Source organism: Urocitellus parryii, chromosome 10 (assembly GCF_045843805.1).
Source record: "Urocitellus parryii isolate mUroPar1 chromosome 10, mUroPar1.hap1, whole genome shotgun sequence".
NCBI classification, from domain to species: domain Eukaryota; kingdom Metazoa; phylum Chordata; class Mammalia; order Rodentia; family Sciuridae; genus Urocitellus; species Urocitellus parryii.
Genome location: NC_135540.1, coordinates 108,141,674 through 108,253,544, shown reverse-complemented (window position 1 = coordinate 108,253,544; position 111,871 = coordinate 108,141,674). Strand labels below are relative to the sequence as shown.

The window sequence follows — 111,871 nt, the reverse complement described above, 5'->3', positions numbered from 1 at the left end:
CAGATGACTCATCAACAAAGAGAGCTACAGGGACCCTGTTAAAACATAGATCAGATTCTAACAGTCCTCTACTTCAAACATACACAGGCACTTCCAATTTACTCAGGGTAACATCCAAAGTCCTCACATAGAGGCTCTAGGCCTCCCAATATTTTATGTTTCTTTCTTTCTTTCTTTCTTTCTTTTTTCTTTTGTGGTGCTGAGGATTGAACCCATGGCCTTGTACATGTGAGGCAACACTCTACCAAGGGCTATATCCCCAGCCCAATACTGTATGTGTCTGATGTCACCTTCTGCTACTTTCCACTACTACCACATCATTGCTCTACTAGCAGATCACTGGACACACCGGTGCTTTGCTGTCCCTCCAACATAGGAGGCTTTAGGAACTTTGCACTAACATTACCCTTTGCCTGAAATACTCCACCCCAAATACTCTTATTACTTATTCTCTCACCTGCTTCAGATCATTGCTCATATGTCACTTTCTTGGTAAAACCTTCCAAAAGTCAAAGCCACCCCTTTCCCCTAATCTGACAGTCTCCCACTTTCTTCCCTGCTGTTTTATCCATGGCACATAGTACCAACTACTCTCTTCCATATTTTATATTCATTCAATGAGTGCAAATACGTTTGTTTTGTTTACTCCTTTATTCCATGAACCTGGAATGGTGCCTGCCACGTATTTGGTGCTCATATTTTCGAATGGATAAGTGATGAGTGGCGACACAGGCAGTTCTGCATGTAGAACTTCATTCACCTTGCTCTAACTTTTTCTAGTGCTTGATAACCCAAGAGCCTCAAATTCTTCTGGCTTTCCCAGGTTACTTGATCCCTTAAAATTGGAAAAAAAATTAAGAACACCTTCTTGTTTGAAAGATTAAGAAAAAGAGGGTTGAACCCTCATCCCCTGAATTTGTGCTTCCTAATTTATAATCCCCGCTGGTCACAGTGCCTCTGAGTTAGCCATTTTTTTTCTATCCACTTCCCTACCTACTTCCCCAAATCCTGTTAATAGATGCCAGGGGGCACAGCAGATTTACCACATCCTGGGAGATAACACAGCACAGAAATTTTCAGGAGTTTTCATTGGTTGGTGCTCAGAAAATGCAATATTTGTACAGTCCATTGAGGTAAACTAATTGATCTATATGTGACTTGGTATAAAATTTCATTGCATTTTCTTTATATAACAGAATAATAATATTTTTTAAAATTCAAAGTATTGGGGAAAATATTAAATTTTGAATTTATATAAAACTTCCCTTTTAAAACACTTTAAAATTTTTATTGAAAATGAAAAAATCATTGAGAATCTTTTGCTCTCTTTAGTGAATATTTTTCTCATATAATTTTTTATTGAGCTATAAATCATGTACCATAAAATTCACCTCCTTGAAGTTCATACCCCTTGTAAGTGGTTTAACAGTGTTAACTTTTATTCTCAGATCCTTGTAAATTTTTCATTTTTGTATGTCATAACTGATTGAATATTGGTATTCACATATGCTTCAACCTATTTTACTGAGTGATGCAACACTGAAATTCCTCATAATAATGTGAATGGATTTTGAATTCCATTCAATTTTTCATGTCAAGCTCTAACTTGTAGAACTTATGTGCTAAGGAGGAGTCCCTACCAGTGGCTCAGGCCCGGATGAAAATACACATCAGCTATAAATGGAGATAAGTATCTAAGATATGTGAAAATAAAGAATTGGTACCATGCCTGGAGCTGTCCTGGCCCAGCCACCTCACTTGCCCCACCAAATATTCCCTACTATGCGTAATGTTTCCTACAAGCTACTACTTGCTTTATGCTTTGGGAACATGGAACATGGATTTCTTCTTTAGCACCATGACTTCATTTCCTATTGACGGAATAGGAAAAGGTCCCACACAGCTGTCCTGGAAGCTAAAGGATTATGATCTAGCAGTGTACCTATGGCCTATTGTTTAAGAAGTTCTGATTTGTGAGAAATATAGTACCAAAGAAAAAGAATCAGCTTAGAAGTGAACATTAGACATCATTTCCTTGAAGACTCTCCCGTACTGTTTAAGGAATTTTCATTAGTCTTATTCTACCTCTGGCTCAAGATTGTATGCCATTCTCTAGGTGTGCAACCTAGGGAATGGCATGCAAAATAAAAAATATAATAAAAATCTAAACACACACACACAAACACACACACACACACACACACACACTATGGATGTGACTCAGTGGTTAAGCACCCCTGGGTTGAATCCTTGATACCAAAACAAAACAAAACAAAACCTCATGTAAAATGCTCAAAGAAAGAAGTTAGACACAGAACTACAGAACTACTCATATTGTTTGATTCCTTTTCTATGAAATGCTCCCATTTTCTCTCTCCAATCTTCTTGCCTTTCCAAATTCTCCAAACTCCAGCCTTCTCTGGCCAATAAGAGTCATAGGTATCACCCAGAGACATGTGTACTTCATTGTATCAACTATCTTTTATAGACCAAAGGGCCATTGCTCATTTTAAGGAATTCTGCTGTTTTTCTATTGAAGGTATTTTTTTTTTTCATATTACAAACTGGATCAAGATGAGTTAATGGAGAGGAGATAGAGAGCAAGCTCAAATCTGATTCCCTAATCTCTAGTAGCAAAGGAATATAAGGGACCCCAGGGTAAGGGAAGGCAGATTGGTTGGAACTAGTGGTCTCTGTGGTGGTCTCCACACTCTTGGCATGGGTCCAGGTGGGGGCATATGGACAATTCTGGTTTGTTCTGCAAATGTTGACATCACTCCTTGGTTCCAATCAAGTTCCATGAGGCCCTATTGTTTTTCCTCAGGTGATGCTCAGTGGGAGACTTTCTGCCAGGCTTTGAAGGTCATTTGGGGTCAGGTCCTATGGTAGTGCACCTTGTGTCCTAAAGAACAACTTGAACAGTTTTTAAGATCATGGAAGTTGTCATTTTATGACTTGGTTTTACTATCCTGTCATCTTTGGCAAGTTGCTCTCTTTGTACCTTGGAGATTCTCTCTCTCTCTCTCTCTCTCTCTCTCTCTCTCTCTCTCTCTCTCTCTTTCTCTCTCTTTTATTTTTTGTGGTATTGGAGATTGAGCCCAGATGTACTCAACCACTGAGCTCATTCCTCAGCTCTTTTTATTTTTTATTTTGAGATAGAGTCTGGCTAAGTTTGCTGAGGGTCTTACTGAACTGCTGAGACTGGCCTCAACCTTATCATTCTCCTGCCTTAGCCTCTCAGATTGTTGGGATTATAGGCATGTGTCCCCATGCCCAGCTGGATTTCTCATTCCCAGATGACAAATGACCTCATCAGATTCAGAAGAGGATTAAATGAAGCAATAGATATAAACTACTTACATCCGGGCCTAATATAGAAATAGTTCATCAGCACTCAGCAAATATTAAAGTAAAAAAAAAAAAGGGAGACAATCCTATGATCATATTATTAAAATCAGGGCTCATCTAGAAAGTATAAATTTAACCGCCAGGGGCATATCTCCCCCAACTCCTCCTCTTTCTTTCTTTCCCAAAGTTAGTCAGAAAACTGATAGTGGGAAATGTCCTAACCTGTGCTTGAATCATCCCTTGTTAATGAGTACAGAGAGAAAGTGGTTGATTACAAATCATGAAAAGTCAGCTACTAGAAAACGTGACACTTTAGATAATACGGTTATATGTGAAATATTTTGAAGTAAATAAAAACCAAAACCCATATCATCTTTCATATTAGTATTTTAAAATGATGGGCTGAAAGAATGAAAATATTTCTTTTTCATGTATAACAGGATAAGAAGAATCATTGATCATTAGAAGAATCATATTTATGGCTTTATAAAAATATTTTCTGATAATTCTTACTCTGCTGTTGCCATCCTAATCCTTGAGTATATTTAAGAAAAGCATAAAGGAGTCCGTGAATTGATGATTATCACTTATTAAGTACCTGTTATGTGTTTTACACAGTGTTAAGCACATCAGCTACCTGATTTCATAAGAGATTAATTGTGTTCAGGTTGATATTATTGGATCCATCTTCCCTAAAGAGTTCAGTGATCATATATCTAAAAATTTGCAAAACAAAGATTTAAAAACAGGTCTAATCAAAGCACTTGAGTACTGACAATTAATTATGAAGCTATTCGATAGTATTGAGATGTTTCAGTCAGTCTTTCATAATCACTGTGACCAAAACATGTGACAAGAACAACTTAAAGGAGGAAGTTTATTTGGAGCTCACGGTTTCAGAGGTTTCAATTCACAAATGGCCAACTTCATTGCTCTTGGCTGAATGTGAGGCCCACAGAGGAAAACTGCTCAGCTCATGGAGGAGTCAGGAAGCAGAGAGAGGGTGAAGAGAAAGGGCCACAGGGAAGACATATCCTTCAAGGTCAGATCCCTAGTAAGCCACCTCTCTCCAGCCAAGCTCTACCTGACTAGAGTCACCACCCACTCCACTCAAACTAGGAGCTCAGTTTACAGTTCTCATAACCTAGTTATTTCACCACCAACATTTCTGCATTAACAGGAGTTTTGTGGGGGACACCTCATATCCTAACTATAGCAAGAAACTAAGTAATTTCCCAGCTGAAGAAGAGTTTCCCTATCATATACTTTTTTTTTTTAAAGAGAGAGTGAGAGAGGAGAGAGAGAGAGAGAGAGAGAGAGAGAGAGAGAGAGAGAGAGAATTTTTAATATTTATTTTTTAGTTCTCGGGGACACAACATCTTTGTTGGTATGCGGTGCAGAGGATGGAACCCAGGCCGCACACATGCCAGGCGAGCGCGCTACCGCTTGAGCCACATCCCCAACCCAATCTATCATATACTTTTGAATATTAGTTTTTAAAATTTCATAAGGAATACATAAAAGTTGAATATATTTCTGAAATTACAAGAAAGTAAATATATTTTAACTTAGAAATGACTATGAATTAACATATTTAAATAGTGTCTCAAATTCAGGATTTTATGAATTTTCTTTTTTTACAAAGTGGAATTAACTCAGGAGAAAAGCTATATACTTGAGGAGCATTTGCAAATAAAACACAAAACAACAACAAAACACAAAAAGCCCAGCCAACTGAAAACCCACTTTAACAGTGTTTATTTCCAATGAACTTTATGACATTTATAAGTATTAATTTAAATTTTTTTATTAGATATATTAGATATTTAAATTACAGAAAGGATATAGACTGCTTTTGTTCATTTGAATGAAACAGACACACCCATGAAGCTAGTAACCTCCCCTTACTCATCTACTCTTGCTCTCTTAGTGAACAATTTTTTCTTTTTTTTTTTTGTACCAGGGATTGAACCCAGGGATGCTTAACTACTAAGCCACTTCCAAAGCCCTTTTTATTTTTTATCAGTGCCTTGCTAAGTTGCTGAGACTGTCTTTGAACTTGGAATCATCCTGCCTCAGCCTCCTGAGCTGCTGGGATTACAGGTGGTCACCACTGCACCCAGCTCAGGGACACAATTTTGATGTCTATCTCGATACATATTTTCTATATTCATATTGAAAATGAAAATATATAAATAATATATAAGGATAATTTTTATTATAAAATGTTTAATATTATTCAGCCACTGCATTTTTAAACTTAATTGTCATGTGGAGTTTCCTTTAAGACACTAATTTATATCTTATTCTCCAGTGATTCTCAACTCTTGCCATACATTAGAGTCAAGCAGAGAGCTTAAAAAAAAAAAAAAGAAAAGAAAAGAAAGAAAGAAAGAAAGAAAGAAAGAAAGAAAGAAAGAAAGTTGCCAGAACCCTATCCCTGGAGATTCCAGTTTAATTGGTTTGGGTGGGGCTTTGGCATCAGACTCCAAAGTTGACTCTGATGTGTAGCTACTTAGAACCACTGATTGAAGCAATCCAAACAGGATGCAAATAGCTACAAGCCTGAATTGTTCTGGTATGCACTTTCCCAAAAAGGCCTTCCAAGAGGTTACATCCCTGCTGATTGGGGAGCTTAAGGAGGCCCATTAGAAGTTTTAAGTTGCTCGGGAAGATTGCCTAGCAGAAAGGAAATTTGTTTCATCTCAATTCATGTTGAAGATAGTCACATGACTGCTACTAGGACCAGGACTTTCCTAGGCCATATAAGTAACAGTGGGTTGTACCAAGGCTGGAATTATTCCAGAGTTGACTAAACTCTAGCAATTTGCCCTTCCTTGCAGAAGGAGGTTACCCTAATCAAGCATCACAGGATACCACACCCAGACCTTGTTTTGGCACAACTACCTTCTAGGTGGGTGCAAAAACTTGTTTGGCCTCTCCTGTTCTGAGAGTTTTCAAACCTCCCAACCAAGCTCCTGTATCTGTCCTGGTGATAGCTTCACTAATGGCCAAACATTTGCATGATTGTTTAGTTTTCTTCACTCTGCTACACATTTGAGAAATATTTGAGAGAACGTTAGATAGAGGCAAAAGATAGGCGAGCTGTGGAGGTGTTTGGTCTACTTTTAATATTTGTTTTGGTGAGGAAAAACAATTGGCAGGCAGTGATTATTCTGAATTCTTCTGATAGCTCTGCCTTCTCTAAATGGTCTCTCCTCTCCCCAAAGCATTTAGTTCATCAGAAGTTTTGAAACAACAGAGAGACCATTGAAATTTTTTTAGGAGTTTATTTATTTTTTTTAAGTTTTTTAAAGTTTTACGTCCACAGACCCTGTCAGGTGTATGATTAATATAGCTGCCGTATCCTGAGTAAAGAAACAGAAAGGTAGGCAGTAAGAAAAAAACCGCAGTTATCAGAACTGTGGTCTCTTTCTTTTCTAGCTATAAAACTGCAATATTTATTTTTTAGATTAAATATTTTCCCACCCAGAAAATAATTGTCGAGTGTTTCGAGTCCTGGTAAATGACTCAATTGTTCAACCAAATTGTAAAACAAGAAAAACGAAACCCTCCACCACGGGCAATCTGTAATGCAAGGTGAAAGTCAGAGGTGGGACTGACTGTACCAGCTCTGGGTCACTGGGGCATCTGCCTAGGGGGACCGGCAGCTCTGTCCAACAGCTGGAGCTGGGAGGCTCCTCCCGCACGACGTCACGGGAGGCGGGACAGCAGGCATTTGGCGTTGCACGGAAGCTTAAGCTGCTCCAGAGTCGGGGCCCAGGAGGGGAGGAGGGGGAGAGGGAGAAATTGGTCGTGGATTTTGCTCCGGCTCCAGCGGCTGCTCTAGCGCTGAGAGATTGCCCCTAACCCCATACCCCAAGGCAAATGGCTGGCTCGGAGGCATAACTCGCCTCCACTCTTCGGATCTGTACTTGGTTCTTTTCTTGCACCTTGAAATTCATTGATCATCATGCTGTGATGTGTGCCCGGGGAGAAATTGGTAAGAGTGAAAGAGCAAACCTTTCTATTTCGCAGCTTTCTGCCTCACTGCTCTCTTTCTTTAAGTCTCTCTCTCTCTCTCTCTCTCTCTCTCTCTCTCTCTCTCTCTCTCTCTCTCTCTCCCCCTCTTCCCCCCCTCTCTCCCTCTCCCTCTCTCCCTCTTCCATACTCTCTCTCTCTCTTTCCCCCTTCCTCCCTCTCTTTCTCTCTCTCTCTCCCCCTCTTCCCTCTCCCTTTCTCCCTCCCTCCCTCTCTCCCTCCCTCTCTCCCTCTCTCCCTCTCCCTCTCCCCATCCAATCATGTTTAGGTTTGATGACATGGCTCAAAACTAGAGTTCTGGACTTAAAAATGGAGAAGCGATTGCACCATTTTCAGTTACTGGATTTCTCTAGGGAAATTATTTGACTTATACTGAAAACTGGTTTTTGTAAGAAGGTAAATCATGCAGACACACCCGTTCACACACATTCTTTTCGAAATCGAGCCCTTTAAAGCCATTTTGGCTTCTTGCCCCAAAAGGTGATGAAGAGGAAAAGTGTTTAGCAATTTAGAACAATACATAAACCATGGACTGATTGTTACTTGGGAAGAAAAATATGTTTGCGTTACAACTTGCTCAGAAATAGTTTTGAAACCATATTCTTTCCTGCTAACACTAACTTTAAGAACTCAGTTGTTATCTGGGGCGCCCTTCATTTTACATTATAGAACATATTCTTATATTTTTACTATAAACAGCAGAGAGATGGGTTGGGCAGTGAATTCCTGAGGTAGTATTGACTTGGGGCCATGTGCCTTTGGAAAGAATATATTTAAACTACACATATTCATTAAGGCATGCTGACTCAGGTATTTAGAATGTGATCTAAATAAAACCAAAGTTTCTTCTTGCTTCTTTTTCATAAGAAGATAGTTCTTTTCAGTTTTACAGGGTCTGGGCAGTTCTCTAACTCTAATCAACCTTGAAAAATGTACCAACAAAGGTAGGGATTCCACCAGTATTATTGTATCAGTCTAAATTAGATGAGGCCAAATTTAAATTTTACCAACATAAAAAAAGTCTTTGTTGATTTGTGAAGAGTGAGAATTGTAACACATGATCATATTAACAGAATAACTAATTCAGTTACTCAGGCGAGCCCACACTTCAGTCTACTTCCAAAGGTAATAACAGCTTTTTCCAGACTGTTTTATTTTCTTATTATAAATATATCTTACAAATATACATTAAGATAGTTTATTTTTATCAAGGTGAGATTATACTATATGTGTTGAAAAACAAGGTAACAGCATTTGAACAATTTATTTAGGAAAAAAACCCATTGTAACGGTTGCCACTTGTTACATTTTATGAAAAAAATGAAGAATTTAAACAGTTTGAAACAGGATGTGGGAAATGTTTGACCTTGGCTAACCAAAAATGAGTACTTTTCATACTTACTGACTAAACAATTGAATAGCATATTATTTTGATATTGTCAGTAAAATGAAGGGAAATGCTCAGAATTGGATTATGATTTATAATTGAACAGAATGATTCATTTGTTAAACAACTGTACTTTTTAGAATCAATTTTTAAAATTAATACTTACAAAATGTCCACATATGTGTTTTATTTATTGCCTACTTTAGTTGGAAATTGTTGTTGTTTTTTTTTTTTTTTTAATGAAGGCAAAGAAAAATACTATAAGCAAGATCATTTGGGGACTCTCAAACAAAACACATTGATGAAGATAAATTTAAGAGATTATCATGCTTAAGAAAAGGAGAATCTATTAACTTCAGGAACAATAATATGTATGCTGGATGATATCACCATACCCGGTTAATTATTACAGCAGCTGAACAGCTTTCCTTATCATTTAGCAGAGGATTGTTGTATTTTCTTGAAAACATTATTGGCTCCTTATTCTCTTTATTTCATTTCAGAAAAAAAAAAGTCTTTAGCTATAGAAACAATACTTTTCATTGATCTATGAAGTAAGAAGTAGTAGTGATACTAATTTTGTAAAGTTGTGGCCTTAATGGAATCATATTTAAGATGTTTAATGAAGGGTATATTAATACAATTATATGAGGAAATAATATGGTAATAGGTATTAAAACCTGTGAATATTCATAGGCTTTGACTCAATGACCCTGGGTCTAGGAATATACATTAGAAAATTATGTGAATTCCATTTGAAGATTTATAATTAGATCATTACAGTGTTACTTACCTATAGCATGAAAAAAATCAGAAACGGCCTATAGCAAAATATTTAAATAAATTAAGTTTTATCTCTTTATACACATAAAATGCAGATACTAAAATAATTTTGAAAAAAAAGTTATGACTTGGAAACATGTTACAGTACATTGAGTGGCAAGATCAAATACCATATATCTTGAATGTATAAAGTATGCCTTTGAAAGAATTATATATATGATTCATTTAGTCAATAAATATTTATTAAGCTCTTAAATATCATGGTTATAAATTAAAACGTTGAATAAGTTCCTGTTTGAATATAGTTCCTCTTGCATTAATAGGTATATTCATTAATATGTCATGTACTAAAATACACACATACACATTTCTAGGGGGTAGAGTTATAGCTTTCATTTTCTTTTTTTTATATTTTTCCTGATATTCCCAAGTCTTCTATAGCAACTATTACTTTTATAATCACAAAAATACCATTTTCAAAATTATCTCCAGAAATACTGTAAGCAAAATCAAAAGACAAAGGCTAGGCTCCATACTTAACCGTCAGCATGCCCTTTTTAAAAGACATTAAGCAGTGCTTTATAATATTGCTGTGGTTTGGAAAGTGTGTGTACTCCCACCCAAGTTCATTTATTGATTCCTAATCACTAATTTGATAGTCTTGAGCGGGGGTCTTTGGAAGATGTTTAGATAATAGGGCAGAAGGCCTGATGAATGGGATTAGTGCCCTTCTGAAAGAGGCATAGAAAGCTGCCTTGGCCATTCCCTCATGGGAGGAAATAGCAAGAAGGTGCCATCTAAGTACCAGACAGTGAGCCCTCACCAGACACCAGATATATTCACACTTTGATCTTGGGCTTTCCAGCCTTTTTTTAACTATAAGAAACAACTCTCTCTCTTTTTTTTTTTATAAGCCACCTAGTTTATAGTAATTTGTTATAGCAACCCCAAATGGACTAAGACAGACAGGTGAACCCTCCTGTAGAATTGACCCCCAATGAAAAATAGACATAATTTGGCAATTCACAAAGGAAAATAAATTGAAAATTTTCAAGGTTGAGAAAGGGGCAATGTTAACCTCTCACTCATCAAAGAATTTCAGAATAGCAATAATTGTGTCCCCACATTTGCACACATCATGTTAGCAAACATCGAAAGCAAATCGAATTGTGTGAGGTTATTAGGAAGACTATTCAATGATATAGAAAACTATTCTGATAGGGAATATGAGAAATGAAAAAAAAAGAAAAGAAAAAACAAATTGCAAATTGATATTGTAGTTTTAGAAAAACAAAATCAACCTATGCACAGAAGCTACTTTAATGGAGAGGAGCAAATGAAATATTAACAGTACTTTCATTTGGGTGGTGAGATTTTAGGAAATTTATATTTTTCTCATGGTATTAATCTATAGTTTCTAAGATTTTTACAGTGAATATATTTAGTTAACAGAGGGGAGAAAAACCCAATCTCCTAATAAAACAATCTGTCCTGATATGAAGAGCACATAAATAAATATCCAGCCCCTTTTATACAGTTCCCACAATCTCCCTCATTACATTGTAATTTTATGTCAAGTATTATTATTTCTGAACTATATTTGCTGGTGAGAATATTTGGACTAGAGGGAAAGCTACAGGCAAAGCTTGATTCTCCTTGCATTTGTTCTTCTGCTCCCAGCTATTTTCTGAAATAATAAACAGGGTTAGATTAACTAGAGCTTAACTTCCCCTTCATTTCATGTTGATCACATCTGCTGGGATCTGATGCTGATAGGCCTTAATTAAATTCCTTATTAATGATTATTTCTAATTAAATGATCTTCCTGAAGTTTATTTATTCAGTTTAAGGCCTTTCTGGATGGAAGATGGTAAATACAACTACATTTCTGTTAATAAAACAAACTTAGAAGTTTTCAACTCCTTAACATGTAAGATGGATTGTGAAAATCTTAATCTCTTTGGTTATAAGAAGGAAAGTGAAAATCAAGTTTCAACCATCCTCAAGGTTGTGAGATCCTTTCTTTAGTTTATAGTATTCATAATTACTTAGCATGATTTCACAACATTCTAATTTACTTTAATTAGGCTATAAAATATTATAGAAGGTTATAGTTAAACATCATAATTATAATACCCTCCCCCCCCCTTTTTTTTGGTACTGGGGAATGAACTTAGGGACACTATATCACTGAGCTACACTCCCAGCCCTTTTATTTACTTATTTTTTTTTTGAGACAGGATCTCACCAAGTTGCCCAGGCTGACCTCAAAATTGAGATCCTCCTGCCTCAGCCTTCCTAGTCACTGGGGTTTCAATTATCTGCCACTGTGCCCTGCTATCCTTCTTTTCTTGACTAAAAACTGTGCTTAAAAGATGCTCTCAGATGTTTTTGTCAGAAGTTCAACTTTCCTGTGATATCCTTTAGTTGAGAAATCAACATTTCTACCTTTCCCAGGTAGAAATATTCCTAAATCTAAAGCATTATTGCACTCTTAAGATCCCTAAAAGGACTAAAAGGAAAGGGAAATGCTCCCAATGGGATAAGGGAACTTTGAAAAAGCAATCATCCCAACTAGCTTTCTTCTCCCAAATTGTCACATTTCATTTGAGCAGTGCCAGGAGGGACCATGATGATCCCAAATGTCCAGTCAGTCACATATTATTTTGTATGCTTCATATTTGGGTCATGGTCAGGATAGGTATGTTGATGATGGGAATATATGGATAAGGTATATAGGCTTAATGATGTAGGGTGATAACAGGCAGAGATCAGAAATGGCACCAACACAGGAGGCACCCGGCCACGTGAGGAACATGAGAAGGTGGCTCATGCTGAGGCAGAAGGATTATGAGTTCAAATCCAGCCTCAGCAACTTGGTGAGGCCCTAAGCAGCTTAGTGAGACCCTGTCTCAAATAATGGGCCAGGGATGTGACTCAGTGGTTAACCTCTGGGTTCAATCCTTGGTACTAAAAAAAAAAAAAAAAAAAAAAAAAGAAAAGAAAAAAAAATCCACATTATATTCTTGAAATATCTCCAATGATTCCCTGTTTCTTCTAAGTATAAATTCTAAGTATAAATTAACTAAGTATACATTCTTCATCTTAACAATTGAAGACTTCAAGACGGTTCTAACATAGATTCCCACTTTAATCTCCAGTTAGTCCTTAATTTATATTTGAAATTCCAGCAATATGAAACTACTTAGAGTTGCTTACATAAACAGTTTCCAGCCACCTTCCTTTTCATAATATTAATTTTTCAAAAATCTACAAATGTCTTCTATGGGGAATTTGGGTTTTTGCCAAGGCTCATTTAGATGCTCTCTCTCTCTCATAAGAAGCAGTCCTCTTTTCCCTTTCCAGCCTCGGACTCCATACCATGCCTTCTGGTAGGATTTTCTATTTCCCTAAATTCATGCACTGCCTGATTATCCAATTTTATCTTTTTAAATTGAATTGAGAATTTTAATCTCTTTCTGGGTGTTTTTTATTCATCCCCTAAGGACCCAGCATTGAATGTAGGGCAAGGTAAAATAAACGAATGCTAAAAAGTAAACTTCTAAAACATAGAAGTTTTCATCTGCATTGTTCTCTGGTTTATTTCCTGTATCTATGACAATTCCCCGCACACCGCGGGAGCACGGTAAACTCCATTTAAAGGAAGGCACTGAGCATCTTCCATGTGTCAGGTACTACATATTCTTAATAAACCTTCATACAAAACTCTGTGACATAGGTGATATTTCCATTTTACAATTTGGAAACAGGCTTAGAGAGGCTAAGGGTTCACGGTGAGTGCTCAATTATTATGAATCTGTTTGCTGTTTTGAAAACAGCTAAATATAGTATCAGTACTCATTCAAAATAAATATATTTGGGGAGTTGAGTAGCATTGAATAAGTTGACTATTATTTACCATAAATTCATTTTATAATTCCAGTAAAAATGATCAACTTCTTTTAATTACCATTAATAGTTTGACCTGTCCATTACTGATATTTATATACTAGTCATACTTAATGTTCTCCGATCTCAGGGACAATTTAAATATGTATGTTGTGATAATTTAGTGATTGGTATATGTAGTTTATATTCCATTACATTAAATCATGAGATGAAGTAATTTTTAGCCATTGAGGAATAATACTTACCTATGTAATATTTATAACATATTTAAAGTTACTCTGTAATTTCCAAAAGCAAATTATTAGGTTTTAGAGGTTAAACTCTTCATCCATTATCTTGAAATAACTTTTCTACAGTTCAAACAAAATAAATGAAGTAATGCCTGTCTTTTTCACTTATCCAGCAATGACATATACCTTAAAGAGAAGACATACTTCAAAACTTTAGTCTTGTCCTATTTATATGATTCATATTTATAGCTCTGGGTAATATGTGAGAGACATTTAGAAAACATTTGATTTAGTCTCTTGATATAAATTTTTAGTTTTAAAAGTCCATTTGGTCTTTCAATGACTGAGTTCTTTTCATTTTAGCTACAAGTAAGTCCACTTTCCTATTTCTTTTCACTTATCATTTCTTAACCATGTTATTATTTTTTAAAAATTTTAGAAGTTTCTGTGGTTATTTATACAGAAAATAATTGTCCTATTTCTTCAGTACCAGAAAAGCAGTTTCACTGATTACTTAAATAGTAATACATACACATGCATGGTGGAAATGATTAACTGCATAAAAATAATGTTGAGTGATTATGAATTCATGAAGCAATATATTTATAAATTAAAAGTAAGACGTTCCAGGGTAGCTTTGAGTTGCTTAGGTCGATGGTTTTCAAAGTGTGGTTCCCAGACTAGAAGCATCAGTTTCACTTGAGCTTGTTAGAAATGCAAACCCTCAGGTCCACTGCAGGCCTACTGAGTCAGAAAGTGGGCAGGTCCTGTGCTTGGCAGAAAAGAGGTAGAAACTGTGCTCTTACAAGCTTTCCTTGTGATTCTGATCTGTGGTAAGTTTGAGAACATAGACTTCAGGCAGGATCCTCAGGTGAGAAAGCCAGCATATTCACTGGACCCTGACAGGTAGTGCCTGGCCCACTTTTAAAGGACTGGTTTCTCATACTTCTGTATTATCCCTGGGCTGGCTGAAAAAGATGTTGTTTTAAAAAGTGAAACTTGTGAAGAAGCCCAAAGTGCAATGTTCAATATTTAAAGATTTGTGTTGCCTAGCTTTATGTTATTTACTTGGTGGCAAAAGATCTCCTTTAAAAGCAAAATTAAACTGAATACATTTTGTGTTTCATAGGAGAAAAGAGGGCGCTGTGTGTGTGCCCCTGTCCTTTGATCTTGGGTATATTTTTGGACAATGATTAAAAGAAGCAAATGTGACTCTTAAGACTCTCAGATTGTCCATAGGGAATCAAGTGTTCTTAGAGATACTGTGCATGTTTATAGAGGTAGGGAATGATCCAGATTCCCTATGGGAATGACTAATTACTCTATATAAAATTAGAACAGGGGTTAGGTGGTGCACACCTGTAAACCCAGGGACTGAGCATGCTGAGACATGAGAATAACAAATTCAAGGCCAGCCTCAGCAATTTAGGGAGGCCCTGTCTCAAAATAAAAAATAAAAAGGACTGGAAATGTACTGTAAAGTGTCCCTGTTTTAAAACCCTAGTACCCCCCAAAATAATAAATAAGCAAATAAAATTAGAATCCAATCATAAAAGTATTTTCATAGTGCATCTATCTGTACATAGCATAGGCTATATTCTTTGAATACACTTTGGAGTTAATCAAATTGGATTAAATTCTTTATGTATTACTGGAAATTTTGGTTGTCTGTTTTCTTTACCTTACCAGTGCATGTGATGCCGAATGTGGTAATTTCAGAATATTATATATTGGTCATATTATGAAGATACTAGGAATCAGCAGAAGGAGTCTTGAAGTCGGTTTTTAATTACAATTTGAAAATATGACCAATAAATTCTGATCCCTACTGACTTTAATGTTCTAAAGTAAAGAGCAATCAAGGTAATATTAAAATGTAAAATGGTCTTATTTATGAGACTTTGCGATTTTTTGATATCTAGTATTGTATATGTTTTCTATAAGTATGAACATGTTTTACTGAAATAATTATCTGAGCTTTCTTTTATGCAATATCCTTTAAATTCTACTTTTATAATTAATTTTCATGAATAAGACTGTGTCCCAGAAGTATCTAGGCATTTAAATACACTGTCTTTTAAAGTTTAATGAGCTGTATCTATGAGATATCTTTTAGTGATTATCTTTTTAGCTAAAAGAATACTTTAATTGGCTTACACCGTTTATAATTACATTCAATACTTCTTGGAAAGAGCACACATATTTGCCTTTATGAAGGCCAAATTATCACTAATTTAGTATACATCAGTCTTCAATATTAATCTGATATAATATTAGAACCTATATATGCTACTTGAGGGCTTTAGCATGAACATTTTGGGTGTTGCAGCAGGCTTGTCTTGCATAATGTAAAGTTGTTCTTGACAAACAAAAAAATCAAAGAATTGCCTCTTCTCACATCTTAAATGTAAAAGCAATACATTAGCCTCTGTGTATCCTTTTCTTCACCATAAATATAGGTTTCATGATTATATACAGTAATAAGCTTTTGATTAACTTTAGTATTCTTGATTAAAATGAAGAACTGTTTTCGGATCCAAAGTAAGTTTATAAGCAGATGGTAAAAATATAGATAAAATATGGATAGTCATTAAAAATATACTTAACATAGAAATCAGCTATTGATATACTATCTCAAAAAAACAGTGTTGGGCTGGGTTGTAGCTCAGTGGTAGAGTGCTTGCCTAGCATGTATGAGACATTGAATTCAATCCTCAGCACCACATAAAAATAAATAAATAAATATGAAGATATTGTGTTCATCTACATCTAAAAAAGAAAATTTTAAAAAGTGTTAATGTTTTAAAAGTTATTTTATTCTGGATTTTCCATGTTAGCATGTTATACATTCATAGTTGAGATCAGACATTTATACAGGTTTGAATCATTCTTTAAATCTTTATAAACTTCATGCATTTTTGCACTCATTAAACATTCTCTTAAACATCACTTTTTAACAGCTATCTTATATTTCCATTATTTAGATGTATCACAGTTGAATAGTTTCACTATTTTTAAACATTTGGGTCTTGTGCCTTTTGTAACTCTGAGTTGAGCATCTTTCTCTTCAGGGCAAACAAAAATGAACATTTTAAAGGCATATTGTCTTATGGCTTTAGAAAAGTAAGAAAGGTTAGATTTCCCCCAGAACTATATGAATGCTAGCTTTCAGTAGATTTATGAAGTTTAAAGAAGTTTTTTTGCTACAATCAGAAACAAAAAATTCTAACTCTGCCTAAATTACTTTTCTTAGGTTACTACTGAAGATAAATATTATTTTTGCCTATTTATTTGTACTGTGTCAAATTCTGGATGTTTGTTCAGGCTCTTTTACAAAGTATATTTTTATTTAAATATTTAAGCCAGAAGTGAATAATTTCTAATATTGATTTTTATAAAATATTAACTTAAAATGCTGACCATCATCATGGTAATAGGACTTGTTACAATGATACTGAAACAATAGGGCAGTTCCACAAATGAGCTTGAACAGACTGAGAATTTTAAAATAGATGCGTATCTGAATAATTTTTATTTTATAGGCTAATTATACTATCACATGATTTTAGGAAGCATAAAACCTTGTATTCAAGTTGAATAAATAATTTATGACATATTTGTAAATAATGACATTGTGTTTAGGAATAATAAAAGCCTACCTATATATGCATAAGGAATAAAATGGTAGTAGAGAAGGTAGGGAGCTATTTTATGTAAGCTGACATTATTTTGCTATTTAATCTTGAACAAGCCAATCTCTCTGAACCTCATTTTTCTTATATAAAAAGTTACATATTTAAGGTTTTCAACAGGTTTAAATTTTTAAATTTTCTTTGTTTTTTATTGTTTGAATTGTCAGTTTTGCTTTTTTAGTCATTGCTTTAACCCCAGGGCCTTATGCATGCTAGGAAAGAGATCAGCCACTGAGTTTATATTCTTAGTCCTAAAATTCTGATTTTCCTGAGCTTTATCATTTTGAAAATGGTTTTCCTACTTAGCAGATTTTTTTTATATTTTATGAGTTATTTTTATTTATATGTGATAGTATGTATTTTGCCATATTATACATACATGAAGTATAACTTCCCATTCTTGTGGTTGTTCATGATGTGGAGTTACACTAGTCATGTATTCAAATATGAACATAGGAAAGTAATGTCCAATTCATTCTACTCTCTTTCCTATTCCCCTACCACTTACTGTGTGTTAGCATCTGCATATTAGAGAGAACATTTGGCCTTTGTTTTTTTTTTGTGATTGGTTTATTTCACTTAGCATGATGTTCTCTAGTTCCCTCCATTTACTGGCAAATGCTATAATTTTTTTCTTCTTTATGGATGAGTAATATTCCATTGTGTATATATACCATATTTTCTTTATCTGTTCATCTGTTGAAGGGCATCTAGGTTGGTTCCATGGTTTAGCTAATGTGAATTGAGGGGCTATGAACATTGATGTGGCTACATCAGTATAGTATGATGATTTTAAGTCCTTTGAGATATCCCAAGGAGTGGGATGACTGGGTCAAACTGTGGTTCCATTCCAAGTTTTCTGAGGACTCTCCATACTGCTTTCCAGAGTGGTTGTACCAATTTGCAGTCCCATCAGCCATTTATGAGTATACATTTTTCTCTAAGTCATCGCCAACGTTTATTGTTACTTATATTCTTGATAATTGCTCTTCTGTCTGGAGTGAAATAAAATCTCAGTGTAGTTTTAATTTGCATTTCTCTAATAGCTAGAGATGTTGAACATTTTTTTTTAATGTATTTGTTGACCATTGTATTTCTTCTGTGCCTGTTCAGTTCCTTTGCCCATTTATTGATTGGGTTTTTTTTTGTTGTTGTTGTTGTTGTTGTTGTTTATTTGTTTTTGGTATTAAATTTTTTGAGTTCTTTATTTATCCTGGAGATTAATGTTCTATCTCTGGTGCAGGGGGCAAAGATTTTCTCCCATTCTGTAGGCTCTCTCTTCATGTTCTTGATTGTTTCCTTTGCTGTGAAGAAGCTTTTTAGTTTGATATCATCCCATTTATTGATTCTTGATTTTACTTCTTGTGTTTACAAGTCTTGTTAAGGAATTGGGTTCCTAAGCCAACATGATGGAGACTTGGGCCTATTTTTTCTTCTAGTAAGCACAGGGTCTCTGGTCTAATGCCTAAGTTCTTGATCCACTTTGAGTTTTGTGCAAGAGTGAGAGATAGGGGTTTAATTTCATTTTGCTACATATAGATTTCTGGTTTTCCCAGCACTATTTATTGAAGAGGCTATCTTTTCTCCAATGTATGTTTATGCGCCTATGTCTAGTGTGAGATAACTGTATTTATGTGGGCTTGTCCCTGTGTCTTCTGTACTGTTGACCTTCATGTCTGTTTTGGTGCTAACACCATGCGGTTTCTGTTACTACAGCTCTGTAGTATAATTTAAGGTCTAGTATTGTGATGCCTCCTGCTTCACTTTTCTCACTGAGGATTTGCAGAAATCTTATACTCAAACAATTAATAAGTGCACTTGTAATAGTAGACTAGCTAGATTTGGGGGTCTATTATATGTCTGATACCTTACATAAATTATCATGAACTCCTCACAACAACCCTACAATGTGGATACTATTATTGTATTTTCCTGATGGGGGAAACTGAAGGTTATAAGTCTCATTGGAACTCAAGACCCACCTGTCTCTTAAAAAAATGGAATGACTTGCTCTAACCCAGGGTATCTCAACAGCAGCATTTTTGACATTTGGGGCTAGATAATTCTTTATTGTGAGGGATTTTTTTTTGCAGAGTCTAAAATTTAGCAGCATATCTCATCTGTTGCACCCATAATCAAAAGTATCTCCAGATATTGCCCAAACTAGTTTCACTTGAGGACCATTGGTTTAGTATAACCTTAGTCATCAACAGTCTAAGGGCAAATATAATTGTCATCTCTGGCAAAGGTGAGGTGGCTTTAGGTCATTGAAAGGATCAAGATGAAGTTGACCAAATAGACCTTAGCAGAGGACCCTACTCATTCATTCAACAATACTGGTTGTAAATTGATTATCCTTTATTCTCAATATTTGTGATATTTGAAGAGGATTCATTCCCAAGGTGCATGGTATACCACCAAGAACCTGATTGACATTAATTAATTCATTTAACAATATTCCTGGTATGCCTGCTATGTGCCAAACATTGTTCAGTTACTGGTTGAAATAGTGAGCAAGATGGTCTTGTAGGCGATGCTGATATTAAAAAATTTCAACTCATTTTCCTCTGTCTTCCTAATAATCTTTCAAAAACTGTCTTTATAACTACAATCCAGTGTGTTTACCATGTTTTACACACACACACACACACACACACACACACACAGTGCTTACCACACTGAGCTATAGTAAACATACATAGCACACCAAGAAATTTGTGTTCTACTATTTAAAAATATATTTGACTCTAGTTTTGGAAATTAGCACTTATCCGTGTGCTGGCTTGGTTTCGGATGTTACCTGTTTCTTCATTGGGTAGTATCTTAAGCTCTTTCTGTGTTCTGCCTAAAACCTGGCTACACACACAGCAATGTTTATGCCATGGCAATTAATCTCTGAAGTATTTCAGGTAATGAGGGAACCCCATGAGTCAGCTCAGGGCGGATCCCTTTACCATGTGCTCATGTAGGGCAAGAATCATGGAGTCAATACAGGAACTTTGTATCACTTTGGTTTCAGTGCCTGGAAAAGGGCCTGACTGGCACATGGTAGCCTTTCAATGCTTATTTATTAAACAGATCGAAGGATAAGAGGTCTCTGAACAGTGAAAATGATTTCACTAAGTCAATCTTGCTGAATTTTTATCTTCTACACCCGGAAGACCATTGAGGTCATGTAAGTCATTTTATTTACATTTATTAACCTCTCTGTGGGAGTTGGAAGTAAGAGTTAAATATTTTTGAAAGCAGATATTTGAACAGATATTTGGAGGAAAAAGCCTGTCAAACCATATATGTGCATTCAAAACAAGGAGGTTTTCAACTACTGAGGAGAAGCCTCTGGCCATTCTTTGGAAGATCCTGAAGTCATCACTGGTGGAACTGCTCTGGTGCTCAGAGGACTCATGCTAAATTCTCAAAATTTAAATTTATTTAAAGTGCTACAGCAAGAACAGGAAAATTGAGACATGTTGTATAACGATTTCCATTCCAGATAAAATTGTTTTGGTACTTAAAGGGATAAGCATCTTTAAGCTGTAGAAAAACTATGTTACTGAGAAGAACTACCTCCCCGAGAGTTTTAGAACAACTAAATTTACTTACCTCAGCTATTTTTAAAAAGAGGTTCTACTTGTTTTATTTCCTCTTTTATGTCTTCATGTGGTGGAGGCTGATTAGTGTCCCTTTTAGGGTTGCATGCTCTAGACCTTCGTGTGAACTAAAATAACATTAGCATACTTAATGAAAGCTGTGGTGAGATACCAGGAAATGCCTAAGTGAGTTGTGTCATATCTAGAGCCAGTGTGTCCAAGATTGTTAAAAGTAACAGTCTCTATTGCATTTATGAGGGATGTTATTTTACTCTTTCATTCATATGCTCATCCGGCAAATATTCATCAAAAGTCTACTGCATGCCTGATACTGCTCTAGCCAGAGGCAGTATCAGTGGGAGAAAAAAACAACACAGAAATTCCTATTCAGTTGAAGGAGGGAGACAGACAAAAGCTAAAACACAAAAGTTAATCATCTATTGTTAAGAAATGATAGGAAAGCTGTATGAGAAATAAAGCAGGGAAGGAGAATCATGGGAGGAAGGTCATAAACAACTGGAGGCTGTTACTACAATTAATGTGGAAACCCTGAGAGAGTTTGATTGGGAAAATGTCAGGGTCTAACTTTTGGTTTTAACAGGACAAGGCCAACAGCAGCCAACTAGGGTGATGCTGAGGAAGCGGTTAGCTTCTTAGTGTATATTTGAGGGAGAGCCAAGAGAATTGCTGATTGGATGGGGGTCATGAGAGGAAGAAGGACCCAAGGAGGGCTCAAAGGCTTTGGGGCTGAGCATCTAGAAGGGTGGAGCTGCCATCAACTGACAGGACTAACCTGAAGGGAGCAGGTTTGGGGAGAGAATGGGGAGCTCAGTTTGATGTGTAGCTCTCTAGACATGGGCTGCCTCCTTGGCAGTTTCTGAGAAGAGATCTACACTGGGGAAGGCTGGGTGAGGGCACTTGTTCAAGCTTTCTTTTGATGACTTGGCTTCTTCGATAAAGTAAAAACAAAGTCATCTGTAGGAAGAAAGTTAGGTGCATTTCTCAAGCACTGTGGGCCTCGGTTTTCTCATCAGTAAGTGAGCAAACAGAACATCCTTTTCGACAAAGACTAAAGTTAATATATATTTATTCCCAGCAAGAACTTGGCATATCTCTGTAAGTGGTAGATATTGTTATGATCTTAGTTGTGTTGAATTAATAGTATCTTGTTAATATTGAATAACCAAATATAAAAAACAATTCTATCATTTTCATAATATATTATTTTAGGACTGTCTAGTATTACAAGGTCAAAACATAGTGGTAAAGATTGCTATCATCAATATTTTAATAAATGTTTATTTTCAATTAAGAATAGATTAAGGTAACTAGGAACTCAGTCATAAGTATAGCTGAGTTTTTTTTGTTGTTGTTGTTGTTTCTTGTTTGTTTTTAATTTACCAGTTACACAGAGACACATTTATTTGCCTTTTTACTGCCTTAAGTCAATTTGGAGCATAGACATCCACAAAAGGTGATTCATTTAGAGATGTGGTTCCCTCAAAATATGAGATACATTGAAAGAGACACATTAATATTCTCAGTATTGGAATAAGCCATCCAAAGACTGTATATATAAATATGTATATAATTCATAAGTGTAAATACACAGACAGTTCCTAACTTCAAAGAGTTCAACTTCATGATTTTTTTTTTTTTTACCTTTTGATGGTGCAAAAAGCATTAATCATTCAGTAGAAACTGTACTGTTCTTCAAATTTTGAACTTTAAATCTTTCCCTGGGCTATAGATATGTGATATAATCCTCCCTTGTGATGCTGGGTCATCAGTAAACAGTAGTAGTGAGCAGCGGCTCCCAGTCAGCCACATGAAAGTCATGAAAGTTAACAACCAATACTGCACAGTGTTCTGGATGGCCAGCCTTTCTTGGATGCAGGTATTCAATAAATTACACAAGGTTATCTGTTAAGGTTTGGATATGAGGTGTCTCCCCCAAGTGCCTGAATTAATGAGAGGACTGTTCAGAGGTGAAATGACTGGATTATGAGAGGTGTGACTTAATGAGTCCATCCAAGTTTGAATGAGCTGACTGGGTGGTAACGTAATAAGGCAGGGATGGCTGGACAAGGTGGGTCACTAAGGGCTTGTCCTGTAAGAGTTCACCTTCCCTTCAGCATCTCCCTGCCTCTCTCTCTCTGCTTTCTGATTGCCAGACATGGATCAGTGTTTCTCTGCCATGCCCTTTCACCATGATGTTCTGCCTCACCTTAGGCTCAGAGCAGTGGACTGGATGACCAAACTAAACCTCTGTCACTGTGAGCCAAAACCAATTTTTCCCTCCCCCTACATTGTTCTTGTTGGGTATTTTGGTCAGTGTTGCAAAGCTAACTAACCTGATATCCAACACTTTATTATAAAATAGGTTCTGAATTAGATGAACCTGTCCAACTATAGGCTAGTATAAACCTATTGAGCACAGTTAAGGTAGGCTAAACCAAGCTATGATTTTCAGTACGTTAGGTGTATTAAATTCATTTTCAACCTCAGTGTTTTAAACTTGTGATGGGTTTATGCAGACATAACCCCACTGTAAGTTGAGGAATATTTATATCATATATATTTATATATAATATTATTATATAATTTATGATATCTATCATGAAATATATGGTGTATTTAGCTATATTATATATGCATTTTTTATAAAAGCTTTATTCTCACATAAGGGGGAATTGAATGAGCTATTTATGTATGGAAATAGTAAGAGAAAACTTTCCTAGTATAAAACAATGCATCTAGATGCCACAGTCATATTTGATTCCTCTGCTCTCTCTCAAAATAAACATGTTGTAAGTGAAAATACTAATTTGATTCTTCTTCAGAAATTATATAAAGCATCTCATTTATGGCTGTGGAGGGTTCCTTCCTTCAGTCTGAGGCTGTTTCTGTGATATTGAAAAGTATCTTTTCTTTTTATCTAGCGAACATCAACTATAGGATCTGGCAAATGGTTAAGTTTTTCAGGTCATGTTTGTGGAATGAATTAGGAATGAAATGAACTTGGTCTAAGCATTCTTTCTTTTTTGGCACGGTATTGAACCCAGGGCCCCTTAACTACTGAGCCACATCTCCAGCCCTTTTTAATATTTTACTTAGAGACAAGGTCTCACTGAGTTGCTTGGGGCTTTGCTAGGTTGCTGAGGCTGGCTTTGAACTCATGATCTCCTGCCTCAGCCTCTGGAGCTGCTGGGATTACAATTGTGTGCCAACACACCCAACTCTAAGCATTCTTTTCTAAAGATGCATTGAATTGAGTTGACCTTTTTCCAGTTAGGACCCTTAAAAATGACAAAACTATAACAAATATTTCATCAGTGGTAAAAGTATGACTTAGCTTTTTACAACCTTACATAACACTTCCTCTCATGATAATAATCACCAGTTAAAGTAGTTATCAAAGTAACTACCTTAATTCACGTTTTGGGTAATATATTACCCTTTCCTAGCCTCTTGTATATATCAAAAATATAAAATATACAAACCTATTGGTGTTTAATCCAAGAAGTTCAATTAACTGAAAATATTAAATAGCACTCAGAACTCCAGGGTGACTTTATTTGCAAATTTGATTCATCCCATCCAATGGAGAATACTGAGGAATATATAACTTGATTATTTAAGACCCATGGTTTCCCATAAAATAAACTGGCCCTTGTCATCACCAAAACCCATAGTAAGTATATCACATATACTGTTTAGACATCTTATTTTCCAAAGCTTATGTGAGGTGAAGAAAAAAATCTTTTGTAGCTAACAGGATATTCCTTATTAGAGGAGTCATCCAAATAAGCTACGTTGGCACCTGACATAGAAAAGAAACTAATGAAGCTATCAAACCATCAGTGAGACATTGTCCTTGCTGGTCAGATAAAGAATCAGTCTCTCTGAAGTAATAAAGTCTCTTAAAAAGAATGTTGGTCAGGTGAGTCACTGATGACACGATCAGAGAAAATCCAAGTTTTATCAAGGCTCATCTCTGATGGTCAGTCAAGGAGACTTTCACAAATTTGCTATGAAAGAGTTTCTATCCTGTACTCAGAAATGAGTTGCTATGAATTTCTCTATACTTCTTATTGACCTTGATAAGTAACTTCCCTGTCTCCCAAGGTTTTGAGCATATAAGAAATGAAATTTTGTCAGTGTTCTTTCATGTTGGTTGAGAAGGTAATAAGTTTGTCTAGGTCAGGATTTTGTTTTTCTTTGCTGAGATTTTGTGAATGTTGGTTGAGACTTGTACCTGTATTAAATCTACAAAAAGATTTCAAACTGGACTTTCCCTTGTAGTTTATTCCAACCTTGGACATGATGGTCTGCTTGTATCAGCTGTTAAGCTGTTGGTCATAGCCTTCATTTATATATTCAAAAGAGTTAGGCTTCCCAACAATACGAGTGATATCTAATAAACTGTTCACTTTAAATACAACTTTATATTTTGAAATAAAGCTACTTATCTTAGAGACATGTTTATCAAAATGTGCTCCCAGGACCAAAAGCATCAGCACTGCCTGAAAACATGTTAAATAGGTGGGTTCTTGAGCTTCGTCCCACACCTGCTAAATCAGAAACTGAAGGAGTAAGGTTCCAGAGATTCTGATGCACGTTAAGTCTGAAAGACACAAAATAGAAAATCTTGAAATGACTGTACATATGAATGTTTTTTACTTAGATAAGTAAGCTCATGTGTATTTTTTAAGTTGTTTGTTGGCTGGTGATGACCTCAGAAATTTTTAAATACTAACTGGGCCTCAGAGAATTCATTATGCTGTATTTACCTTTGGTAATCTGCCCTGCTTCGAAGTTCTCATTAAGCATTCATTAAGGGAAACAGTGTTTGAGAAATAAGTCTTCTTTGAAGCGATTTATGTACTGTAAGGAACTTATATTGTACTATAATTTGGGTACATTTTACTAGTGAGTGGTTTTATTCTTAATATCTTCTAGAAAATATGTACTATAATTGAAAATAATCTAGACTTGAATGATATTTGGTTCTATTAAATTTTATATTTAGTTAGCATTGTATAATTAGAAAGATATGATTTGGAATCAATTGTATGCTTTGAGAAAGTTATAAAACCTTTTGGACCTTTTATTTCTTCCTTTGAAAAATGGGAATCAAATGTTACACCAAGTTGTAAAGATGAAATCAGATGGCACGTAGAAAGTTTTGTAAACACTGATCATCGTAGAAGCATTGGTACTTGTTTACTAAGCAATGCTTAACTGATTTTATGCCTAAAATTGGTAGTTTATAGATTGTAGAATTTTAATTATAGCTTTCTCAGCTTTTATAAATGAGTGAATAGAATATTGGATGAAAAATTAATATCCAGCATCAGGCAGACCTACTTTAGGAGAGCTGTTGATTATTTCATAGCTATCAATTATAACTTCTTCCTTCAAAAAAAAAAAAACAACTTTAACTTAGGTTTTTTTTTTTTTTTTTTTTTTTTTTTTTTGCGATGCTGGGGATTGAACTCAGGGCTTTGTGCATGTGAGGCATGCACTCTACCAACTGATGTATAGCCCCTGCCCCTTAACTTAGTTATTAAGAATTACAAATTAACACATGTACATTGTGCCAAAGGAAAGAAAAGCTAACGATCTGCTTTTATTACTTTTTTATTCTCACCATGAGGTAACAGATATTCATAGCCTGGTGTGACCTGTTACATACCCGTGCTCTTACAGCTGCCTGCTCCCTGCTCTCCCAAGGGTATGGAAATGTACACACACCTAGGCAGTTTGTGTTATTGAGTGAAGCAAGCTAAAATCAGGCCAGCTCTAGACCCAACAAGGCAATAAGAAATAAAAATAAAGCATATGAAAGTGCAGTGCAATGAGAAATTCCTTGACTGGCAACCAGTTGGCCTTTGGGTGCCGATGTGTCCCCTTTTCCAGACAAAGAAGAGGCCCGTGTCCCAGGGCTATTCTGACCTGGCAGGAATGAGGACATTTCCCACAACTGACAAAATTACTAAATGTTTTTATCTCCATCAGGATGGAGATGTTGAGATCAACATTCACTCATGAGAATCATAGGTCTTGTTTCTATCTTGGCAAATTTTGTTCCCTGGTTAGGTGGTAACTTAAACTGTGACCTGTCCAAGTTGTCATTCTCACAGTCTTTGAACCAGATCAGTCATTTTGGTCATTTTATCATTCAGTGTCATGAAAATTAACTCATTCTATTTAAAACTCTCTGTCATTTACTTTTTACCTTATGATTTCTAATAGTTATCAGTTTAGGTCAGTGGATGGCAATATGCCCTCTTTAATAGATGTATAATATTTCCCTAATGTGGATATATGCAACATGGTCAACTATTCTCCAATTAAAGGACTTTAATATTTTCATGGTTTCATTGTTGATACTACAAAAAAGAAAAGCTACAACATATATTGTACATATGTCCACGCTTATAGAAAATAAAGTTAAATTATTATGCTAATAGTTATATGTACTTTCAATTCATTACATATTGTCAAATTTCTTTGGGAAAACATAGCAATTCACATTTCTATTGATAGAGGGTTTGTTTCTCTCTATACCAGCCCTGGCTATAATTGTTCATTTTAATTTTTGTCAGTCAAATTAATAAAAGCAGCACCTTCATGATAATTTTAATTTGCAAGCTTCTAGTTAACTAATGAGATTCAATGTCTTTAAATTCATTTGCTCTGTGGATATCCTCTTTTGAAAATTACTTATTCATATTCTCTGCTCCAGTTTATTGGGTTCTTTATTTTTCGATTATCTTTGAATACTTTATATATAAGGAATATTAAAATTTTGCTATTTATTATGTGCTGCCATTGTCTCTTGATTATTATGACTTTTGCTGTGATAGAAAGATAGATACATGATTGATAGCTAAATTATATGTCCTTTATAAAATTCCTCTTAAAATAAGTTTGGCCCAGCTAACAATAATAAAAATATTATTCTAAATTTTCTTCTAGTAATTTTACTATAATTTTTACATTTAAGTCGCTAATTTCTCTGGAGTTTATTAAATGTGCCATAAAATAGAAATTTAGCTTTCTTACTTCCAAGGTAAATGACTATATCAATTGTTAATTAAACAAATTACCATTTTCCCTTTTGATTGAAATCTCACTTTTGCCATATATTGTATTTCCATTTATATGTAGATCTACCTCTGAACCTTCTGTATCAGTTTCTATTGTTGCATAACAAATTACCACAAATTCAGTAGCTTGAAACTACTAATTGGTGCAAGTTCTGTGGTCAGAAGTCTGGTCACAGTGTGACTGAGTTCTTTTGCTCAGCTTCTCAAAGACTTAAATTTTCTCATCAAGAGGCTGTAGGAAGAATCCACTTTCAGTCTCTTTCAGGTTGTTGGCTTAATTCAGTACCCTTTAGCAGTAGGAATGAGGTCTCCATTGGAACCCCCCCCCCCGCCCTCCCCCCCGTCCCAATTCATAAATATCCCAGCATCTGTTTTTTGAGTTGTATTCAATTTGCTAAATTTTGTTTTTGAGTCAATATTCATAAGTGAAATTGATCTAAAATTTTTGTGACAATTATAAACAAGTTTGCAAATTTATATTTTAGTAGTACACATAGGTATTTGTATGTTGGTGATAAATTATTGCTTTCAATGAAATATTTTTTTTCTACCTTATTGTTGCCTTGCCGTGAAACTGTATTGTAAATTGGATGTACATAACATTTGATTTTTATTAATCACATACCTTCTCTCTCTCTCTCTCTCTCTCTCTCTCTCTCTCTCTCTCTCTCTCTCGCATTTCTTGAGTATCTTGGTCTTTAGCAACTATGAGATATTAGTAGTTATTTAAATTCTATATAATATCATGGTAATAAAATGCTAACATCAACAAACTAAAGCAAGATATCCAATAAAAGGCATTCTGATTCTGCATTTCTGGGTTATGTTGAACTTCAAGTTACCAAACTCAGCCCAGGAACACGTGGGTCTTTTTGAACAGTTAATCTTTAATGGTGTTTTTCCATCATTAATCAGCAGCAAGTTTATTGGTAATCCAAATTTGCATATAGTTTGTTTTCAACCTAAAAATGAAATTGGGTAATAAATAAAAGGTAGCTTTTTTTTCAGTAAAATATTATGTCTTCTCACTCCCTCTTTTTGTTTTCTCCCTTACTACCTTTAATGACAGCAGTTTACTTGGGATAAGAGCACCTGGTTCTACAGCACTCTTTGGGTTTTAAGTAGTCATCACTGCATTTTAGTCATTGGTTCTCTGTATGACTTTGAAACCTGCTTCTATTAATTCTCAAGGCAAAACTCTTTATCAGTGGCAGAGTTTTATTGACCTGATGGTCAATAAAGCATGGGATCATTTGGTTTATTAGCAGAAAATGGTAACAAGTCAGCTTTTTAGGACTTTGTCTAAATTTTAGAATTATGAATTATGTTCTTGAAAAATAAATCTTAAAAGTGCTTCACGTTAAGTTGTTCTTTAGAGCTTTTTTATTCCAGGTTGCTAGATGTGCTCCTGGGAACAGCTGACAGAGAAGAGAAGGGCATTCTGTGCTTAGCTAGTTGGGTCCCTGGAAGCCTCTCCAGTTCACTGAAGAGCAGTTACTACAACATGAGTTTGCCCAGGTGGTTGAATGGGAGAGTCTAAGAAATTAAACATAGTTTAGTATTTGAGTATAGTTGTATCAAGTATGCACAAATTCTCAGTTAATACTTATAAATAAATATTGCAGCTGAGAGAACATTTTTCAGATGATTTCGATAGTACTTAACTTTTACTTAGCACTCATTATGGATTGCACATTGTTCTCAGGGATTTAGGTATATTAATTCACTTGGTCTTTACAACAAGCCTTTGAGCAAGGTTAGCTAGTAAATGGAGGTGCCAGGAATTGACATTGGCATCTAGCCCCAGTGTCCTGGCTCTTAATCTCTACTACACAGCTTACTGATCTTATAAATCCACTAGCAGAGAAAACAGTGCTGTTCTTAAATAATCTTTCAGGTCAGGAGAAGAAAGTTCCTTTTTTTTTTTAATAATTGCAGAATGATGCAATCCTAAGTCCAAAGTGATTATTACTTCTCAGATTTAGATCCTGTATTCCTACTTCTAAGAGAGTGAAAGCCAGGCATGAAAGAAAAACTGGGGTGTTTTTATTTCCTTTTCCCACATTACCCCTTTTCTATAAAAATTCAATGATTAACAGACATTTGTTGATCATCTAACTTTGACCAATTAATAGACACATGAAGAAGAATTGCCTGTTTCCTGACTTTGAAGAACAAAACTACCTGCGACAGTGTGCCTAGGGCAGTGGCTGAGCCATGCTCAGGGTTGTAATGAGGCAGAGCAGAGAATACACCATGGTGTCTCCTGTGTGGACCCTTCCCAGTTTCCCTTACTTCAAGGTTAAACTAAAAATAGTCTAGAAGATGAACTGAGGCTAATGTGGCAAGTGGATATGGTTGACCAGCCTTCTGGAAAGAGAGAGTAGCATTTGAAGAATTACAGGCTGTGCTTGCAACATCCCTGATAAGACATTGGGGTACTAATTAAATTACATGTTCATGGGTCCTGCTCTAGATCCTGTGAATCAGAATCCCTAGAGAAAAGGCCTGAGATACTATGATTCACAGGGGCCCCAAGGGAATTTGTAATGAAGGGAACTTGGGAAACAGAATGAATGGAATGGATACATTTGTTCATGAACATAGTTGGAATGAGTTTTGGAGAGAATGGTGGAGGATGAGACTGGGTACAAAGGTCATGTCATGTCTTTGCTGTCTTTTGTGATTATTTTTCTACCTAATGGTAGTTACTTCTCAGGTATTAATAGGTACATTAAACTGAGTGTTTACTTAGACTTGAACAACTGCATTTAAATTGAAAGCAAAATTTTTAAAGTTTGTACCTCAGTCCAAGGTACAGGGCTCCACTCTTTATTTATCTATGGCTTGAGAAATGCTGAAGAGGAGAGCAAAGAATAGAAGGAAAATTGTTCACCTCCAGCGTATTCTGTCTCCAAGTATGGTCTCATTTTATTCCTCAGCAGATGAAGTTCAGAGGCTAATTATATCAGTCATAGCTAGTTGGTAATTATAACTAACAAGTGGTACAGCTAATATTTGAGCCTGGATCTATAGAACAGGAGGAATTTGATGTGTCCAAATGGGGTGAGCCTGATCTTATGCATGTGTGGAATATAAAGAAGCTGATTTCATAGAAGAGAGTAGAAGAGCAGTTACCCCAGTCTGGCTAAAGTGGGAGAGAGTGGTTAAGTAGATACAAAGTTACAGGTAGAGAGGGTGGAATGAGTTCTGATGTGCTTTTGCTCTGAAGAGTGACTATGCTTAACAATTTTGTATTGAATATTTCAGAATAGCCAAAAGAAGGGATTTTGAATGTTCTCACCACAAAGAAATCATAAATGTATGAAGTGAAAGATATGCTATTTAGCCCGACTTGATTAATATACCTGTATCAAAACATCATACTGTATCCTTTAAGTATGTATAATAATTTATATGTCAATCAAAATCAATTTTTTTTGTTTTGGTACCAGGGATGCTTGGGGCCATATCCCTAGCCCTGTTTTGTATTTTATTTAGAGACAGGGCCTTGCTAAGTTGCTGAGGCTGGCTTTAAACTTGTGATCCTCCTGCCTCAGCCTCCTGAACTGCTAGGATTATAGGTATGTGCCACTGCACTTGGCCAAAATAAAAAAAAAAAATTAAAAATGAGTAAAATAGGGGCTGGAGTTGTGACTCAACAGTACAGCCTTATCATCATCCAAAGAACATGTATGAAGACACGAATTGGTGTCAACATACTTTATATACAACCAGAGATATGAAAAAATTGTGCTGTATACATGTAATAAGAATTGTAATGCATTCCACTGTCATTTATTTTTTTAAATCAATTAAAATATATATAAAAAAGATGAATGAAAAGCAAAAATAAATAAATAAATAAATAAATGAATAAACAAAATAAAGGTTTTGTGTCCATCTACAACCTAAAAAAAAGTAAAGTACTCATTCCCTCAATTAAAATGCATAACTATGAAATTTAGAATTACAATCAGAGGCCATAGGAAAGAGTCTCTGTCATTTGTTACCATGTCAAAATTGTGCCCAGTATTCTGTTGATTTTTCTTTTAAGAGAAGCTAATTGCCAGTATTTTTTGTGAATTTATGTCCATTTTAACATGTTGGTTCTCTCTACACTTAAAAAAATTAAAACAACATTTTTACCAACACCCTGACCAAATACATCATTGTATAGAATTACATATTTGTGCACTCTAGATTACATAATTTCCCAAGTCTAAACTTTAAAATAACAGGAGTCTTAATGATTCTTAAGGAGGTATATCTTACTCTGGTTTGCTTTTCTTTTTCTTAAAGAAACTTTCCTGAATATTTACATGAAACAATATTAATAAGAGATCCTTTTCTCAGTACTCGAATACTTTTAACTTTGCTGGTTAGATGGAGAAAGAAGAAAAGACCAAGTGCTCCAGGCTCTGGTGGGAAAGGTACAGGCCTTGCTTGTACCTGGGAAGCTTGCTGGTGTCTTTTGGTGCCTTTTGACCATAAGTGTCTGTTTTCTGCACCTGTTGGGGCTGGAAACATGGATCTGTCCACTTCCTAGTACACTTTCACTTCAATGGGGTACCAGATGCAATTAGTGGCATACAAAGTATATAGAGAAAAATGTTAGTGGACCTTGAAACCAATCCCATGTATCTTATGAATACGGGGCAGAAAGAACAGAAAATATTTGTATGCATGGCAAATGGTAAGGGTCAGAACTGTTTTGCAGAATCTTTGTTTTAGTTACAAGTGTGTATATAGTGTAGGTTGAAAGCCACTGATTTAGGGTAGCTACGTAGACCCTTGTATTTCTGCCCAATATAAAAGGATTTAATTAAACTGGAAATTTGGGAAGACTCTCATTATTTGTTAATTACCTTCAAACCAGATTTTTTCTTCCCAGTCCCATGAAAGCACAAATTCTCTGTTTTGCTTCAATTCATCCTCTGATCCAATTATCACTTTTCAAGAATGAGCAGCAGTGCTGATGAGAAAGAGTTCTTACAAGAGGCTGAGCTGTTGGGCCAGCCGTGGAGGGTAGGAAAAGGACTATTGGCAGCTGAAGGAGATGCTGAGATGCTGGGGGTGGGAGAGTGAGCCAGCCCCAATTCTGTTTCCTCTAAAATTCCTTGAGAATGAAAAGGAGGAAGGAAAGGTCACCTAATTTTAAGGACATTGAAAAGGCTCAGAGGAAAGCAGACCTAGAAATAGTTCAGCAATTAAATGTTTTTCAGGCATCATGAAATTATTTCTTGGAAATCAAATGACTTAAGGAAAAATGTGGTCCTTGTCTGGGTCTGTGGAATGAGAAGCTAATTGTCTCTGTGAGTCAGTATTTTTGTAAGTGTGAGGTTATTAGTCATACACACCAGAAATTACCAGAAGTTAACTCTTCCTATATTTAATTAATCTTATGTTTGCAATCTCAAAAAATCATGTTCTGAAATCTACAGAGCCAAGTAGAATTTAGATTGTTGTATGAGACCGTGGACACTAGAGGGATACATATCCTTATGTCTTAATAAGAATTTACTTTCAAATGAAAACTGTCCTCTAAAGTTTCCAGAAATAATAGCAAATTATGCTAACCTCAATCTTGTAAAAATCATAACTTTTGTCATAATGATCACCTAGTGAGTATGGTGTGAAATGCATGAAAAGCACTTAATGTTTATATCAACTACTTTCCTCTGCTACATGTTGATTAATTTAATGACATTATCTTATATCTCTATGCCAGGGGGGATTTTTTGATATGTTCTGAACTACTGTAATAACTCAAGTTGTCATTACAAGTTATAGCCAAAGGACTACACTATTTTTATATACTGAAGTGAAAAACAGGTTTTTCAAATATATTTCAGAGGTCAGTCAGCATTTTACAAATTATATTGAAAAGATAATGAGCATTAATTTGGCCAGTCAGTGGTCAATGATTTAGTTCTCTATGTAAAAGAATTTTTGAGGATAAACTCCAAAGGACAGAGATATGATGGGGATAGAACTTTTTCTTCTCGGTCCTATCATTTGTTTAAGATTGATAAGACTGATTTGATGATACAGCTGTCTAAGACTAACTTTCTAGCAGGGGCACATATTGTGGGTTAAATATTCAGATACAATTACAAGCACTCAGAGACTGTTGTCTTTTGCCATTAAAAATGACTTTCTATACTTCTTTATTTTTATTATTTTGCTTCCAATTCATGCAGTTTTTAAAGATCTGGTGGATGTTTGAAAGGTTATGATTCAGTTTTTTTTTCTGTAAATGCAAGGATAAAGATAACTCTAATCTCTTGGATTGCTTCAGGCCCAATGTATAATAAAAAGGTATACTAACAAGAATGGATTTAAAAAATATTGATTCACTAGAATCACTGAAATACTTGGATTAAATCTCCCGTAGCTGCTAGGTAATGATTTAGTGTATCAGATCCATGAAAGCTGGATGTAATTTTAATGCCCTATGGGGGAAACTATTAATTCCTGGTTGGTATAAAACTTTAGGGAAAAGAATACTTAGTTATAAACTAAGAATGAAGCTTATGAAGGAAGCAAGTTTAAATAATTTTTCCAAACTACTTCAGTGCCTTCAGTTCTGTTTTGCACCTGGGATTGCATTTTGGCATTTCCAGGCCATCACCTCACCTAGATCCTGGGCTGCTGGAGAATGGGAGCTAAGTCTGTATTCCTAATGTAGTGTGGCGTGGAGCACATAACCTAGATTTTCTCTAGGTGAAGTCTGTGGACACCTAAATCAGATTCACCTGTAAAGTTTTGTTAATTCAAATGCTCAGGACATATCCACAGATTTACTAAATAAGAATCTCCAGGGCTGGGAATGTGGCTCAAGCGGTAGCGCGCTCGCCTGGCATGCGTGCGGCCCGGGTTCGATCCTCAGCACCACATACCAACAAAGATGTTGTGTCTGCCGAGAACTAAAAAATAAATATTAAAAAAAAATCTCCAGAGATGAATTTCAATCCAAGATAAGTAAATGCAATGGCATTGGTAAAGCAAAGATGGAAACCAAAGCCCTGGACCTTGCCCTGCACATACTTTTATGATGTGCTCATTATCTGCTAGATGAACTTTTAGGGACATGTGCTAAGTGCCAGACACTCTATAGATACACAGATGAATGAAACATATTAATGGTCAAAACTTTTGAATCAGAAAGATGTGGTTGAATCAACCTTAGCTACCTGTGGCACAGGATTGGCCCAAATATTAGGTAAGATAATATATGTAAAGGACTTTGCAAAGTGCTTGGAATATAGTGTCCTATGTTCATAAATGTTAGCTTCCCTTCACTTTTTTTTTTTTTTTTCTGGCTAAAGAGCTTCTAGATGGAGCTAAATTTCCTGGAAAATAAGGAAAACTTGAAAATAAGGAAGGGACTATGGATCAGTTAGATTTTGTTTTATAATACACCATCCCAAATTTTGGTGATATAGCATTTAGTGACTCAAGATTTGGTGGATTGGCAGTTTAGGTTGAGCTCAGCTGGAACAGCTCATCTGTGTTCCCGGTGTGTCAGCTGGGCACATTCATGTGCTGGTGGTCTGCTGGAAGCCAGTGGCTCACCCACATATTGGCAGGAGTAATGGTGGTAAATGAGCTGTGTATTCTTCTCCAGCAGGCTAGTCCAGGCAGGCCAGGCTCATGGAAGTGGCAAAAGGGTTCCCAAGGGCAGTGAGAAAGATCAAGTCCTGTTGAGCAAGCACTTTTCAAGCCCCTGCTTGTGGCCTGTGTGTTAGTCTTTCTTTAGACAAAGCAAAGATCGTGGCCAGGGGATAGAAACAATTTTCAACAGGTAGGGAAAGAATTCATCTCCTGATGGACAAAAGGATGTGCATAGGAAAACTTCGTCACCATTGTGGTAATCTACACAGAATGGATTTTATTGACTGCTCACTCACCATCAGGCTTTAGGCTGGGCGATTTACATATTGTTCTTTTAATCCTTGTGGCATTTTCTTGAAATACATGGCATTATTCTCATTTTATAGATGAAAAAACTGACAAGAAGTGTCAAGACTTACCATGAGCACACGTTAAGGCCAAAGTGTTTGCTTCAAGTTATAAAGAATGGTCTTTTAGATGCTATCTTTTGTTGCTTAGGTGATCAGATGATTGGTCTATAAGGCAGACGGTGTGTGCTTTTTTAAAATAAAGACTTGTTTAAAATAAAGCTCCAAAGATGTGGTCTATTTTCTCAAATTATATGTTGAAATATTGGACATGTATTTATTTGGGATAGAAAAAGTTTAAAAGTTTGCTCTCCTTTAAGACTTCCAACCAGGCATGGTGGCACATGCCTGTAATCCTAGGTGTTCAGGAAGCTGAGACAGGAGGATGAGAATTCAAAGCCAGCCTCAGCAAAAGCGAGGTGCTAAGCAACTCAGTGAGACCCTGACTCTAAATAAAATACAAAATAGGGCTGGGGATGTGGCTCAGTGGTCAAGTCCCCCTGAGTTCAAGCCCCGGTTACCACCCCACCAAAAAAAGACTTCCCATAAGCTTATTGGATGTGTGTTTTGTTTGTTTGTTGCCAGATCACCTACCCAACCTGGATCTCACTGCATCCTGGACATGACTGAGGTTTTCCAATGGGCCAGATACCACTGGCAGCAGCTGATGGGTCGCCGAAACAGAGATGATGACGAAAGGTCGTACAACTATTCCTCGCTACTTGTTTGTGGGGCCAAGTCCTCCCAGACCCCCAAACTGGCAGGAAAGCACCGGGTCGTTATTCCCCATCTCTGGCCCTTCAAGGATGAGTATGAAAAGTTCTCTGGAACCTACGTGAATAACCGAATACGAACGACAAAGTACACACTTCTGAATTTTGTGCCAAGAAATTTATTTGAACAGTTTCACAGGTACTGTTTTCTTTTTGAGAAAAAAAGAACAAAAAGCTTAGAATGCTGTTCATTTTAGTTGACACATTTTTTATTTTCATTTTCACCACACTGTGTGTTATTTAAGCCTAAGGCTTGTGACATCCTCCTTGGAAATTTGGGTTCAAGTCTGCTGTTGGCATGATGGCTCCTCACATTCACATAGCACTTTACAGTTTGTAAGATGCCTCTCTTTACCGGAGAAGGTGCTGTTATTCTAAAATTATTATAGAATTAGGCAACTCTTTGTGGGGTAGCCAGTGTCCTGCTAGTGATAAATAGCTGACCAACGGCTACAGCCTTGTCATCTTCTCTCTCTTGCTTTAGTGTTCTTTCCATTAAACCATACTCCATTTTCATTTCACATTTTTCTTACTTCGTAACATGGGGAAATAGAGTCCTGAAGCAAATGCGGTGTACGATGTTGCTCTCTGAAGCAGTGACATAATTTAGTTTAATATACATTTAAGGAAGAGCTTCTGAATTTAGGCACCAAAGGAAGTGCAGGTAAAAGCATTGCTCCTTTCCTTGTGGAGTTTTCAGATTAGCCAGGGACACAAGAATTATATACAAATGAAGAAAAGATATGGGGGATGTGATGAGTGTTATCCAGTGCCATCATGTAGAATGGGAACCTCACAGAGAATCATAATACCAGCTGGAGCAATGAAAGGCAAAGTGGCATTTGACCTACTTCTGAGGGTCCCTGAGACATTCTAGCCTTGGAAGTGGTCTTCTCTGATAACACATAGGATCTATTCTGGGGAGCATTAAGAAATAGTGTTGGAAATATAAGTCTAATCCACCAGAAGGGCCTTGATGTCAGGATAAAGAGGTGAGTCCAAAAACTGCAGGCACATTTCTGAGCAGAGTAACATTCTCATGCCTATATTTCAGTTTGATGTATAGATGGAGGGACTTAGGCAGAGAGTTCATTTAGGAAGCTGATGTATATAGCCTGGTGAGTTATCATGGCAACCTGAACTTAGAACAACGTGGGACTTTTACTCTAACCTATTATAGTTATGGTGGATTAGATGTGAGAAATTCAATGAAAGGAAGAAAAAGTTGATGGGAACATATTGAGCTATGATGACAGAAAGATTAACAATAAAAGGAAAAACAGTTGTAAAAAGAAGCTTGGCTGGAATTTTTTTTTTTTGTAAATGTATTTGAAGTGCTATTGTGAGTGTAGAGGTTCTTAACATTTATGATTCATTCAACATACTTTATTCCCATATTTCATTCTATATATACTTCATATGCATTTATTCAACAGTGGTTGTGTTTGAAGTGCAGATGTGAATTTGTTGAATTACTGGCTTTAAGTATTATGGGTGTTTGTAATCTCGTGTGTTTAATTGAAAACAAATCAGAAATTTGAAAAGTTCCCTGTAGAGCTGGATATGGTCCACTTAGAAATAATCAAAGTCACAGAAGAAAAAGAAAAAATATGGGTAGAGTTCTTTTGAGTCATTTCATGGTCAACGAGAAAATATGTGGTAAAAATTCAAGGGGCTATGCAAGAGTGAGATTTTGGCTTTCTTTTAAACTTAAAATGAGGAACTAGCAGAGTAATATTTAAATATAAAACAGAGAAAGTGAAGAAGTTTCTGAATAATTAGGTTTTGAATAGCTTACAAATAAATAGAAGGGTTACCCTCAAAGAGAAGACAAAAACCCTCAGGTTTTCCCACTTATTTTGGCCCTTGTTTGAATCTATTTGTTTATACAAAAGGCTAAAGAGTTAAAAGCATGCTGACTCTGAATTTCTTCTATTTTTTTTTTTTTTAACTTTTAAAATAGAGAAAATAGTACTTCCTTGACACTTTCCTCCGCGTATTTGGGTTGCAGGGCTGCCAATTTGTACTTCCTGTTCTTAGTCGTCCTGAACTGGGTGCCTTTGGTAGAAGCCTTCCAAAAGGAAATTACCATGCTGCCTCTGGTGGTGGTCCTTACAATTATCGCAATTAAGGATGGATTGGAAGATTACCGAAAATACAAAATCGACAAACAGATCAACAATTTAATCACTAAAGTTTACAGTAGGTAAGTGTAACTGGAGCTTCACTGAAGAATATATGTACATCTTTATATCATTTAGAAATGTGTTGATTTTTTTCCCTCCTAGGCATGACCAGTACCTTTTTTTTTTTTCTGTGTGGTTGTTATTGTTTTCTATGAATATTTCTTAAAATCCTACAGTGAACTTTAAGTCAGGTGTTGGAAAGAAAACAATAGCCTTTGTAGATCCAGGACTTCTATAACTTGTGCACAGTGAAATTGAAAGAGACCTCAATCCATAAGAAGGAGAACAAGCAAATTGTTTTTTAACATTAGATGTCATAATTTAGGATTAGAAATAAGATGAATTATGAAAAACAAGAGTAAACTTGAGTGGATATGAAAAATAGGTTGGGATGTGAAGAGAAGACAGGAGCTACCTATGGAGGAAAGGAATTTTGGAGAAATAAGAAAAGTGTTCCTTTTTATGCAGAGAGTGGAGGCAGCCCATCGCAGTAGCAGCAGTATCCATAGGAGGAAGTCCATTCAGGAGCATGGATATTATTAGAGACTTGCATTTTCAATATTTGTAAAATAAGTAGAAACTCTGTAACTAAACTCAGCTGAGGTGAGTTTGGTACCATGAGGTATCTTCTATGCAGCTCCTGAGTTTTTATTTTTAGATTATAAGTTAGTATTTAGGGAACAATATAGACATGCATGTCTTGTCTGCAACCTTATATGAGCCAGAGAGGAGCAGGCGAGGGAAGGCTTGCTGAAACCTGCAGAATTCTCAATATTGTTTATTATTAGACTTCAGTGGTTTTCACAACATTTGTTTTAAAGATCTATCAAGAAAACAAGAAAAGGAACATTTCTTTAAAAGATGATATGAGATTATGGGAATAATGAAAATTTAGTTCAACTTTTTTCTTATACTTGTGTTTAATTAAAAGAGAACCAGGCCAGGAGCAACAGCGCATGCCTGTAATCTCAGCAGCTTGGGAGGCTGAGACAGGAGGATGGCGAGTTCAAAGCTAGCCTCAGCAACTGCGAGGCATTAAGCAACTCAGTGAGACCTTGTCTCTAAATGAAATACAAACAAAAAAAAGAAAGAAAGAAAAAAAAGAAGAAAAGAAAAAATAGGGCTGGGATGTGGCTAAGTGATTGTGTGCCTCTGAGTTCAATCCCTTTTCCCTGCCCCCCACCAAAAAAAGAAAAATAAAAACCTGATGTATTCTGTTAAACAATGGAATAGTAGTATAATATAAGTTTGTAATTTGCATTTTAAAATCATAGAACATTTACAATAGTTCTATGAATCATTCATTAATATTTGATTACTTATAAAAATTCCAGGGATAAAGAGATGAAATGATTTTATAGGGAACAAAGTCCACATTTTGACAAATTATAAGATTATCCAGTTAAAACCAAATTTGTCAAATGAAAAGAATACTTATTATCTATTTTTATATATATTCTTATATATAAATAATTGCTGATTTTTTAAAATTTAATTCTTTTTTTAGTTGTCAATGAATCTTTGTTTTATTCATTTATATGTGGTGCTGAGAATTGAAGCCAGTGCCTCACACATGGTAGGCAAGCACTCTACCACTGAGCCACAACCCCAGCCCCAGTTGCTGATTTTTAATATGAGTTTAGAGTTGATAATATGTGTTTAATTAACTTTCTAAGTTCTAAAAAGTTCTTTCTAATCTTGGTAACTGTGCAGCTTTGGTGAAATTATATAAGCTTGCCAAATACCCACCTTCTTTGATTTTGAATGTAATCATAAAACAGTAAGCATAGTACCTAGTACTTTGTAATGGCAAGAAAAGGTTAGCCATCAGGACTACCATTACAGATCATTCACAATTAGCTAGAGCTTTTGCATGCCACATCATCAAGTCATTAAGCCACACTTGAGAACTTCTAATAACATCTTACTATTTTTTAGATATTCATATTGCCTAGTGGGAGACCTGGCATAACTATTTTTTTTTGTCCTTTTAGACATAGTCTAGATCTGTTGTAGATGATTTGCGCATAAACTGAATAATGAAATGCAATATTCTAGTCAATTATTTAAGGTCCATTCTAAGATATTTCTTCATGATTGTATTTCATAAGAGACTTGGGTGATTTTCTTTTCATCTATACTCTATGGACTTTACTTTTGTTTAGTGATATAGAAGAATATAGAGTGCTTATGTATTCTTCTCAAATTGTTCTTTGAATAATTATTATAAGGCTATAAAGAAATAAAGGTAGGCTATAAAACCAGGCATTGTTGATTTAAATATGCTTATATTCCTATGAAATGTAAAGAGTTCGTTTAGGAGAGTAAGTTATTTCTCAGAAAATTGAGTGTGAAAGTATAGAGCTATTAAACTTAGCAAGCTTTTGGAAGAAGCATATTAATATTTCTAGGCAGATAATTTGGTTCTTATTTGTAATATGCAGTCTTTCACAAATGCTTAATTTTTATGGGTAAGGATCATTTGAAACAACCAACACCGCGGCAGAAATTAAACATTTAAACCTTATTACACTCTAGAAAATGAGGAAACCTCATTTTCTTAAGACTGCCTTTAAATTGGGAGTCTTTATAAGGGTCTAGGTCTGTTTCAAGATAATAGAAATGTCTTGAAAATAACATTATTACTCATTTAACAAATTTGGGTGTCTTTTATATGGCAGGCAATGAGAAATTTAATTTGTGCTAGTCAGGTTTATGTTATCTAACACAATGTCTGAGCTAATCAAAACATTTTTTTAAAAAGTGTTTATGTAGGGACATAATTTTGAAAGTTTCAGTCCATTGCTTTTGGTCAGCCCCATTGCTTTTGGGCCTGAAGTGAGGCAGCACAGCATGGCAGGAACAAATGACAGAAGATACTGCTCACTTTCTGGCAGCCAGGAAGCAAAGAGAAAAAGAGAGAGACAGGGTCGAGGGTACAAGAAGTTGCTTCAAGGTGCACTCCAAATGATGTATCTTCCTCCCACTAGGAAGATACAAAGGTTCTACCACTTCCCAATAGTGCCATGGGCTGAGGACCAATCCTTCAACACATAGACCTTTGGGGACACTTAATCCAAACAATAGTAAGATTTAAATAAAAAAAAATATATATAAGGCCTACGCTCAAGGGACAGACACTATTTTCTGACCTTTAAAAATTACCATATTGTTCATCATTAGTGATTAGGGAAATGCAAATCAAGCCTACACTGAGATTTTATCTCATGCTAGTCGGAATGACAATCATCAAGAGTACAAACAGTAAAGCCAGGTGCAGTGCTGCATACCTGTAATCCCAGTGACTCAGGAGGCTGATGTAGGAGGATTGCAAGTCTGAGATCAGCCTCAGCAATTTATCAAGGTTTTAAGCAACTTAGTGAGATCCTGTCTCAAAAATAAAAATTAAGGGCTGGGTTTATGGCTCAGTGGTAGAGCACGCGCCTCACAAGTCTGAGGCCCTAGGTTTGATCCTCAGCACCACATAAAAATGAATAAGTAAAATAAAGATTTTTAAAAAAATAAATAAAATAAAATATAAATAAAAATTAAAAGGACTGGTGATATAGTTAAACGGTAAAGTGCTTCTGGGTTAAATTCCCAGTACCTACATAAATAAATGTATTAATAAATACTGCAGAAGATGTGGAGGGAAAAATAACACTTTTACATTGTTTGTGGGACTGCAAATTAGTACAATAACTATGGAAATCAGTATGGAGCTTCCTCAAAAAATTAGGCCCGGAACCACCATACAACCGAGTGATACTATTCCTCTATATTTATCCAAAAGAATTAAAGTCATCATACTACAGTAATAATATATACCACGGTTATAGCAGCATAGTTCACAACAGCCAAACTATGGAACCAGCCTTGGAGTCCATCAACAAACGGATCTATAGATAAAGAAAATGTATATATATATATATACACACACACACACAAACGAAAGTTGTTTTACTCAGCCATTAAAAAAGAACTAAAACTATGTTATTTCCAAGAAAATAACAACTATAATGTTATGTACAACTATAATTGTATATGTACAACTATAATGTACCAATAAAAATGTGGAAAAATTTTTAAAAAATATATAAACCAGTATGCAAAATTTAAATTACTAATAATAAATTTGTTGTTGATAGTACCTACTGTTAGCATTTTAGGATTATCTCATAAATCCATGGAATTCCATGATTCTTGAAATGAATGAAAACACCAGTGGCCTTCTATGTTAATTAACTTTATATGTGGCATTTTATAAAGTAGTGGTTCTTCACATTCACTTTATAGAATTTAAACCACATTCTATTTGGTGTTCATCAGAAGTAATGGGAGCTGGCAATAAACCTTAGTACTTGACAGAGTGGACTATGGAGCCCCATGCCTTGTTTCAAATACCAGGGTCACTAGGAGCTGTGTAACTTGTGTCACTTCACACATCAGGGTCAATATTTTGTAAAAAGGGGGGGGACCATAGTACATTCATAATACCTACCACAAACCACAGATAACAATTAAATGAGTGAAGGTATATAAAGCATCTCATAAAACCTAGCTGTTGTTGTGTCCAATGGTCCAATACTATTACTATTTGAGCCCGACATGGGTTTATACCTGTAATCCCAGCAACTCAGCAGACTGAGGCAGGAGGATTGCAGTTCAAGGCCAACCTCAGCAATTTGTCAAAGCTCTAAGTAATTTAGCAAGACCCTGCCTCAAAATAAAAAGAACTGGGAATTTGGCTCAGTGGTAAAGTAATCTTGGATTCAAACCCAAGTACCAAGAAAAAAAAAAAAAAAGGAATTTGAGATACATAGTTCATGCTCAATAGCTTCTACTTTCCCATATGAAAAAAGTTAAGTGGAAATTGGTTATATATCTTATATATTATAAATTATTTTTAGTGTTTACTAGAAAAATACCTTAAAAATCAAAATGAGCTATTTGTTCAAAATCCCATCCTGTTCTATTTTTGTTTTAGAAAGTAAGAAGTAGAAGCCCACATTTTCCTGTCTTTATCTTCCTCCCTCACTCCCCCTTACCAATTTCCCACCCCAGTGGAATCACTGTTAAATGTCAATGGCATCGCCTTCTCAGCTTCTTCCAATGCTGATGTAGCAGAACTGTTTAATATTTAACTCTTAAAGAGGAAAATAGGGCTGGGGATGTGGCTCAAGCGGTAGCGCGCTCGCCTGCCATGCGTGCGGCCCGGGTTCGATCCTCAGCACCACATACAAAGAAAGATGTTGTGTCTGCCGATAACTAAAACATAAAAAATATTAAAATTCTCTCTCTTCTCTCTCTCTCTCTCTCTCTCTCTCTCTCTCTCTCTCTCTCTCTCTCCTCTCTTAAAAAAAAAAAAAAAAAAAAAAGAGGAAAATAGACCTGGAAACTTTCCTGAAGAAGGGATTATGAGTACCATGTTTTGACCAGTGAGAGTTACCCACAGCACAAAAAACTAAGCAGACATAAGAACCTCTAATTGCGTATTTAGGCCCCAAGAAAAGACAATCCTCTTCCTAGTTTAAATTCTATATCCAGGAAAGAAACTTAGTCTGATTTCGCATGGACCAACATTTGTGAATGTTCAAAGTTAGGCAAACTTGCAGGAATCGTGGTTACTTAGTGTATAGTTGCCTTCATACTCTACACTCTCTCATGCCTCCTGTCATCGTTCCTCTGCCCAAGGATGGGCACCCTGACTGATGTGCTGTCCCTCCTCTCTTCACCTGATCATCCTTCAAAAAGATGCAGGACCACTCCTCCAGGAGTAAATGCCTCCCTCATCTGCTTCCATAGTAGCTCTGTTTACCTCTCTTGTATGAAATTATTGTTTGTGTTTTCAATTTTTTGACTATACATTTTTTACAGTGGGACCATATCTTCATCATTTTCATATCCTTAGCACCTCATATAACTAATGTCAGTATATGATATACTAATGTCAGTATATGTTTATTGATCTAGCTATTAGGAAAATCAGCTATTTTTTAAAATCCCCAAATGAATACCAAATAGGGAAAAATGACATGAATTCATTTGTAAAATTGACTTCATTTGAATTTTGTTCTAGTGTAGAATAAATAAAATTATTGATTACAACAATTTTACTTTTATATTTAAAGAAAAATAAAATTTCTTACCTTAATGTTCAAGTCTTGTCTTCCTTCCTTACATTCACAAATTCTCAACCAATTTCCACTTAGCTTTTTTACATATGGGAAAGTAGAAACTATTGAACATGATCTATGTATCTCAAATTCCTTTTTTTTTTTTTTTTTGGTACTTGGGTTTGAATCCAAAGTCACTTTACCACTTTTATTTTGAGACAGGGTCTGCTAAATTACTTAGGGCTTTGACAAATTGCTGAGTCTGGCCTTGAACTGCAATGCTTCTGCCTCAGCCTGCTGAGTTGCTGGGATTACAGGCATGAGCCACCATGCCTGGCTCAAATTCCTTCATATTATAATATCCAAATCTTGACCTATTTTTTTCCAACCTTAGATTAAGAGGGAAGTCACTTCCTTGTAATAGTAACCTGTCCATCTGTATTGTTAGTGTCATTCCTTATTGTTTCTCTATAGTCTCGACCAACTTCCTCTATTCTGTCTTCAAATTTGTTTTAGTACTTTAATTTTTAAAAATTTTTAAAAATATTTTTATTTTTTAGTTGTAGGTGAACACAATACCTTTTATTTTATTTTTATGTGGTGCTGAGGATCAAACCCAGTGCCTCACACATGGTAGGTAAGTGCTCTACTACTGAGCCACAACCCCATTTTCACTCTTTATTCCTCTACAGCTAAACTCTAGCAGTGTTCTACTCTCCCACTTCAGATTGTTCCCTGATTTGCTGGAGGCCACACTTTCTCCTTCACTGCTCCCTATCAATAATTACATGTTATCAGCAGACCTTGTAACCAGATCTGTAGGCACTTTGATTCTTTTTTTTTAATATTGTTTAGTTGTCAATGAATCTTTATTTTATTTATATATATGTGGTGCTGAGAATCGAACCCAGTGCCTCACATATGTTAGGCAAGTGCTCTACCACTGAGTTACAACCCCAGCCCATGATTCTTATGCTACAAGATACCTCTGTTCATAGCAGCTCAATTCATATATAGCTAAACTGTGGAAGCAACCTAAATGCCCTTCAATAGATGAATGGATAAAGAAACTGTGGTATATATACACAATGGGATATTATTCAGCATTAGAAGAGAATAAAATCATGGCATTTGCACATAAATGGATGGAGTTGGAGAATATCATGCTAAGTGAAGTAAACCAATGCCCAAAATCCAAAGACCAAATGTTCTCTCTGATAAGTTGATGCTAATCCAAAACAGGGACGGGGGGCTGGGGGACATGGAAAAATGGAGGAACTTTGGCAAAGGGGAGGGAGGGTAGGGAGGGTGCATGGGGGCAGGAAAGATGGTGGAATTATATGGACATCATTACCCTAGATATAAGTAAGACTGCATATAGGGTATGATGCTACATCGTGTACAGCCAGAGAAGTAAAAATTTGTGCTGCAGTTGTGTACAATGAATCAAAATGCATTTTGCTGTCATATATACCAAATTAAAATTTAAGAAAGATACCTCTGTGACCCTTAACTATGATTCCTTCCTAAAATTTTCTTCTCCCTTGATTTCTCTAGGATCACTTTCTCTTGGATCTTCTTCCACTTTTCTATCATCTTGAAATCTCTTTCCCTAAAGAACCTTTTATCCTTGTGTTCAACCCCAGGGCTGCAAAGACCCCATGCGTATTGTGTACTAATCCCAAAGAGAGAACTTGGAGGACTCAATGGAGTGGTTTTGGACATTTTATTATTCACTTGTTCCTCTGCAGTGGCAGGCCAGGATGCAATGGAGGGCTGTACCCTGCCTACAAGCTGGGGAAATATATAAGATAGGTTGCATGTCCACTGCAAGGTGGCTTTCTTAGATGTTTGTGAGTACATTTCTTTTCTTTACAACCTAGGTTACTTTGTTCAGATAATCTACCAAGGACTGGAGATAAGGGAAGTGGCAGCTCCCCATTTTCACCACATTGTTTTAGAGACCTTATCTCACTGCAAGTTTTCCTAGGCACTGATTTGTGGTTAACCCAACACCTTCCCTGGTACCAGTTGTTCTCTGTATACTTCCAATTCTGAATCTATATTCATGGGCATTAAATCAGAATGTTCAAACTGGTAGACATCTTTAACTGCATATCCCACTTCAAATAAAAACTTCTCAGAATGAATTTATTCCCTCTGTGATGCAGTTTCTTCCAAAATCTGAAACATGTTGGAAGGCAACATCAACCCGTCATACAAGTTAGAAACCATAGTGTCATTCTTGGTAACTCCTTTTCATGTACTAAGAAAACTTGGCTGTCTCTGGTACCTAAATATGTTCTGATTTTGTCTCTTGTTCATTTCTGTTGCTACTGCTTTCATTCTGATTGTCTTCATCCTTCTCTTGAATTATTTCCATAACTTTCCATTGGTCTCTTGGCCATTTCTACTGCTAATTCAGCTGACACCAATAAAATGTGCAGTGCTCCATTGCAGGAGTGAGCAAACAGAAGTAGCATCATACCCTTCTTGTTAAACTTTGTTGACTCTTCATTTTTCTATGGAACAGAATGCCTACACACAGGTATGGCATATATGACTGAACCTTCAAATATGATCACTGCCTATCTTTTGATATTCTATTACTTTTTTCCATGGAAGAATGAACTGGTATACATAGACTTTTAGGTAAAGTTTGATTTACCTAAGTCATTTATTTGCTTTTCTCCATAAACTAGCAAATTCTAGAGTCAAGGATTTCCTTTATTTGGATCAACCTGGTGGATTAGGTATTTAGGGAGACTATGTCCTGAAAACATACTTCTTCATATTTATTTTGCCCATTGAGGTGATATTCTTTAAATATCTAGTATAATTTGTAGAGCAGAAACCATGAAAATATTTCTCTAAGGTGGCATTTTCATTTAACCTCACAAATCAGTAATTGGTAACATATAGGTTATATAGCTTAAAATATAACTATCTACCAGGATTTTTTACATTGAATATGAATATTTAACCTCATAAATGTAATAGAAAACAAATAACTTTGCTTTTAAAATAAGTATAATTTTATGTCAAATACCAGTTCTTCATATATATCTAAGAGACAGTGAGGGAATGAGACAGACCTTTGAAACTATTGTTACTGGCATTTTATGTGAAATGCCAGTAACAATAGTTTCATTAGCTGATTTGACATTCTACCTTATGATGTCCTCATTTTATACTAAGGAAAATGCTTTATGGAGCATAAAAAAATGTCATTGGCCAGAAAGGTGTAAGAAGTTTGGATAAAGCTTTAACATAAATAGAGTATTTAAGGCAAGTAAACTTCAAAAGATGTGTCTTTCATCAAAAAAAAAAAAAAAAAGTACAGCATGAGAAAACTATACTTTGGCAAAGGATCAAATTTGCCATCTTCCTTTCTCAGAATCAGCTGTAGAATCAGGACTGGATCACTTTAAGCTGTACAGCCATCCCTCAGTGTCTGTGAAGGGAGGGAGGGGATGCTCAAATCCCTTATTTAAAATGGTATTATATTTGCATGTAGCCTAGGTAATCCTCCTGCATACTTTAAGTCATCTCTAGATTACTTATAATACCTAATACAATCTAAATGCTGTATAAATTGTTGTCATGCTACATTTATTATAGAATAATGACAAGAAAAAAGTTGTATATGTTCAGCACAACTTTTCATTTCTAGCAGTTTTGATGTGTGTTTGGTTGAATCCACTGAAATGGAAGGCTGATTTTGGGTCTATTCAGCGATAATTAGAGATGTTAATATGGTGGCATAATTATTTTTTTAAAAAATATTATATTTTATTTAATTATGCACCCTATCTGCCAGATGGGCAGCTCTCTGAGAGCAGATAATATGCCTTATGCCTTGTTAGGTTCCTGACCAGAGCAGCATGCAGGAATTGTTCTGCATGTAAATAAATGCATCTACTGTTAACTGTGATTTTATTAGAATTGCACTCAAAGGGTGTAAAGTTTCAAAATCTCACATGAATAAAGCACTGAAAACTATGTTTTAGTGGCTTAAGTAAATTTTCAGGTGAATCATTTGGGGAATTTAGGTTTTACCAATTGTGTAACTCCCCTTTTAGCATTTATTACGCTAAAATTCATCTTGATACTTTGAATATAATTTAAATATAAAGTAAAATTTTAAGAAACAATTATATATATTTTTGGTTTAATATTATTATTAAACTTTTTTTTTTCAATTTTAGGAAAGAGAAAATGTATGTTGACCATTGCTGGAAAGATGTCACTGTTGGGGACTTTATTCGTCTCTCTTGTAACGAGATCATTCCTGCTGATATGGTATTGCTGTTTTCCACTGATCCTGATGGAATATGTCACATTGAGACTTCTAGTCTTGATGGAGAAAGCAATTTAAAACAGAGGCAGGTGGTTCGGGGATATGCAGAGCAGGTAAATAATGTTTCTCAGCTGGCAATTTTAACTTTTTTTTTTCCCCAGAAAATAACTGAGCTCATTTCCACAGTACAGCAAAGAGATTTTTAAATTCATTCTTACCTAGAGAAAATAGAATCCCTAATGGTTTAATCCAGTTCCAGATATCAATGGACATTTACTATATTTTGTAGATAATAAGATAAAATGACTTTGAAGTTCAAACACTTCAGTATGGCAATCATGTTTTTCTTTTTCTTTTTTTGTTTTTTGGAACTTAATTAAAGGAACTTGAAAGACTTAATTTGCAACTTGGAAAATTACTTTGCAATAGGAATATGCACCTGCTAATTTGTTTTTCTTAATCTTAGATAAAGAAATCTTAGATTAATATCATATGCTTTGTTGATCATTGTTCCTAAGATCTATAATTATTTATATAACAAAGCCTTTCAAAATTTTTGGAGTTTCTCATAACATATAACTTCCAGACTATTCACTGCACTATGTTAAGGGTAGCAAGAACTTAAATAAGTTATATAGACATTATATAGAACTTATATTAATTTTCTAATTGACACAGTAGTTATATTAACATGAATTTGAATGAATCTCAGCTCTCCCATTAATAATTTGACGTTGAGAAAATCACTTAAAGACTTTATCCATCAGTTTGTTATCTTCAAATGGAAATAATACTTCATAGTATTATAAAAACTTGCACCACAGATCAGTTTCCCATCTCTTTTTCTGGAAGCAATTGAGATGAAGGATTTTAAAATTTTATGTTTTTTTTTTTTAATCTGAAATACTGTTATTGAGATTCCTTCATCTTATACCCATAAATTTGAAATGGTTTTAGTTTCCTAATACCCTTTTCTTTGGTAATTTTCTTCTTATCACATTGGGCCCATCTTTCCACCTATGAATTCCATTTAAATCATCTATTATTGATATGCCTCTGAGATTAGTGTTACTGTCATTTTTGTAAGCAGTCCTGCAACTTAGGCATTGGTAAAAGTTGTGCACAACTCAGAATTTTATTAGACTCCCAAATAGCTATTTTGAGGTCAATATCAGTTGATTAATCAGCACAATTTGGGTTCAATTAAGGATGAGTGCTCTGGAATCCAGTGATCTCAATTGTAATTTTGGTCTAAACATTTCTTTTGAGTACTTTCATAAATCAATGATCCTCATTGTGTTTCTTTCCTCATCTGATAATTAGGCTTAATTATAGTGCCTTCCTCTTGCAGTTAGAAAAAAGAAATTAGTTCAAATATTTAAAGTGCCTGATATAGATTCTAGTATATCAAAAGAACTCAAAAGATATTATTAGCATGTTAAATCATATAATCATTATTCAGTTTCTATGTTGGCTATAATATAGACATTAGTATTTTGAGCTACATCAATATCTATAGTATTCCTCTTATTAGCCAAACATCCATATAAAATAAAAGAAGTAAAATAAGGTTGATGTGGCTTGTCCTTAATGAATTATGCCTCGTAACTGCTGTGTTTTATAAAGGCATTTTGCTTGTGTATCCATTTTGCTTGTTTATCCATTTATAAGGCATTTTAAAACTATCTGTTTGATCCATTAAAAATTTTGTGAGATGTTGATGTCCTGCTTATTTTTAATTTATAAAACTTGGCTGAGATTGAATGCATATTTGCTCAAAGTGTCCCCATTCACATTTACTCTCAGAAACTACCTATATAGTTAAAGACCACACCGGAAGTATTTCCAGTGCCTTGTTAATTAGAGTATTTATAATTTCTAGTAGGGTACTGAATGGATTTCAATATATGATTTCATAATCTGCAGATGCTTTTTAGTAGTCTGGAATCACTAATTATGGATCCCATAATTATGTCTATACTGTCCTTTATTTGGGATTTTTTTTTTTTTTTTTTTTGGTACTGGGAATTGAACTCAACTACTGAGCCACATCTCCAGGCCTATTTTGTATTTTATTTAGAGACAGGGTCTCACTAGTTGCTTAGTGCCTCACTTTTGCTGAGGCTGACTTTGAACTCATGATCCTCCTGCCTCAGCCTCCCAAGTCGCTGGGATTACAGGCATGCACCACTGCACCCAGCCATCCAAGAAAAGCCTTAGTCCTATTTTAAGAATTGGTGAAAGTGATAAAATACTTACCTGTTATGGGTTTCATCTTCAATTCTTGTTTTGTGATTTCTAAAAAATATTTTTAGGATTCTGAAGTCGATCCTGAGAAGTTCTCCAGTAGGATAGAATGTGAAAGTCCAAACAATGACCTCAACAGATTCCGAGGCTTCCTGTGAGTGACACATGACTTACCTTTGTGAATGTGAATGGAATTGTACTTGGTTCAATAAAACTGTTGTGTGTTTACATCCTAGTTGAATCATTAAAGGCTGTAAATTTAACTACCTATAAAATTGGCTTATCTTAATAATTTGAGAAATATGTACTTCTATTCATATATATTTAAAACAGCAGAAACAACAAAACCTTGTTGTTAAAATCATCCTAGAATTGCTTGCATTGGTGTAAGAATATATCACATGAGCTCCTATGATATGCTAAAGTTTGGAAAGAAATATTAGGACAGAAGTGGTAGTTAAATGAAGTGCTAGGATGGTGTCCTTCTTCAGATTTAGAATAATAGGTAGACTTTTCTTGTTGGTAAAATGATACAGAACATGACTAACAAAGAATATGGGAATCCATGGGGACTTCCTGTGACAGTCACATCCCTTTGACAAAGGCAGCTAGAATTGGGGTTTAGAGAAATTTCAAGGTTGGCTTCTGCCACTTAAATTCTTCCGACTCCAAGCTAAATTATTTACTCTCTTTGATCCAGGTTTCCTAATTTTTCAAGGAGACAATGAGAACTACATCATAGTCATAAATTACAGGAAGAGAAACATTTCATACTCTGTTTTGAGACCAGAATTATACTCATCTCATTACCCTGACACCAAAAGCATGTAAAGACACTGAAGGGCAAACCAATAACCCTCATAAATATAGATGCAAACATTCTACACATAATTATACCAAATCCAATCAAATAATATATGAAGAGGATAATACGTCATGACCTGGTGGGACTTGTTCCAAAAATGCAAGATTGACTTAACATTAAACAATCAGAATAATTCTTCATATTATTGCAATTCACATTACATTATTGGTCCATATTAAGTAGCTTAAAAAACAGATAATAATTTTATAGATAAAGAAAAAGCATTTGACAAAATCTGACTTCTGTTTCTGCAAACAGGAAGTACAAGGGAACTTTTCTAACTGGCTTCATTCTTCATGGTGAAAGACTAATGTTTGTTCCTCAAGGTGAAGAACAAAACATGCATATTTTCTCTCACACTGCTTTTTTTTTTTCTTCTGGTTTTGTTTTCGTACTGGGGATGAACCCAAGGGCGCTCAACCATTGAGCCACATCCCCAGCACCTCCCTCACTTTTTTATATATAGAAAATGAGTGGATTGTATTGTGTACAAATCATACTCCAATAAAGTTAATTATTTTTAAATAATAAAAGACCTCATATAATACATCAGTTTTAGAAATTCACCATCACTACAACAGAGAATGGAATTAAAGTGGATTTTTAAGTGTGTTTTTCTTATTTTATGTTTTAAATTTGTTCTAATTAGTTATACATGACAGTGGAATGCATTTTGACACGTTGTACACAGATGGAGCACAACTTCTTCCTCTGGCTGAACATGGTGTAGAGTCACACCAGTAGTGTAATCATACATGTATATAGGGAAATAATGTCCATTTCATTCCACCATCCTTCCTATCTCTACTCCCTCTCCCCTTCCTTCACTCCCCTCTGCACAATCCAGTTCCTTTGTTCTCCCCACCTGCTCAGCCCTTTTTAATATTTTTATTTAGAGACAGAGTCTCACTGAGTTGCTTAGGCTGGGCTTTGGATTCCTATCCTCCCACCTCAGCCCCCGCAGGCTGCTGGGATTACAGGTGTGCATCACCTCACCCTGCCCTCTCACCGGTTTTATTTGAGATTACACTGGAGATTCTTTTTTTTTTTTTTTTTTTTATTGGTCGTTCATAACATTACATAGTTCTTAATACATCATATTACACGGTTTGATTCAAGTGGATTATGAACTCCCGCTTTTACCCCGTATACAAATTGCTGTATCACATCAGTTACCCTTCCATTGATTGACATATTGCCTTTCTAGTGTCTGATGTATTCTGCTGTCTGTCCTATTCTCTACTATCCCCCCTCCCCTCCCCTCCCCTCCCCTTTTCTCTCTATACCCCTTCTACTGTAAATCATTTCTTCCATTTGTATTCTCTTGACTTACCCCTCCTTACCTCTTATATGACATTTTGTATAACCCTGAGGATCGCCTTCCATTTCCATGCAATTTCCCTTCTCACTCCCTTTCCCTCCCACCTCTCATCCCTGTTTAATGTACATCTTCTTCTCAAGCTCTTCGTCCCTACCCTGTCCTTGTTTACTCCCCTTATATCAAAGGAGTCATTTGGTATTTGTTTTTTAAAGATTGACTAGCTTCACTTAGCATACACTGGAGATTCTAACTAGAAAATAAAAAAGGCCTCAACTAAGAAAGAAAGAAGTAGAACTGTCTTTTCTTCATAGATGAAGTAATGTTTGGATAAATTTGACAAAATACAAAAGAGCTGTACACTAGAAAACACTAAACACTGCTGAGGAAGATAAGATCTAAGTGAATAGAGAGATACATATTGTTCACGGGTCAGGACTCAACATTGTTATGAGTTTTTCCCCAAAATTGATCAATAGATTTAGTGTAATCTCAATCAAAATCTCAGCAAACTTTTTTTTAGAAATTAACAAGGTTATTTTAAAACTTATGCAGAGATTCAAAGAACTTATAATTAATAAAGCAATATTGAAAGAGGCGAAAAAGTTAAAGCTACCACTGCCTGATTTCAAGACTTATTATAAGATACTGTAATCTAACCAGTGTCTCTTGGCATAAAAATAAAATAACAGATCAATGGAAAAGATAATGGAGTTTAAAAATAGACCCACATGTTTACAAACAACTTGTTTTTCACAATAGTGCAAAGACAATTTAATGGAGAAAAATTATCTTTTTGCACAATTGTATAACTCTATATTTTAAAAATGAACCTCAATCTATACCTTTCACCAGTTACAAAAATTAATGAAACATGTATCCCCAGACTTAAATGTAAACTAAAATCATAAATGTGTGATTTGACATATAAATTTCTAGAAAACAAAAACGAGCCTACATTGTCAGAAAGCACAGTAGTGGGTTCTTTGGATGGGAAAGTTGTAAGGAGAGATTACAAACAGGCATGAGAAAATTTTGGAAAGTGATAGACATGTTTACCATCTTGGCTCTGGTGATGCTTTTACTCTTTAAATATGTATAGTTGACTCTTATGAATTATTCTCCAGTGAAATTGTTTAAAAATTTTAGAAAAAGAGTTACCATACAAGGAAGTATAGAATATAATAGTAGCCTCTGCACACGATAGTGGCATCTACACACACACACACACACACACACACACACACACACACAAAACGCACATTGATGTTATTGTGGTTAGTGTTACTGGAATTCTTCTGTGGTTGTATTTTAGATGGTCTTGTGAATTGAATTTGGACAGCTTCACTTCTTTAATCAGAAACATACTCATGAACCATCTCTCAGGATGAGACTTTTTCTAGGATCATTTCCTCAGGCTCAACCTGAGGTGAGCTAAGTCTTTGGGTATGCTCAGACAAGCTCAGACTTGCCCATGGCAAGGATACCCAGTTTAGCAATCTGGTCTGGAGCCTAGCACCCTGCACAGAGTCTGATCCAGAGCATGTATTTAGTTTTTTTTTTCTTTTTAATTTATAGGGCACTGTTGCCACACTGATTCTGATCCTGTGTCTCAAGTCTGACAGCTATCACTCTAGTCTGAACTCAACAAGTCACTCCAGCTTTCCAGGATTGGAGGCTGGCCTCCCTTTGTCAACCTCCCTTTTTCTTCCTTTGAATGCGGTGCTTCCTTAACAGAAACACTTGAGCTTCCTCTGCTGCACTGGACCCTGTCTTGCCCCAGAGCCCTTACCTAGTTCCAAGACCCTAGTTCAGCGTGCCATGTCATACACCTGAAAATTGTCACTTGCCTCTATATTCCTGGGCACTACATTTACCCACACTTTGGTGTTTGCCTTTGTGACAGGCTCCTCTGATGTCAGTTTGCTTCAATGTTGGCCACCTTGCTTTCTGATTACCTGACTTTTGAAATGGGCTTCCTCTTAGAACAGATTCTGTCTTCCCCAGTGATTGAAATGAACTTGATTTGCTCTGTTGATGTCTATCCTGGTGACTGACCCAACAATTTCTAGGGAAACATATAATAAGAGAATCAAGCCTAGTTGAATGCAGTGATTTTTCTGAGATTCACTGAGCTAGCTATTTATTGTAATCTTGCTTTGTGGCCTGTTTTCAGAATCAACTAAAATTGAGAAGGTCAAGCTTATTGCCTATGTGACACCTTCTTTAACCTTCTATGAGGCAAAACTGGTATCTTTCTTCCTATTTGTACCCACAGAAATCTCTGAGCTGAATATCAGATTACCACCATTATAGCTATCACATTTTCATTACTTTTAAATATTTATGTACCATACAACTCCTCTTAGATCATAGAAGCCAAAACTATGTTTATTTGCTGGGTACTTAGTCCATAATGTCACCGGTTCTTTGAATGGATAAGCATTGTTTTAGCTTTTTCATTACTGTGACTAAAAGACCTGACAAGAACAATTTTAAAGGAGGAAAAAGTTATTGGGGGACTTATGGTTTTAGAAGTCTCAGCTGATGCCATTCCTTGGCCGAGCCTTAAGGTGAGACGGAACATCATGGCAGAAGAGTGTGGTAGACGGAAGGGGCTCACATGATGAATAGGAAGCAGAGAGAGACTCCACTCACCAGATAGAAAATACATACCCCAAATGCAGACCCCCAATGACTGATCAGTTAATCCCATCATGGGATTAATACATTGGTTGAGTTAAGGCTCTCATAACCCAATCATTTCTCCTCTAAACCTTTTTGCATTGTCTCATGAGTGGCTTTGAGGGGACACCTCACATCCAAACCATAACAAGCACTCTGTGTGACCATTTGTGCTTCATGTTGAACCCTGAAGGTTTCAGACCTTCAGTGTGCCACGTCATTCACCTGAAAAATAAGGATTCCAGGGGGAATGACTAATCCCTTATTAAGGAACTTTGGAAATGATGGTTTGGTGGATTAAATCTGTTCCTATAAGGACTGCTGAGGGAAAAATTGCCACACTGATGAGGAGTGGCCTGGGTTTGCCTGGACCTGCATGCCACATGTAGATGTGAATGTTGGGTCTTAATTTCTTCATCTGTAAGACCAGGGAGCTAAAGTAGACTAAACTCAAGGGTACTTCTAACTCTGTCTCTTTGTACATAAGCTTGTACTTATAGAGAAATGTAGACAGATTCCTGATGGAGTTTACAAATATGAGAGTAAAATCTGTTTTCCTCTTTCTTTGTAGTATGAAAATTTCTTGGAAGAGTTGCTATTTACTTTTCTTTCTAATTCCAGAGAGCAAGGAGTACAGACATATGACAATGTTTACATATGTAAGAAAAAGAAGCAACAACTTATATACTGGAGTTTACTGCTTAGAAAACAATATAACTTTAATGCTGAAATTGAGAGGACATTTTCAAAATATGTGAAAAATAGTACTGTTTTATATGCTTGTTTAAATGTTCCAATAATTTTGATATATTTCTGTCACTATAATAGTTTAGTTAAGCAATCACTTTGATAATTTCTGAACTCTTTATTACAGAAATTTTCAAATATGCTAAAATAGAAGGAGACTGTAATGTACACCCAAGTACCATCACCCCAAACTTTCCTACTTCACAGTTTTTCCAACTTTGTTTCAATTGTCCTCTCACTTCCTTCACCATTCCTACATCACAACAGTTTACTGTAAATACTTCACTAAGCACTTATAGTAGAAAAGGACTTAAAAATAACCATAACCACGAACCCATTAACAAACCTAAAAAAAAAAAAAAAAAAAAAAAAAAGAACCGGCCTTAATCTCATCTAACACCAGGACTTTGTTCAAATTCCTCCACTATTCTCAAAAATAGTTCTTAATATTTGTTTTGGTTTAGTTTTTTTTTTTTCATTGTTGGGGATTGAATCCAGGGCCTTGTGCATGCTAAGGAAACATTCTACCACTGATCTACATCCCCAGCCCTAAATAATTATTTTATCCCAAACAGGATCTAGACAAGGTCTGAACCAGGCATGGTGGTGCACACCTATAATCCCAGCAGTTTGGGAGGCTGAGGCAGGAGGATCACAAGTTCAAAGCCAGCCTGGGCAACTTGGCAAAACCTTGTCTTAAAATTAAATAAAAAAGGAGTAGGGAAGAGGCTCAGCAGTAGAGTACCCCTGGGCTCAACCCCCCGTCCCCCATATGTGCTCTACATATTGTGTTTGCTATGTAAGTTTCTGAATTTCCTCTCTCAAAAAATTGGGTTATACAGCTTATAGAATTAATGACATGCTAGATTGAGCTGATTGCCTCCTCATGTTGAGTTCCTTCTCCCCCCTCCATTTTCCCTTCATGTCATTTACTTCTTGCATAAACTAGGTCATTTTGCCTGCAGAATTTACTAAATTTTAGAACATGGCCAACTACATTCTTGTAGTGATGTTTATTTAACATCTTTCCCTGTCCCACTTATGAAAAAAAATGGCTCCTCTCCCTAGAAAATATCAGAAAATAAAAGAAAAGAGAAAAGAAACACACACATACACAATATTGCATGTAATTTCAGAGGCTTCATAGATCCTTGGAAGCCCCAAGGTTAAGTGCTCTGATGGAAATCCATGGAGCCATAACTTCCTTTCCCATAAATCAGAGAACCATAATGCGTTCCCGCTGTCAAATGAGTATTGTCAGCCTTACATTTTCATTACAAAGTTCCCAGTCTTTTGCCTCAGTTTAAGCAGCCACTACTTATCATTGCCTAGAATGAATCTTGATTTTATCCACGTTGAAAACGGTGATTTTCTAATCCTACCAATGATTTTTCACTCATCAAGTACAAAGTTATCCTACATACAGTTTGTACTAGGAAAGTAAGGACCTTCATTGGAATATGCCTGAGTTCTTATAGTAATAGGTGATGACTGAGAGAAAACAGTGAGAGTTAGAAACCGACTGCAGCTTTCTCATAGGCACAACAGGGAACTGAAATCACAAATGCAAATCTGCCAGAGGTTTGAAATCTTTCCTGTGAACTGCCTAACTTGCTATTCTGTGAGGACCATGATTTTATTTTTATATCCTCACGTTTGCCATTTTAAAATAAAATTGTATGATGTCTTTCTTATAGAGAACATTCCAACAAAGAACGCGTGGGTCTCAGCAAGGAAAATTTATTGCTTAGAGGATGCACCATTAGAAACACAGAGGCTGTTGTGGGCATTGTGGTTTATGCAGGTTGGTTGTGCTCCTAATTTTCATCACTGTCCCTTCTGTGCTTTTCTATAAGTTTGCATTTTTCATTGACTCACAATGCTTGGTATGGAACCAGAAAGTCAACTTTGTCTTGCTAAACTCATCAGTAGTCTGATCCATTATTCTAAATGGATCTTAAATGCAGACTACACGGCCAAAATGTATTAGGTAACTATGTTTTATCACACGGTCTTCCAGAGAGATTTTTAAGCGTGATACTTGCTACCTGATTTTATTTATGCATCTTCTGACATACCATGTTTCCTTCACAGGCCATGAAACCAAAGCAATGCTGAACAACAGTGGGCCAAGGTATAAACGCAGCAAATTAGAAAGAAGAGCAAATACAGATGTCCTCTGGTGTGTCCTGCTTCTGGTTATAATGTGTTTAACTGGGGCAGTGGGTAGGTAAAATTCAATTATGTACTAACATCTTTTCAGCAAGATATCAAGTACTTTTATTCCCCCCAAAAGTATTACTTATGAATGTGTCTTCTATTAGGGAGTTTTTTATTTGTCAATAATTTTTTCCTCATAGGTTCATCTCTCTCAACCTTTGTCATGAAAAACATTATTGTTAACTATATTCACTTACCTTTTGCTGTAGTATTGAAGACTCCTGGGAAAAGATTTAGAGAGAAGAAAACAGAGACAGCACTTTGAATTTGACCTTTTTTCCAAAAACAAACAAATGGTATTAACCACAAGGAATACTCTCACCCGACCTTCTTGAGGAATAGAGTTCTATATTTATATAATATTTATGTTGCATTCTTCTGATTTCTGTGTTCTTTTGAAAGGTCATGGAATCTGGCTGAACAGATATGAAAACATGCCCTTTTTTAATATCCCGGAGCCTGACGGTCATATCATATCACCAGTGTTGGCAGGATTCTATATGTTTTGGACCATGATCATTTTGCTACAGGTAATTTACATCAGGCTTATCAAGGAATTTTAAGGTCTTTGCTTCTAATCCAGCTATGCTCAGCTGTCTTCACTTTCTTTAAACAATTTTAACATTTTTTAAATTGTTTGGGTCTTCTTAGGTCTTGATTCCCATTTCTCTCTACGTTTCCATCGAAATTGTGAAGCTCGGACAAATATATTTCATTCAAAGTGATGTGGATTTCTACAATGAGAAAATAGATTCTTCTGTTCAGTGTCGGGCTCTGAACATCACTGAAGATCTTGGACAGATTCAGTACCTGTTTTCTGATAAGACAGGAACCCTCACTGAGAACAAGATGGTTTTTCGAAGGTGTAGTGTGGCAGGATTTGATTACTGCCATGAAGAAAATGGTGAGTGTGGGTTTTTGTACGAAAAACATCTGTAAAATTTGTCTCTTTTTTTTTCTCCTTTTTTCCCAAGTCATTTAAATGTCTGATAATTCTGGCATATATTTAAGAATGGGTACTTAAACTCATCCATACTTAACTATACACTACGTTCCTGTTCCTTTAAATTTTACTAGGTACTAAGAGATATACTAAGTGATACAGTGATGTAAACACTAAATGATAAACTGATAAACTAAGTGAAATTATGATAAAGATACTCAACATATATTTTGATTGTCACTGTATCATTTAGTATTTATATAATTTGCTTTCATTAAGTATTTCTTAAGTTGTAGTATTTGTATTATATATTTAGTGTTTTTATCATTTTGAAAATGTTTATATTTTTTACAAATTTGCAATTGTTATATAATTTAGTATTTGTACCATAGTATCATTCAGTATTTTTTTTGTCATTGGTATAATCTAATAAATACAAAGTAAGCACTTTACAAGTAAACTACTAGCAGAGGTGAAAGGTAGCACTTGGGAGGGTGATAATGATATTACATTGTAGATACTTTTGAATGTCTGACAAGCTATGGACCATCTCTCTAACAAATATCTTGAAAATAATTCTAAATGAATAAATAAATTATAAAATAATTCTAAATGAATAAATCTTCTAATGAGATTTATTCACCAGTTTTCTCCTCATCCCATCCTTTGATGCATAAGAAGAAAACACAAAAACAAAACAGCTGAAAGAAGAGGAAATGTTGGGGACTGGCTTCCTAGAATGAGTTGGGAAGGATTCCTTTCCCTTCTATTTCATCAAAATGGACTTTTCTTTGTTGGAAGACTTTTTTTTTTTTTTATTGGTCGTTCATAACATTACATAGTTCTTAATACATCATATTACACGGTTTGATTCAAGTGGATTATGAACTCCCGCTTTTACCCCGTATACAGATTGCTGTATCACATCAGTTTCCCTTCCATTGATTGACATATTGCCTTTCTAGTGTCTGATGTATTCTGCTGTCTGTCCTATTCTCTACTATCCCCCCTCCCCTCCCCTCCCCTCCTCTTTTCTCTCTCTACCCCTTCTACTGTAAATCATTTCTTCCATTTGTATTATCTTGTCTTGCCCCTCCTTTCCTCTTATATGACATTTTGTATTCTCATTGCTTATTATTCATGTATTTAGGTTTTGTATATGCTCTGGGTTCAATTTTGATAGGTTATATGTATCTAAAAATTTTCTCATTTCTTCTAGATTTTCCAATTTATTGGCATATAGCTTTTGAAAATATTCCCTAGTATTCTTTAAGTTTCAGTTGTCTTTGTTTTTGCCTCTATTTTTTTTTTTTTATTTGTGTCTTTACTCTCTCTCTCTCTTTTGGTTAGTTTAGCTAAAGTTTTGTCTATTGTGTTTTATCTTTTCAAGGTACCAACTCTTTGTTTCACTAGTACCTTATATTGTTCTTTTAGCCTCTATTTTTTTCTACTCTCAACTTTATTATTTCTCTCTTTCGACTGATTTTGATTTTGTTTGTTCTTGTTTTTCTAAGATCTTGAGGTAGGTGGTTAGGTCATTTATTTGAGATCTTTCTGAGATTTTGGGGTTTTTTCTTCTTTTTAATGTGGGCACTCATTGCCATAAACTTTCCTCTTAGTAGTGGATTTATTATATCCTAGAGGTTCTGGTATGTTCTATTTCCATTTTCATACTATTTTAGAAATTTAGTATGAAATCTGTAGTTATTCTTGCCGTTGATTTCTAGTTTCATTCCATTAAAATATGATAGGATGCAAGAAATTATTTCACTTTTAAAAATTTGTTAACATTTGTTTTGCGATATATGATATATGATCTATTTTGGAAAAAGTTTCACATGCTAACAAAAAGAATGTTTATTCTGCAGCTGTTGGATGGAATATTTTGTAGGTGTCTGTTCAAAGTTCATTTGATCTGTAATGTAATTCAACTCTGATACTTTTTTGTTGATTTTTGTTGTTATTTTGTTTTAGATGATCTATCTATTGGTGAGAGTGGGATATTGAAGTTACCCACTATTATTATGCTAGGGCCTATCTTTCTTTTATCTTTAGTAGTGTTTGTTTTATATAATTGGGTGCTCGGTATTCAGTGTACATATTTATAATTATTACAACTTCTTGATGAATTTTCCCTTGATCAATATGTAGTGACCTTCTTTGTCATTTCTAATTGATTTATACTATTTTGTCAGAGATGATTATACCCATTCCTGCTTGTTTTCAGGTTCTGTTTGCTTAAAGTATCATTTTTCTTCCTTTTACTTCAGTGTGTGTGTGATTTTGCAGGTGAGGGAAGTTACTTACAGGCTCCCTATTGTTGGGTCTTATTTCTTAATTCAGTTAGCAAGTTGCTCTTTTTTAATTGGAGATTTTAGACAATTTGCATTCATCATTATTATTAAAAGATATGTTATTGTTCTTGTCATTTTGTGGATTTTCTTCTGAGATAAGGATAGTTGAATATATTGGACATTATTACCCTATGTACATTTTGAATATTACGTGTTCATTCTTTCCTGTGTTATTCACCTTAACATTTGATTATTTACTATATTGATTATGTTTGATTCTTTCCTATTTTTTATTTTCATTTTCTACTCTTCTAATGAGATTTATTCATTCTTGTTGTCTCATGATTGTTAATCTTTTTTTTTTTTCTTCTGGGAGTAGAATTTCCTTAAATATCTTCTGTAACATTGATCAAATAGTCGTGAATTCCTTTAGTTGATCCTTGTCTTGGAATATCTTTATTTCTGTTTTATTCTGAAGGAGAACCACATTGAGTATAGTAATCTAGTTTGGAAGCTATTTTCTTTCAGGACTTAAAATATGTCATTTCATGCCTTACTGATATTTAGAGTTTTTGCTGAGAAATCTGCTATTATTCCAATGCATTTGCCTTTAAGTCTGAGTTGGCACTTCTCTGTTACAGCATTTAATATTTTTTCTTTTTTTTTTTAAAGAGAGAGGTGAGAGAGAGAGGGAGAGAGAGAGAGAGAGAATTTTTTTAAATATTTATTTATTTTTTAAATTTTTGGCGGACACAACATCTTTGTATGTGGTGCTGAGGATCGAACCCGGGCCGCACGCATGCCAGGCAAGCACGCTACCACTTGAGCCACATCCCCAGCCCTAATACTTTTTCTTTGTCCTGTACTTTTGACAATTTAATGTGTTACCAAGAGGTTCTTTTCTGGTCCTGTCTAGTCTGGTTCTAAATGTCTGCTATTTCTGAATGTTCACGTCTTTCCCAAGACTTGTAAATTTCTCTACTATTTTGCTGAATATGTTTTTTATGCCCTTAGCATGTATCTCTTCTTCCTTTAATATGCTGATTATTCAGACTTTTGGTCTTTTAATGGTGTCCCAGATATCTCTATGTTCTCTTCATTCTTTTCTATTTTTTTCTTTATTGCTGTCTGAAGGTACTATATTTACAGAGTTATTAAGATTCAATATTCTTACTTCTGATTAATCTAGCCATTGTGGAGGATTTCAACTGAGTGTTATTGTTGTGTTTTTTTTTTTTCAATCTGACTTATTGAGCTTTTTATTTCCAAGATTTCTACCTGGTTCTTTTTTAAAATCTCTATTTCTTCATTGAATTCATATCATGAATTCTTCCTTACTTTTTTCAACTGTGTATATGTATTTTCTTGGATTTCATCAAATGTTTTTAAAATCATTCTTTTGAATTCTTTGGCATTTTTAGCTATGTCAATGTCTTTGCCATCAGTTACTTGACAATTATAAACTACGGGAGGTGTCTTGTTGCTTTTTTTAAAAATATTTCTTACATTTCTGTGTTGAGATTTGCACGTCTGTTGTGATGGATATCTCTTTTACTTTTATGTGAATGCCTTCTAAGTAAGCAGCTTCTCCTGATGATGCATCCTGAGATATTGGTTTATTGTGTAATGTAAAGTTTAATTCCAATTGGACTTCTTAGTATAGTGTCCCTGTAGCTTCTTTGACTAACATTAATGGATTTTAGCACAATGTGTACCATGGAAGAGTCTGAGAAAGCTACTTTTCTCTGTAGGTCTTCCAAGAGTGTGGTAAAGGAGAGTATATGAAGGGCACCCTCTGTGGTTACTTCTATAATGGGAATGGAACCTCTGTCTGGTATAGGGGGGTTTCCTCTGGCTCTGTTGACGTTGGCTGTTATTTTAAAACAATTCTGCTACTTGATGTTCAGTTGTGATGATGGCCTGGAGCTTTTATTCTCTATTAGACACTGGTGTAGCTCTAACTGTCACACAAGGAGAGGTGGAGTCAGGATCAAACTCCCCTCCATGTCTTTTTAGGCTCTGTATCTGTTGGACAGAGTAAGGGCTGGAGGTTCTTCACACACACACTCTTTATTCCATTGAGGTATTTGTCAGGTGACTAGCAGGAGTGATTTGGGATGAGGTTAGTGAGAATACCTCTTAGCAGCTTTGCACACTGGAACTAACTTGGATGGAATACAGAACTCTGTCTAGATGATGATTGTCTCTAAGACTGTTTAGGCCATATACCCTGAGAGCATGGTATGACCTTCATGAGTCACTGAGCTAAAGCAGAATGAAGAACTCCCCAAAGATTTCCTTGGGATCCTTTTGCGCTGTGCATGCAGAGGGCAGAAGTAAAACTGGCTTTACAGCATGGCCCCATATGCCTCCAAGGGTAGAGAGAGCCTATGGGGTCTCAAAGATCTGCACTGGTGGGTATGGTGGCAGGTTCTGCAAGATCCACTGCCCACTATTCTGCTATATAGATTTGATAGACAGTACTATAGCTAAATAGGTGCTATGTACCTCTATAATGCATTTGTGAGGTTACCATTTCCTAGAATTATTTAACTAGAGTCTCTGTTTACAGGAGGGGTCTTGCATCTTGCAGTAGTAATGTTTCATAAAGTACACAATGGGAAGCACTGCACTATTTTTTGTATGTATAACATTTAAATATTTGTATTTGTAACATTTAAAAGGGCTAATACTAGCCATCTTCCACCTTAGTCCCTGAACATACACTTTCTTGCCCAAGGAAGTACTTCTTTTATGTTTCCTCAATGCAGAAAAGATACCAAGTGACTAGAATTAAGTGTTATCCTTACTGAAGTGTAACAGATAAGATATTTGTTTGAGAACCATAGAGTCTCGCACTACCTCCAAAAGGTGCCGACTTTGACTATCAACACTTTACTACTGTAAACACATCCAGAGCTTCTGATCTCTTTTATGCAACTGTTTTAAAAACAAGCACATATGCCCGTGTGTGTACACTGGGGGTAGTGGTAATGATAAGAACCAGCTTTTCTTTCCCCAGAACTTAATTCTAAGATATTATTTTCATTGAAATGTAATACCTGTGTTTTTGTGGTCAATACTTCTGGTTTTTTGAGCAAAAGTATCACTAGGAAATAGCCTATGAGGAACATTGCTGCTTGGAAATAACCTTTTATACACATTGCAACTGACAAAACACATCTGACAACAGCATGACATATTTTCAGACCTTTTAACCTGAAGTGTAGTCGTGAACTGGCAGCATCAGCAACACCTGGCATGTATTACAAATGCAGAAATTCAGGCCCCCTTCAGAGCTTCAGTTAAAATCTGCATTTTAATAATATCCTGAGATAATTCATGATGGCATACATATTAAAATTTTAAAAAACCCCACTCCTTTGAAGAACAACTGAAAAAGAATGCCATTTTAAACTATAAGCTTCATTTTAGGAGAGTTTTAGATTTACAGAAAAGTTATAAGGACATTAAAGAGAGTCTAATATACCCTGGTTGTTAACACTCATTATATGATATGTCTGTGATAAGTTTTGAGCCAATATCGATACATAATTATTCACTGAAATTCACACTTTATTAGTTTTCTTAGTTTTTACATAATCTCCTTTTTTTCTATCCTTGAATCCTATCTAGGATGCCATATATCCTAGGCTTGACAGCTGCTCAAATTTTCCTTCTTTTCGATGAACTTAACAGTTTTGAGGGGCACTATTCTGGCATTTTTTTAGAATGTCTCTCAGTTTGGGCTTGACTGGAGAGTGCCTTTATAAGGTACACTCTGTGAATCTGTTGTACATGGAGGCAGTATTGAGCATTTACCAAGAAAAGGATTTTAGAGTCAGATCTCCTAAGCTTGAATTCCATTTCTATTACCTACAATCTGTGTGACCTTAGGCATATTATCTAATTTCTATGAAATTTAACAAAAATTATCAATGAGGGAATCTACTTCATTGAGTAAAAGGATGAGATGAGATAAGGATAGTTGAGTGAATTGGACATTATTACTCTATGTGCATAAGTGATTATGTACCAGTGTGATTCTACATCATGTACAACCAGAAGAATGAGAAGTTATACTCTATTTATGTATGATGTGTCAAAATGCATTCTACTGTCATGTATGACTAATTAGTACAAATAAAAAAATCTTTAAAAAAAGAACAGAACATGGCGTAGAATAAGTTCCCCATCAGTATTAGCTGCTATGATTATTATTCTTATGATACCAAAAGCTTGATCCTTGTCCCTGATGTTGACCCAATAAAAAGGACAAAATTTTGAGATAAAGGAAAAAGAAGTTTTATTGCTTTGCTAAAGAAATTGAGAAGCACAGGGGACTCCTGTCCCAAAGGCTGTGACTCTCCTTGTCAAGGGGAACAGAGGACTTTTTAAAGAGGTGATTCAAAGTCTATACTCTAGCTGTGCCCCCTCAGGAGTCATAATTTATTTGTAGCCTTGAGAGATAGCTGTCTTTTAGATCTGTAGGTGCCAAAACTGGATTCGCAACTTCTTCATTTCTGTGAGTCAAAGGACAGATAACTCAGCCTAGGCTGGGAAGAAGGTTAATTCTACTTCCACCATGATTAAGGAGCAAGAGAGAGAAAAGAGGAAGAAGAAAACATGTCAGTTTTAAAATAAGCCACAGTGGTGGAAAAGCAAGTGTTATATTCAAAGCATGAAGTGGACCCTTGTTATATAATTACTGATTATTAAAACAAGAAATTCATCTGTCTCTTAAGGAGCTAATGGCCCAATGTGGGAAGACGATGTGTAAATATAAATTTATCATGCTAATTATAAGGTTAAAGTTGGTATTCTTATTCTATATTGTTTTGATTTTTCAGGCGGTCAATTTTGGAGGTGGATTTTATACTGATTAAGATTTGTTGTCTTGAGGCAGGATATCCGAAATTTTTGAAATGCTAAAAATGTATGGAGAATTGGTTTAGAACAAGAAGTTTGGGTATCAATGATAGGTCGATGATATGGTTTGGTGGAGATTGTCTACAGCAAGTGAACATTGGAATGTGGGAGATGTTTGGGAAATTAGTTAATAGAGGAAGATTTGATGGAGGATGTGCAGATGATACAGTTGAATGGAGTTTATTTGAGTATGCTGGTTTTGGTTCCATGAAATGCACATTGAAAAGTATGACAAACTTTTTGCTTATAGTCTCTTAACCATTTCTTCAAGATATGAAATTAATGCAAGTTATAAGCCATAAGTAAGTTTTATGGTATTAGTATGGTCTTAGGGAGAATGGGAAAAGAAGATAGACTAGGGTTTAAAACAATAAAAAAGTAGATCATTTGATACCTAACCAAGGACCTACCTCAGACACAGAATAGATTACACACATGAATGTTTCCTCTGATGAATCAGAATGCAAGAATTCCTGGCCTGTTTTGAAGCATTTGTGGAACTAAATAGTACCTACTTTAAGAGAAAGATTAAAAGTCTTCATTACCATTTAGACAGTTTTCATTTTGTCAATATGATAATGAATCTTTGCTTCTCATACCCAACTTTTGTAAAATTTTCACTGGACCCTGAAGTATAGCTCCAGTAGCTTTGTTTTCTGAATCACACTGTAAGTTTCCAGCTCTGTGGACGTCTCATAGCTTTTCACAAAATGATTCAAGATCGAGTCATTCTTTGTCTTCCAAGTTCTACTCCTTCAGTTGTTCTGGTTGAACAAGTTTATCTTACAGTACTAGCTGAGCTGCCTGACATCATACTACACAGTGCATGATACTGATTTCCCTAATGATGGCCAGGAGAAGGTACATGATCATGAATTATAGCTTTTAGTTTTTTTAGATTTTGAAGCATTCTGTTTATTTTTAAAATGACTTTGCATCATCAGTACATTTTTTGAGCTACTCAAGGACTTGTTAATCTCAAAACTGTTGGCATTTGGGCTGGGTTACTTTGTCGTGGGGTGTTGTCCTAGGCATTGCAAATGTTTATAAGGATCCTTAGCCTGTACCTACTAAACACCAGCAACCTGCCTTTCTCAGTGAGGACAACCAAAAGTGTGGACAGCAACTGTGAAAAGTCCCCCAGGATACAAATTTAGCCCATGTTAAGAAACACTGAGCAAACCTATTAGATACAAGTCAAAACAAAGAGGCTATGATGTGTCGATACTTGTACTGGCTTTGGAATTAGAAAGATCTAAATTCAAATATCAGCCCTATCTTTAATCAGTGGATTAACCATAGTTGGGCAACTTAATCCTTATGGGTGATTATTATTATTATTATTTTAGTTGTAGATAGATACACTATTTTTATTTTACTTATTTATTTTTATGTGGTGCTGAAGATGAAACCTGGTCCCTCACACTTGCTAGACAAGTGCTCTATCACTGAGCCACAATACCCCCCACCCCACTTTTTGGCATTTTATATATACATGGAATATAACTTATTCTAATTAGGACCCTATTCTAATTCTTATGGTTGTACATGATGTGGATTTACCCTGGTCGTGTATTCACATACAAGGGTAGAAAAGTTATGTCTGATTAATTCTTTCCTATTCCCTCCCCCCATCCTTTCCCTTCAGTCTCATCCAATGGATTTTGATTCTTCCCCTCCCCACCCTCCCTTGTTGTGGGTTAGCATCCACATAACAGAGAGAACATTAGGCCTTTGGTTTTATGGGACTGACTTATTAAGCAGTGATAGTTCATACCAGATGATATTATTTTGAAAATTAAAAAAAAGAAAAAAAATATACATACTGTACATGTCCATGCATATTTATGACCTAGCCAAATGCTTGATCAAAGAAAATCTTCAATACATGTTCCTACCCCACAACTTTCCATTGATGCTAGTGATATTTTATTCATATATTTATTTATGATCTTATTAATAAATATTGGAGTAAAAAACATGGAGTCATTGAAGTCAAACAGGGGAGATTGGCCATGTAAAAAAAAAAAAAAGGGATGTTGGCTGTATTAAAATTGGCCATATTAACATATATGGCTAGATTTTTTAGAAACAGTATATTGTTAGGGCTAAGTGATTGGCTATGGAGTTCAGTAGACCTGGTTTAAAGACTAACCCATACCACTTCTAAAATGGGGGTACTAATGGTACTTACTCAGAGGACTGTTATAATGATTAAATGAAACCATCCCCTGGTACATAGTAACTTTTTGTTCATGAAAAGTAAAAAAGTCCAGCAGTGGCTTGGCTAAGAGTTGATACAATTATAGACTTTTTCATTGAGAAACTGGTATTTGAATCAAGTCTCTGAAGGTGTTTAGGATTTCCATCAGTCAACAAGACAAAAACAGGTATTCTAAATAAGGGCATTGATGAGGATGGAGGAGATCAGAATCTTTCAGACACAATTAGTGGATTGGTTTTACAAGCTGAAAGATCATATAAAGAAACATTCTGTAACATTTAGGCAGAACATACAATAAACTTCCATAATTTGAATAGATATTAAAGTCATCAAACTGCAATGGTTCATTCCAAAATGTTTGATTATGAAAACAGAGGCCAAGAAAGAGTGGGTGTTTTGCTGAAAGCCACTTTGTCATTAGAAGAGTTGGTACTAGAATCTAAGATCACCATTTGCCTCTTAGCTACCTCTTCTTACCCTTAAAAATATACAATAAGTAGAATATGAAAACATTCTTAATTTTCTAAAATAAATTTCCCCAAATCATACTTTGTCTACTAAGTGAACTTAGGCTGAAAAGAGACAGTCAGCAATCCCCAAAGCATGAATTTATTGATTATGTACTCTATATTCCAGACACTGGTTGCAATGATAAATATGCAAAAGAGACATTCTCTCACAAGGCTTCTACTGGAGAAAATAGTCACAAATACATGAAATTTTTAATCAAAAATATTAAACAGTATTAAGAACTTTGCAGAAAATTAAAATAGGGTTCTATGATACAGGATAACTGGATGGATATTTTGAATTGGATGGCCAGGCTAGAGCTCTGTAAATGGGATTTTAGAGTCTAGATCTGAACGACATAACCCTGAAGTTCAGGAGCAAAAAATTTCTAGTCAGTGGGAGCAACTGCATATAGCCCTTCAGGCTGCTTGCAAACTTTCAAAATAAAGAAAAAAAGAGTGAGTCTGGATTTTAGTAGGAAAGTAGAAGGAAGGTCAAGAAAGAGAAGTCAGAAGAGGTCAGATCATTTTTGAGTTAAGTGGGCCAGTATATGAAGTCCAGATTTTATTCTAAGTAAATCATGAAGCTGGAGAGTTTTATCAGGAAGCAATTGAAGTGATTGATCTGCTTTATCTTACAGGAAGGTCACTTTAGCTACTATTTGGGGAGTAGATTTCGGAGGGGCAGGGAGACCACCTTGGAGACTATAGCACTAGTCCAGTTGAGTGGTAACAGTGGCTTGGACTAAGGTATGGAAATGGAAAAAAGTCTAAATATTCAGGATGTATTTTGGATATAGAGTAGACAAGTGTTGGTGATACTTTGCATCTGGGGAAGAGGGGAAAAATCCAGGAGACTCCTAGAATTTCGGCTTCAGTTACCAGACAGAAAGTTAGGTACTATTAACAAGAATGGAAAAGACCAGAGGAAAGTTTGGGAAGGAACGAAAGGAGTTCTATTTTAACCACATTAAATTAAAGTGATTATTTTTCATTTAGTCAATAAGTCTCTATTGCATACTTATAAGACACTGCTTTGGACTCTAATATATTAACAAAATACAAAGTTCTCTGCCCTGTTATAGTTTATATTCTACTGGATGATTCAAAAGATTAAGATTGAAAGATATATAATGTGTCAATGATGGTGAATGTTGGGGTAGGATCTGTAATCAATACTGTGGTCTGATATAGTAAGTCTTTAATGACGGAGGTGTATGATGGGAGACTTGAAGGAGGTGAGGCAGTGAGCCATGCTGATAATCTGCTGGAAGAGACTTGTAGACATCCAAGTGGAGGCCAGAGCTGAAGGTGTGGGCTTAGAGGTCATACGTGCAGCGATTCTTTTTCAAATATGGAACCAGATGAGATTCTCAAGAAAGAGTGTCTAAGTGGATAAGAGAAGGAGCTTCTGCAGCTTGTTAATATTTGAGAAGAAAGATGGCAGGAAAAACTAACCAGGACTAGCCAGTTAAAGTGAGAGGGAAAACAGAGAAGTGTGGTGTCAGAAAAGCCGAAAGGAACATTTCTTATGGAAAAAAGTGATCAATTCTGGTAGTTATTACTGAGGGCTCAAATGAGACAAGGATAGACACATATGACCTTTTATTTATTTATTTATCAATGGATAGATGGGAACAGAAAGTCCTGAAATAGATTGGTTGAGGAGATAGGTATAAATAAAAGAGGAAGAGTTACAAAGATGAAAGATGAAGACCCTGAGGTCAGAGGGAGGATCTAGAACACAGGTGGAGGGTATCTCATGTGAACATGAAGAGATGCTTCCTCCATAGCAGTAGGAAGAAAGGCAAAGAGTATGGATGCAGATGCAGATAAGTTGTCAGATCTGATGATGAAAAAAGAAGGGAGTTCCTATCTGATTGTTCCTACTTCTCCCATCAGGTCTGGAGTAAGTTTATTAACTAAGGATACAAAGTGGGAGATTTGGAGGCCAGTTTGAAAGGGGAAATGGTGTGAAATAGCTGTTTAAGTAACTACCTGACATAGTCAACTCATAAGTTTGTTCTGCTTTTTATCCCTCAGCCAAGAGGTTGGAGTCCTATCAGGAAGCGGTCTCTGAAGAAGAAGAGTATGCAGACACCCTCAGCAGTTCCGTCAGCAATATGGCAAGACTGAGAGCCCACAGCTGCAGGACAGTTCATAATGGGCCTTTGGGAAGCAAACCTTCAAATCATCTTTCTGGAAGTACTTTTGCTGTAGGAAGTGGAGAAGGAGCCAATGAAGTGCCTCATTCCAGACAGGCTGCCTTCAGTAGTCCCATTGTAAGTGTAAACTCATGACCAGAATTACACATGCACAGTGTTTAAGGGAAGAACAGCCTTGTACTGACAATTCAGCCAAAGATTGTTCTACTTTCTACTGAAGAAGAGACTACATCATTATAGTTCTGTGTGATTATGACACATAATAAGTATAAACAAATAATATTACAACTTCCCGATTTTTTGAAATAATTCAGTGTTGAGAAGTTATATACTGTTTCAGAAAAATGTAATATTTTTGATCCAGAAATGAACTTGTCTGAGCCTGGAGGGCTCCCTTCACTTAAAGATCAGATTCACTCTTGGGTCCAACAAAGCTTACTTATCTCACAGACAGGTGGATGTGTCTAGTTGACAGGGAAATTCATAGGCCTTTTGGTAACCTTGAAGACCTTTTTATCTCTGTAATCTTCCTCTCTGCTCCACCAAACTTGGGTCTTCTCCCTCATTCCTAGCCTTCAAAAGAGCATTTTCTAATATTTCCATCAAACAGATCATCAGGGTATGTTTTTAGTTTCCTTAGAAACTGTTAGGAACTGATTGATTACACCCATTAACAAACTCATTTTTCTGCAGAAAAAAAATTAGAGGAAACAGAGGAAAGATGCCTGTGTAAAAAACTTAGACATTAAATGTTTTACTATACCTAAAAGTACTTCTTTAAAATACTTGTTTTCTTTTTGTCTTTCACACTACATAAATATTTGTGTTTTACTAAGAAGGATGAGACATCCAGTGAGATGAAATCTCCAATGATGAGACTAGTAATAACTCCCAAATTGGTGGCATAACAGGAATAAATCAGCTATGGGGAACCCTTATGTTGCTACAGTGTTGTAAGATTTTCCTAGTGGATACATTATGTGAATGCACCCCAGGGATCTCCTTTGACCTGGAAAGGCCTTGGAAATATCTACTGTCTCTTTTACAAATGTCAACAAGTGCGCAAGTGCAGCAAGTAGTGTGACCCTTATAGTTCAACTCATTTCTGTGGCACTAAGAATAGAATACCTGTTACATTGTGTCTTGATCATATGGTAAGCTGTTTCAAACATCTCAATTTTTCTCCAACTTTGAAAGAAATAAGGAAGCAATACACATAACCTTTTCTCTACACTCATTTTAAGTCTGTATTAGAAATTCATATGTATATATGCATTTATTTTCTCCTATGCTATTTGTTAACTTATCCCTCTACTGAACTGTGTTAGCCTTTCATTGCTGTGACCAAAATACCTGATAAGAACAATCTAAAGAAGAAAGTTTAGGTTGGCTCACCATTTCAGAGGTTTAGTCCATGGTCAGCTGAGTTCATTGCTTGGACCCAAGGTGGGCAGAACATCATGGCTGAAGGATGGAATGGAAGAACATTGCTCCGCTCTTGGAAGCCATGAGTGGGAGCAAGGGAGAGAAGGAGAAAGGGACCACAGAGATGATAAAATCTTTGAGGGCATGCCCCCCAGGGACCCTTCTGCTAGTTAAGAAGTATTTTTGAGTTATTTTTGAATATTGTAACCTGACTAGTTACCAACTATTTGATCATTCAAGCTAGGATGTTCTGAGTAGGTTGCAGATCTCGTAAACTAATCATTTCACTTCTAAATATTCCTGCATTAACACAGGCACTTTGGAGAGACACCATATCCAAACCATACCGTAACATGAACTTTTACTTTTTCCACGCACCTGAAAGGAAGCACTCGTAAGCTCATGTTCAATTGGAGTAGCACAATACTGACAGCCTGCTGGGCCTGTGCCATACCTCCTCACTATTTCCTGACCAAACCACACTCTGCTATTGGAACAAATGAGTACTTCTTAGAGTTTTTTTTTTTCTGCCTTTATCTACAGTATTTTCCCTGCCTAAAATATGTTCTCCCTTCATATCCCACTTCTATTCAACAAATCTGATGAAATGTTAATTTAAGAAAAACCTTTCATATCGGCTTTCTGAAGACTTTTCAGATGATTTTTTTTAGCTTCTAAGCTGTTTGCATGTTCCCTCTGTCCCTTGACCCATGTTACACTGGTTTTATTTTTACATCTGACTTTAATTTCTTGAGAGCAACAACTGTTTCATCTTGAATCCTCAACATGGTTTCTAGCTCATTCATTATCAATGAAATATTTTTGAAGGTTCTTGAATGAAGCTACTTAATAACCTCAGTCTTTTCAGTGCCATGTATCACTTTAATTAAGTGAATGTTGTGGGGAGGGATGTCTTCTTTATAGGATAAAGAGATCATGTTCTTCCTAGAAACATAAGACCATCTCTCTGGGTCTGCACAAGTTGATTTTATCCTTTTTGGTGACTAAAGATTATTTTAAGAAAGCTATGTAATCATTGACCTGAAAAATTGGCCTCTATAAAAATTTTCCATATGATTCTTAAAGTCCACTCATCCATGGAGTCAAGATGAAGAGAGAGATGAGCTTCCTAGAAGTACTCACTTATAAAATGGCACCTTCATGGGAAGCAAATTAAGAGCTGGCATAGCAATATCAATCTTTGAAACTTATGACATTATGTCATTGAGGCCTTTGGACCTGGGTTTATATTACGTATTCTAGAAATAGAAGCCTTTACTTTGTAAGCCAATGTGTTTATGCTTCTGCAATCCCCTAGTGTTTCTCTTTCAATCAGCTTGATGTTCATTCTACCTGGGACGTTCTCCCAGGTCTTTCTATGGCTATCTCCTTCCCATCATTGAGGTCTCAACTCAGGTGTCACCTGTGCAATGGAGTCTACCTGGCCACCTGATCCCAAATACTTTCCATTTCTCCTGTCTCAATCTAGAAGTATCTTATTTACTTATGGGGTACTTTTGTATTAACTGTCTCCTCCAGGTAGAATTGGAGTTTCATGCAAGACAGTATCTTGCTTGTCTTATGCACCCTACTTTCTTTGAGAGATGCCTGGCACCATTGACCAACAAAAATATTTATGGGACAAATGACTTAATTAATCAATTAGTAGAAGACATAGCATAATACTGACACTGGGATATAAAAGGAATAAGACATTTTTTGCTCCTAGCATTCGGTTATGTTCTAGGTAGCAAGCTGGGCAGACAGCCCAGAACACATGCAGACACCCGACACTCATGGGAGAGTCTGAGCAGAGAAGTTGTCAGTGTGTGTTGCTATTGGTCTTTGTCGTTTACCTTCAGGTCTATGGTGTTTAGGAATCAGAAGGGACCAAGAGAAGGCATTTGGAGCTATACTCAAGCCAAAGTTTCAGAGGGGGGAGCAGTGAGCCCCTAAAATGGGAGAGAAGTAGCGGCAGAAAAGGAAACAAAACCCTTAGGTACGCGTGGAAACAGAGGAGGAGTAGGAAACAGCCTTATAGCTGCTTGGTCAACTCATCTCCCATCCATTTGTAACTGTGGGCATTTGGGATTTTTATGTAATTGCCACTCAGTATAATTGAGTGTCTTGTCACTCAGTTTTAAAACAAATGTAAATTTAAATTAAAGTTATCTAAAAACTTCAGCAAGCATATAGGAGAAAAGAGGAGCCCTGGTCAGTTTTTGCTTGTTTAATTTGTATTTACATATTAACAAATGTGAATATATCAAATCTATCAAATTGTAGGGGTAGGAGGGGAAAGGAAGGAAGAAAAGAAATGATTGTGGAATCTGCAATCTGACAGGAAGAGTTAATATGAATCAAGAGGATAAATCTAGAATTTCTAATGGTCAAATATCATCTCACAAGATTTAGACAAAGCTTTGGAACTCCCACTAAGAAACCAGATAAATAAAGCTTTGTTTACATGATGGGAAGCTGTCCACATCTGGCTGTCTGCTCTGTGCTCTAATTGGGAATATAAATTTTCTCTGAATTTTAATAAGATGTCTATTTTAGGCCCAGTAAGAGCTAATATGGTTTATTTTCCAAAGAGTAACATCTTTTTGTTTCTCCATCTCTTTCCTTATAGAGTATAAGACTAGCCAGTGTTTGGTAGTAATGTATGACAATAAACTTTGCAATGTGTTAGATACTGAGTTAGGGATCAGTAAGATACAGTCCTTACTTCAAAGGAATTTCCAAGCTCTCTGGGGAGAAAAATGCAAGGGCATGGAATCATTTAAGTCAAGATACTGTGGGCCTGATTCTCAACTTCATAGTTTTCAGAGAGGATAGAGCTGTCTATCGTAGGAAAAAAAAGAACAAATGTCATTTTTTTAAAAAAAAATACAGGATTCCAATGAAAAAGATCTGGATCCTGGGGAAAACATCTGTAGATAAAGTCATAGATAAAAAAATTGCATGTGGTATCTCAATACCTTCTTCATTCATCAACTACCTTACTAAAGATTATTTTGTCAAAAACAAGTAAAGTGAAGAAATACTTTTTATCTGTAGCTTCATTTCCATGTGGCCTTTTCCTTAAATCTCTTTCTGGATTCTTCTTTTATTTGTATTATGTTAGGGTGCTTCAAGGTTCTCTATGTCCTAAGTTTCTAGATTTTTTCCCACTTTATTTTGCTAATTCTTACAATTTACACACACACTCACACACACACACACACACACACACACACACACACACACACACACGAGTTGGGTCGGCTTTGGTATTACTTTTATTCTCCTGACTATGGCACAGGCTGGCATCTGAGAATGCTTTGTGACAGCTGATAACATGGCCCTTTTTAAACCTATTGTGATCCTATAACATGCCTGAGGGTAAGTGCTTGTCATTTGAGAAGGAAAGAAAAGAAATGTTAAATTACTTGGGTTACTGTTGTACTGGTTTCCTCTCAGTCACTATCCCATTTACCTTGAACATCTACCCTATTAGGTATGAGTTCTCAAAAAGTGATGTAAGCAGCCACCAATTTGGATACAATGGAGATAATACCTGATCCCAAATCCACATGATTTTCAGTGCAAACTCTTTTCCTATTAAACTTATGCAACTCTTGCCAAATCTGAAGCATAAAATGCAAGCCATGCTCTTCTGCGTCCAAGATCCCACCCACCATTTCCATGTTTCACTCTTTTCTCTAAATCATCTCTCTTGGCTTCCTTAAGTCAGTGTGTTTTGCTGGCCAGAATTCAGGACTCCTCTACCGTACAGTAGTGTATTTGTAAACCTTGATTCTGAATGCCCTGTCCCCCTTTGACTCAGCTCAAAGATTCTTAAACAGTTGGATATATGTTCTTGGATTATAATCAGATTTCTAATACAATATTCTTCTGTTAAAACTCTCAAATAAGTGTGAGAAGCACTGTGTAAAATAAAATGGCATACTTTTCTCCAATAATAAAACTTCATAGAGCAAATCCTTTACTAAGAACTTTTCAGAGGAGGGCATATTTACCATACATATTTGGTGATCAGAAATCTCTTAGAAAAAAACCCTACTAATCTGTTTCTTACAGGATATTGCTGAGATGTGCTGATTAAATCTGTTAGCCTGCCTGCAATAAATTCTATTTTGGAGAGTTGGTTTTTACAATAGTAATAAATTGAGCTATTAAATATTTGGTTAAAGTGATGCGATATGAATAACAAACACATTTTAAGAAGAATTCATACTCATCAGTTATTCTTGGGTCAATCAATAGCCAAGGTAGAATTCTAGGCACAATAAAATATATATCTGCCTGGCACAATGCTTTTCAAAATGAGAAATACAAATTTAACTAGATTTTGGTAGAATATCACTGTTGCTATCTGCTGCTTAGTTTTAAGTTAATAGTCAAATTTGTCTCTATTAATAATGTAGAGTCTGGATTTCTATATATTTTTATGTGTTTTCTATTGTAACTTTCATGATTCCATCCATATGCATTAACTTTTTGTTTGTTTGTTTTCTGCTTTTTTTTTTTTAAAAAAGAAAAGTTTCCCATTTCATGCTTCATTTAGATCCTGGTTATGAAATTTATTTCTTCTGTTGATTGTATTTTGTCTTATTGTCTTATCGAATCTTCAGGAAACTGATGTGGTGCCTGATACCAGGCTTTTGGACAAATTTAGTCAGATTACACCTCAGCTGTTTACCCCAGGAGACGGAACCATCCCAAGTCCTGCCCTGGAGACTTTGTACATCATGGACTTCTTTATTGCCCTGGCAATTTGCAACACAGTGGTGGTTTCTGCTCCTAACCAACCTCGACAAAAGGTAAAGCCTCCTTTGCAACCAAGGGTCATCTCTGAGCAGGAGAATTTGGGATTTATATGTATCTATACTGTCTTGTTATATGATAATAACAATAAATAATAATAATAGTATCTAATAGTAACATTAATATGACATGTTTTTAGGACTGAGTCTCTACCCTGCATTTAACCATGGTCTAAGTGATTTCCTTTGTGTATTAATGTGTTTAACCCTCACAACAGTCCTCTGAATTAGATATTCTTACTCTACTATTTCCCATTTTATAGATGACATAGAGTAATTTGCCCAGGCTCCCAAAACCAGTTTGTAAGGGATAACTGATGAGAATGTGTTCATTTTGCTTTAGTTTACTTACCAAATTAAAACTTGCTTTGAAACTTTTGAGACCTCCAACATCATCTCTACTTTATCAAACACAATAAGAATTATTGGGTTCATCATCATGCTTACTGATAATGTGCTTTCTCAGGTACTAGTTGGGTCAATTTTAACTGAATCTAAAATCCAGTACGTGTATAACATAACAAGATTCTGCTGCTTTTATGAAAACTCCATTTTAAAAGTCTGTTTATAGCCTGGAATTCATGGAGAATTCATTTTTCAATTAAGAAGAAAAACTTGTGTTAAGGGCTAGTGATTCATCACTTGGCTGTGCTAACTTCTTTTGTGTATAACTATCTCCCCTTTCCGTACATCCACTTAAAATTCAATTTTGCACCATAACCCAATTAAATTTTAATTTTCTATTAGATCATTTTCTTTTGGCAACTTCAGAGATGGTCAACCTTAACATAAAAGTAATTTATTTCCAATTAAGGTGCATTTGATTAGAAAACTATGTATTTGCAAGTTTTTACTAGGAAGTTGCTTTTTGAAAAGTGATTATGTAGTTAGAGAAGAAATCACTGGGTGCTTTGTGTTTTCCTTACAGAACATTTTTTTTCTTCATAAATATGTTTCAAGTTGGAATCTTTTGGTGTTTTCTGTTTAAGAAATATTGTTGTTCATTATCTCAAGGTGATGGTGGAAAACAGTGAACAGGAGATAATCAGAAATTAAATGGAACATGAAAACCTCATCTGTGATTAGGGTTAATTCTTCTGATTTTTGAGTTGTTGATAACTTCAAAAGTTGACCAGCAATGAGATCCTCAAACCATTATAAAGTTAGTAATTTTTCAGAAAAAAACTTTTTAATCCCCCAGGCATTTCTGAATGAGAAAATTTTAGAATTCAATTAATTGATCTTCTATGTATTAGTATTAAATTCTAAATTTTATCACTGATAAAAAGAGATCTAACAGAAATTAGGGCACAAATAAGAAAATGCTCTGTAAACATAGAAATTTGTATTCATATTCTGATGTTTCTTCCTTAAATTATTTTGTTTACGGTTCTGATTATTTTTTAAAAAGTCAAAGTAACCTTTTATAGAATCTGGAAAGTTAAAGGAAAAAAAAAATGTTGTTCATTTACTCTCTTAAGGTATTTTTACTATGTGTATTGTTACTCATTTGTCCTTACATTTTCATAGCTTTTTCAATACTACCCCATAGTCTTTATAAATTTTATTCTTAATTATTTTATAATATTGCAAGAAGGTATTTCTGTTTTGTTACTATTGAACACTTAATTTGCTTATAACTTTGAAATTGTTTTTGCTAGGATGTACCCAATAAAGATTATAGATTTTGTAAACCTCAAAATTATTTCTCTAGGAAAAATTACTCTATTTCTAATGTTAGCATTTTGTAACTTTTGGAAAAATTGCTGTAAGTATTCCCGATGTTATCATTTGATATCTTTTGTTATCAGTTGTCCTATTTCTTCCCAAAAGATTATAGAGATTTATTTTATCATCACCCTCAACACACTGTTTTCCATGGTGGCTTTTATTTTTCTTCATGTTTTCCACTCAGGTTGTAAGTAAGAAGCAGGCTGCTAATCATTTAAAGGAGTGGTAACTCTTTAATATCTCACATCTTCCTAGTTGGAAGATACCTTTGACCGTACCAGTAAAACCTTCCTAAATTGCCTTTCCTAGATCAGACTCTCTTCCCTGAGTGGAATGCCCATCAAGTCCTTGGAAGAATTTAAGAATCTCTTCCAGAGATTGTCCGTCCGAAGATCAAGTTTACCATCCCTTACCAGTGGGAAAGAGCCATCTTCTGGGGTTCCAAGCACCTTTGTGGGAAGACTGTCTCTCTTCAGTCGAATGAAACCAGCTTCCCCCCTGGAGGAAGAGGTCTCCCAGCTAAGTGAAAGTCCCCAGCACTTCAGTAACTCGGCTTGCTGTTTGGCACTTGAAAAACGGAACAGTGATGCAGGGCTTGCAAATGGCAAAGTGGAATCCCTCCCTGAACAGTCCTCGGCCTCCAACCTGTGTTATGAGGCTGAGAGTCCAGATGAAGCCGCCTTGGTGTACGCTGCCAGGGCTTACCAATGCACTTTACAGTCACGGACACCAGAGCAGGTCATGGTGGACTTTGCTGCTTTGGGATCATTAACATTTCAACTCCTCCATATCCTGCCTTTTGACTCAGTCAGAAAAAGAATGTCTGTTGTGGTCCGACACCCTCTTTCCAACCAAGTTGTGGTATATACTAAGGGTGCTGATTCTGTAATTATGGAGTTGCTCTCCGCAGCTTCCCCAGGTAGGTTCACACAGAGCTGGGATGGTAATGGGATGATAATGATATACCATTCACATCCTCATTTGAATCTCATGAATCATTTCATGTGGTAATACAAAGTAGTAGACATTTGGGGATCACTCATACTTGGAAAAGTAGAGGAAAGTTGCTCACTATTTGGTGGGAAAGCAAATAAGTTTGAGAGCTGCATAAACCTGGGTTTGAATCTGGACACCATCATTAACTGTGTCCATATAAGGTTACCTAACTATTCTGCATCTGAGTCTTCAATAAAGTGAGCATTATGATACCTCCGTAATAGGTTCCTGAGAAATTTAATGACATACTGCACATGACGTTTGAAGACCCTCTGGCCAAATACCTAGGAAATGATAACAACTGAATGATGACAACTCCTGTTATTATAGTCATTCTTGCTGTTAATACGGGTACTATGGTAGCAGTGCTTGTATTAAGGTCTTGGTATTTTCCTCTGATGAAAGAGAAAGAAAGAATCAAGAGAAACTTTTTTTCTGAAGGGTTCAGTTTATGGATATACATTTGGGATTTAAAACTGGAACACCTTTGGTTTATTGTGGATTAAGCATCATTGTGTTTTAAAGTCTGTCTGTAATTGGGCAGACTGGTGGGAACACTAGTGTTTTGTCCATTATTTCAGATGGAGCAGATGTGGAAAAACAACAGACAATAATAAGGGAGAAAACCCAGAAACACTTGGATGACTATGCCAAACGAGGGCTACGCACTTTATGTATAGCAAAGAAGGTGAGACTGCTGAGCACACCCCATCTTTTGTTGCTCTTTCCCTAGTTTAGCCATCATTTGCTGAAAACTTGGATATATCAAACCCCATTCCAGTCTCTCCATTCTCCATACATTAGCTGGTTGGATTTTGTTCTCAAAGTATTTTGCAGGTGGCACCTAAAAGTTATATTCTGAGTTCTCACATGTTTCAATGTATCTTCAAGTACCTTTGTGTGTAAATAGTTCTCTGGGAACAAAATTCCCTGTGTCCTACATTTTTTCCCCTAGGATTTCGTAAATATTGTCCCCTTTGTCTGATAGCATTAAATGTGCTTGGAAAAGAATGAAGCCAGAGACCAGTCTTAATTTTTTCTTTATTAGGTTCTTGGTGGTTTTTATTTTATTTTTCTTCTGTGCTCATAAGCCTTTATCTGTAAGGCCAAGTAAATTTATGAAATTTTATCTCAGTATTGATTTTTCTCAATTGGGAATAATCTTGGAGCACAATGTATACTTGCTAAATATAAATTTAAGTAATAAGAAGACAGAGTTCCAAGAAATTATTTGAAGGAGGTTGTTACCAGAATCTTTCATTCCTTACTCAAATTCTAGTTCTTGGGAGCTCTGTTAGAAACAGTAGGATCATTTTAGACTCAAGTCAGTCAACCAACTGCATAACAAATCAAAAGCCTATCTTACATACAGCTGTAGGAAGAATGAAGAGTTCAAGGTCAAACTAATCCTTGCTTCATCAGTTGAACAGTCCTTCATATGGTAAAAATGTAGCCCAATAGGTGTCAGATTCTTCCAAATCAAGTTACTTTAAAAAAAAAAAAAAAAATATATATATATATATATATATATATATATATTTAGTTGTTGATAGACCTTTATTTTTATTTATTTATATGTGGTGCTGAGAATCGAACCCAGTGCCTCACACATGCCAGGCAAGTGTGTTACTACTGAGCTCCAGCCCCAGCCCCCCAAGTCAAATTACTTTGTGGGCAAAAATAAGCAGCTAGAGAACTGTCTCACCCCGCTCCCCCCCCCCCAACTCTACCCTGCTCGGTAAGAACTGAAAAGTGGATTTATCCCTGATGACCACTCCAAGAATTCCACTTAATCTTTGTCAGGAATAAGACTTTCTTGCTACACTCAAATGGCCCCTCTTTTTTTTTTTTTTCTTTACCATTGTAAACGATTAACCGCAGAAATTAGCCAATTAGCCATCATTATGTTAAGTGAAATAAGCCAGACTCAGAAATTCAAGGGTCATATGTTTTTTTCTCATATGTGTAAGCTAGAGAGAAAAAAAAGGAGACAAAAAAAGAATGGGAGGATCTTATGAAAATAGAAGGTAGACCAGCAGAGCAGAAGAAGAAGACCAGAGAGGGGGAGGAGGGGAGAAAAAGGGGATCCACTTGGGTAATGAAATTGCCCAAGTTATGTTACAAATATGTCGCAGCATATTATTGATAATCATGCACCAATATCAAGGTGGGGACCCAGTGTGACTGTACCCAGTGGTGGGTGGGGGGGCACCTAGAACAAGCTGATGGTTTGATACTTTGCCAGAGCTGAGACCTGATGGGATTCTACAAGATCATAGGGCCTGACGCCTTGCCCACTTTTTCTTCCTCTCGCAGGTCATGAGTGACACTGAATATGCAGAGTGGCTGAGAAATCATTTTTTAGCTGAAACCAGTATTGACAACAGGGAAGAATTACTAATTGAATCTGCTATGAGGCTGGAGAACAAACTAACATTACTTGGTAGGTAGACCACGCTGTGTTGCCTGCAGAGGATTTTGAAAAACATGGATTGTCTCTCAAAACATTATTCACCAGTGCCTTTTTTTTTTTTCACTTTAATCTAATAAATGTATGTGGCTCTGCTTCTCTTGTGCAGTCGAATATATACTTAGCTTCCAAGCCATTCCATTCTATTTTCCACTACAACAGTCTAGACCTTTTATTTGATTAGGGTGGTTATTCTTTTTTAGAGAGAGTGAGAGAATTTTTTTAATATTTATTTTTTAGTTCTCGGCGGACACAACATCTTTGTTGGTATGTGGTGCTGAGGATCGAACCCGGGCCGCACGCATGCCAGGCGAGCGCGCTACCGCTGAGCCACATCCCCAGCCCAGGGTGGTTATTCTTAAGAAGGTCATTTAAACTACAACACCTAACAGAAAAAGCCAAACAAATACCCTGGCTCAAGAAAAGATGGGGAAAGTTTTTTTCCTGGCATCGGTTAAGGTGCTTAATATGTGTTGTCTTTTTAAATTCTCACCTGAATTTCTATCTTATTTAGAAAAAAATGGAGCATAGAGCAAGCAGTTCAATGATTTGTTCAAGGTCACATGTTAGTTACTAACTAACCAAACATGAAACTCAGGTCTGCCTGGCTTCGGGTCTATGTTCTTTATTCTGTGCCTATACCTGTAACAGATCTAATAAAATCTATTTCTCATCTCTAACTTCCTGATTTCAACCAAAATTGCACAAAAGACAATACCTCTTCTGTCAGTTTGAGCTGTATCTTGGAATAAGCTGAAGAGCTTTAAATAGTGCTGATGCCTGCTCCTATCCCCGGGGATTCCGACTGCATTGGTCTGGTGTGTGACCTGGGCACTGGAACTTCTAATATCTTCCTAGCTTATTCTAAGGAACAGTCAGGTTTGAGAACCACTCCCTTAGAGTGTAGAGATCCACTGTCTAATGAAATCACTAACACAGTAAAAGACCAGCTTCTGAGTTCCATTCCTTTGTTTAGGAGTAAACAACAATTTCCATATCTAACAAAAAGAATAATGATACCAATTCCTAAGTAATTTCTCTATGACACTGTAAGTAACATAGGTCCATATTTCCTCATCTGCAATTCCAAAATAAAAAATGCTCTGAGGGTTTCATGGCAAAACTCATTTGACAGCAAAATCAGGTCTGATTTGATGTAAGACTATTTATAGTATTTATTATCCTAATTAGCATGAAAACTTGTAAGATTTCCTGTAGAAATATTAATATGCTTGATTACCAGGTATCACAAAGTAGGGTATATGTGCTATATTACCTTTATAAAATCTAAAAGCTTCTGAAATCCCAAACACAAATGGCCCCAATTATTTCAGAAAAGGAAATCTTGGACTTACATAATGAAACTGCATTGCAAATAGACATGACATTTTATTGGAAAAAGCGTTTTTAAAAGCCTGTCTTTATAATTTGCAGAACAAGATTATGTAAATAATTAAATCAAACCCTTAAATGTATGGATAAAAAAGCTAGCCAAAAGGAGAACAAAACATTGGTCTGGTATTTGATAAACTCATCAATCCCCTAAGCTTCCCTCCCCAAAATATTCCTTTGTATATGACTTTCATCTGGGTTTTCACACCCCATTTGGATCTCTGGACAGTCTGAATAGTTAGGGATTGACTTAGTTAATGGTAGATAGGATTCCGTTATAGACAAGTTAAGCTTCTTCTGGCCTTGGTTTCTTATAAGCCTTGTACTTTGACTATTTTTAGGTGCTACTGGCATTGAAGACCGCCTGCAAGAGGGAGTCCCTGAGGCCATAGAGGCCCTTCATAAAGCTGGCATCAAGATCTGGATGCTGACAGGGGACAAGCAGGAGACAGCTATCAACATAGCTTATGCATGCAAACTGCTGGAGCCAGATGACAAGCTCTTTATCCTTAATACCCAAAGCAAAGTATGTATGATGAGATTAAACTAATCCTATTCTTTTCAAAACCAGTGGAGCATTTGGAATTTGATGTACATAAGGAAAAAGAAATGCTGATAACTTTTAACTTCTTGGTATTTATTCTATCCAGAGACCTAACTTGTATTTGGGGAGGATGTTATTGTTTTTTCTAAAAGATTGGTGGAAAATCATAATGACTCAGAGGAATCATTGCTGGATAAAGGCATTGGGAATATCCTATTTATTTTGATTTTATTTTTTCCCACTCCTTACTGAATTGCCAGGGATTCAATAAGACATCCAAAAAAAATACATCAAGTCCTTGGATAGGAATCTATTTCCCTTGTAAGTGGAGGGGAAGTGATAATTACTGTTAGAATCAGGTAAACAAATATTTTAAGATAATTCTAAAAATAGATGCTCAGTGTAACCATGCCCTCTAGTGGTAGTTCTTAGGTAGTGCGCCTCAGAATATTACCAATGAACTGTTGAAGGGGAAAAGTTGTTTTTGAAGTAATTTAACAGATTTAGACCCAGTCTTTTCTTTGTTTCTTTATTCCTTTCTTTCTTTCTTTATTTTTTGGTCCCCAGTTTTGTTCAGAAGAATCGTAGTATAGTATCTTCCAAGATTTGTGGCTATTATTTATTTGGCTTGGGAAATCCTCTTCCCTCCCTCCTTCCTAATTGAGGCTTAGCCATTAGCAACATTCCATGACAGCAGCCTCTTCCCTGACATTGTCCAGAGCTTCCCTTGGAATAACATCTGAATCCTACGTCACAGGATGCCACAAATGGTCAGCCATGTTTTTATGGTAGGCCTCCATTAGTCCTTGGCTGGATCATACATTTTGAGGAGAGAGAATTCTCCTTGTTCAACACCGAGTGGAATCTCTGCAGGCAGTGGACCCATAACCACAACCACCAGCCAGGGCCCTGTACTGTCAGGAGGCTTAGTCTAAGAAAGTCCTAGTCATTTTAGTAACTAAAAATGGATGTGGCCAAAGTGGCTGGTGAGACTGGGGGTCAAATGCTTGCATGCACTGACCAGGTATCTTTGGGAGTGACTTACTGTCCCCAGCTGCTTTTTCCTCACCTGTAAGATGAGACAATGTGTATGTCATAGGGTTGTTATGGGTGTTAAATAAGAAAATATAGATTGCTGAGAGGTTTAGTTAATGTGAGAGAAATCAATTATTGCTGTTTGATCTTGAAGTAGAAATTTTTTAAACATGAAGAAATTTATTTCATCTTGATTTTAAGTATAATACATAAACATTATTAAACATTCAATTAATATAGAAAACTATAAGAAGAAGTTAAAACAGTAGAATTCTCCCTCAGAGAAAACTTCTGTTGACACTGGGAACATCCTTCCAGATAGTTCCTGAGTCTGCAGACATGAAACCGTATACCGCATCACATGCCTGATGGGCCTGGGGTTTCTTGTGGACATTTGTCAGGGGAAGTGTTTTCTATGTCTATGACAATAGACTTGTGGAACCATGTCATGGGAGGCAAGGTATAACATGGCTTAGCTAGCTCTGTAAGATCACCCTTCTCAACCAAGGATGAATTGTGCCCTAGGGGATACTTGGCAGTGTATGGAGACATTTGGTTCATCACAACTGGGGGAAGGAAGGGTGCTACTATATCCAGAGGGCAGAGGCCAAAGGTATTACTAAATATCTTACAATGGACAGAATAGCTGTGCCCCCCCAACCAAGAATTATGTAGCCCAAATGTCAGTAGTGCCAAGATTGAAAATGCTTTCTTAAGTGGTATCATTTTTTGGAAGTAATACATATAACCAAGAGAATCAGTCAGCTAGTGTATACTGGCATGGTTGTGCCTGCAAAACTTCTAAAATACTTCTGTGCTGGTTTTCTTTCTTTTCCTTTTATTTATTTATTATTATTTTTGGTACTTTTACAGATTCTTAAAAAATAATTAAACTTATTTTAAAACAGATACCTAAAAACATGAAAATCGTATATAGTAATGAAGTGTTTCATGTATATATCATGTACATGTTACATAATATATACATAATATATATGTATATATACATAATAATGTGTATATTAAATATTACCTAATATATATATAAAACGTATATTTTTGGTAATGTTTAAATAAGGCTAAATATTTCTATACAAATATTTATCATTTGTGGTGAAAATATTCAAAATCTTATAATTTTTTGAGATGCATATTATAAGATTGTTTTCTAGTAACTTAGTTTTATGAACTGTGAAAAAGTAGGATTATGAAATTGACTTATTTATAAATATATAACTTTCACCAGAAGGCTTTTAGATTACCAATTTAAGAAATATTAAGTGACTATCTACTGTAGCTAGTATTATTTGCTATTGATAGCTATTCCATATGTATAGATTTTCCAGATAACTAAACAGAACACAATGAACATGATTTATATTTTTATGAGCAGAGGCACAGTCACTAGTATTTAATTTTCTTTCCTTTTCCCTACCCCCACACCTCAGGCATCCTAATAGTTAAAAAAGATTTGAGGGTTATGCAACCTAATTTATCATTTAGTGAAAGAATTACTTCTGTAACATTCCATGTGCCCACCTGCCACTCAATGAATGGATGTCTGAAGTTATTTCTGTGGCTAAGTTTTACAAATTCCCATCAACTTTGCTCCTCAGTTTGCAAAAGCATAGTCTCTAACCAACCTTACTTGGTTTCCATTCTTATAAACGTTTTTTTTTTCTTTATTTGTTCTCATATAATTATGTCCTAGGTTATTTTCCGCATTAGGATATATAAAGAACCTTCAAGAGTCTTTGTTTAATTTTTTAAGTTTTAAGTTTGTAATTTCATTTCTTTTTTTTTACAGTAATGTTTTATCTTTGTAATGTTTATTAAAAACTATAAACAGATTTACATACATGATCTCATTTGACAATTATAACAAATGGACAAAACAGATGAATTGTCTCACTTTATATAAAGCCAGAGACTTCAAAAATTGTGATTTCTCTGAGTACCCCCAACTGATTGCTCATCAAGCACGGACTATATGTTAAATTTCCAGATTCCCATTTCAGTATGCTTTCCTATTCTTTTATAGATTACACATTATATGTACAGAATTAGTTCTCATTATTAGTGGAAGTATGTTTTATAGAGTTATGACAAACTCTGAATTAGGGGAAACTGACTTGTTCCTGGAGGGAATATAAAGTTAGCTTCCTGTAGGCCTCTGGTCATGACATTTAGTTAGCTGATGAATACACAACTTTGTTTTGTGTATGTTTCTGTTTAGTGACAGGCTATTTCATATATTGTATTAATTTATTAACATTAGATGCTTGGGCAGCAGCACTAGACTTCACACCTGGACACGTAATTTCTCAATAAAGCACATCACAGCCTTTGCGTGCTAAGGAGTGGGACAGGACTATAGTACTGATTGAGAGCCATTTAAATAGCAAAATCAGCAACAAAAAGAAGAACAATTTAAAAGAAAAAAAAAAACAACAACAACATGCCATGAGAAGCATCAACTTGTTCAGCTTCATCTGGGGATGTACACATCACATGATTCAAATGCCACTCTGTGCAGGTCAACATGTGACTACAAAGCACTGAAAGTATTAAATGTGGGATTACAGATAAATTTGAACTAAGAGGTTCAAATTTATCACAAATGTGAATCCACAAATAATGAAGGTTATATGTGTGTTTCTGTATTATTTTTATCATAAAAATAGTTAATTTGTAAAAACATACACCCAAATAAAAGAGGGTAAAACATCCATAATCAGTTTATAACCATATTTTGATAAATATTCACCTAGATTCTATTCTATGTGCTACAAGCATATAATTTACAGTCTATACTTTTATAATATTGTGTCTGTTTTTTTCAGTTTTAAACATCATATCTGATTCTTTATTGTATACTTTTTCTTAATAGCTTTGGCAGTACATGGAATCAAATTTGTTTTAAGATAAAGGTTGCAAGGGAGCTCCATTTCATAGTTGAATCTTGTCTTAGTGCATTTAGTGTTCTTATAACAGAATACCCAAGGCTGGTACTTTATAAAGAAAAAGAAGGTTTATTTAGCTCAAGGTTCTGGAAGTCCAAGAGCATGGTACCATCTGCAGCTTCTGGTAAAAACTTCATGCTAGAAAGCGTCACACAGTAGGAGTGCATATGAAAACAGTGAGTGTGGAAGAGTTCACCTGGCATAAAAGAAAAACAAACGTGTAAGGATGGGCCAGGCTGGCTCTTATAACAACCTGTTCTTGAGAGAACTAATCTGTTTCTACTAGACCTAAGCCATTCAGAAAGACCAGCATTAATCTCCTCACAAGGATAGTAATGACCAGATCACCTCCCACTGGGCCTCACCTCCTATCCTATCACCATTCAGTACCATTACATGGGGGAATTAAGACTCGGTGTGAGTTTTGGTGGTGACAAACTATATTCAAAACAGCAAATCCCTTTATAATTTATGTAGTTATTAAATCTTTGCTGTGTCATCCCTATATATCCATATATATTTCTTTCTTCCTCCTCTTATTTTGTTCTGAATTGAGAAATGTTTGGTAGGACATTAAAAATTAGAGAAAATAAGCACTAAATGAAGGGCTTTTTCATTAATAAACTATTTCGGGATTAATGTATACATTTAAATATATCACTGGATTTGGGCTCTGTCCTTTGTGGTCATTTAACACAGTAATTTCCAGATAAGTTTATTGTTAGTCTTCTTGGTTTCAGAAGAACTTCTTCACTAGTGTAGAATGTAAGCTCCACGAGGATGGGAACTATTGTGGGTTCATTGATGCATCCCCAGAGCCTAGAATGTTTTCTAATATGCAGTTGCTCAATAAATACCAAGCGAGTGAATGAATGTGTTGAATCAAAAACAAAAAATAACTTTCTATTTCATGTATAACTGATTAGAACTAATTTAAAAAAAAAAGAAAAGAAAAATGATTAGGTTTTAAATGTCTGCTGCATTGTACCTTATACTAGGAGTTTTTATGTGTTATTCACTGAGTTATCAAAACAGTATTAAGATAGATGTAACACTTGCATTTTTCAAATGAGAAAGTAGAGGCTCAGAGAGGCTTGCCTAAGATCAAGCAGCTAATAAGTGGCAGAATGAGACCAAAGGACTCTTGTGGTTAACTGAGAAATTAAATTATTAACCACATTAATAATTTAGCATTTTATACAGACACTGCAACCGTAGAATTGGGGGTGAGATGCTCCCCTGCATCCTTTAACTCACCCCCACATACACACAGAGTTCTTTGGAAGAGCTGTGAAGTCTCTGAAAATACTGAGGTTGCCTTGATTCTGCAATTGCCAAAGAATGACAATGGAAAATGTAGCTGGCTCTCCAACAGAGCCCCCAGGTTAACTATCTTTGTCTCTTGGTTCAAGGATGCCTGTGAGATGCTGATTGGCACAATTTTGAAAGAACTTCAGAAGAAACATTCAGTCCTTCCAGAGCAAGCATCTTTGAGGGAGGACTTCCGTCAGACTCCTGTCCCTCAGGACTCAGGGCCACGGGCTGGACTCGTTATCACTGGGAAGACCCTCGAGTTTGCCCTGCAAGAGAGTCTGCAAAGACAGTTCCTGGAGCTGACTGCTTGGTGCCAAGCTGTGGTCTGCTGCAGAGCCACACCGCTACAGAAAAGTGAGGTGGTGAAATTGGTACGCAACCATCTCCGGGTGATGACCCTGGCCATCGGTGAGTGGGACAGATAAGGCTCAGCGCGTTCCTCTTTCACGCACATCAGCGGCTGATCTTCCTGCCTGTCCATTGTTCTGTATGCCTGCCCTTCTGTCTGTCCTTTTTCTTCCACACTTTCTCTCCCCTTCCTCTCCATATCCCTTCATCCCCCCCATCTCCTCTATCTGTCCCTTCATCTCTTATTTGACCACCTGCTCTGAACCAGATGTTAGGTATGTGACACAGAAAACAATATAATAGTCAGGACTCCTTGGGATCCATGGCAGACCCCCAACTCAACATTTAAGCAGAGTGGAACGTTGTCTCCTAGAACTGAAAAATCCAGTTCTACCTTCAGGAAAGTTAACTTCAGGTTCATGAACAACTCATTTATTTAAACATCCAACAAATATCTATTGAATATCTTCTTTGTTCCAAGCTTTTTTTCCCAGACAGTGGAGAAATAACAGTATATAAAATTGACCAAATTCCTTTTCTTAAGGAGCCTCCATCTAGTAGGAGGATGTAACAGAATAAACGAACAAAAGACACAAATGTGGAAGCTATGAGATAGGGACAAATGCTACTGGGGGGAACAAAGATGGGGAATGTGGACCATTAGAGAAGGTGAAAGGAGTTAAAATTTCAGAGAAGGTCTCACTGCTAAGACTGTCTGTGAGCAGACGTGAGGGAATGATAAGGGAGCTGCAGAAGATCCGGGGGAGAACATTCCTGGCAGAGAGGATGGCAAAAGTAAAAGCCGTGAGGTGGACCATGTTTTCTGTGTCCAAGGCCAGAGCAGATTAGCCAAGGGAGGAGATTTCTGAAGGTTACTAAAGGGTTGAGAAGTTTCATAAAGGGCAGGTGGCCAGATCTCAAGGGTCAAAATGGCCATTACAAAATTTTGGCTCTACTCTGAAGAGATGAAAAGCAAGTAGAATATTTCAAGCAAAGATGGGACCTGATCTACCTTATATTTAAAGAATCTTGTTGCCTGCTATTGTTGGGTTACAAAGGGAAGGAAAATGGGAGGATACTGAAATAATTCAGGGAAGAGCGATGGCGTGGGCCTAAATGGGAGCAAGCCAACAAGGTTTAAGAAAAAAGCTGGTGACGTTACATGAGGTTGTGTTACATGAGGGAAAGAGTTGCCAAAGGGAATACCAAGTCTCAGTCTAAGAGTAGAAAGAATAGAGCCACCATTTACTGAGATGGAGTCGGAGGGAATTAGGAGTTGGGTCTTAACACTTGAGAAGTTTGAAAAGTCCATTAGGAATGTGAGCAAATATGTGAAGTATGCAGCTAGAATAAAGGTCTGGAATTGAGCAGTGAGGAATTGAATAGAGATATAAATTGGTGAATCTGAAGTCTGGTAAATATCAGAAACGTTTGGTATTTATTGTAAGACCACCAAAGAATGAGTATAAATGGAGAGAAGTGGTGTGAGGTGAAGTTCTAAGACACTTAAATATTTAGATGAGAAAGGGTGAAATTCTGTTGGTTATCTTGTTGAACAAACATATAAATAAATGAATTATTCAAGGTATCCCTGAAGCTAGAATCCCTGGACTTTATGATTATATTAATTAGGTTGAATCATATGCCCATGATAGAACAATCACTAAGGCCAGGTAATAAAATATGTTGATTTCCAAATCTGGGTCAGTTTCCCACCCATAAATATGAGTGTTTGGATTCACTCTAACAAATCACATGAATGCAGAGTTCCCAAAGAATAACAGGGTGCTATTACCAGAAAACAGATGAATGATTAGCAAGTTGATATTTAGGAACAATATCAGTTCATTACCAGCAGGAGTGTAATACCTCTTTCTAGGAAGCTCCCCATGTTGGAGGAGACCAAAAAAATCTACATTTAACCATAATGTCATGTGATAGGTATGATAGAGATGTACAGGGTGGTACTAAAGCCTAAGGAAGGGGCATCTTATCTAAAAGGAATAGGAGAAGTTTTTCCCAGAGAAAATCATGTCTAATCTGCGATTAAGAACAAGTGGAATTCATCAAGAGGATGTGGTGATGATGAAGACAATATTATAAAAAGAGAGAGAGAGAGAGAGAGAGAGAGAGAGAGAGAGAGAGAGAGAGGTGTTACCTGTGTAGAAGGAGCAGATAAAGCTGGAGAATTGAAAGCAGTATGAGTGGCATGGAAATAAGGGTTATTTAGTTGAGGTAGGTGTATGCCATAACAGAAGGACCTTAAGACACTATTGAGTTTCAAATTCTTCCTGATGGCATTGGGACATTACATTTAATCTCTGCTTAATTAGCTTCCAAGTAACTTGGGGAAATGGAATAAACCTTGAAAGCTATTGTTTTTCGCATGCATAGCCTCTACTGAATTGCAAAATATGCATCTTTATTCCTCATGTGTTTCTCACCTTTTCTCCTGTCTCATGAAGGTGATGGTGCCAATGATGTTAGCATGATACAAGTGGCAGACATCGGGGTTGGGGTCTCAGGTCAAGAAGGCATGCAAGTGAGTAGATGTTGTGCATCCAAAGACCATGACCTTGACCTGCCAATCTGAGGGCAACCTTCTCCATGGTAAAATGAGGCTATGTGGTTAGCTAAGAGTTGGAAACTGGAAATGTATCGATTCATTCATGGATTATTTACATGATGAATGTTACAGTATTTTCCTGGGAAATTTTAGTTGTATGGGTCATTGTTCTGTTTTAAAAATAGAGAATATTTAAATCATGGGATTTTATTTTTTAGCCCTACAATAGCTATGTAAGTTCTGACACTGAGGAAAACCATAAGAATTTGAATAAATATATAAAGATCTTTAGGATGAGTAGGGAAGGGAAGGGAAAGGGGAGGATGTGAGATGGTTAGCAAGAGGGAGATGGGAGTATCCTATTTGCGTGTGTGTGTGTGTGTGTGTGTGTGTGTGTGTGTGTGTTCCTTCATATTTTAGGCACAAACTTCAGATAAAAGCATGTAATCTGAAAGACTATATTTAATGTATGGATCAAGGGCTGTCAGTAGAAAGTGGAATATTAGAGCAAGGTTTCCCAAGAATTATATATGACAACATCTCCATGAAAGATGAGAGCTTTGGATTCTTCTTTGCTTGATCCATTATACAAAGGTATAAGAAGTCCTGACTGTAAGAGTTTTTAATATTTTCTTCACTCAAGAGAAGCAAAAACATGGGCTGGGGTTGTGACTTAGCGGTAGAAAGCTTGCTTAGCACATGCGAGGCCCTGGATTTGATCCTCAGCACCACATAAAAATAAACAAATAAAGATATTGTGTCCAACTACAAATAAAAATAAATATTTAAAGAGAGAGAGAGAGAGAGAGAGAGAGAGAGAGAGAGAGAGAGAGAGAAGCAAAATCATATTGTAATGCAGAAGACAAAGTTCTTGCTAAGGGACCTGATTTCTATTGCATGCTAGGAACCAAAGTCTTATTTCATGTGACCATTTCAGAAAGTGTAGTATTAGCTTTGTATATAGTTTGGTTTTGTTATTGCTGCTACGTGTGTGTGTGTGTGTGTGTGTGTGTGTGTGTGTGTGTTCTCTTTCTATTTACATGCAGTGTAGATTTGATTAGTTGGAGTGTAATGGGGGTCAGGCAGTCTGTGCCAGGCTGTGGCTGTTGTAGCAGGTTCTGTTGCTCAGGGTGGCCTTCTCTCCCCATTGCGTCTGCAGGCTGTGATGGCCAGTGACTTCGCCATTTCTCGGTTCAGACATCTGAGCAAGCTCCTTCTTGTCCATGGACACTGGTGTTACACACGACTTTCCAACATGATCCTCTATTTTTTCTACAAAAATGTGGTATGTAAGAATTTGTCCCCTCCCCACCCCCCTGTTTTAATCTTGGTTGTATCAAGGACAATTGTCCTAGGCTAAGCTCACATTATTGGTGTTTGGGGAACAAGCAGAAGCAGTCCTGCTGTCTTACCAGAAATAATCTGGGAGCATGTGTGTCTGAACTGTTGACAGCAAATTGCAAGGCCTGTCCCTGGTACTCCCTATGCATTTGAATTCAATTAAGTTCTGTCTGGTTCATTTAAAATCCAATTTTTGGCCTTCTATAAAAAGATTCTGACAAACAGAATTATGAAACATTCAATGCTGACAGTATAAAATGAAAAGGTTTGCTTCCATTTTACTGGAGATAAAAAAATATCTGCTGTCCTCAATCGATGTCTCCTGTGGTGTACTAGAGACAGATACAGATGAAGTCCCATATCATGTCCAGCCTGGAGGCAACACTCACAGCCTTGGGAATTTTCTATCCACCTTATGTAGTCTATTTGGGCTTGGAAGTTACTTAATAGTAATGGACCTTTCTGTTGTTTTATGTAACTCCCAAAAGGGCAGAATTTGACTGGAAGTTCTAACTTCTGTTCTTCAGCATCTCATTTATATTTCCTTTCCTTCTCATAAAATCAGGTTGACTTCACATTGATTCACTTAGATATCTTGTTAGTGGGTTGATTATATAAATACATCATGATTTTTAGGCCAATTCCATCTTTAAAGTCCACATATAGCATGCAAGTAGTAGACTAGTTTATATCACTCTATTGAAATATCATCTTTAGAGAAAAATAATAGGTCATTTTTAAGATATCCCAATATGTAAATGGATAATTTAGATTTCTCTCTCTCTCTCTCTCTCTCTCTCTCTCTCTCTCTCTGTATGTGTGTATGTGTGTGTGAGAGACAGAGAGAGGAGAAAGCAAGGGCAGGAACATTATTTTTTCATATGGCACAATGAACTTTTTAGGAAGTTCTTTACTAAGTCACATTAGCACATTTAGTCAAAGTTTAATTATACTCAGACACTTTATAAAAATATTTGAACATATAAAGTCTCTGCTTCAGTTTATGATTCTGGGAAAAGTTATAACTTTTAAAATTTTGACTTAAATGTTCCATGATTTTTAGAAAGGAGTCTCTCTCCCAAGTATTTATTTTTTTGAATACTTTGCTTATTTCTATCTTTTTCCTATTATGATGCAAGCCACTCCTACCTTCCTGCTTTTAATCTGAGATTAAACCCAAGGGTTAATAAGCAGAAATAACAGGAAAAGAAACTACATGTTCTTGGAGATGGAGAGCACTTTAGTTAGTGGAGTGTACCACCAGGGAATTAGGACCTGCCATTTCGGCTTTGTAATCCTTAGATACTCATTTAGAATGATATCCTATAGACTTGATCTCTACTTCTTACTTACCTAGCTAATTAGTGGATATTTTATAAGCTATGGAGAAATGAACCAAGAGTAGAAGCCATTAAAATAGCTTATCTTTTTGAGATTGTATTTCTTGGGTGTCAGGCTTTTGAGATATTGATGAAGACTATGGATCCATATCCCAGGGTAATGTGTCAAGCCATGTGTATCTACTATGTTTATCTTTTTGGGATCCAAGCATAGTACATGTCCACACGCTACAATGAAAGTTTAATCTAAGAATTGTGGCCCTCGATATAAGGTGTTCTCGTGTATTCGTGATGCCAATGTCATCTTAACATTTGTAAGACACTTCACAAGGCCTGAATACTTTCTAACTTGATCTTGATGTTAAGTCCTGGGTTGATATAAGCCTCATTCTACACAAGAGGAAACCAAAATTTAGAAAGATTGGGAAAATGACCTAAAGCTAATCAATAGGCAGTATCGTTAAGCCTTGAAACAAAACCCTCTGAACCTAAGCCCAGTGTCTTTTCCTTTGCCTTAATCAGTTTGAGAGCTGAGTACCGTGGGCTTGGTTTGTCTGAGAGGAAGTACTAGTAAAACCACATAGGATGCATGTGCCTGGCTTCTAGAGCACCCTATTGGTCAGGTTTGCCTGGGACTTTCCAGTTTTAGCATGAGGGTCTCACTGCCTGGGAATCCTGCAGTCTCAGCCGCACTGGGATGGTTGGCCACTCTGCTGGTACCATCTCACCACTGAGAAATAACTATGAAAGCAGAAAACAAGAAAATGAACATTTGTGTAGTGCCTGCTCTGTGCCAGGCTCTGGGTTAGGTTCTCTTCATCTAGAACAAAAATGTCTCAGTTGATCACTGACTGTCATTCATCAGTTGGGTGGCTTTGGGTAAATTCTTCAGCCTCACTGTGCCTCAGTGTCTGTCTGTTCAGGCTGCTGTAACAGAACACCAAAGATGGATGGCTTATAAACAACAGAACTTTACTTCTCACAGTTTCTGGAGGCTGGAAATCTGAGATCAGGGTGCTCTACCATCATGATCTACTTATTTCTCAAGGGTTCAACCTCCTGATACCATCACACTGGGGATTAAGATTTGAATATATGAATTTGGGAGTGCACAAACATTTAGTTCTTTGCATTCGGTTTACTCATCTGTAAAATGGAATAAATGAATTCCCAAGTTGTTATGAAGATTAAATGGATTATTTGTAAAGCATTTGGAATAGTGCCATCTTTATTTTACTTAATAACACATTTACAAAAAAAAAAAAAAAACAAAACTGCCAGGCAAGTTGTGGCCTTGCTTTTTTGCAGAGCAGCTGAGGTTACACAGCTTAAAATTGCAACATGTAGAATGTGTGGTTACAGTATGCACTGCCAGTTTCTAAGATCCGAATGTTTCTCTTTGTGTCCTAGGCTTATGTGAACCTCCTTTTCTGGTACCAGTTTTTTTGTGGGTTTTCAGGAACATCCATGACTGACTATTGGGTTTTGATCTTCTTCAACCTCCTCTTCACATCTGCTCCTCCGGTCATTTATGGTGTTTTGGAGAAGGATGTGTCTGCAGAGACTCTCATGCAATTGCCTGAACTTTATCAGAGTGGTCAGAAATCAGAGGTAAGTGCCAAGGCAAAAAGGCTTAGATGCATCCCATGGTCAAAGCCAGTGTATTTGTCAATCAACCCAATCCAAATATTGCAGTCTACTCAGAACTATTTAAAATGTCTGATTGTTTTAAAGGATCTCTACTCCAGGGCAGATACTAAATTATTCATCTCTGATATGAACATGGATAAATCAATTAAAGGCCTTGTTACTCATAAGAAGAAATCCCATGTTTGCAACCCCACAACTAATAATGCTAATACTATTTAGCATTTATTAGACCCTACTGTACCATTTATTCTGCTAACTATTAAATATTCCAGGCCTTATTTATCTTAAAGAAAACCTTTTGAGATAGAACCCAGTATTGTTTCCATTTTTAAATAGGGAATCTGAACTTCAAAGAGGTTATTTTTCCCAAAATCAGACAGCTAATCCCTTGCTTCTATCATTCCCTCATTATCTCTTACATAGAGGACTGTAATTGCCTATTAAGAGGTAGGGGTCTGTCTAAAAAGTCTTCTCTTTCTAGTTCTTCTTTTATAAAATTAATAGTAGCCAATTTTAATATTGAACTTAAGAACATTTATACAATGTCAGGTACTATTCTAAATGCTTAACATGCATAAATTTAATTCTCAAAATATCCCTGCAAGGTAGGTGCTATTGTAATCTGTACTTTGCAGATGAGGAAAGTCAAGTATAAGGAATTGCCTTTGGTAATCTGGTCAAGTCACAGAGCTAATGAGTGGCATAATTGAAGCCTGATCCCTAAGCCCCTGCTGTCTACTTTTGTGTTAAGTGGCAGCAAGAACTCTGATGCTTCTGATGTGCTTTTTAGATCTTGAGTTTCCCACCCACGGTCAGAAATCCAAAGTGCTGTCAGAAAAACATTGTTAGGATTTCAGGGACTGAGCTGAACCAGGAGCTTTAGACACCTGTAAGTGGACAAAGCCAAGTGGTCTACCTGGTCCAATGTTTCAGGGTTGAGAAAAGAATTCTGTTAGCCAGAGTTCTGACTAACATTTTTCAATGACCCCCTTCCAAATCATACATATATACATATATAAAACATATATGTAAAATAAATATATGTATAAATATTTATATAGTTATATTAAATATTTATATTATCTAAGTATATATATATATATATATATACACATATATATATGTATATCCCATTATATTAGCTCAGATTAGCTTGATGGAAAAGGGAAATGGATTGGCTCACATAGCTGTAAAATCCAGGAGTAATGGTGATAGAACATTGTTATTCTTCAAGCAATTGTAAATTTCCTGGCTCTGACTCTTGGCCTAGCTTGTCACATGTATTTTCCTGTGTTTAACACTGTGCTTAGAAGGATCAGTTTCTTTTTGACCATGTCTGGGATAACCATCACTCCCCCAGGACAGAGATGGACTCAATGGATTAAGACAAAGGGTTTGCTGTAGAAGTAGTGGACAGAACAAGTGACACATATCATAGGAAATCTGTGTGTTGGCTCCACTTGACATTGACATGGATCAGCATGTGTGAGATGTAATGGGTTCTATTTAACTGTATTTAGCCAGACCCCTCATTCTGGGTCTGTGGCATGTGACCAAGTTATTTAACTTGCCTGTGTTTCAGTTTATTTACTATATGGACATGGTATGAAGATTAAGGAAAAGAATATATGTAAAATTTCTAACCACATTCAGCTTTTCATATTTTTATTTTATTCCCCAGAATTAACAGAAACTTGAGGAAATGAGAAATTTGTAAAATGATGCATTTATTTTCATCCGTCTAACTTTATTTTTACTTGAACAGCCTTTCATGGAAGGGAAAATTACCTAGTATCTTTAGCTGTCTGGAAGAGTCATCACAGGGAAGTCAGGCTTCAGGAAGATCATCCAGCTCATTCAAATCAAGAAACTATATGGCATTTCCCTAAAGAAGTCCAGTGTGACTTAAAGTTCAAGGACAGGATAACAGGATTTTGTGGTTGATATTGTTAAGGGTGCACCTTAGGCCTAAGTTAAATTAAAGTCAATTGGGGAAAGAAGAGAGGCTTTCAAACTTTCTATAGCTAGTGTTTTAGAAGCCCATTTGTACAGACTGAAGATTGTAACTGGTCTTACTCTTGGGAAAATTGAACTCATTGTTTCCTGCTGTTGGACCCTGTTATCATTTCTCTGACCACATTATTCTACTGAGCTGGCCTATTTTATAAAACATGATAATAGCAGACAGATTCCCAGCAACAGGTAATTTCATTGACTTTCCTTCTAGAATGTGTCCTCTCTTTGAACTCGGCCTCTAAGCAAATTCAGCTTTATGTTTAGATCATTTCCTGTCTTTGGTGTCACAAAACGTACACTTCAGGGCTACAGAATCTCCTCAACCAGAAGAGTCTGGAAGTCTACAGTCAGAGGATCCCCTTCCAAGAAGCTATCACCTCTTCCCTATCTCTTATCACACACACAGTCCTCTTTCCTTTTACTTCATGTTCAGATTTTCCATTTATTTTTCCAGGAGATTCCATGAGTGAATCCCTCCAGTCAGGGATTTATCTTACACTTGTCTCTTTTCTCTTTACTCCTGTTATAAGTCCTCTTCTTCATGTGACCATGGGGAAGTGTACTTTTTACCTTTTCATTTTTTATTTTTTTTTTAAGAGAGAGGTGTGTGTGAGAGAGAGAGAGAATTTTTAATATTTATTTTTAGTTTTCGGCAGACACAACATCTTTGTTTGTATGTGGTGCTGAGGATCGAACCCGGGCCGCACGCATGCCAGGCGAGCGCGCTACCGCTTGAGCCACATCCCCAGCCCATACTTTTTACCTTTTCAGTCTCGGTTTTTTTTGAACAGCCTCTCTTCTCCCAGAAGTGTGAAGTCATAGTTTAACTTATCCCTAGATCTTTCTCTCTTGTCCAGTGGCATTTTGGTTATCCCTTTTTGTCCCTTTGAGTGTGTCCCTAACACACTCTCTTCCTCTATTGGACCGTGCTGCTTCTGGTCTAGGAGCAACGGACATGTGAAGAAAGACAGACAGAATATCCCATCATTTCCCATGAGGAAATAGTAAGAGATACTGGGAAAACATAGAGTGGAAAATGAACCTCAGTGCTTTGATTTTTCTAAAGGACAAAGAAGTATAGTTTTTTGAAGAATGGAATAATGCATATGGGGAATTTGTATATATAAGGCTTTATTCTTCAAGAAGCAATAGACATTTCAAGGAGGTTTCAGATTCTGTTTGCACTGAAAGAAAAAAAGGCTAAGAAAAACATACCAAGAAAAGAAGAACTAGTTCAGGAATATGACACACATGTTTCTTTTTTTTTCCATGGCACCTGTCAATAACACACACCCAACTCTTCCATGCTGGGTCTGAATGTAGCCTCAATCCATTTTCACACACATTAACTTTCAATAAGAATTGGCTCTTCTTTGAGGACCCATTTTCAATTTTGACTAATGTCTCTACTTGATCTTTCTCTCTTTTTACAAGCTCTGGGTAGGAAGCAGTTTAGTACATGAGCTATTATAGAATAGCTTATTAGCCCAATAAATATTTGTTTAGTACCTGCTCTGTACCAAACACTGTTTTGATTACTTGAAATAAGAGTCATAGTCATTCTCTATAAAATTTGCATTCAATAGAGATAACCAGAATTTCATTAAGTAAACAAATAAGGTGATCTGATGAGCAACGGCTAAGGATGCCATGGTAGTAAGGGATGAGTGGGCATGATGTTTAGACTGGTGTGTTGTGCCTTTCTGGGGAGGTGGTGTTTACAATAGGATATGGATAATGAGGAACCAATCATGTGAGAAGAGCATAGAGAGAGAGAAGAGCACAGGAAGGAATGGATCTGGCATTAAAGTCCGTGCTGTGGGATAATAATGTAAGAAGAGATCTTGGAAACCTATTGTGTGGACAGACCATGCAGGATCCTATAGGTCCTGAGAAGGAACTTAAGATTGTATTGTAAACACAGCAGGAAGGCACTGGACTGACTGAAAGGAGTCAGTTTAATTAGTTAGAGAGATAGCATGAATTAATTTACATTTTCAGAAAGCCAACTGTCTGGTATGGGACGACTGGATGAGGGTAGGAAAGAGAGTAAAGGAGACATTTAGATTGCTTTCCAGGCTTATAGAGGAGCTGATGGCAAACTGGGTGGAAGATATAGAGAAGTAGATGGATTTGGAGAAGTTTTCAGAATAGTACTTTCTGATCAATAGGAAATGAAAAGTTAGGATTACTCACCCTGCTTCAGGTAGATTTAAAATCAATCCAAAAGGGGTTGAGGATATAGCTCAGAGGTAGAGCACATACTTAGCATGCAGGAGACCCCAGGTTTGACCCCGAGCACCAAAAGGAAATTGATCCAGTGACAAAATTAGATTTTAAATGAATTCAGTGAGCTTCATAATATTCTCTTTAAGAACTTTTTTTTAAAATCACATTCAACTGCCCTCATTTTTCTGCTATTGTTGACAAGTCCCCCCCACCCCTGTTTAATGAATGAAAGAATGAAGGAATAGAATTTTCTCTCAGAGAAGCAAAAGCAAGCACTGGTTTGTGTTGTTTCTTGACTCTGTTTGACCCTTGACCCTTGTCAGTTTTACTCCCTCCCTAACACACTGTTTCTTTCCCAGGCGTACTTGCCCCTCACCTTCTGGATCACCTTGTTGGATGCATTTTATCAAAGCCTGGTCTGCTTCTTTGTGCCTTATTTTGTAAGTATTTGATCAATGAATCATTCTTCCTTGTACTCTGGCTCCAGAATTAGCCTGTAGAAGTGTAAATTGCTCATAAAATCAGGTTGATTGTTAACTGGCTAAATTATAACCACCCCCTAAATAGTATGTTAGGTAGTGGATTAAATGAAATACCTCATTGAATTCTCTTGGTTCTCTTCTTTTCTTCTTGTTGTTAGTTTTTGTGATAATAGGATGCTAGCAAGTGGTCTACCCTTGAGCTACATTCCCAACTTCTTGGTTCTTATTAGCCTGAACTGCTTAATAATATGTATCAATGACTTGAATAAAATTGAAGGTCTGACCATTTAATTAGATTAGTCAAATATCAGAGGGGCAAAGTTAGAATATGAAAGTTTTTATTAGTCTTAGACTAATTCTACCAGTATGACATCCAGAGTGTTAAATTTAAGTTCCCATAAGTAGTCTCTTCAAAACTAAAAGACCCAATTTTACAGATAAAGAAATATTACTAAGCACAGAAACATAAAATTAATGTTAAAAATTTAGCCTAGCACCAAACACAAAGCAGCATAGATTAGCTGCCTATCTGCAGAGGAAAACACTTACTCCATCATGGATGGTGTTAACAAAGTACAGTTTTGGAAGTAAGAAAAAAGGTGATCTCTAAGGTAGAAATTCTCATTCGATACTCAAATTAAATCACTTGAATTAGCCTAACTAGAATAGTCTGGCTATTCTATGCTTCAAGAGGAACATAGACAAGGCCACCTGTAGTGTATTCAGAAGAGTGTGGTGAAGATAAGATTGTTTATTTGAGGACTGGTTGAAGTTGAGGACATACAGGTAGGACGGGGGATATTTGCCTAGGAGAGGCATAGGCAGCCATAATAGCTGCTTCAAAGATGTATTAAGTGGAACGAATTTAATATTTGTCTATACCTTAAAGAACTATAAATATGTGTAAGAGTTTCCAGGAAAATAAATTATGATTCAAATTACAAAGGAATCCCAACTGAAAAATTCAAAACTTAGATGACCTGTCTGAGAGGGAATCAGTCTCTCTTCTGGAAATGTTCATTTATCCTCCAAGACAGTTACTCGGAACATTGTAGAAAGGACTCAAGCCTGTGTTGAGCTGTAGTCGAGTGGTGTTCACCTGCTGCTGTCTTCTCCTGCAGACCTACCAGGGCTCAGACATTGACATCTTTACATTTGGAAACCCCCTCAACACAGCGGCTTTGTTCATCATTCTCCTCCATCTGGTCATTGAAAGCAAGAGTTTGGTGAGTGACTTTCCTGCTCCTGAGGTAGCCTGAAGCTCTTTATGCTTAGGGATGTGTCTTCTATTAGCAGTGAACCTGCTAAACCCATCATGCCTAGAAGATTACGTGCTCATGAGAAGAGAGTGATTCCACGTAGAAGCTTGATTCACAGTTACTTTTGGTGATCATAGAGTACCATTATGCCAAGGTTGAAATGTTGCTACCAGAAGTAGAAAACACCTGCCTGGTCCTCTTGGTAATATCAATGATGGATGGTTCCAGGAGGTGTGAGTCAAGCTGAGAAAATAATTATACTTCTATGGCCAACATTCTTCAAGACCAAGCTGACGTCTTTCAACTAAAATAAAAACAGATGTTATGCCATAACCCTGATACATTGACTCTAGTAAGCAGTGATTTTATGCCTTTATCATAATATTTTTTAAAAAAAGAAAACAAATATTTTTGCTCTTCCTTGTGTAAAACTCCTCAGTGGCTTCCCATTGCACCTGAAATATACTCTGAAAGCCCTGGAATAGCCTGTAAGGCCTCATGCAGTGGTGTCCTTACTTCTGTCCCCAGCCTCATTTTCACTTATTTGAGGGCTGGAACCATATTATCTCTTTTTTCAACTTCTCAGCTTCCTTGAGCTTCTTATCATATCAGGGCCCTGGCACTCACTGTATATTTTAATGGAAATATTCTTAATTCCCCCTTGTATCCATAAATTTTACCCAATTTGAATGTTATTTTAGGTCACTTTAGGTCTCAGCAAAAATGCTTTTCCCTAAGCATCCATTCTCTAATTTTCAGACCTGTAGTAATAATTTATAATTATTCATTTAATTTTGATTACTGACTCATGTTTATTTTCTGCATTAGAGTATAATTTTTTGTGAGGCAAGATTCATGCCTATTTTATTCACCACTATATACCAGTATCAGGGACAAAACTGGCACAGAATAGATGTTCAGAAAATATTTGAATGGACAAATGAATGATGAATGAGGATTAGGGGTATATTCACCATCCTGGTAATGAATGGATTTCAAACAGGAAATAGCTGAATGAGGTCATGGTTTAAAATACACAAGGTTATATTTATCAAATTACTTTTAGCAGTTTTTCTAAGTACAGTTGAATATTTATTTGTGGCATCACTTGCTTTGCTTATACATAATCATCTATAAGCAAATCTTACAAGTCCAAAATGTAATAAAGGTTAATATGTGCAAATATCAGATGAGGTAAAGGGAATTCTAGAATTGAAATACTTGGAGTTATTTTAATACCTACTTCATTTTCAAGCAATTGCAGGGGAACTTTTAGCTACTGCCTAAGGTCATCTCACAGGCTTTGGCATTTGTAGTGTTTTTGAGAGACTAACACTTGACATGTATCAGCTGGGGTCCACTGATGATGAGCAACGACAAACTAATTAACCTGAGAAAATAAAACTTTCATTAAACCACTTAGATGATTTTATATTCATATAATACAAAGCAAGGCAAAGCAAAACCTAGAGAAGCCAGAGTGACTCTGGAGAGCCAGGGAATTGAAACCAGTGAACATGCTTGTCAAGATGGCTGTGTGGTCTGAATTGGCTCCAGGGCTCCAGTCACTTCTGTTCTGCTCTTGCCTCACTGGGCTAGTCCCTGGTGATGGAATCCTGACCCCCTAGCTTCATTCGCAGGTTTTGGCTGGGGAGAAAGAAATAGGTTGCCAGGACCACACAATGCTGGGTGTCCTCTCCAACAAGAGGAGTGAACGCTAAAAAAAGAGCAACCTTCCTATGGAGAATGCATCATCAGAGAATTGCTTCTAATCCCAGAGCTCCTGGACTCCAAGGTCTCTTGTCATCAATAGTCAGCCGTTCTGAGTGTGAAGCTCTTACTCCCTGTCTCCTGGCCACCCTCACCTCCTGATTTGTTTTTACCACTGTTCCTTGACATGAACTTCTTCTGTCAATTAATTTAAATGTGTTAAATTTAAAGTCACTACCTCATTTGTCAAAAGCTCATCTTAAAAGAAAAAGTTGAGGAAATAGGGCTCAAATAGGGGGTAGGAAAGAAGGGAGGCAGGGAAAGAGGGAGGGAATCAAGCTAAACATTTTAACTCTGGAGTGAGCCACCAGTTCCCGAGCAGACTGTACATTTTACAGAAATGAGCAGTCACTATGACTCTTGTGATGATATCTACCATGGGGAAATACTTCGCATGTTTAGGAGGAAAAAGAAGAAAATGTTGGACCTCGTTTGAAAATTATAGTCCTAGAAAAAAAAAAAAGATAGTGACAGCATCATTTCCTTGAAAAGCATGACATAACCACCAATAGTATACCCTATGATTTTAGACATTTCTGCATACTGCATTAAATAACATTGAATACTATATAATATGAAGGTGATTGTCCATCCATACATAGGATTATGTTTTTAAAAAAGAAGTCTGTTTGATGCTATTATATTTTATCAAGTTTAGCTATTATCCCTTTGTAACAAAGGCCCCAGACTCAGCACCATAATAGATGATGCTGATAGTATATATTACATTTCAAGTAGTAATCTACCTTTTTGCCTAAATTAAGATACTTGATTAAATAGTGAGCCTGGTTTAAAGAAACATTGAGAAAAATAATATTGCAAGCTGCCATGAACTCAAAGATAACAAGATTGTAGTGGGACACAGATTTAGTTCTTGATAATATAACATTGGCTGATGTTCCAGAAAGCCCCAGCGGCAATTGTCTCTGAAGGGTGGCTCTGAGGCTAAGGCTGCATCTCATATCTGTACTACCTGGAATTGTTGCTAGAGGGAATTCATGGAAGGAAACGAGACAACATGGAAAATTGTACACCAGCTCTCACATGCTTCCAACCTAAACACTTCACATATCCCTTCCTGTTCTCATCGCACTGGTCAAAGTAATTCCCACGGCCATGCTTAATGTCGTAGGAGAGGGGAGGTAGAATCCACCTGGATGCCTAGTGGTGGGCAACTGTAATGTCTACCACATGTGTAAATGACAGCAGTTTGCAGAACACTAGATTAAGGTATTACCTTAATGAAGTAATAGACCCACAAGTGACAATATGAAAAAAAATCTAAAAGAAAAATCCAAATATCTTCTGGTGCATGGACTATAACAAATAAACTATCAATATGATTATCTTTGGTACTTGATTTAGTTTTTACCAGTTTTAACAGTGATAGAAGCCATTTGTGAATAAGGATCTTCTTGTATCTCGTCAGTATTTTACGTTTTGTTTGCTAAGGTCCATTGAACCCTTTCTCCCAGTGCTTAAAGATGCTGTTTCTTTAGTGTAGTAGATTTTGCAGGCTATGGCACCTTGCATTTCCCCTGCCTTCTTGTCTTGCAGACTTGGATTCACCTGCTGGTGATCGTTGGTAGCATCTTGTCCTACTTTTTCTTTGCCTTGGCTTTTGGAGCCATGTGTGTAACTTGCAACCCACCATCCAACCCCTACTGGATTATGCAGGAGCACATGCTGGATCCAGTGTTCTACTTAGTTTGTATTCTCACAATCTGCGTTGCTCTTCTGCCCAGGTATCGTATTTGTTTTACCAGCAAGAAGATATGTGGATTCATGGGTTTGGAATCCTTGAAACAACTAGTAAAAATGGATTACCATTTTCCACTCTATTAGGTAGAGGGAAGTCATTCTGTGTGCTACTTAAAGTATTGGTTTCAAGTGTTTTGCTAGAGAACAAAAGTAGCTTAGGCAAACAACTGGGAGGTTTATTTTTCTCTTTTGGAAAATCTGATATGGTTGACAGTCCACAAAGACAAGGCAGCTTTACTTCATGAGCTTATCCAAGGACCTAGGTGCCATCCTCTACCTTTCCTGCTATTCTATCTCCCAAATCCTTGTCTTGGTCTGTTTATTGTTGTTTTTGATGTTGTTTTTTGTTTTTTTGTTTTTGTTTTGTTTCTTGCTATAACAGAATACCAAAGTCTGGGTAACTTTTAAACCAAACTGTATTGGTTCACAGTTCTGGAGACTGTGAAATACAACATTAAGGCACTGGCATGTTTGGGGACTCCAGTTCCAAGATGGCACCTTGAATGCTATATCTTCCCATGGCAGAGGTGGAAGGGCGAATCCACTCATGAGGGTGGATCCCACAAGGCTTAATCACGTCATAAAGGTCCCACCTCTTAATATTGCTACAATGGCAATTAATTTCAAAATGAGTTCTGGAGGAGACAAACATTCAACCCATTGCAGAATTGATCCGTAATATTGAAGAGGATTCTTTACCACCATATCCACATCTTTGCCCACCCTTGCCCCCAAGAAGGGGAAAGTGAAAGGCTAGCAGCATTTTCCCATTTTCTTTTTTGGTGTTACCCAGTTGTTGTATGTTATTGCTCATATCCATTGGCCAAAATGTAAATCTATAGACTCTCAGTGGCTAAAATCCAGAGGTTCTAAAAGGAAAAAGGGGAGAATGTACTGAAGGGCAGGTAGCAGTCTCTCTTTTTATTTTTTATACCAAGATTGAACTCAGGGGTGCCTGTTCACTGGCTACTGAGCCACATTCCCAGCCCGTTTTATATTTTATTTTGAGACAGAGTCTCACTAAGTTGCTCAGGGCCTTGCTGAGTTGCTGAGGCTGGCTTTGAACTTGCAATCCTCCTGCCTCTACCTCCTGAACCACTGGGATTACAGGCATACACCACTGCACCCTGGCATGGATTACATTTTTACTAGTTCTATGGGGATTAGGTATGTGATTCATGGGTCCACTCAATCATTTCAATAGCATACAGAAAAGATATAAGAAGGGCTTCTTGCCTAATGGTATAAATCTCAATAACATACATCAAAGACTCACAATAGTTTTGAGAATGTTTTATCTGTATACTCATGGCCAATTAGTTCTGCAAGAAACAAAGTTGTGATAAGTTTTTACAATTGCCCTATAAAACTAATGCAAAAATGTAACTTTTTTTTCAGTACTTATTGCATGCCAACACTTTGCCTGATTCTTCTCATTTAACTAAACCTATAATGTAGCAACTATGAATATCTCTACTTTCACAGACTTTATTTACCAAATGCTTATATAGCATTTAACTATTTTCTAATTGCTTCACAAATATTAATTCATTTTACTATTATTTTTGATCTCTATTTTATGATTCACTTAACATCCTCCTACACCTCTAAAGCCACATAGACACCAGACTCTTTTACTTTTTCTAACTGGTTAGTATTTTTTTTGTGGATACCATGATGACTTGGAGGTGAAAATAACTCTGTGATGTTCTTTGCAACCTAGGTTTACATACCGAGTTCTTCAGGGCTCCCTGTTTCCATCTCCAATTCTGAGAGCTAAGCACTTTGACAGACTCACTCCAGAGGAGAGGACAGAAGCTCTCAAGAAGTGGAGAAGGACCGGAAAGATGAAGGAAGTGACGTCTAAGTATGCTGACCAATCAGCTGCCATATCAGGAAGAAGACCCACATCTGACCCTCCTGTTACCTTTTCAATGAAGTCAGCAACTTCTTGTGCTGTTGAGCGAGGAAACATATCTATATGTGAAACTGCTGTAGACAGAGGCTACACTGAAACTGAGGCTGCAGAGATGACTGGACTCTCAAAACATTAAGAATGCAGGGTACCCTCTTTGGAGCTGTAAGTAGTTTTTCAGGTTTGGCAGAGAGATTTTAAAGAGGCACCTCTATGAAGCAAGGAGTACTTGTGTTTTTCTATAAGGGATATCAGCATTTTTACTAGGCTTAGAATTCAATAATGACATGATGACCATTATTGTATGTATATCCATTTGTAAAAGAGAGACAAGATTTGCCCTAGATGGAGTTTAGGAAAGTCAAATACATAATTCAGAATCAAATGCTTTTATGAAACTTTTTGGATTTTGTAAAAGTATTTTAATTGTCTTAGAAATGCAGACATTATCATGGGGGTTCATTTGTGACTTATTTATTTCACTGGGAAATCACATATTCTTGGGAAATGCTTCAAATAAGCAGGTACCAATCTGGAAAATTTTTTAATTAAGCAAAAAATTTTAGATATATTAGTTAAGACAAGGAGGAGTTTTTCCATATTGAAAGAAAAAACCTTTATTGTAAGTTTTTTTATAATTAATATTAATTAATTATAGATTAATTCCCACGAACCTTTTAAGCAACCATGTATGTAAAATACAGTAATAATCATACTGTTTAAAATACAGTTAGTGAATATTAATAGCTTTTTATTTCCTATGGGAAGATGCCTTTGGTCTTCTGACTATAGATGTTAGGCATACCTCTCTGCTCATCTCAGCATTTTCCTTTTGTGGAGCCTTTACAGGAGGTGGGTAGGAGAGATGCTAGCATTCCACTGGGTACCAGGGGTGTGTTCCTCTCTTAGCTTTCAGTCAAGAGAAGAGCTCTCATGAGGCCTCCTTCTGTGTAGATGTTGTCAGTTGGATACAGAAGCCATAGGTCAGGCAGACAGAATCAGCTGAGCCTATTTAGCAAATTCTAAATTCTAAAAATGACAATAGCCTCATCAAAATGAGACAATTTCAAAACAACGTTCCAGAGACCATTTAAGGGTTCCTACTTTTTTACAATTTCCAACAACTCTTGTGGTTTTGTAGACTGTAAAACATGAGCTATTGATTTAGACTCATCCAGATTATTCTCCAGGAGTTTCCCTGAAGTTCTTAGAAAAACTTCTTTTTCAACACACTTGAGGATAGGAATGTCTATAGAAAAGTTTACTGCTATGACAAATCATTTATGTTGACTTTAGTTGGGACCAAGAGACTAGTTTAAACCAAGTCAGGCCAGGTGCTGTAATTGTAAGATCATATATTCTTGTTGAAGTTCTTTTAAAATTCTATCTCTATGCATCTGACCATCCTCAGTTAACAATCATCTAGAATTTCCTTCATGAAACACCATGCTCATGTACAATGTCTACATCAAGTTCTTGTTAATGACTATAAAACTATTATTCTCAGGGCTTAATCTACCTACTGCCTACTATCCTGGTCCTATATTTTTTTGTAGCCTTCTGTTATTATTGTTCGGTTGTTTTTTATATAGACTGATTTCTAAAACTTGTAAAATTTCATATAGCTAATGAAAGTCGCTTTCTGCTTTCTTAAGATTTTTTAAAATAAACTATTTATATAACATGTACTGAAAAACTGTTGTCTCTCGTAAGCACACAGTAAATCCAACTGAAAACTGGTACCAGAACTTAGAAGGAAAATCCCAGAATACACCTTTTTGCCAGAAAATTGTTTGGGCCTTTTCTTATATTAAAAAACAAAACAAAACAAAAAACCAAAAAACATATGAATAGAGAAAAATATTGAATACTCATGTTATGGAGCTACGATATTATACGTGAAATTCCAAAATTC

At 36.1% G+C, this 111,871-nt stretch overlaps 1 protein-coding gene across 1 annotated transcript; it reads left to right on the top strand.

Annotated features, from left to right (window-relative positions):
* The first annotated feature begins 7,105 nt into the window (after nt 1-7,105).
* Nucleotides 7,106-111,640, top strand: Atp10d (ATPase phospholipid transporting 10D (putative)). Its single transcript, XM_026386600.2, has 23 exons — nt 7,106-7,351; nt 36,645-36,971; nt 38,844-39,038; nt 49,343-49,547; nt 51,750-51,835; nt 58,994-59,100; nt 59,391-59,522; nt 59,919-60,046; nt 60,168-60,420; nt 72,459-72,697; nt 78,643-78,831; nt 80,875-81,484; nt 82,143-82,249; nt 83,878-84,004; nt 85,765-85,949; nt 91,378-91,687; nt 94,093-94,169; nt 95,353-95,478; nt 98,285-98,485; nt 103,129-103,209; nt 104,373-104,477; nt 107,838-108,025; nt 109,765-111,640. Exons 2-23 carry the CDS (start codon nt 36,682-36,684, stop codon nt 110,093-110,095), a joined length of 4,272 nt encoding a protein of 1,423 aa, XP_026242385.2. The 5' UTR covers nt 7,106-7,351; nt 36,645-36,681; the 3' UTR covers nt 110,096-111,640.
* Nucleotides 111,641-111,871: the final 231 nt, after the last annotated feature.

Excerpts from the sequence above, each read along its gene's own strand:
- Atp10d (XM_026386600.2), top strand. The coding sequence starts at position 36,682 with ATGACTGAGGTTTTCCAATGGGCCAGATACCACTGGCAGCAGCTGATG. Across the intron at positions 59,523-59,918 it reads GTGTTTAACTGGGGCAGTGG|GTCATGGAATCTGGCTGAAC; the intron begins GTAGGTAAAATT and ends TTCTTTTGAAAG. Across the intron at positions 85,950-91,377 it reads TCCTTAATACCCAAAGCAAA|GATGCCTGTGAGATGCTGAT; the intron begins GTATGTATGATG and ends TCTTGGTTCAAG.